Source organism: Ruditapes philippinarum, unplaced genomic scaffold, assembly GCF_026571515.1.
Source record: "Ruditapes philippinarum isolate M1 unplaced genomic scaffold, ASM2657151v2 ctg462_1_1_1_1, whole genome shotgun sequence".
Taxonomy (NCBI): domain Eukaryota; kingdom Metazoa; phylum Mollusca; class Bivalvia; order Venerida; family Veneridae; genus Ruditapes; species Ruditapes philippinarum.
In genome coordinates, this window is record NW_026864560.1 from 215,355 (window position 1) to 359,533 (window position 144,179).

Consider the following 144,179-nt stretch of genomic DNA (forward strand, 5'->3'; position numbering starts at 1 on the left):
ACTACTCCTCTTATACCACTCATGCAATTTCAACGAAACTTTCTAGGATTGATCTGTAGCCCAAGTCCTTGCGCACGTGTTTTCCGGTTGAATGATTTTTGGCTGAGTTATGGCCCTTTAATAAAAAAGTTGCTTTTTTGTGTGTTGCCAGATACAAAACGCTTGTCCGGACTACTTCTCAAAAACTACTAGTGCAATTTCATTCATACTGTACAGGAGTTATGGCGGGTCACACGACTAACCGGCATAACGAAACGAAACACTACCGAAATACCGGAATACCCTCAGAATACCCCATAACGATATAAGAAAGCCGAATTTCTTGATTGTAATGAGGTGAAATTAATCAATAATTACTCAATTAAATACTTTGTGTTAGCCTTATTGTCAGTGTGTATTGTATAGTACGAATTATTTGCCGTTATTAACAAAGACAAATAACTTGCAGATTGTTGTCAGTATCTGCAATATTAAATTGTAAATTGTAACAGTTTTTCGTCTTGAGTCTCTGCCGGTTTGTAATAAATCACTTTTGTCCTTTTTTCTAGGTCGTACAAGGTCTGGGAGATATTGTGTTTTCCAGGCAACAGTCTTTTTTAAAACACGATTTCAAAGCAATAATTAGATGTTATTTTGGTTAAAATCTGCGGAATTCCGTCTCCATATAAATATCGGGAGTATAACGGCTTCCTTAATCTATCATTAATGGGTATTTCGGCTTTCTTATATATATGACCGGGTATTCCGGTATTTCGGTAGTGTTTCGGTATTTCGGTTAGTCGTGTGACCGTAGTTATGGCCCTTTAATTATTCTCTTCTTTTGTTTTAAAGTTTGTCCGATCTAATCCTCTTATACCACTCATGCAATTTCAATGAAACTATTCAGGATTGATTGGTAGGTCAAATACTTGTGCATATTACACGGGTTTTCCGCTTAAATGATTTTTGGTCCAGTTATGATCCTTGAATGAAAATGGTGTTAATACAGTTTATTCGGACTGCTCCTCATATACCATTCATGCAATTTTAATGAAACTTTAAATACAGCATTGATCAGTAGGTCAAGTACTTGTGCATAATACACAAGTTTTCCGCTTGAATGATTTTTGGCTGAGTTCAATAAAAAGGCTTTTTTGCTTTGCCAGCTACACATACGTTCGAATGATTTTCTGCCGAGTTATGGCTATCATGAGGCAACACATGTCATCACTGATGGCACTTGTTTTTAAAAAATGAATGAGCAAGAAAAGGTCCAAGAGGGGCATCATCTAGATGCTGCACGTGCAACTAAGTGACGTTGCAATTCGGAACACCTCACCGATTATTCATTTATCACCTTTATTCGAAAATTGATGAACAGTGCCGAAAACTTACGATTGTAACGCTGCTGTCAAGAACATTCCACTAACCTAGGAGACATTAAATTATATCAAGTTTATGAAATTAATGAGATTGATAGACATATAGATAGATAAAACCTCATTAACTGTTTGTGTTGTTGTTGTTTTATTTTTATAAAGTTGACATAACCTTATAAATGTTTAAGAATGGGTTTTTGAAAAAATGCAATGATTTAACCTCCATTAGGCAACAACTAGAAAATAGAAAATCAACCAAATGGTTAAGCAATGCCTGCTTATTTTCGGAAAACACGTAAAACAGATTTGGTATAAGGGCAAAAACCTTACATCTGAAAAAATGGTTTATGACTAATACAATACCTAATATTGCACAAGTATGTGAAATATGAAGAAGAAACAAACCAACCCAAAGAAATCTTATTGAAAAAAGAAACCCTGATCGTAATCTATTCATTTAATCGGAACGTATCCCAACATTCAACTCAGCATCCTTCTTTTATGGCCATAATTGAAATATAAATAACCCGTGTTTTGCTTGTGATGTGACATTAATTGAAAACAATAATGACTGAAGAAAGTTCATCTTTCACTTCATTGACATTAAAATTAAAATGTAATTGTGAAGATAAAATATCACCGCCTCAGGTTGTTAATTTTGTTTGTGTGCTTTTTCTTTTTAATGTTAAGGAATAGTCAAGATATAATTTTACTTAATGGCGAAATAGTGCAACGGTTACTCATCGGTTAGAATACATAATGGCATTTATTCATATATATATATATATATATATATATATATATATATATATAAATAAAACAAAAAACACAGTCCATGAGTTAACTTATTTAGGGCAAATAATTAAATAAGTTAACTCATGGACTGTGTTTTTTGTTTTATTTATATGTGACTTTTTTCCGGCACTTTTTTTCATTTTTTGTATATATATATATATATATATATATATATATATATATATAATATATATATATATATATATATATATATATATATATATATATTATATATATTATATATATAATGTTCAATTAATTTGTCATCACCGTTATAATAATAATAATAATAATAATAATAATAATAATAATAATAATAATAATAATAATAATTAAAGTAGTAACAATAATTTTAGTGCAAGTAATAGACCCACCACCACCATCATCATCATCAACACCATCATCATCTTTATTATTGCTCTTATTTTCACTACTACTACCACCACTCCTACCTCCATCACTATCACCACTACCACCACCACCATCATCATCATCGTCATCATCATCAACATCGTCATCATCATCTTTATTATTGTTATTTTTACCACAACCACCACTATCATCACTATCAGTATCATCATCATAAAAATCATCATCTGCGGCGATCACTAGATCGCTATGCATCTTTCATTTATCAACGAGAATTATTATATCTGTTATCGAATCCCTTTTTTATCAATCTATTACAAAAAAAGAATTATAAAAGAAATTAATGCTAACTAGAGTCAAAGGTCGGTCATACCAGGAATTAATACCCCAGTAATTACACATTTCGGATTCTGTCTTTATAACTGCTTCCGTTTCATATACCCAGTAAATCCTTTCAAGTGAAAAGATAGCAATCTAAATTAGAAAAGAATCTACTGATAAGCCAAGCCTTCGCATATCTGCACGCTTCACGCTGAGTGATATACCTCTTGCCACTTTAATGTCTAGTGTTAAATACTCGATTGGTTTTAATTTATTAAATGCCACGCCTGCAGAGTGCAAAAGTTCTAGACCGGACGAAAGAAAGTCATGCGAGGTGAATGCCAAAGTTATTGAAAAAGTGATACTTTCAGTTTTTTTTTGTTTTTTGCTTTTATCTGTGTGTTTTTTCTTTCTTTAACCAGTACGAAATTCGCGTAGTATTTTAGTTCCTTCAACATGAATTTTAATGTTTACAGAAAACAATTATATATCTATTTATATATTCCAAAATTGCTCATTGAACAAATTAGCTTTCTAATGTCATGTTTATAATCATCTTGACTCTTTGAAGAATAAATTCTATTAAAGCACTAGAAAATCTCAAGCATTTGAAGTATTATTATATGTTGTTTTTAACAACAACTTCACACCAAATAAACTAATGAAGAAGGAATTGTTTGAATTCAATTGTTTTTTTTAAACAAAAGTATATATAAATGCTTTACAACCTAAAAGTTAAACTATATAATACCTGCTGCAATTCATTGACTTAAAAAAATAAAATCAATAAAACGGGAGACAGTGTTATGAAAATTTAGAGTTAATTTTTGAAAGAAGATTTAATTCTATTTGTCAAAATTTTCACAAGAATTGTTTTATTCTTATAAGTGAAAATAGCCGGATGATCAATTAAAGAAATTATTGTTATTGATACTAAAAGAGTTAATCGAATGTTATGTTGTTTAATATGTGAAATATAGAGCACCACTATAACAACAACAGTAACAGCAGCTACAGTAAACAATAACAACAATACTTCGAGTACTTCTCTTGTCATTTTCTCACAGTAACAAAATAGGGGGAGAAAAGTTGATCAGTTGTTAAAAGTTTATATCTTTACAATAAACGAGCTGGCTGGGTTAATTAAAAACACATGCTAAACAACAGTTATCAACTTACACGTGAGTTCAAACATTGTACGTAACAGATGTGATAGATAAAGCATGTGTCTCGCGTAATACTGCAAAAAATGATGCACACGCAATCAACCATTTCAATTTCATTACAAGTTCCAATTTTTACCCTTCTGAGTAATTTCGGTAATTTGTGTTCAGGTTTCATTGTTCCCAAGGTACAGCAAGCATGGACCCATTGCGCAAGTTTTCCAATTATTTAAAATGCGATTTCAGTCTACAGGTCTAATTAAAGGAAAAGGAAAAAATTACCCTGTCATGCGAAGAATGGATCACACATCGAGGTTCATGTGTAAAACATTATAATTCTATGGATCTATGGCATGTGCGTTACCAACAGAACATTTTTTCGAAGAATCATAATGGAATACAGTGTTTTTTGCTCTTTTTACAGGTTTATGTTGTCGTCAAACGCACGAGAAAGAAAAAAAACTATTGTTTTGTTTTCATATTTTTGCCACGCATAAAGGAGCAACTATACAACAGTTGTAATGCATCAACTCCCCAAAAAAACATGACACATTTAACTTGTCGTAATGTCCCTTCTTTTGTTTCCGCTTCCAAAATGCAGAAATGCAAAATACGACAAAACTTGTCTTCATGGTGTGAAAAGAGAAAAAAAAGCCATGGATGTTCGTGAAGTTAGCCAGACTGCCGGAACAAATTTTCGTTTAGTCCGGCTGTTTTGGCTAGCCGGAATCCGGTTCCGGTTGAAAAGGCTAGCCAGAAATGATACAGTAATACCTGTGCAAGAGACCATTCATTTATTTCATGATGTAGTTTCAAATTACTTATCACCTCGATATCTGGCTCTTCAGGCAAGCATCAAGACTTCCTCAGATGAAAAAACAAATCAGACATATTCTAAGAAAATGAGCGTGTATATAGTCTCTGGATGTTTCTGTAGTTTACGTATATATAGAAACAACAATATCACTTTGGATTATTTCATGTGACTAAGGTATTCCTAACCAGTACACAGGACTGGTGTTCGGCGCGTTGATTGGTCACTACCCCCCTTGTTATATGCCATTAAAAGATATGCAACTCCATAAACTCGCCCAAATTTTTCTCCCCACTTAATGAAAACGCTTTTTAAAAAAAATTTAAAACAAAATTTTTAAAAATCTTTAAAAAAGGGTGGGAAAATTATTACAAAAGCTGTTTTTAAAAGGGTTTCAATTTTAAAAATAACACGAAGTCGCCCCCCAAGGGGTTTTCGACAGAGAAGGCCCGCGGGTTTTTTTGGGGGAAAATTCCCCAAAAAATCGGTCAAAATATTTCGTAATTAAAACATAGGAAATTTTTAAAATTACAAATTCCAAATCCCAAAGATCATCTTTATTTCCCCTTTTATAACATCCCTTACTTTTTTTTTTTATGTTTCCCCATTTTTTTTTTTCTTCTATAAATTGTATAATATTAAGGGATAGAATTTCCCATATTCTTACCAGTGATTTTCAAACCCCTGACTCAAAATTTTAAAACCCCTCAGAATTATGAAAATAGACAGTATTGGGGGGGTTTACATTTTCATTGCTTTCAAATCCGGGTTTAAGAACGGAAATGTCTTTAACCCTAAAGTCTTTCAAAGTTTTGGTTTTTGGCCGTTATTCCCGACGTCTCGTGATATAAATTATATACCTTTGACCTTTTTTCCCGGTCTTCACCGCTTGTAATTATGAAAGAAATTAAAACAAAAAATTGCCAGAGCATTTGAATTTGGGCACCCGTGGTTTTGAGTTTTCTTTTTTTAAAAAAATCAAAATTGTTCAAAAATACGGGTGTTAAAGAATGTATATAAATCACGGGGCTTTTTTGTTGACGACTATTTTTAAAAACCTTCACCTCAAGTTCCGGGCCTTTCAGTACAGTTCTTTCGGCTTGCCCGGGCGTTAGTTTTTTTAACATATTGATTTTTTTTTAATAAATATCCGAGATATGTTCAAATTGCTTTTACATATTTTTACATATTTTGAAAATTAAAATGGGCATTTATTATATGAAATAAATTTACTTGAAGAACCACGTTTTTGGCGTTCCCCCATATTTAAAATTTCTCAGCAATTGTTTTTAGCGTAAAAGAAAAATAAAAATTCGAGATTTTCCCCTGGTTTTAAAGGTATCTACCAAACAACCCGGGAATTTGGGGGGCCCGGGGAGACCATTTTGGCTTTAAACGCCATTTTTTTCCTAACGACATATCCGGAAACCAGACCCCCAGAGGGGTTTAAATTTTAAAAATTTTTTTTCACAAACGACTAAAAAAAGTAGGGTGTTTGTCTTTTTTTCCCCCGGGGGGGGCCCCAATAAAAGCACAAAAAATTACAAATAAAGCAACCATTTTGTGTAGTTTCGCTCGGCGGGGTGCAACCAGGCAAAAAAACAACAAAAACCCAAAAGGTATTTTCGTTTTCACGGGACCCAGGCGAACATAAAAATGACAAAAAAAAGGGAAAAAAGACAAACCAAAAGTGTCGAATTTTCCGAAAAATCTGATGGGTTTTTTCTTAACACTTCCCCCTTTAAATTATTTTAAAAATGGATTTGTCCATATTCGAAGGGGAATAAACTTTTTCTCTTTAAAAGGGTATGGCCCGGGGATAGTCGCATGGTGGGAGCGGGCTAGGGTTAATTGTTTCTTTTAACTAGAGATTTTTTTTGAAAAAAATGTTTTTAAAAGATCAAAAATTTCAAAAGGGGTTTGTCAAATTAGCTTTTTCTCTTTTGAAATTTCTGTGAATTTTTGGGGAAGCCTAATTCGGGAAACATTTTGTTTCGGGTTTTTCAATAAAAAATTTTATAAAAGGGTTTTCAGAAAACTGCCCGACTACAGGAAAGAAAAAAAAAAATTTTAGATTTAAAATCAACTATCAAGGAAGAACACAGATGTTCAATATTTTTGTACCCCTTAATATGTGACCATGTCAATGTCGTGTGGTCCTAAACCTATGAAAGAATGGCTGTTTATGCCTGTAAAGGACTTTTTTTAAACAAACGCCTTGATGAGAAACCATTTCTGACGTAAACCAAGAATATGTATATTTATCAAAGTGCGCATGCGTGAGATTTGTTTGTAAAAAAAAACAACAACCGAGGCCCGGCATGAAAGTTATGTCTAAATGAAATGTTATGATGGATATGTGATAAAATGGGGATGACATAAGATTGTGGCTTGTAAATCGGACTGTACATAAAAATAACACATAAATAACGCGACAATTACACAAGATTTATAGTACAAATACGATGACAATTTAAATGCTCTATGGTTAAACAGTGCGAAGAAAGTCCAAATTTAGCCAAGACATTTCTGAATTTGTTATTAAGTATTGTCAAGTATTCAGACATTCCAAAAGTTTGTTTTATTTGTTTATATAGAGTCAATGCCGTTGAAATGTTAACTGCCTCTCTCCACTGTCCTATATAAATGCTTAAACTGTGTAATAAATAGAGGATATTGAATGAGTGTAAGTTCAATACTGAATTTATTGCACGAGTTGAATAAAATTATATTATGCGAGCCTCTGGCGAGCATAATATTTTTTTATTCAACGAGTGCAATAAATTCAGTAATGAAGTTACACGAATTTAATATTCTATTTATCACATACCCAAAATAAAGACCGTTTAAGGTAAAATAAGAGTCATTTTTTCATTACGCTTTAATAGTATAAACGCTTAACATTTAGCGCGTCTTTACACTATGTTTGAATAACGCTAAAATGACGCACGTGCAAAAATTTAATATGCACGGCGTGCAATACCATATTAACAGGGAGTCGCAAAAATCGGCACGGGTTTTGTGATATAAAGCAGTTCTATGTTAACAACAGATGCAGGAAAACCCAAGACGTCATTAAACCCCGTCTCTTGCAACAAGTCTTACTTTTGAATAACCAATTTTTTGTAAATCATGTGACTCAAATAGAAAATTAATAACAGAATATAAAATTTACAATTCTTATCATCGTGAATTTGTTTAAGACACAAGAAAGTAAAATTAAAAATGGCAAATTTTTTAGAAAAACTTATCTAAGTTCAAAAGGGGATTATTTGAAAAAATTGTTCATGCTAGAGTTATGAATCTAGTCACACATAATGAGTTTTGAAAAAGGATATATTTTTAAATTTTGGAATTTAAGCCTTAAGAAAAAAAAGAATAATAGTAAAAAAATAACTTTTTTTTAAGGGAAAAACTCTATGTTTTTTTTATAAACCCTTGTCAAATTTATGGGGTTTGATAAAAGGAAAAAAAATTTTTAAAAATTGATTTTTAAAAAAAATTGTGTAAAAATATAATTGAAAAAAATCTAAAATTGGGAAGTGTACGCCCCTCTTGGAAATTTCGCTCTAAATATATTAAATGAAAAACCTTTTTAGCGCTTTCATTTGGCTTTATTTATCGTATTATGCAGTCGAAACTTTTCGGTAAATTGGCGATTAAAAAGGGGTTTTCCCAAATTTAAAACCCGGGGGTTTGAAAAGTTTGCTTTTTTTCCTATTTTAAAAAAACAAAAATTTTCCAGCTGCCAAAAATCAACTTTTAATTTTAACATTTTAAGTTTTTTTGTTAAAAGAAAGGAAAGTGTTTTTTTCCAGCAAAAGTAAAATTTTCTCATTTTTTTCTTAGTAAATTGGTTAAATAAATATTTTGTCAAAAACAAATACAAAAAAACCATTACTTTTTTCCGTCTCCGGGTTTTCCTTATTGTTTACGACTACTTTTGGAACAGAGACAACGGAACCAATAATTTTTTGGTTTACTGTTGCTATTTTTCCCAGCGATCTATTCGTAGGGGCCCAAAAAAGCAAAAAATTTGGGGTTTTTGGGTTTTTACTTTCTTTTTAAACAAAATGCCGCAGTCACGTTTTTTTTCCCAAAATTTTAAAAATTTGGGAGTGCTCGATTTTAAATGTGGTTTTTTAAGTTGATGCCCCTAAAAAGAAAATTTATAAAATTTTCTAAATGTACCGATTTTAAAAAGAGTAGAAAATATTTGTTTGTTCCCGAACTCGACTTTGGGGGGGTTGTTCCAACCCTTTGGCCCTTTGGGAAAAGCTCCATAGCGTAGGGCGACTAGGTTGATTTTCTTGTAAGGGGTAATAAAAAAAATTTTTTTTTTCAATTTTTTTTTTACACTAAAACCCAAAATATTGGGTTTTATGTTAAAATTTGTTTTTTTTTTTTTATTTTTTGTTTTTTTTTTTTAACTTCAATTTTTTTTATAAGGGGCCCCGACGACGAAACCCCCCCCCTTCCCCGTTTGGCTAGCCCAAAAACAAATTTAAAAGGGTTTTCAAAAATTTGTACCAAAATTTAAATTTAGGCTACCCATTTAGAAAAAAAATTTAAAACATGATTAGGGCCCAAAAACCCTTTAATTCTTTCAAATTTGAAAGGCCAATTTTTACTTGTAGAAAATTTTACCCAGAAAATTCGGGAAACGGGCTGTTTTTTTTCTTGTTTAACAGTATGAAAAAACAATCTGTAAAATGAATCAAACTGAATTTCATCCCCAAAATTAAATCAAAAAACAAAATTTTTTTGCTTTTACTTTTAAACGTGTATATCTACTAAAAAGGGGAAAAACCCTTTGAATTAAACGGTTTTTGTCTTTAAAAGTTTAATACATAACTTCCTAACCCTAAATGTTAAGAATAGAAAAAAGATTATGATTTTTTTTAATTTATAAAATTATAGACTAAGTTGTTTAAATCCCATTTTGTCAAACTTGGCTGAAGTTAAAAGATTTTTCCGGGCCGGGGGCCCTCAACCGATTTTTAAAATTTCCAACCTAGAGCCCTAAAAATTTGAAACAGTACAGTGGGTTTTTTTAACCCTTTACTAACAAACTGTTTGTTTATTTCTGTTTAATTTTGACATTTATTTTGGGGCCTCTCAAGGGGGGTCCCAAAATTCCCAAAATTGTCTGAAACACAGAAGCTATTTTCCGGACAATTTACATGATGTGATTTAATTCATTTAAATGCTTGGGTTTTTAATTTTTTTTTTTACATGATGAAAAAATATTTCAGCAACATTGGCCTGAATGTTTTGGGAATATGCGAGCACCTTACCGTACAAAAAATCATAGTTACTTAAAAATTATTTTTATTACGCTCCTCACCTAAAAAATTGAATGTTAACAATCAAAATTCGGTGCCCTTCACAAACCAATTATGGTTTTTTCATTATGTTATAAACAGTTTATAAAAGGCCTCATATGGGGTACAAGTATCATAATAATAACCCCATTATTTTTGTAGTGGAAGAAGAAGTAGTTCCCGTACATAAATTAAACCATTATTATTAAATACAATGTTGTTATATCAGACCAATTTTTTTATTTATAATTGTGAGAGACCATTTTCCCAGAGGTAAATAGATGTAATTCAAGGAGTTAGACAATAGACATGTTAGAGGATTTAAACTCAATGTCTGATATCTATTACCCGATACCATTACCCCAAGTAATTTCACATGAAATCCCTGCTTGATGCATTTTATTTAGATAAAAAAATTTTCAATTAAAAAAATTTTCGCGAAAAATGTTAACTTATTGTCACGGGGTGGGAAAGGGAATCCCGGGCCTCACATGAAAGTAAATTTTAGGGGGCCCGGAACCCCCCAAAATTAAACAAGCCCCTTTTGAAAACAAAAACGGGTGAAAGTGTTTTAAAATTTGAAAATTTTTAATTCCCCTCCCTCCCCAAATTTGTCCCCAATTTATGAATCTGTTAAATTGAAAAATGTAAAAAAAAAGGGGGTTATGTTTCCCTGAGGGGAACCTCGCAAACCCCAGTATAGTTGAATTTGATTTCGGGTTATTGCCCCAACCCCCCAATTTTCAATATAAACATTTTTTGAAATAGACTTTAAAAAATTTAAACCTTTTAAAAAAATTTTTAATTTTTAAATTATAAAAAAAAAACATTTTTTTTTTGGGTTAAAAAAATTTGACGCAGATTAAAACCCAATAAACAAAGAAAAAAAAATCTAAAAAGAATTTTTGGGGAGTGTCCGGGTTTATGGGGTTGGTTGTCCAGTTTTTTTTTCCCCCAAACCCACAGGGCCCTTTAATGATTTTTTTAAATTTTTGTCCTGATTACCCCTGTTATACTCCTAAATTTATTTAATAAAATTTTCGGTTTTAAAGGGTTGCCCCCATAGTTCCCCATTTTTAAAGGGTTTTTTCCAGTGTCAATTTCCTGGATTTTTAAACCCCCGGTGGATTTTTATCGAAAAGAAAAATTTTAAATTCACTTTACTGCAACATGAAATTTGGGCCTTTTTAAAAAGGGGGAACATGTGATCTTTTGTTTAGGGGCCCAAAATGTATGAATTTTATTTCCCAGTTAAAATTTTTTCTTTTAAATTTATTAAACCCAAATGTTTAAATTTTTTTAAAAGTATTGTTTTTATAAAAAGCCCTTATTTTGAAATGGCGAAAATTTTTCTTTAAATTTTAAATTTTTCTATAATTCCCGACTGGGCCTTAACTGGGAAAAAGGGGAAAAAAACCTTTTAAATTTTAAATTTTCGTTTATATGAAATTTTGGGGGAACCCCCATACCCCCTAAAAAAAGGTTTTTTGGAAAATTTTTTCGAAAATTTCCCTCATGTTGGGGACCTATTAAAGGCTTTAAGGAAAAACAATTTACAGAAACCAAAATTTTGGCTGAATTTAGAAAAATTTTTTAAAAAAAGTTCATCACAAAAAACCGCAAATTTAAAAATTTACAATCCCCCAAACAAAAGATGATGTGACAAAGAAACTCAAAAAGTTAGAAAACTAAAGGCCCTTGATTTTATTTTTTCATATTTTTTTTTCTAAACTATATGTAAAAATAAACCCAAAAACACAAATTATGGGATGAAAAAATTCACCTCAAAGGGGGAATGTTTTTTATGGGGGTTTTTTAAAACAATGTTGAAAAAAAATTCGGCAGTTATGAGAATAAAACCCAAAGATTTTTCGGGAAAATCCGTGGAAACTCAGTTGATTGAGAAGGAAAATTTTTTAAAAGGCCCCCCAATTGGTAATTGAAAAGAAAATTCCCGGATGCCGATAGGGTATAAAATTCAACATCCACAGAACTGCCCAAACCGAAAAAAATTCAAAAAAAGCTTTCCCTCGTTCTGAAATTAAACTTTGGGGGGAAAACTGTGGGAATAGAACCCTTTCACCAAAAAAAAGGTTTATTTTTTCTTGAAAACCGTTGGGTCCAAAATGAAAAACAAAAATTTATGAAATCCCAAAAAGAAATTTAAGTGTGCCTCTCTTAAAATCTACTCTCACAAAAATTTATAGAAAATTTTTTTGGAAAAATTTTTAAATTTTTTCAAAATTTAAAAGGGGCGTGAACTTTTCTTTTTTTTAAAGGGTAATTTTAAAAATACTTACGGGGTTTCAGCCCCCAAAAAGGGCAGGAAAAATTTGTAAAAAATATGAATACATGTGTAAAAGTTTTTAAAATCATTAATAGACTATTAAATCCAAAAAGGTGCACATTTGTTATTTGATAAGAAACAATTTTTATTGTGTGATTCAAACATGTCATTGGGACCAATAATTACCTAGCTATGAGGGTCAAGTGATCAAGTGATTTACATTTTTCCTCAAATAGTTACACTGGGGCGGAAATTGCCCTTGTCGAAATTGACCATGTTGAGGAATCAGTCGTGTCTAGTATGTATGTAGCTCTATTATAATGTAGAAAGTCTTGATGAAAAGAACACATAGAAGGACTTAAGCTTTCAAGCTAAACAGTCATTATATTTGAGATATCAGATACAATGTATATGTAAATAAACCCTTAAACTTTAATAAAAAATATTATCCTGGACCTATGACGCTTCAAATTTTGATCACATTTAGGGTTTTTTTGCTCACCTGAGCACGAACGTGTTCAAAGATGCACTTTTGTGATAACAGTTTTTCTGCTATTCTTTGTCTGTTCATTACCCCATTATTTCTTTAAAAACTACTCATCCTTAACCCACTTGATGGATTTTGACTAAACTTCACAAGGGATCCTTTGTACAAAAGTTATATAAATGGATCCAGTCTGATGCACAGTACTTTAGTAGGTCACAAGGAGCTAAAAATATGACTTTTAAAAGATGAAAAAATCTAAGAAAGTACAGCTAACAGAGATTAGATATTTAGCATGTGTATCAAACTTTGGGGTTTCCCCTTCTAAATCCTTACCCCGGGGCCCAAAAATTATCCCCCCTGGGGCATTTTCTTTATTAAACCTTTAGGGGAAAAACATTTTTAAATTTTTTAGTTTTTTGTAAAAATGCCAAAAGCCCCCGGGGCTTATATTTTGGCATTTAAAAATTGCCCCGTGGGCCTCAACAAAAACTAAAATTAGTCATGCAATAGGGTTAAAAAAGGCTACTCCGGGGGTGTCACTTAGTTTACAAAAGACTTTTTACATTTACAATTAAAAAAGTTGTAAAAAAATAAATTTTTGAAAAAAAAAATGACCAAACTATATATTTAGGGATGTGCATCCCCAAGGTTAAAAATTTTTGAAATCTATTATACCCCCATAAAAAAAGTTTAAGAGTCCGGGTTGTCGGGCCACATTATGGTTTCCCCGATAAATAGAGTTTTGGAATAGCTATTACATATCAAACTTGGTTATAATAGCAAAACCTAATAAGGATACCCCCATTTGGACCCCTTGGGGTCAACTTGGTAATTACAGCAACCTTAGTGTGGAGAAACCGGGTTGGGATTGCATTTTGCATGATTTGACCCCCTGGGGTCAGGTTCAAGGTCATCATTACATAAAATAGAAAAATGGTTTCCCGGACAATAACTAGAATTAGGAATGAGATATTGTAAATCAAACTGTGGTGTAAAGCAAAGTTTATATGAAGAACCCCAGGCTGCTTTTTGAAACCCCTGGGGTCAAGGTCACCATTACTAAAAAATAGAAAAATGGTTTCCGGACAATAAATAGAGTTTGAAATAGATATTGTAATCAAACATGGTGTAGAGCAAGCTTATATGAAGACCCTGGTTGGTATTGCATTTGGACCCCTGGGGTCAAGGACTAGGTCACCATTACTTAAAAATAGAAAAAAATGGTTTCTGGGCAATTTAACTAGAGTGAGAAAATGGGATATTGTAAATCAACTTGGTGTATAGCAAATATATATGAAAGACCCTGGTTGGTATTGCATTTTGGACCCCTGGGGTCAAGGTCACCATAATTACTAAAAATAGAAATATGGTTTTCTGGACAATAACTATAGAGTTAGGAATGTGATTTTGTAATCAAAATGGTGTATAGCAAGCTTATATGAAGACATTGGTTGTGATTGGCAATTTTATTGTTATTCTTTGTTCATGTACAGTACTATAGGTTGAGTCAGACCACTTATTTATCAAAAAAATCAAAGTTGCTGGTGGGGGTATTAATCACATTTAGTGATAGGTCTAGTTGAAATTTCCATAAGTTTGTTATTTACTTACAGATTTGATTTATATTTGGACAAAGGACAAAACGACAAAGCCGATATGTCGAATTATTCTGATATGACCTTAACCGTCAAGGTCTACTTATTGAAATTTGCTTAACATTGTTCATAACTTTGTTATTTATTTAACGACTTCATTCATTCTTGGGCAAAAAGAGCAACTGACATGATGATTAATTCAAATGTGACCTTGTCCTTTGAATGATATTGACCATCAAGGTCAATTTTTTTTTGTTACAAAAAAACATTATGTTTCGTAGGAAGTAGTGTTTACATTGATATTCTTCTTCTGACGTGTTTGGCTCAGAAATAAGAAAAAGGCTAGTGTGGCTACCACTGGTGTGGCTTTTGTTGCTTTTAAAGAATTATGACCTTTTTATAGCAATATATTTCAGGTAAGCGATCCAGAGATAGTATGGTCCTCTTTTTATGCCCCGGGCATATAGTATAGAACTTTCCGTCTGTTTCGTACTGATTTTACCTAAAATCAGCAAGTAGGATTCTTCTAAAGTTCGACATTTGTCAATGGCTTCAATCTCTGGATCGCTTACCAGAAATATATTGCTATAAAAGGTCATAATCATTCATAATTTATATACTTACAAAGTACATTGTACATGATCTTGGTCAGTTACAGAACTTTGAAATGGATCCGGCAAGTTGGATATATCTTTAGTTCTATCATAACTACCACACTTACGTATCAATACAAAACAGTGGTTAAAATTTGTCAAGGCTTTTGGGGTCTAATTTTCGGGGAAAAAATAAAAAAATCAAAGAGAAATTTTTTTAAAAAAACATTTTCAGATGAAAATATGGGTAGACGCTATCCAGATACCCGGGTTTATTTATGTGTAATTGCTTATAAATTTTAAGTCTATGATTTTTTAAAAAGGAAAAAAACCCTCAACCTTTGTGTTTTAATGTAATATTTTAAAATTCATCCCCGCATTAACTAAAATATATGCATGTTTGACCCGGGGCCACAAAAATAACTAACAAGTTTCCTTGCAATAATATAAAATACTGTACAAGATTTAGTATGTAACCTAAGAAATCGTTGTTTTGCACGTTACTTACGCTTATTAATCGTGCTCTGTTTAGAAGAAAGAAAAGAGAAAGAAATGCATAAATAATTTCAAATAAAGTTTTTATTTATTGATTTATTGATTCGTTTAATACTGCAAATATTTTCTACTAGAATAAAAAATATCCAGAAATAAAGACTCTAGTGCAATACATTGGATACTTATAGCAACAAGACATCAAGGTGTATTCTAATTTAAGGCTTTGAAACTTATAAACGGTTATCTTTATGATAAATCATTGCCTGCAACAGTTTTGATAAGTTGTTCATTGCATGTACAGTTTTTGTTTCCAAACCTTGGCGCTTACAATATTACTACGCACTTATATTTTAAATGTGTGAGAAATGCCTGGGTAACCTTTTTCATGATTTCTAAGCTAGACACACTTGTTTTCAATTTTAGCGAAATTTGATTGAGATAAAGTACATTACATAACATGGCAACCGGTTTTAACAAATGGAAATTTGATATAACAGCTGGTTATAAGTTATTTATATACTGACAAGACACTTGACGACTTTAAAACTTTGCTAGTGGAGGAAAACTACTGCGTTTGTTATTTCAGACACGAGTCAGCACCCGAGTAGAACCACCGACATTCCGTGAACTAGCTAGAAAGCTTCCTTTTACAATATATATGTACAATTAATTTGAATCAATGTGTTTTCTTTTAATCACGATAATCACAGTCAACATTTATTGTTACATACCAATATATTGCTGAGAATTGTTGAATAAGTAAAATTTAGTGTTATCTGAAAATAAAGTTAAGGAACAAAAAGCAACATGAATTATTTTGAAGATTTCCTTTGCAACAATTCAAGTTACAAAGGAAAACATATAAGCGGAAACAGGAAATGAAATTACCATGTGTACGTCACAGGCATTTCTCTTACACATGCATCATGCCAGTGAAAGATTGACGTTTGACACTCATTTGAAATTTCTTTATAGCAGCACGCCTCCAGATCCATGTTAATTTTCATGAACATTTTAGAAATGTATTTAAATGTAAAATATTGTGAGGTGAACAAATAAAGTTATTAACATATTGTAATCGGCACTTACAATCCAAGAAAGTTACCAAAAAGTCGTCAACATATGCAAAAAAAAAACCATCTGCGTTAGTAACGCAGTAGAAATATGAAAATAAATAATAAGATACTGCAAAACCAGTTTCAAACCGCACATTTCATGTTAAATATAACTCGGATCTTGAATATTTTTACCTTTCTTTAAATTTTAGTACATTTTTTCTCAATATTGATTTTCTTGAAATATTTTGGCTCATCTGGAGGCGTGCATCTTTATAATGTATAAGTTTTTTTTTTAATGTTCTAGGAATCTTATGAACATTTCTTACACGCGGAATGCGATTGTTATATACTATACATAAAATAACACTCAACATTAATTCGTTTTTGTTTACTTTGAATTTGTTCGTTTTTACTTACTTCTTAGAACCAAACTTCAGCCATTTAACAATGTTTATTTTCTATAATGATAATTTGCCTTTTGACAGTTCAATTTCCATCCTAACAAGAACCAGGTTTTATCAGAATGTTCGGTCATTTAGTTCCATGACTAAGCGAATATTCTATTCCAGGATCAGCGTTATCAGTAAATATTAAAACGGGTAGTGATTTAACAGAAACCAATTAAAATTAGTTGCTCCCCAAAGTGGGACACACCAGAATGGATCTAAATTGAAGGAATAAAAACAACATAATGTAAAACAATGTATTAAAAAATATGTATTAAAAATTATTTGCTTTGTTTGATTTTGCCATTTTTACTTGTAAAACGATAACACACATTTTTAAAGATAATATATCTTGTAAACGTGCATTAACAGATAAAATCATGCAAGCAGGCGCCGTTGTTGTACGTTTTTTATTTGATGTACGACGCAAGAACCCTTGTTAAAAATGCTTACTGCAAATACGACCAAGGTAGTTTCGTTCATTATTAAATGACATCACACATCTCACCACTAGCACATGAAAAACATTACAACTGCACACGAAAAAAAAAGATTACCGAATCATACGTATACTTTATTGCAATGCGCATTTTTACGTACATTAACATCTGCCGAAGCCTTTGGACTGCGTCCACGTGCTAAGCCAGTGCGGTTTGTTTTAGATAACGTATTTCAAGTGAGGTAACTATTTCAAACGAGTCATTTTATTTAAAAAAATTTGGGAGATTTGAAGTAACATAAACTGTTGGCAGGATTTAGGCATTTATTGAAGCACGTTTTTAGCTCGACTATTCGAAGTATTTGGAGAGCTGTCCTAATCGCCCCGGCGTCCGCGTCCAGATTTCAGATTGAAGCTTTGGTGCAGTAAAATATTGTTCACTATAACTTTTTCATTTCTTAAGGTATCAACTTCAAACTTCAAATATAATCATGTTCCTTATCATCAACCACATCTTATGTGATAAGGTTCATAACTCTAGCATCAATATTTTCAGATTTATCACCCTAGAATTTTCCTTAAAAAAATATCATTTTTTACTGTAACTTTTTCATTTCTTAAGGTATCAACTTCAAATTTCAAGTATATGTTCCTTATCATCAACCAAATCTTATGCGACAATGTTCATAACTCTAGCACCAATATTTTTCAGATTTATCTCCTCTTGAACTTCCCTTAAAACTATTTTTACTGTTACTTCTTTATTTCATCTTCTTACTTCAAATATATGTCCCTTATCATCAACCACATAATTATTATGTGACAAGGTTCATAACTCTTGAAGCAATTCAGATTTATCTCCCATTGAACTTAGAATTTTCTTCAAGAAATATTATAACTACTTTAATTTTTAAGGTATCATCTTCAAAGTTCAAATATATTTATATTTCTAATCATTACACATGTGCACATGTTGTGTGACCATGTCCATAACTCTAGTGTGACTATTTCCACAATTATTCCCCTTTGAACTTAGAATTTATGTTAACAACTATAAGATCTTGTCATAAGAAGAAATATATTTATATCATAATTGATTTTTGTTTCATAGTTTTGTCTTCCTTACTGCGTCCAATATTTATTTAGCCGAGCTTAGCTGTCTCCTGTGACAGCTCTTGTTAAGTCTCGTGAGTACCAGACGAAAAATTTGCATTACAGACGAAAATTTTATATAGCAGTCGAAATATAATTCTATCAAATAACTTAATAAAAACTTTGTCAAGAAATAAATCTATGTTAATTGACATGCGTGTCTAATAAAACGGTTGATTACAAAGACAGGATCAGAGCAGAATGTATCCGGAACATATGCCCTCATCATGAACTTAGGATGGATCCAACATTTGTAAAAAAAACCCATAAAAAGTGATCACGTACTTAAATACACGTGCAACGAACACCCAGATGGCTGTGAAATAGAATTTGTGTATTTGTTATTATTTGGAGGGAAAACTATGTTTTCCTTTTGATCAAAATACGCCTTACACTCGTGGCTAAATATTTATCCGCTACTTGTTTAATTCGTACAAAGTATCAAGTAGCCATAGAATCTGTTTTAGATTGGGAGTGAGAATGGAAAGAATTTGTTATTTCATGCCATGCCGAGAGGCACGATCATTTATGATTTTAGAAAGCATCTGATTCTGACTTGAATCCATGTGTAAATATGCATTTTCTAAACAGGTTCGTTAAACAATCTTCATTCGGATTTTTACCTATTCCAATTGTATTTCAATTATTGCATTAACCCGTCAACACTTAATTTATAGATATGATTATAAACAGGAGTTCATGTAGAGGAGACGAAAGCAGATTTGACAAAACCAACGTAATGCGTTTGCGACCAGCATGGATCCAGACCAGCCTGCGCATCCGCGCAGTGTGATCAGGATACATGCTGTTCGCTTACAAACCCTGTAACAAGTAGAGCAGCATGTATCCTGATCAGACTGCACGGCTCATTTATCTTAAAAAATTGTACGTTTATTGATGATATGGTTATTTCGATATCAGCTACAATTATTATGCCTACGATTTTGTTTTTGCAGCTTTCTTTCCTCTGTTAATTCGTCTGTTCTTTTTAAACATCTGTTTGTTTTTTACTGATATGACCCATAAATTAACAAAATTTATCGGTTATCAGGAATCATTACTTCCGGCCATAAACTGCAGTAGTTAGAATCCAACACTGTACACAGATTACATGTCTGTAAAATAAACTGTTTGAAGAAATATATTTAACCTAATATTTTATGAGTTTCCCATCGCCCGATGATAAAAAAGTTACCATGTTTTTATGTTGTTTTTTTCTTCGGTACATTAATGATATATTCTTTTCGTCAGTTGTTTCTTTTTTTTAGTTTGGCATTAAGTAAGCAGGATATAAAATTCTCTATAAGTCCTAAATGTATCCTTTTTGTTTCAATAACCATTTTTTATCTTCAACCAAAATCTTTACTGCATACAGCCCTTGCGGACAGGACCATTTACCGGACCCCCCTCCCTTTCACGTTTGATACAGTTATAAAATGTATTTGTATTATTGTCAATCTTTAAAGATGATTGTATAATATTCACAACGTGGAGAGGTAGTTTTCTAAAAATGTTTACATCTTATTCGTGAAAGTGACATTATCCGTGTGGTGGTTGTGGTGATGTTGGTTGTTTTCAATCCGGAACACGGCAGTAAGCTACATTGAATTTACCAGAGCATAGTTCAGCCACCGAACGTTCCTACGTTCCTTCCTGGGCAGGCTGTCAAACAGTTTACGACACTTTTACAAGGAACTGATAACTTCTGTACATGCCAAGCGAATGACTATACATGTATTTTATAATGGATTTCATGATCAATCACAACGAAAGTGACCTGAACCGTCTGGGAATCGAATCCGGATCGCCCGATTCACAGTCTCTCACGCTCTTCCTAATGAGCTTACCGGACGGTACTCACCCTAGCCATATTAAATACTTTTCATACTACGTTTTTTTGTATGCTTCTGGGCATTTCCGTATAGATTGCGCATACGTTGATTTTAAGGCAATGGATTTGCAGAACGCAATGAATTACATGTACATGTATACATATTTTTAACGAAAACTTAGCATAAGTTTGTATGTACATATTAGCTATTGATTTTGTAAACGGCTAAAATAACTAAATGAAACGTTCCAGCAATAGGGATGTGCTCGTTCAACAACACTTTTCTTACTCCACTCTTTTTTTTTTCAAATATCCTCAGAGACAGCCGCAAGAGCTGAACCAGATGCTGTAATTTCTGTGACTTTTGATTTGATCGGTTGCCTGGTTGTTACGTAAAATAACTTTTTTTCTCTTTATATAAAATGATCAGTTAATGCTTTGTAAAAAAAGAAGAAGTAATATAGATTATATCAGCGCGAGATAAAATGAACTGTAGAGTAAGAAGAAATCTAAAGTATTTAGATGCAGCCCATTATCATCTGAAATATAAAGTGAATAGCTAAAATAGAAAAGAGAAGTTTATTAACAGACATACACTATCAGTTATAATGGAAGCCATTTAGTTATTGCCCTATTATTTTGCTTCCTATTTATCTATGATGCAATTTTACATAAAGATATTATTTCTGGAGATTTCAGAAAAAGCGAGCTCTGGAACTTTCTTAACTATGAACTACAATGAACTTTTATATTAATTTCTGGCACGATTTTTCCAAAATTTATTAATATTGTACATTAATTGAGAATGCAGGACATCTCGCCGATAACTATGGAAGCCTTGGAGGGTCACTTTTGAGTTTCGACTTATAGATTTATTTTACTATTTTCTTATGACTTTTGATTTATGACTTTTGATTTATGACTTATGGATTTTGTTATTTCCCACGTGCTTGCCATTATAATTATAATTTCCAAGGAAAATATGGTAGAATATGACAACGATTCAGACGAGGTAAGTTCATTTACCTAAGTTTCCTGGAGACTTATTTAAAGTGACATTATGCCCATCTATAGGTATATAATGAATGAACAGGAGAGAGTCAAAATAAATTTTCATTTTGCCATATTTTCTTTTGATTTAATAATTTACTTTGCATAAACAATAAATAACCACTGGATTCATACGAAATTTCAGTAAATATCTTTTAGAATTTACCTGTAATGTTCAATTTATAAAAAGAGTGGGGCAGTCTTTTTATATTTTAGGCACATTTTAAATTTTATCCTAAACATTTTCCAATATAATATGTTGGTCAAACATCATTTAAACAGTCAATCTCTTGAAATATAAAGTCAATTCAGCTCAACTTGACAATGAAAATATGAGCATAATGTCACTTTAAAAAACAAAATATGTGGGCTCATATGCAAGAACAGAATGTTATTCTTATATAAGCCTTTTAAATTGATTAAGAAAAGAAAATACTTTGCTTGCATTGCATTGCATTGCATTGGGTATCCATTTTTTATTTTGATTTCCGGAACAGGGATATATAATCTCAAATTGACATACAGCGTATGAATCAAACGCTTTATTTTTTTATATAGGTTCCAGTTTTAAATCCAAACCAGTCTCGCATTGTTGTTTGCTGCAGTTACAATCGGTTTTCACTCGTAGTTTATTCTTCTTCCATCTAATATTGAATAGAGACCAAATTATTGGCCTTATTTTGACAAAGAAATTTGTGGTTAAGAAGTTTCATGAAACATGGTATTTCAAAAACAATAAATCATACAGCTGTGAAACTTCACACACTTGTTTAGAACACGCTCTAAGTTAGAAATCTCTGAATTGCATTGTTATCAAATTCTGCTTCTTTTTCGATTTTGTATTTCATTTTGCATATATATGTATTTCATTTCAATTAAGATAACACATACCTTTAATGTTTTCAGTTTAAATTCAAGTAAAGCTACCTGTAGGAATTAAGGACGTGCTGTCGAATGGTTTCAACTACAAAGCAGTTGCAAGAGCATCAGCAATACATATTTGTCAAGTTTTCGGAGCCAGTTAAGAAGACTAAGAGGTTTCATGGCAAAACAGCGTTCGTTCCGAGTGGAAAGTAGTACAGTTTAGCAAATGCAAATGTCCAAACACTAGTGATTTGGTTTTCTTCGTTATTGTCTATGACAATATTCAGACATTTTTGGAATACGAGCGTTACCATTTCACACTTGTTTCAGACGCTCGATAATTTTCAAGTTTTAACCCCACCATGCACTTATTGTGGACGCTTTATTGGAAACACGCAATGTCACGTCCCGCCACGTTTATTTTCTTGTTTCGATATACAGGTCATGGTGAGACAGAGAAAAGTGTGAAAAATCATGAATTCATAATTCTGGTTTTCATAATTTTCAGTATTTGCCCATTGTAAATTTTAAAACTTAAAAGAAAGGTATCGAAATCAAACTTTGCATGTTCATATAGCTTGGCGAGGCAGAAAGAAACATACTTCTTGCTATTATAGCTACATTTTAGAAAGTCCCCTTTGTTGTTGATTTTTTTCTTCATTTTTTTTATACTTAGATTTTGTTAAACTCATAATTATCTCAAAAACTGTTGGAGGCATTTTATGGCGAGACAGAGTGCATTGTGTTGTTAACAAACTTTTGATTGTAACATTTAATCGTTCTTCTAAGTTAAACATTCCCTTTTTCGACATGCTGTGGGTTGTGGGTATGCACATTACGAAAGACTATGATATTTCCATTACATATAAAGTCGGTTATTCTTCGAAAAAAAAACGAACTTGTGGACGTTATTTAATATATACATTATACAATGTATACAGTTTCTTAAAGTTAACTAGGAAATTTTTAGCTAGAGACTGTGTTTGTTTTTTCTCTCTTTTGAACAGTTAGAAATTAAGAAATAACGCTTTGACAATGATTTTAAAAATCTTGACTTCAATAATAATACAGTCACTCTAGCGTTGCTAGTTTACCTAATTCAAAAGCTTCGTTAAATCACTTATGATTTCTTAGTTTTTCATCAGTACCGTATCAACGATGTGTTTTTTTGTAGAAATATTGCATGTATATAATGTCTTCTGTGACGTAAATACTTGATGTTTTTGTTGATGGCAGTGTTTATTTTTAGCTGTTCCTTAGTGTTAGCTTTTAAGTAAGGCATGTGTGCTATTTTAGAAAAAAAAATGCTTACCTCTGTAGTTCTTATCTTTGTTTTTAAATTAAATATAATGAAGCTCAAATTCAGTTTGTTTTGCCTATCTAATACATTTGTTTTCTTATAAGACAACAATTTTGCTAAACAAAAAGAAGCACGGTTGTAGAATAAAAAATGTTTGTTGTTATCTGTTTCCAAACAATTATTGATAGCTCTGCCAACCTGTCACGGTCAAGACCGTGAGGTAAAAACCTTTGGTAGTGTGGTCTCTCGGTAGAGGTATATTTAGGTAGTCTGTTGAGGGAGTTGGCTGGTTCCACACAGTTTACTTCTATAGTGATTGCTATTCTATTTCTACTTTGCTCATTTCAACCTCTTACTTATAATTTTAATGGAACACTATCTCTACATAGATAAATAAATTCTCTGTAACATTTAAATACTGTTTATTCCGGTGGGAAATTGCAAGTTTATTTTGGTTATAACAAAGTTACAATAACACAATAATAAATTGTCAACAAATGAGGAAAATGTCTTTTTATCATTCAGGACCAGATTTAATATGATAATGTAAATAAGTACAAGTTTGAAGTAGAAATCATCAAGAGTTTTCAAGTCATATTTGTGTCAAAACCGTTTTCTAAATTTTATTTTATACCTATAAATTTTCTTCCAACGGATAGAAAATTCCGTATTATGTTAGTGACAAATACGGAACCATATATGGAAATGCCGGATTATTTTTGACATTGGTTCCGATCTTAGCTGTGTCTTACGTAGCATTAGGAAACGGGATCCAAAATTATAAGAGGCGTCGCCGGTTTTGCATAAATTACGTATTCATCCGTCAGTCATAAATGTATTTTTTTATTTTCTGAAATTTCTTATAGAAGTGTAGTTTAATGAAAATCATTTTTACTAAAAACGAAAAGGTATATAAGACAAGTAGTAGCTTTCTGAGGCTATGCATTTTTCTACTTGCAACAATGGAAAATTGATATCTCACTCGATTGTGTGTGTTTGGGTTTGTTTACCCTCGCCACCGGAAAGAGACCATATGGGCGAGCATATACTTCATTTATAACCTTTTAAAAAGGGGGAGCTGATGTTTGATTACTTATTGTTATATCCGTACATGTGTTTATGTGCATACCATATCCCCCATGACAGGGTAGTCTCTACGTACAACCTCTGCCATGGGAGGAAGATGGGGCAATCCCATACTAAGATTAAGAATTCTAAAATTAAATTATTAAAAAGCACTTATTTTTAAAATTGGCCAAGACGTTTATAGTAGTTACCGTCTTTTATAACAGGTCAATCTAATATTTAGTATAACTTAAGAAAAATTAAAATATTACCTATAATTGTAGAGTTCGCATACTTGCGAAAAAGGCATGTCAGGAACGTTTTCTGACCAATTCAATGTGGGCTGTCTATTATTTATGTTGGTTTCTATTTACATGTTATAAACCGTATACATTGGGATGCATATTATTAATTACATGTTTGTAATTAGCAGAGTTTGTTTTAAATTTTGTAAATTTTGTAAGTTTTACCGAACACCCGCTTTATAAAGTTAATTTTGATTGGTTTAGAGAGGATTGCCTCCTTTGTTCTCATTGGCCGAAAATTCTCTGTTTACAAAATAAGGAGGTCAATCCGATTTTGTGATAATTTGCAAATTTTCTTAATTTTCGGATTGACCTATATCGACAAGTTTTGTCGCGCGAACGGATAGAGATTTAGCAGGTGCCCGTTGCATCCAATGTATACGTGTTTTTACCAACTTTATTTCAAAATTAAAACAAATATGATAGTTAAAATGTGGTGGAAACGGCCTTATCTATTTATCACTGTCTCATGGTCTATAAATTATTATGCATCTAGATATCACACATAATAATTAATCTTCTATTACTTAAACAATTCATAGAAGAATAAGAAAAAATCTGAGTCCCAAATATGGCTAATAATAATAACTTGGTTACCCATAATGTGATGAGATAGTCTTTATGTAACATATTAAGAAAATCTCATGCTTGAGTGAACCCGTGATAAACGTATTGCTCCATATGGGGCACGGGTTCACGTTTACTAGTATTAAGGATACTAGTTTATATATACAGGAATAAAAAAGATAAGATAATAAATAACACGGGGCGGGGGCAAAGGGATATATACAATATGGAGTCTTTTTTGACATTATGGGTAATCTGTAGCCAGCACCTCCCAATTTTGATAATAACCATGAGACTGTATGGTAAAAATAGTCTAGTGCACAGCCTATTTAAGAAATATTCAATTAAAATTACATAGCAATAAAATTACAAAATAAATAAATAAATAAAACTTCTCAATAGCACCGTTTCACGGCCACTTATTAGGGCCACTTTTAAAAATAAACACTTAAAATAGGTTTTGTACACTTTATACAATGGCTGTGCACTGACTCAAAAATTTAAAATATAAAATATTTGTCCAAACTTACATACAGTATCCTATACTGTAGTATATAACTTAGGCAACTACCTCTCGCGTAATGTTAATGTGTTCGCGTCTTAACCTAATACATCAAAAAGTTTTGTCTAGTTAGACTACCTTGTTTTTATCTTGTAAAGTTTCATTTTACGGCATTGATTATATCTTATATCTCACTCGACCTTCGGTCTCGCGAGATATTAATTATCCACCACTGCTTGTAGCAAAATACAAAGCCTTAAAAAGCTACTACTACATAATATTCCGTACATATATCTCATTCATTTTAATGTATTATAATGCCTAACGCTTGTACCCTCTTTAATAGTCAACACGGAAAAATAGCGTAACAGTCAACCGTGACTAACTTCAACAAGGAATTAAATAATCTATTTCAAGATGTAAAATGTTAATAAAAATTTGTAATAAAGCTACACATCTAGAAAATAGCTAAGAACTGTTTTATCTGAATAAAAAATTCGTTATTTATCAAGAATAGTTTATTTACTTTTATACTTAATGCTGCAGACGGCACTTATAAATGAATGTCCCGAATTAAAACTTATATACATATGATTTCACATTAACAATTGATGTTGATTCTTCACGTAAAAACGATCAACTACGATAAAAACATATGAATGCAATAATTCTAATTTTAAACATCATATGACTTCAACACCACTCTCGGCTGATGTGCTCCCTTGCGTTTGGTGATTGTATCACAAATTTGCTTATTTTGCATTAATCTAAAATTAAGTAAAACTAATGTCTATACCAAGGCAAATAGTAGCAGCAAAGACAAACGATAAAAGTCATAAGTAAAAAGTGATAAATTATAAATGAAAAGTCATAAGGCAAAACCTAAAAATTAAACACGAGAAAATAAGTCAGCATTTATTACAAAGATCAATTACTATTTTTGAAATAACAATCATATATATATTCCTTTTAAATACCATAATACATCCTATAAAGTATGGTTGCTATTTGTTGCGAATGAATAAGACATTTGAATCTAATTACACATACTTGAAATTACACGTATAACTTATATGTCACGGTACGAATCTATTCAGTAGATGATGTGCAATCTCGGTCGGGACAGAGCTAGCCCTGTAAGGGGTTCCGGGTTCGAATCCCGGTATGGCTGCATATCTTTCTCCCTCTCACGTTTGGCATAGAGGAAAGTGTCCCTGCCAGTCACGCGGGAGACCAAGGTTCTATTCCTAGTCGGGCAGCCTTTTGTAACAAGGGTTTGATAGAAGAGATACAACCAGAAGTCGATTCATATAGTGCAGTTAATCTCGTTACACGTATGCCAAAAACAAAAAAGAAATACTGCAAGTATTTTGCCGTAAAAAGTTACAAAATTGCACATACATATATTGTGATGTAAAAACTTTCCAAATTAATATTTACATTTGCTGAGTGGAAATCTTTAAACGGACAATTAACTTGTACAATAAATGTGTTTAGATTTTTCTAGCTATATTAAGATGGAAAAATATGCACGTTTTCTATTATTATATTTTTTTTACATATATTCATTGCCTAATTAATGCTAAAAAAATCTAAGAGCAAATTACAATTATAACATTTCAATGCTTTATATATTACAAACTAGCCGGTAAAAGCCGTCCATATTTCACAGAATGAATCAATATACTTCTAGAAAGATTTTAGCAAACTTTGATACAAGCCCTTTAACTAAATGCAATTTTAGTGATTTTTTAAATTTAGAATGATATGATAAAAAATGTTCAAATTGGTGGGGTAGAGAAACATTTCCATGCATATTTCTATCGTGTCGAGAATAGTCATGCATTTAACATGTTATTATTTGCATCTAAAAAAACAACACTTACAAAACATGTTCAAATGAGATTACACGGATATTTTTTTAGACTTTCAATAAATGTATTTCTTTTAAAAAGCCTTTTAAATGTACATGTATATGTTCTGAGTCATAATAATGCCTACAACTCCAAATCCGTACGGTAAATTTTGCTTAAATTTTGCATACAGATGTCCTTTAGGTATACCACTAAACAATGTTGTCAATTTTACAATGCCTTATAGTGCAAATTAGAGTGGTCATAACTTGAATGATAATTTACAAATATATTGTAATTTGCTCAATATTTACAAACCAATATCTTAAAACAACTATATAATAAAGTGAATGGGTAGACTATCGTCTTTATGATTTTAAAACATCATTTTTTGAAACTTAACCTATAGTAACCTAGTATATGTCAATAACATGAAACAAATCGGTATTAGTCGTTCCAAAGCGTGTTTATGTTAAATCTATTCTTAAAATTAAATCGGTCAACTCGGTATATAGTTGCAGTGCTGCCTCAGCGTCCAATGGCATCTGTAGATCTGGCTTCAGAAGGGGTGCTAATTCTATGAATTCCCCACAGTGTTTTTTTGGGCGTGAACACATGTCTTTGCAAATATATACGTCTCCCAACTTCATTGCCGAAGTCGTAAGTTTCATACAGACCTGGTAAAAAACACTGTGTCAGGTTTACCACAAATAACAGAAGAACTTTTTTGTTGCCTTATTTCATGTGTAATCCGGTCTAACTCGGTTTGTATGAGGTCCATGAAGCAAAATTTTAAGTTCTCACATTGTATCGGATCCAGATCATTAAATACACAAGTATCGCGTAAGTCATTGAAAAAGAATCCACCAATGGATTCCATTTTTTCTCGTTATGTACACCACCACTTCTCAATGCGTTGGTTAGATGTGCTTTTTCCAGCTACAAGGCTTCGAGTACCAACTATCGGATCTGTAGAATCGTGTCTGAAGTATTTCTACAATAGTAAAGCAATGCAGTTTTCCGTACCGACATGACAACCTAGTAATTGGGTGAGGGGGACTTGATAATGTTCATTAAAGGTGTCTAAAAGAATCTTGCAATAAGGTGTGGGTCGTTATTTGAGTCCAAAACCTCTAACCATGTTATTTTTCTACTATACCCATTCACAGCACCATGGATATAAAATCCTTATGAAACCGTCCATATGTCATGGCGTAGTATACGCGTCGGCATAAGCGATGAGCTTTCCGCATCTCAATACCATCCGGATCAAGCGCTCTCATTATTTCCATTGACGTACATGTGGTAATTCAGCATTAACCTAAGCCATATTGTACGAAATTCTATGCGTTGTCCATTTGTTTGTATTTCTTTGTTTATAACTCAAAAGGAGTATATATTCCATTACGCCGTTTTAAATTTAAGCGTTTAAAAAGTCTATTCACTGTACTAAATGACGTCGTTGTGCCATGCTGTACCAGAAAGTACTCTATTATCAGCAGAGTTTTGTTTGTTATAGATGTTGAGGGTAGGTATCTTGGCACGTTAGCTTTGGTAATGCCGAACAGTATAATGATGAAGACACAGATCAACATCAAGGTTTTCATCCTCGTTACCTTTTGTCCAGTAGTTGTGTCTGAAATAAGAGTTTATCTTTTATCTAAATCTTTATACATTCATAGTATATAAAATGGGTAAATCTCTTAGCTCCGTTTTTTAAAGATTGATAGGTGCGAAAAAAGTATTTTAAATGCTAGTAGGATATTTTGTTCTGACTGGTTTTATATCTACGTTTATTCTTAAGTGTTCTTTTTCTCAATTGTTAAAATATACAACAAAATTAGACATTGATGCTAAATGCAAATGGTGCTCGATTACAATTTTAAGTTAACTTGTGTGTATGAACATAGCACTTGCCGTTCTTTACTAATTCCGTGTTAGCTCACTAAAATGCTGAATTGCGATACATGTTTAATACTGTGCACCATGTCATTTTAAGACATAAAACTTGTATTCCCTGTCTACTTGTAAAACAGTTATTTGTTTGTTACTCATGGACAGATTTTGTGATGAGGACAAAAAATGTATAAGCACTAATATAATGAACATATTTAGAACATAGAAGATTGTACAAAACACACAGTCACACTTGTGGAATTAAAGTCTGTGATATGTTACCACTATGGGATTATATCAAATAATATTAAATTCCCTCCTTAACACATCCTCTCCTCCATGACAAATCTGCATAAAATTATTTAAAACGTTTAAAAACATACCTGAAACCAAAGTTGCTGCTTTCAGCTTCTAGGGCACGTGTAAAATGGGTTAGCCAAAAGTCATAAGACGTAAGTCACAACTCAAAAGTCAAAAGTCGAAAGTCAAAAGTAAAATATCCGTAAGTCGAAACTCAAAAGTGACCCTCCAAGGCTTCCATAGATAACACAATTAGTCCTTTCCTATGTCGTGTTTTCGCTTCTTGCCTCCAAAATGCGGAAATGCGAAACACGAATGGACTTTGTCGTGTCTTCGTGTGTTCGGATTTTCGAAGCGAAAATACGACAGAAGAAGGGCGACAATTCGACACGACAAATCTGTCGTCTATTTGCATTTCATCTGTCGTATTTTCTCTTTTTCGCATTGTTGCATTTTGACTTTTTCGCATGGTTGTGCTTTCGCTTTTTCGCATTGTTGTATTTTAACGTTTTCGCATCTTCGCGTTCCGGTTAAACATGTGCAGACTGATTAACATAATATGCTGTCATATATAATAAAAATATTATCCAAATTCAACAATGCAAAAATGTAACAATGCGAAAGTGTAACAATGAGAAAAAGCATAAATACAACAATGCGAAAAAGCGAAAATGCGCAGAGACGACAAAGTTATATTTTTTGTATTTTGAACGCGAAAAATCGAAAACACGACAGATGTAATGCGAATATACGACATACATGTATTTTATGTATCGTATTTCGCCCTCCTTCTAATGTATTTTCGCTTTTTTGCCTCGAAAATCCGAACACACGAAGAGACGACAAAGTCCAACTTTGTCGCACTTTTGTGTTTTCGCATTTTGAGGCAGAAGAGCGAAAGTACGGCAGTCACCATAGAATAACTCTTTGTCGTTATGCAAAGTCCTTTAGTTTATACTTATCTATTTTAGTTCGATTGTGTTGGAAGCTATAAGCTTTTTGAAACACACCCGAATCCATTTCTGGAACAAACAATCAGTGTAAAGCCTCTTGCTTACGGAAACTACGACTTGATGCTGACGGGGTTTGAACCCACGCGGCCAACAATCCTTAGATCACTAGACCGACGCGTTAACCACGCCGCTACTTATCGTTTAATTAATGAGTTGAGATAATCTTTTACAGAGTACATAATTATATGATAACAAAGTTCTTTACCTAAGTATGTCAGTTGCAAATTCGACATTATGGACCCTCGTCGTTTACACATTTATATACAAGTATGGCGGAATGGGACCGAACTTCCTCCGAGGGGCCTCCGTGGCCGAGTTGTTAAGGTCGCTGACTTGAGATCACAGGTCCCTCACCGCTGTAGGTTCGATCCTCACTCGGGTCGAAATTTTTCATGTGAGGAAGCCATCCAGCTGGCTTACGGAAGGTCGGTGGTTCTACCCAGGTGCCCGCTCGTGCCAGAAATAATGCCCGAAGGGGCACCTGGGGTCTTCCTCCACCAATAAAGCTGGAAAAAAACGACGAAAAAATCTCGGCGGGACGCTCTAAGATGGCCCGACTTGAGTATACGGTCGCCCATATGGGCATTCCGGCGGCGACCTTAAATAAACGCATTAAAAAAAAGAACTTTGCGATCGCGTAATAACATATCAGTATACCGGTTAAAGAGGGGGAATCGTTTAATAAAGGATTTGAGAAATGAGATAATTTATCCCGATCTTTTACAGAGCAACGAACTCGGCGAAATGCGTTTCTATATGTGTTTTAGCTTGAGTTCAACGGAAACAACTTGTTCCATGTTCCAGAAAAAAGGTATTTGATACCTAACATTATGATAATATTTATATGTGGATTTAATTATCCCGACTCATTCTCAGGAATTGCTAAAGAAGTGCAACCTGGCATATCCATATTGTTACTACATGAACCAGTATTCGATCGAAACTAGCATCTTTTTCTCTCTTCTTTTTCAAGCTCATGCGGGCAAATAATTGTTGATGTTTATGATGCGGCAGATAAGTGCATGATGTACATAAGATGGCGTATCTTTATTGTAAATCAACGCATGTTAAACTAATGATAACATTTTAACATTTATTTATATACGCTAACATTGATATGTGTCGATTTTAATTGATAAGAAAACAACAAAAATAACACCGCCACCTCCACTAACAACAACAAAACCAGCAACAAAACTAAAATAGGTTGGATATTTCCTGAAAACAGAGACAACTGTGCTGCCAGGAACGGGACACATCTTTAGGCACTTTCCAGTACCGGCCACGAACAGGCTCAATCAACCCGTGCCTAGAATGTCGTTTTGGACTTTCTATAGGGTTTTTTTTTTTAGCAAAGTAGTGTATACTGATAGAACAATTAAATCATACATTAAATTTACTTGATTATTATTACTGGTTGTTGACATTATCTGACTGCTACAGTATGGTTAAAGGAAGGAATTGGTATTTCGAGATTTAGATTATATGAGGTATCGTTATTTTGAGGTTTATGTTACATGAAATTGCAGGCATTATAAAAATGCATGAGGTTAAAAATATATGAGAAGGTTATGGTTAAATGTGGTGTTTATGTTATTTAAAATTTTGGGTACTTTGAGATACATGTTTATTTTATATCAGGTATGACATTTTAGGAATTTGTGGGTAATTTAAAATATGGGTTACATTCGGTATGATTATATTGAAGTTTTTATAAGTTATGAGTATTTTAATATTGAGGTCTGGGATAAAATTATGTAGGTTTCGTCACATCATACTTTAAACTAATATAACTAATATAACTTTGAGTTTTGACTACATAGAACTGTGAAATAATCGGCGGATGACTTTGATACAAATTAATATATAATATGTGGGTAAAATAAGTTACAGTATAACCCTACATAATCATTATATAAATCACTATGTCAAACATATAGTATACTACGGTTTGGGCTTCATAAAACATGCACCGGCAGGTTTTTATACGTCGTAAAGTGTTTGACATATAGGGTTTAGGGGATAAAAACTTTTTAAGTACCTATGAATTATCTCGATTTTATTAGAAAAACAGAGAGCACGTTCTTCATGGGAAATGCTTATCGCGGGTTAAACGAGCAGCAGAACACGGCACTGCCTGTCTTGGCTAATTGCTGTAAGTCAAAGTAGCTCGTATTCAAACGGAAGCTTGACTCAACTCGCTCGCAAAGATTGAAAGTTGCGAAGAACACATCAAGATGATCTGAACGAAAACACATCGAAAGACTTCGGAACGCTTAATATTCTATCTTCAAAAACTTGACTGAATTTCTTTTTTTTATCACTATATCTTTTTCTCGTTACTAACGGAATAGCGACTAGACTTATTTTTGTACATTTTGATTCGCTTTAGGTTATTTTGTGGATTTAAGTTTCTTATGAAACTTTAAATAACATTTATTCGTTTACTTTACAATATTTTTATGTCTATAAGACATATTGCTTTAATCACATTAGTCAATGCCAAAGTCAAACAGTTCCTTCTAGGGTCTGTTTTTTTTTCAGTGTGTTATTTTTGGTTCCTGTATTTGGGCAATTGTGTTTTGCCTGTACTAGTAATTCACGGCGTAATTATTGTCAAATTTAAAAAAGTACTATAGATGTAATTGCTAATTTATTGACCTTCATAAGACAATAAGTATAATGCATCAGACACGTACTTAGTTCTTTAGATATCAGAAAATAGAGATTGGGATATTAGGGGAATTTTGTAGGGGAAGAATACTTTTTCAAGAGAGGAATGCTATGTTGATTAACTTAATTCATTTAGAAGTATGCAAATCAATTGCTTTTCTAAGGTAGTCTGCGTTCAACTTAGGCTTTTTTTATGTTTTTATTAATTATGGGGTATGAACATAAATCAAGCTTATTTAATTGAGACTTAGGCTGGACGAAATAGTTCCTACACTTTATTAAAAACAAACAAACACCGGGATATTCAGCAGCAATGTACAGTGTTCATATTGCTTGCTCTATACAGTTTAATGGCATAATTATTTCAGGCACTTACAGTCTCACAATCTGGGTTCATATTTGATACGAAAGTGATTAGAACTAAATGTGAATAGATAACAAAAGCTGAGACAACACAGTTGTAGATAACATTTAATTCTTTATTCTAGAAACATTTTTTATAAAAACATGGTTTTACTTTCATCAAACAATAACACCTTTTACAAGTACAGCCAGTCAACAATCTTCATTTACCTTAGCCAGAGGTACTGATCGAATTGGTTTATTTTTTCAGGTTGTTTTCAAAATACAAGTTTTTATAAAGATATGTTACTATGCCCAAAATCATGCAAATGATATCAATATTTAAGATCTTAGGTCTGAATGATAGAGCAAAAATGACTGGCTGTTAAGACAATGCTACATTATGTACAGTTGACTGTACTTGGTTAAACAAAATCAAAGAGGCATCACATAAATTTTCAATTAAGCCCACATCTACACAATAAATAATTTTTAAAGAAGGAAATGCGTAAAAATAATTTAAAAAAATCTTAGTTATCGTGTCCATGTATATATACATGTTTATAGTGATGATAAAATTAACTGCATAATATCAATTATCTTGTGCCTCTGTGAGTGTGTGTGCGTGCGTGTGTGCATGTGTTAGTGAGCTTATGTAAATGTGTATAAAATATATGAAAACAATTATTTTTTTCTAAGAAATCAAGAATTTAAAACATTTAAAACGTTTGTATCGTAATAAAACAGTTATATCATGTTATTTTCGATTAATCCTTGAATCGTAAATAAATAATTTCTTTGATAACTTGAACGCGATCGATACAGTAAAAAAAATGAAATCCCCCTTTAGGCATCAACATTCTTCCTCTGTATTAATGGGAAGATTGAAATACTAAATATTCTGTCGAACTACCAAAAGTTGATAAAAAAACAATATTCTAGAATTAAGCACATTAATACATTTAGCAACATTTAAAGCACTTTCATGGAAAAAAATACAAATAAATTCTTCAATGTGTATCTGAAAATAAAATGTTTATTAAGATATTGTTCAAATTAGATAATTTATATCACCAAAGTGTTGTTATAAATACGACTTCAGATAATCGTAAGACGGCCCCCTTTTCGTAATTTAAACATCTCGCGAGATCTGAGCACTTTAAAGAAAATAAAATACAAACACAAGGCTATCAGTGTATGAATAAGTATATTACAAAGTAAACTCCCATGATAACGTTCCATAATAAATCCTGGAACAAAAATATTTGCTACAGTAATAATAACGTTGTTTTTCTGCTGTCTAGGTCACAAAGTGCATACGGATTTTTCTGATAGATTTTCATAGGCAACGATGCAAAATAATTTAAGGAACTTAAATTGTCATCGCATTTGAATTACATACGAGGAAATACGTTCAAGAAGTAGGTTTGAAATTTCAATGATGAATTTTACACAAAATATTTTCTGTTTATAATTTTTGTTGAAGAGAATAGACTCGCGATGTTAAAATTAAAGTTTCAATTGTAATTACAATGAATATTCTTAAAGTAACACTAAAATACAGTATAGCCTTTATCGAAACATAAATCAACTTTTTGATAACATCAATAAACTATTTGCAAACGTACGTAATAAAACAAACAAATAAAATGAACATATAGACATAAATAACAAAATAAACGAAACTTGATTATTTACATCACAATACAACAAATAATCTCACAAAGGTTCAAGAATGAAATATACAACATATTTTACTTTAATTAACTTCAGACAATTTAGCATACCAAACGATTTACTCTAAATAGTTCGTTCCGACAAAATTTGGAAAAAATAATGTATCTCAAAAAGAAGTTAACTCATAAACTAAAAACGTAGCAATTCCATTGAAAATTGACTTGTTTTCTTTTTATCTTTTTGTTGATTAAAAAATAATTTAATGATCAAAATGTTTTACAATGAAATATTAGTTTTTACAGCTAAATCTTGAGATAAACCTTATTTGTAATACACATTAAAGGTATCAGCACTGTATCAGCACTTCAAAAACAATAAAATACAAAAACAAGTTTATCAGTATATTTACAACATAAACACCCATGATAGTGATACTGCATAAAACATAATGTCAAAGATATGCCACCGTGGCAATTATGTTTTTTTCCACAATATTCATTATGATTATCATCTCTTAATAATTATGTATTTCCTGAAAATCAGTAAACTTAGATTTTTTTCTCTCAGTCTTTTGTTAAGAATATTTGTTAAAATTGTTTTAACGTTAATAATTGTATTTGGAATGAGTTTTACACATTTTTTTGAAAGGTAAATCACACAAGAGATTGACAAAATATTTTAACTTTTATTTATCATGACGTTCCAAGAAAAAAAAGAACAGTGAAGATCTAACTACATAAACATTTGAAACAAAACGTATGTACAAAAGAAGAAGAAAAAGAAAACATCAATTACTTGTATTCACTAACAATGAAAGCAATACTCTATTGACTATTGAAGTCACAATCGACTTTCTGGTGAAAATTGATAGCCATTTAATATTAATGATAAAAAATGGTTTCCGACAGCTTGATTAATATATATCTTATTACACAAATCTGCTGTAACAAAATTCACCAAAATGACTTGATAATTCATGAGCTGAACGAAAGTGATAGAATATAAAGTCAGAATGAACATGATTCTGCAGGAAGTTGACATTTGACCATAATTAATTCACCTGCAAAACTAAAATATCAAATTAAAAATTCAGCACTTGACACAGATCATAGCATACATGCACAGTCAGTGTTTATAATAAATTATTTGGGATTGTTTACTCTTTGGCTGCCTCGATCACTTGTACTTTGTCTTCCCTCGATTCCCCAGGTTCATTTCGCTCTCTTACGGCATCGTGCCGACCAGAATCTAAAAATGAGGTCATGAGTGTTTTACACGGTGACATGATGGTGTACTCTTGTAGAAAGGAAGCATCACTTACATTTTCTACAGCACTTGATTTGTTTTCACTTAAGTTTTCAAAAGCACTATTCACAGGGGATATATGGGTATAAACGTCACTGTCGCGGGGGTGGGGTGGTAACACAATATCAGTTGGCGTGAGTGGGGCTACTGGTGCACAGAGCGATTGCAGGTGGTGAGCCGCGTCTAAAGACGAGCGTCTACTTTCCATGATAATGTCCAAGAAATTTCCGAACAATGGGTGATATGACTCACTCTGTGGTGCAGTCGCGGTTGACGTAATCTGAAAACGATCACTGTCGTCTGCTGATAAAGGTTTAACTTGTGACTGATCTCTCAACTGACATGGGGAGTCTTTGCTGCTCTCACATTTTTCAACTTCGGGTAAATTTACGCTGAACTTTTGGGTATCGGACATTTGTGGCGTTCGGTCTTTACTGTTATTTGCTTTTTGCTGCAGCGGCGTCTTTCTAATGTCAAAGTCATCAGGGTGACCATTTTCAGTGTATGTTTCGTTGTGATAAGGCTCCAGACCCAGATGTTCGTGAATCGTAGCTCTGTATTTATCAGATCCAGGAACTTTACTCTGTTGGCGATTGAAAATAGCCGGTGATACCTGAGTCCAGTCTACTGTCCACAAACCAGCTTTAACTGGATGTTCAGAGGGTATTTTGACGAAGCACGAGGAATGTGATAAATTGTGACGTACCGAATCCCTCCAACCTGTATACGAGCCTCGGAAGAAGGGAAACAACTCCATCAGTGCTGCGTGGATTCCTTGAAGAGTTAGCTCCTGTTTCGGAGAAATTTGTATAGCAACCGCAATCATCCCACGATAACTGTAAGGCGGTTTCGGCCAACGTTTGTATGGAACATTTTTAGTTTCTTTTCTAGTTTTCTTGTTAGGTTTATTTTGTTGTGTTTGCCATTTGCGTTTCTTTCCACTGTGTTCAAAGTCATTGCTAAAGTCTGTGTCTACAGAGTCGTGACTGAATACCGTAGATGCTGATGCAGAAGACAAAGAAGTATCTGTGCTGCTACATCGGTTTTCGTCGTACCAATATGAGCTAGGTGCGAGTCCTGAGAAATTGTTATAGTAAGACACCTCTGCGTCAAGATTGTTAGAATATCCACTCGAGTTGTTGTCAGCGAAGTGATTGTATCTGTTGAACAGATTAACGTTCGGAGGAACTTGATTTTCTCGAGATTGAGCCATTGACCAATCCTGGTGGTGCCAAGGGTAAGTATATGATTGTGTTGGCATTTGTTCATGAAGAGGATACGTGTGACTCGTTGATATGTGGTGCGGGGTATAAGCCGTCTGTTCAGTTGACCGCACTTCATTATCGTCTGCCATTTCTGCAATACAAAAAATAAACGAGTTTACATACGATTTACATAAGTTTATATAAATTTAGGTTTACTGCTTAAAATTATAACTTTATACCGACTGGGCGTTCTTTAAGGTTTCTGTTTTTCAGTTACATGTTTTTTTGTTTTGTTTAATATTTATGAATTAGTTTCTTATGAATTGGTATGGTATGGTATGAATTGATTTGTTTGTTGGTTTTTTTTTATTTATAAGATTTCATTTTTCAGTTCATTTCTTGCAGAGCTCGCAAGTACACTACAACGGAGAAGAAGCATGCGGGCTGTAAAGTTTACATCACGTGTGCACGATTTGTTGTTGCACTTTTTATTATGCGTGACTGCACTGACGGACTTATTAAATCCCTCGCCCTGCAGACGCGTCCTCGTGCTTCTTCAGATGTAATGCACGAAAAATGTTGCAGTAACCCTCTATTATACGAGTAATTTTTCTAGAAGTAAGCTAATAAAGTGATAATTATCAATGAGAAAAAGGCAATGGACTAGTATATTAGAGAAAAAGTCCTTGTCTCAGTATAGATAAGAAACAGTCCTTTACCGAGTTATCAAAGAGAAAACGGTCCTTTATCCAGTTACCAAAGAGAAAACAGCCCTTTACCCAGTTATCAAAGAGAAAACGGTCCTTCATCAAATAATCAAAGAGAAAACAGCCCTTTACCCAGTTATCAAAGAAAAACAGAAATTTACCCAGTTATCAAAGAGAAAACGGTCCTTCATCAAATAATCAAAGAGAAAACATTCCTTTACCCAGTTATCAAAGAAAAACAGACATTTACCCAGTAATCAAAGAGTAAACAGACCGTTACCAAGTATCAAAGGAAAACAGACCTTTACCCAGTATCAAAAAGAAAACAGACCTAAACTAAGTATCAAAGAGAAAGCAGTCCTTTACCGAGTTATAAAAGACAAACAGGCCTTTATATAGTATCAAATAGAAAACAGCCCTTTACCCAGTTATCAGAGAGAAACAGTCCTTTTCCCAGTTATCTAAGAGAAAACAGTTCTTTACCCAGTTATCAAAGGGAAAACATTTCTTTACCCCAGTTATCAAAGAGAAAACAGACATTTACCCAGTTATCAAAGAGAAAACAGCCATTTACCCAGTTATCAAAAAGAAAACAGTCCTTTACCCAGTTATCAAAGAGAAAACATTCCTTTACCCAGTTATCAAAGAGGAAACAGGCATTTACCCAGTTATCAAAGAGGAAACAGCCCTTAACACAGTTATTAAAGAGAAAACAATCCTTTACCCAGTTATCAAGAGAAAACTGTCGTTTATCCAGTTATCAAAGAGAAAAACAGTCATTTACCCATTTATCAACGAGAAAACAGACGATTACCCAGTTATCAAAGAGAAACAGACATTTTCCCAGTTATCAAAGAGAAAACAAACTTTTACCCAGTTATCAAATTAAAAAACAATCATTTACCCAGTTATCAAAGAGAAAAAAGACATTAACCCAGTTATCAAAGAAAAAACAGACATTTACCCCGTTATCAAAAAGAAAACAGACCTTAACCAAGCATCAAAAAGAAAACAGTCTTTTACCCAGTTCTTAAAGAGAAAACAGTTCTATATATAGTATCAAAAAGAAAACAGTCATTTGCCCAGTTATCTAAGAGAAAACAGTCCTTTACCCAGTTATCAAAGAGAAAGCATTTCTTTACCCAGTTATCAAAGAGGAAACAGATATTTACCCAGTTATCAAAGAGAAAACAGCCCTTTACACAGTTATCAAAGAGAAAACAATCCTTTACCGAGTTACCAAAGAGAAAACAATCCTTTACCGAGTTATCAAAGAGGAAACAGTCCTTTACACAGTTATCAAACAGAAAACAGACATTTATCCAGTATCAAACAGAAAACAGACATTTATCCAGTATCAAAGAGAAAATAGTGCTTTCCTTTACCACGTTTCTAAGATGAAACAGTGCCTTACCCAGTTTCAAAGAGAAACAGTACTTCATCCAATAGTAAAGAGGAAAATAATCGTTTATATGGTATTACAGAGAAAAAATAGTTTACTCAGTATTATAGTGCAAACTCAGTTACCCTACATTAAGTCATTTATAAAGTATTAAAGCAGAAAGACATTTACGCAGTATCAAAGAAAAAAGTGTGGCTTTCCAAGTGTTACAAAGCAAAAAGGCTTTTGCATAGCATACATAGGAACTCAACTGAGGTTCAAAATAAGATATAAACCATAAAATTTGAATTTCGTGGCATTCAAAACAGACAGATATGCTGGAGATAATCAATAAATATACTCAGAATTAAATTGAAAATCGTACTTTGTCCTATTCTTAATACACTTTGAGTTAAAGCGCTTTTCAATTTTGGGTAATTTTTCACAATCAGAACAATTCTTTGGGAAAACGGAGTGAGTTAATGATTGGAAATTTCGCACACAAGTTATTGGTCTATACATACATCAAATGGAACATTAATCTCGAAAAACTATTTCCAGTTCAGTAATATCAAAAAACCACAGTGGAGTGAGTCCCTTTCAAGTGCAAACCGTTGTTTACCCAGTATCAAAGAGAAAAAGATGTTTACATAGGATCACAGAGAAAAACGTCAAGGATATTAATGCCTATATTGGACTATGCAGACGTAACTCAATTCCACTCGTATGACCTTAAACAAATAGATGGAAAGAAAATAACATGAACTAGTGGTTATTTTCAATTACCTCGATTTAAAAAAACATGTAGATGAAGTAAAACACTAAGATACTTAAAAAATAAATGATATTGTATTTATTTGTAATAAGCACAATTAAGAGGACGAAAATATTTTAACAGGAAAATATATCCACAATTGTTTATATTATCAAAAAATAAAAGAATGTAAAAAATGTAGGAGAAAAAAATATAAAAATGGTAATGACAATTTCTTTCTGCCGAAAAGGCGAACGATAATTTTTTTATTAATATACAAATAAAAATAGTTGAGCACAATTTTATTAAAAAGAACCGTATTTAAACATTATGCCGAGAAACTTAAACCGGCATGCCTCCAAATTCAGGCCATTTTATTGAAAATCTTGATACTGTATTTTGAAATAAATTTCAAATGAACAGAAAAAGTAATTTAAACATTGCAACTGACATTTACAGTCCGCGTAAATTACCCCCCAAAAAAAAAATAAAAAATATAAAAAAATGAGATCAAACTTTGCAAAAATAGTCCTTATTGTGTTAGTCACGCATCAGAAATATGGTGATAAATGTATACTACATCGCACATAGCATGTAAATAATTACTTAAATCTTGAATATTTACCTCTCATAAAAAAATCTAAGAACATTTTTCTCAAGTTTGATTTTTGTCCAACATTTTAGCTTATCTGGAGATATGCAGCTTTTAAGGAACATTATGCCTACGAAACAATAATTTTTTACTTTTTCAATAAGGGCAAACGTGAAGTTTATGTTTATATAATGGTATGTAGAGAAATGTTACATGCTTGTCACACGAAAAGTTAGCGATAGAGGTGAATAGTTTGCCATAAAGTTAGTAAAATGTAAAAGTAGTATTTCGACTTCTAATTTTTAGGACGCAAGCATTAAAAGTCTAATAAGAAATAGAAATAAAAGCATTTCTGAGGCTTTTTTAAAGAGTAGTTGTCAGTAAACTGAGATTGTCTTCTCCTGTTTAACATAATTATATGTCATCTTGAGATGCAGAAATGTGAAAAAACGCAAAAATTGTGGTAAATTAACGAAAATAAGGGACCGAAAGGTAAACGATAAATATATTTATAAGATATGAAAAATGAAACAACAATGAATTAACGCATTTAGTATCGTCCATATATTTTACAAGCTATGCTTTAAAAATCGAACGTTGGAGAACTGCTTTTAGAAAATGTATAAATATTTATAATTGCTTTGTACATTGTTATGATTGAAGTAATTAACTATTCTTAGAACTTTCCTATTCCTATATTCCACAGCTGTGGCCATTTTTTAAATGGTTTTAGAAATTATGTGTAATTTAGATAGATTTACTGCCTGAAGCCGGCTTAAATCATTCTTTTTATTAAAGGTAAAAAAACCGAACACGTTAAATTTGAATCTCACTAAATATTAGTGAGCAAGAAAAAGTGAAAATCTGTAATAGGAATAAGAAACATAGTCAGCTATAAATGAATATATATAAGTTTTTGTGTGGATTCGTAGCCGGAATTTAGCAACGCTTTTATGTTGATCATTTTCACATAAATTATTATTCTAGAATAGCCACACAATCGGGTCGGCCTACATAAATTTATATAAGTTTCGCCCGCCATGTCAAGTACTTTACACAATCATTAATATTAACCAATGACTCGGCGTATCACAGTGATCAATATTGGATCATGTCTGTTACAGAATTATCATATCATATGTCTCAATGTACACATTTGTCAATTAAAAAATATTGTTGAAATATAACAATATAGTCCATTTTAAGTACATAATGTTTTGCCCAAAGGCAATTGGCCTCAGAACAAATAATTATTCATCGTAGAATGCAAATAATTTTGTAACATTTATATTTATAAATAAATGATGTTTAAGACATGCATCTAGCTTAGAACTTGCGCAGAAAGTAGCGCTGAACGTGATATAATTCTTCAAAGAAAGGAGCAAAACGGAAACGAAGCAGTATTTTGGTTTCCATACTATAAACTAAATCACAATACATGTACTTACTGCGAAGAAGCAATAAAAGCAAAAAAGTTCATGTATTTGGTCAAGTAGTATCTTTTTGGAAATTATATCTAGACACTTGAAATAAGGAGCTTTTGTAAAATAAGAATAAAAGCATTTTGGGGCAAGAATGGGCATTTAATGTATAATCATCTCATATTATTTAGCACTTTCTAAATATTCTTAAAATGCGAAGAAGTGACGCTTTATGCATAATTAGATATTAACGGCATACAGCTTATACCTTGACTAGCAAATCACACTATACTTAGTACATAAAATATACATGTATTTCTCCATGCCGGGTATACTTCAATAAGATTTCATTAAGAAATAAATATATGTCAGTTAAATGTAAAGAAACAGCTGCTGATCAGTTCTAGAATTATTTTCTCTCCCTTTTTTACATTTAGCTTAAACAAAAGAACATTGCTATGATGTTCTTTTCCAAAATCGCTATGGGCATTGGAATTCCTTTTGGACGATAATTATTATAATAGAAAAAAAGAGGTAACTCTTCAGTACATATTGGAAGTATTTGCGGTATGGGGGCTGAGGAGTTGTCTCCCCTTTCATTATGTTTTAGTCTACAGGCGATTTTATGATGTTATGTTTGACATTTGTAATTGAAATGCTGTACTGTTTTGTACGGATTAGACTTTAATAAAGATTATATATACATGTTTAATCATTGTTTTAACATAATCTAGCTGCTGTTTCAGGCTCATATACATGCATAAAGTTACCTATTATGCGCGTTCTCGTTATAGCAAAACCAAAATTAGATAAAAGAATAAATTTAATTTGTGTCATTTCAAAATTCCTATTTAATTCATGTGGTATATAATTATTGTATTATCTACAAGTCCGTATATTTTCTTTAAATAAAAAAATGATGGAAAATGTGAGAACAGAGTCTTTTAAATAAAAATATTTAAAAACACAGCACATTTCCAGACAATTCTACCTCAAAGACCCTGGTGCGAAGAAGTTATTATTTTCAAAGATTCTCATATGCTCATTTAAGCAAGCAGGTAACCCTATTTACATATAAGTTACTTATCTACGTCAATTAGTGTTTCTAGGTTCGGGCGTAAGATTTTATCTGAAAGCAAACACAAACTTGATCAGAAAAAATCCCAAATAAACCAACATTCCTTCATTGGCTGCATGTTGAAGTATCAGACGAAAAAATATTAATTTATACAATACAAAGTATTAAGCTAGGGCTGTGGTGAGCGGCAGGGTGTCTGTGTCTCGAATTACATTATCTTACATAATTATTACTGCACGCCATCTTTGGTTATGTAGATGTCACCCTGGTAGGTGTCATACAAATAGGTAAATGTTACCGATGTGTATACAACTTTAACGGTGTCAATCAGCCCGGACATTTTTGTATCATGGCATAAAGAGTATGGAACTATAATAGACCCCGCCCCCACTTCCAAAGAAAAGGGAAAACAAACTTCGATGAGAATGATCACTATGACCACTTGTTATTTGTCTTGGAAACAAAAACATAAAAGTTGAATATACCGTATAATTTATCTAGACAGTGAAAAATAAATTAACTTTAAATATTCTAATAGCTTAAAACAGCATAACGACATGTGAAAATATTAAAGTCTATTCAAGGGGCTGTTAAATTTTAGATACTGCATCAAAATTTTAGCGGACAGGAATTTTGTATTTTTAAAACATTAATAGAAATTACAGAGCTATATATTTAAAGTCTCTGGAAACAAGGACATGTACACGGATAATGCGACATTATCAAGTTTATTTTTTGAAACCTCCGGTAACTTAAGACTGCCTTTGTCAATAAAAACACGGATTTAAATTACAATATAAATCCGTGATAAAAATGAGAGAAACTTCTGCTTTAATAGTAAAACAAGAGCCTGGATAATGAAGAATTTTCTAAGTTTTAAAACAGTCGTAATTCAAAATCAATGCTAGAGTTAAGGGCCTTGAGTTGTGACCTGAAGACTTAAGTTTCAAGTGAAGATCTTCAGTAGTTTTGAAGATTTGATACCGCATGCAAAACATTAACAAAGATTTTTTTAAAAGTTATTCTGTCAAAATCCCATAAAGAGCTATGTTTGTTAAAAAATGTCTTAATTGATGTTTTGACGAGAGAACTGATGTTGAGTTTCTGTAACGTCTAAATATTATTTGGTGCAAGACAAAAAGCATATTTCCTACGCAAATTGCGCTAAATATGATGTTTTATATTATTTTGCAAATAAATGGAGGCTGTTTTTATAGTGTCAATATTTTCATGAAAGCTTTATTACAATATGGGTGTAGTACATTGTTTCCTTTTTGTGACACTGAACTAAATATGATAATGCCCTGTACATTATATAACCAAGCAGAATGTACATTTGATCCGTAACGAGTGCAAAATACATTTTTGAGATCTTTTTATGACAGAGAAAAGCAATTGTATAAGCATAACATATCAAAGAACAGACGACTTGCACCTCGTATTTGTATATATATATATAGATCTATATAATTTATACAGTTATTTTTACAATTGTTATCACATGGCGTCACATGTTGTTTTTTTTTATTATTAAATTTTCTTTATTATCCAGTTCGTACAAACAATACATTTCATACATTATACAAATTTACAAACATATTACATAGAGGATATTTGTTTGTTTTGCATGTAAGATTGAAATATAATTTCACTGAGTGAACACCAGATGCAATATTTTCACGAGTGGCGTAGCCACGAGTGAAAATATAATAGCTGGTGTTCACGAATGAAATATATTTCAATCTTATATGTAAAACAAATAAATTTTCTTTTTATTTCATGCTTTTTAAGTGATTTCAAGTATTTTTTAACTGATTTTGCCGAGTAACGTCGCTCATTCTCCTTTGTGACGTCATCACGTCATGACGTCACATCAATAATTTTGAAATATAGTTCTGTTAAATATCTCTAATTTTGTTACATTTTCAACATGATGTATAGTGACATCGACTTTCTTTTTCCTAAAGAAGCAAAATTTACGCTTATCGGCATATATTTCTGTCTGATATTTCATTCAGTTATGATTTTCTTTTCATCCGCATTCAGATATAGTCCGGCTACAGTGAAAATTATATTTTATAAATTTCACTAGTGGTTTATCAGAATATAATCATCTGATATATTACAATAAAACACTGGAAAGCATGAAATAAAAATTGTTTAATTGCAAGAATAAACAATGGTTACATCAGAAAAAAACTTTAATAAAAGACTAAGTAGATTTAAACTGATTTAACATGGTTGTAAAAATGGAAAAGTAATCTAGAGCATGATATATGTAATTTTAATTATTTATAGTTATGTTTTCATTAATAAAAAAGAAGCGTTTCATAGTAAGCGTGTAAATAATATTTTATAGACTCCAGCCAGTCGCATATGTTTATGATGTGAATATGCTCCATTTGTTGTTATGGACATTGACCTTATTTTTCATTTCAGCAATGAGTCTTTCTAAACTAAGTTTATATCTAAAATAATTTAAAAAATTCACTGAAGTTTTGGTATGGTTTTCTGGTATTTATTTTAAATATAAAATATTTACCTAAGAGTAAAATATAGTTAATGCAGTTTGATTTCATATTATTTTGAATATTCACATTACACAAACTGACAGTTTCGTATGATACCAAAGTTGTGTCTGTAGATATTTTTGATTGTAAAAAAATCCTAATTTGACACCAAAATGGTTGAATTTTTTAGCATTCCCAATATAGATGTACATTAGATTCTGGTGCCGAGTTTGCAAAAATCGCATAACATTAACTCCACCATATTATATTTAAAAAGTTTTTCATGGTTTGGCAAAATACGCATAAGATATTTATACTGAAAAACTTCGAAGCTTTGGTATCAATCGTTATGTTATATGGAATATATTTTTCCATTCAAAGTTGCCTGAGAGCTTTCCCATTTGTTTTCTTGATGATTGTTTGTTGTTGTTTTTTCTTTTAAATAAGCATAGTATAAATAAATCGGAGGTTTTAATTTGAGGTTTTAATTTTTATCAATTAAGTAGTTATTAGCTTTGTATTGTATCCCTTCAGATTTTAGTTTTATTTTCCATTCTTTTTGGTATGCATTTTATGAGTTGATGATAGTTTTAAAAAGTTTGTTTGGGCTATGCCATAAAGGTTTTGGATTTCGTTAAAGTTATAAAATTGTTTTTTTCCTATAATCGTATATATGTTCGATGAAGATTACGCCTTTTTCCATCCATTCACAGAAAACAAATGTTTGTTACTTATTTTTATATTCGTGTTGTTCCATATAATTTCTTTACCAACATCAGTTATTTCTTTATTAAAGTTTGCATACGACCAAGCACTGAGTACGTCTTTTAAAAATGTAGATCTAATATCTATATTTTCAATACTTTTATGTTTAGATTACATTTAAATATGAATTGTTTTTCCATATCTATTTAACATATTTTCATATACTTTAACCCATTCTGAATGTTGCTGCAATTTAATGCGTTTAACCCAGGAGCATTTTAAGGAATATATAAAAACTTTCAACGTCTAACATTTTTTAAGCCCCCCATGTTGGTAATCTTGAATAATCTTATCTCTTGATATTTTGTCTGGTTTGTTGTCCATAGAAAGTTAAACATGAGCTTTTTTTATTTTATTTATGATTTCTTGGTCTGGGTTATGTAAAACTGTGAGAGGATAAATAAGTTTGGGCATTACAAAAGTTTTAAGAACGGTTTATTTTTTCCAAAAAAGACTTAGTTTCCATCGTTTCCATTTATGCAAACATTGATCGAACTCTTTCAGTTTAGGTGTTAAATTAGTATTAAGCATTTCGTCTATGTTATTAGTGAAAGTTATATCGAGCGTGCTAGCTTTTTCAGATGTCCATTTAAAATTATTGTCATTGCAGAAATTGATATGAGTATTTCTTAAACTTCCAAGTTTTAAAACAGTACATTTATCTTTATTCAATTTAAGGCCTGATATATTTGAAAAAAATTTTAGTGTTGAAATAAGTGTTAGAAACGATCTTTTTTCTCCATCAGTTATAAAAACATGCATCATCGGCAAAAAGTGTTTGTTTTAGTTCAATGTTTCCTATCTTAATGCCTTTAATATCTTTATTTTTGGTAACTTCACATGTTTTTACTATCCTATCAGGTATTAATTTTTTTTTTTCGAGCTCTGTAAAGTCGTTTTGAATGCGCCTACTTCATTTAATATATAGCTTTAAACGATAGTACTATGCTATAGTAGTGTCGTCATGTGCTCTCTTTAATATACTTTCTTAAAATTATTTACTATAGATCTATGAAATAATAATAACTCGTGTAAGAGTCTGAATACATGCAAACAAATATGTTATAATCAACAACAATTATTTTTCAAATAAGTCATATTTATATAGTCACGGGAGAGGAGTTCGTGATAGTCATAGACAAAATACTAACTGAAGAAATCCTGATAAGTTTCAGTTTTTATGTTAACCACAGAGCTATATTTATGTAATATAATTAAGTCTCTGGTCCAACCACTCAGAAAAAAGTATTGTAGCAAAAGCCTGTTTTGATATTCTTAGCAAAGAAGTAACCAGCCATACAGAAAACTAAATGGTAAAACCAATAGATTTTATTAACATGTTAATGAACAACATTTTAGTTCTTGCGTAATTTTGAAAGTAAACACTTTATTCTTGATTACTTATTGTTTTAGATATGTTTAAATAAAAGGTTTATCATTTCACTCAGAATTTGCTCAGAAGGACTTTTAATAACATTTCTAAGATAATTTTATAATCTCTACATTCATCTATTATCTTTCGATGTCAATCCTTTGTTGTTATATAACATACATGTGCTATGTCTATAGAATGGCTAATTGCGTATTCCTATCTTAAGTGAAACTACTGTACATGTATAGTGTTAATTATGTGCATTGGTAAAAGAGATATTAACTAATATACAATCACGTAATAATGAAAAGCGTGGAAAAAAATCCTTGTGGTTCTTAGTTGTTAACTTCATATTGTAAAGTTATATGCTTAGTCATAATGTTTTCCCTCGGAATCAAACTTTGACTGACAGATCCCAATTAAAAAAGTTGAAACAGTACGTAAATCATATTTAATCAGATCCGATATAAGTGAAGTTTATTGACATTTTCGATCTTAATTAAGAAATTGATCAGACAATTACACAATTATTTTATGTTTAATTATCAAGATAAACTATAGATTCAAAGTATACTTACCAATGCTTTGTAACAGAAATTCTCTCTTGTTGGTGGCTTTCGTTTAGCGAGTTTTTCGAAAAAGTGACTTCTGATGATCAACCGGCTACTATCGTGACGGGTTAATCCAAACTTAAACTAACTGTAGGGTAGAATACCATATTTTCACACGCATATTACGCAATAATGTCTCTATATTGAAGATGCATTTGCTCCTTAACACCCCTCAAAATCTAATTGGAAAAGTCGGGTAGATTTTCACACTATTTCTTAATTATTAAACAAACAACATTGATTGGCCTTAATTGGCGCCATCATCAGTCGGAATAATGTCGTCGGCACTCTGAGGGTTTTTGAAGGTGTTAAAACTCAATTCGCCGCCCCTTTTTAATTTGCATTAAATTTTGCTTAATTGTCCACACGTGTTTCAGTTTTAATTTTTTTTAAATAATTATCTTTTGAATTGAATTGAATTAACTTAACACATATTTATCTAAATGCACTTAATTTCTTTTGATCTTTGTTAATGGAAAATGTATCATTGTAAAAATCATTGTTAAAATGTCTTAAACTGTCATTTAAAATGGCGGGACGCGGAGTTAAAACACGCTAATTAGCAGAGGCGCAGGGATAAAACTCGTGACGGGATCGCGGGGCGAAAACACGAATGGCACAAATCAGTCTCCATATAATTGTTTTACAAACTGACCAGATAATATCCTTATAGTAACTTGAGCACAGGTTATATAATTACTGTTTTAGTAATTAACTAAATAAGTTATATTATATAGAATGAAAATTGTCCCTACAGAACCGTTACTGTATATAATGTATACAATGTATAATTTTTATAAATATGGATTTAGTCAAAGACTAGATATTATATATAGTTTAACAATATATTAACATTATTATACCCCGCCCCTAAGCATGCAATTCCAAAGACGATTTAGTACCATGCAACCCAAATATTAATTTTGTAAAACACACAAGCGAATTTAATCTTGGCCGCTTATAACTTTACAAAAATGACAAGTGTCAAGTTTGACAACATAAAATTTCATTTTTCTTATTGAAGAGAGGGTATTGGTGAGTTAAGGGTATGGGATAGTGAATGTAACGATAATTTTTTAATGATTCTAATGTATGTCAGGGCATTAATAGTTATATAAGACGTTCATAACATACTTGTTACAAAGTTTCACTAAATTCGGATGGTCCCAAAATATGGGTAGATCGACAAATTCTAGGCAACACTCTCAACTAAAAACGTATACAATGTTATTGAGGTTTTATTTAAAAAAAGAACAATGAAAAGATTCAGAATTGATTTGTTTATCAAATGATATAATGTATTTGAACCAAATTTGATTGATAGATCTATAATAATAACTTAAATAAGGGTGATTTTACAGTTACATGAGTTATGTTCATGAACTTACAAAATTGTGGTAGCCTTTGCAAATGAAGTTAACCCATAATTTAACTGTTGCACAACGTCAAAATAAAAAGCGACATTTAAAGTTATGGAAGCCAGAACTACCCTCACTGCCTCAGACACTTCATCCCTCGAATATTGAAGACACTTACCCATCAAACATGTTCAAGACACTCCCCCCCCCCCCCCCGCCCCTGATAAATAAAAAAAAACTTCAACCCTCTACCCTTATTATTTCAAGAGTAAATATTTCAATAACTTACTCCTCTAAACATGTAAAACTTGTCAAATGAAACCGAAAATTTACATATTATGACTAGGTATAAAACTTTACTGAACGCGTATGATGAATCGAATCGTGAAGTCAGCATTTGACAATGTTTTATACATACTTGTTCCGTTATGTTAATACTTGGCCAAGAGGTGGATATTTTAGTCGCGTGCGCATATGTGTTAAATAAATATTCAGGTTATGCTAGATCTATAAAAAGAATGACATTATTTAACATTATATAAATGAGTAAAGGCGATAATACCAATATTGACCAGTAAATGTTATGTTTGATTTTTACAAATTTTGTCTGCAAAAATGCAGAGCGAGTGCATTTTATAAAGGGCGAGTAAATTGAAGGGTCACTCGCCCAGAAGGCCTGCATCAATTAAACATTTTACAGATATATTTGGTGAATATTGGATGGCCGCTGCTGCCTAGTTGGATTACATGGCAGTAGTGACGTTTAATTTAATGAAACTTCATAGAAATGTTCACTGTTATGAGAAGCTATGTCACGCACATGAACCAGATCTCTGGGTCAAAGTTAAAGGTCACACTTTTAACTCAGCCTTGAACTCAGCAGCCATTTAAAACTTATTCATTTTTTGAAACAATATTATATGTTATTACTATTCTTTTATTTATCTTTTTTTAAGGTGGGGGGATGTAATTGGTTGTGAAACAAAAACAGCAGATATAACTAAAGATTGGTTTCCAGAATGGGGAAGAAAGATAGGTCCCTGGTCGACCGCCATGGTCTACATTTACCAGATGGCTTACATGTTGACCAAAAACTGAAGGAGATAAAAAGTGCAGTGAAACCCAAAGCGGAGACAGTGAAGAAATCTCTAAGCTCTGTGACATTTTTAACACTGGCAGTGAAAACTTGTGCTCTTGTCATCTTCTATTATATTTTTTCAATTGGACTTACATTCTACAATCAAAGATTTATAAAGGTACATTTTTGTATTTTAACTATGTATCAAATCAAATTTTGATTCTATTGCTGCACTTGCCATCAGTAGATGTTTGTTTGAATTCTACTGGGTCATTTGCAAAAGACTATCTAGCTAGCTTATTGATGGACAGTGTATATGCATATCCATATATATATATCAAAATATGATAAAAATGTATGTGATGTTGTTTAAAATTTTGCCAGTCCCTTTTCTTCTTTTTCTTCAAAAAAAAAAAAGTGAAAAAATAAACCTTTTCCTTCCCAATTTACAAAATTGTAGACAAATTTTCTTTAAATCATCTCAACAGTTTCCTGGTTTTTACAACATTTATGTTAAGTAATAATCTGAATTAAATTATAGTGACTGATACTCATAATTTTTATTTCAACACATACTGTTTTAGTTTGAGAAATCTTCAAGTTTGCTTTAGAAAGTTTCTATAAGCATAGGAAAAAGTTTCAAAAGTTCCTTACTGGAGGAAACAGACTTAAATGTTTATTTTAGTGCTTGACAACAGCTGTGTAATGCTATGTTAAAAGAACAACAGTAGCATCATAGTTCTTAATCTTTCATGGGGATGTTTTTCCAGAATAAAAAAGCACAAGTAACTACATCAGATTCATATATGAAATGCATGTACAATCAGATATGCTATTTTTCATAGTACTCCTGGCATATGATGAATGTGTTTTATATTTTCAGCACTTTAATTACCCATTATCATTAACTATGGCTCATCTGGTTACCAAGTTTATGTTAGCAGCATTGATCAGAACAATTATAGAATGGAAGACGGGGGAACCGAGGGTAACATTACCATGGGGAATGTTCTGTAAACGTATAGCTCCAGCTGGTATGTAAAGTCATGTAATCCTTTTTTTTTTATTTAACTGACAATAGTGTTAGAGCACTACCTTTACGCTGGCAGAAATCATGATCACAAAGTAAAAAAAGATTGCCTTTTTTTGCAGATTTAAATTTTACGTTTATTTTCGTATATAAATCAATGTGAAGAGATAAATAAGGGGTCTTAAAGTGCATTTCGGTGGGTGAAAAAGTGAGATTTTAGCCTTTAAACATTCAAGTGCATTGTCTGGTATATATCAAAATATAGAATTTAATGCGGTTAACCAGCACTTTTTTAGTCTTACTCCTTTTTTTCTTCTGTAAGATCAAATTAGATTGCACTGATCTGGATATGTGATAAATATTATACATAACTGAATACAATACTTGATAGAATAATGTTTATTCTCATAAAAATTTTTTTATAAGACCAGGAAAGATTCAAATACATCAGAAATATGGAATGTTGATCTTGTTAAATTTAATTATTTATCCAATCAGCAAATATTGAACATTTTATTATAATTTTTATAATCCCTTGATACTTGTCTATAATACAGATCTCTGATTAGATATAGTCATTATCTTACACTTTTCAATGAGATATAAGTCATATCTAACTGTTAATCTGAAAATGCGTGAAGTATAGTATTTTGATTCCTGTTTTATACAGAAATACACAATATTTTAAATATTTCACAATGTCAAATAATTTAGCATTATTATGGTGTCATTTTAGATTATGTGTGACTTAAAGTGTATAAAGCAGAGATGTAGATAACAGAGATAAGCTATCACTCATGTCTATCAAAAAGTGAAAAATTAATAGGCATTTTGTAGCAAATAAAACTTAATGGATTTTAATCCTTTTATAATATACACCATTTGAAAGTTAAATCACATGTTAAAATATTGGTAACTTTCCTTGCCATTCACTTATAAAAACATAGCAGAACATACCTACTAAGCCAGTTTTTTTTGTCATATGAATACTTTTGTAACCAAAATTACTAAGTAGTTCTCTTCCAAGATTGATGTATCATTTATTTAAATGGGAACTGTATAATTAATGTTATTATCTGCAGCCATAGACAAAAGCATAAGCTTTCAGAAAATGTATTATTTTACTGATTTTGATATTTGGTTAATAAGTTTTACTTGCTACAAGTTATAGGTTTAGCAAGCAAATGTGATATTTTAACTGGCTAGGAAGTTGTCTTTCTCTGTTATGTATGTCTCTCGTATAAAGCTATAGCTATATCTGATGGCTGCAATATGCAAAACTATTGTTTGAATTTTGAAAAGTAATACTTCCAAAATATCTGTATAACGGTAAAAGAAATGTTTTTGGATCTTTCTTTAAGTGCTAAGAAGTCATGCATAAAATCACTGCTAAATGGTTGAAACCCTACTAAAAATAGCAGCATGTTTTTTTGTTCCAGAACATTTTATCCTGTTTTGTATGATATTCATGTGTGTTTACTAACAGAGACATTCTATGTTACATGTACAGCTCTTTTGAGTACCAACAATGATTTCGGAATTTTAACATTAATAAATTTTATGAACAGATCTATATGTCATTAGATTTAACTTTATGCAATTTAAATTTTAATACTTAAATACAGATGCAACTTAATAATGTAGAAGGAAAACAAAATTTGATTCTAGTGAAATTGGAACATATCTGAGACATTAAATAGTAATAAACTTCTTATGCACGCATGTCGTGAAAATATTTAAAATATCTCACTTCCTAATATCCTTTAATATATATATTGTATAGGAGCATTTTTTTGCTCTTGTATATATTTTCTCTTTGGATATATGTAATCCAGATAAAACATACTGTAGGGTATAAATGAAAAGATTAATATTTATTTTTCCCTTCACAGGGATTACAAGTGCAATTGACATAGGACTATCTAATTGGAGCTTTGAATTTATCACTGTTTCATTGTAAGTATAATTATAAACATTAATTTTCAAGTACAGCATATTAAATTATATTTCTTTTAGAATAAGGCAACTATCTTTTTTATCCTTATGTAAGTGCCAACTTCTTCACATTAATCAGTATTGAAACATCAAAAGTTAAACAGTTTTTGACCAATAACTTTACAACAAATGAGCACTTGGCGCTCAATTTCATTGCAATAAATTTAAGTGCTACAAAATTTAAAAACATTTATTCGTTCATTATTTTTGTAATGTGATTTTTTTCTATAAATTTATTTCAGGTATACAATGTCCAAGTCCTCAGCTGTGATATTTATATTATTTTTTGCGCTTTTATTCCGTCTTGAAAAATGGGTAAGTTTTTTTGTCACAATGTCTTTGTATGACAATTTTTTTTAATTCATATTTTAAAAAATCCTTTTTTTTAATTCATATTTTAAAAAATCCTCTATGCCCAAATTTTTGTTGATGAAATATTTTATATTTCATGTTGCCCGGTAAGTAAGATTTCCCTAAGCAAAAGATACCTCAAGCACTTCACTTGTGACATTACCATATTCAACCATAGCATGTCATTATACTTTGTGACCCACTTTTGATAAACATGTATTTAGTTTTATTTCACTATGTTCAATACCTGTAATACTAAAATAACATAACTGTGTTTGATTAAAATTGTACTGAACGTCAATTTATTTAGAAACAAATCATCAAAGAATAATCTTCTTTAGGATATTCATTTAGAATTTAAACATTTTTTTCTCTAAAACTAACCTGTATGTGAGGTTATTTTTAGAATTTTCTGCAATACACTTAATCCAAAAGTCATTAAATGATTCATAAAATGAGCAGGAAACTCCATGTGTTTTTCCCTTACAGAGATGGTCATTGGTGGTGATTGTGCTATTTATAGCCACTGGGTTGTTCATGTTCACTTACCACTCGACACAGTTTAATGGAGAGGGATTTACAATGGTAATGATAGCCTCAGTCTTGTCTGGTCTACGATGGACTCTTGCCCAGCTAGTTACACAGAAAAATGAAATAGGTAACTATATTAATTACTTAAGTTTGGCTGTGTTAAGGTATAAGGCAAGCATTACAGACATGCAGTTTAGAGCTCGAAAATCAGAACCATATTAACAATTTTACAAGACTCTTATGGGCAGTTCACTTTATGCTGTGAGTAATAGGGTAGACATGTAGGAATTTGAATAATAAATTTAGTTGTATTCAAATTGAATATGCAAAGGGTGATTTTGAGTTGTTGATATTCATGCATTTTCAAAACTTTTAATTATTTTATTTAGTTTTTATGTTTTGAAAATATGTTAAAAATAATCTGATAGCTGGTAGGCTTTAAGCAAGTATTGATTTTGGAATATAACTAGTGCATAATAATTACACTGAAATTTGTTGTGTTTGCTTGGGTGCTGAAAATTTAATTTTTTACTCTGTGGGTGTTGAATGACGTCTTTCAGCCATTTTGAATGAAGTTTTAAATTCATTTGGTTCTATTACTACCAAACTGCCTTTTTCTTTTATTTTATTTCAAACTATAATTGATTAGTAATATGCAAGATAAAGCATCAGACCCAGGATGATTGGCAGATATTAATATATCTGACCAATGAGTAAACAGTTCAACAGTGACTTACATGTAGCAGAGCCTTGTTACAGGATTTAACAAGTATCTCCGAGTTGGATATTCCTGTCTGTCCCAGTGTCCAGGGTTTGCTTCTATAAATCTTTTCATTAATTTGCATGTATTTTATTTTCAGGGTTACATAATCCACTAGATATGATGTATCATATACAACCATGGATGATTGTAGGACTCTTACCTCTCTCTGCAGCATTTGAAGGTAAAATTATACCAGAAACTTTAATACTAGAATGACATTTGGTGGTGTCTCGTGAATTGGGAATTGATTAACAGATAGACATGTTTAATTGCCATATATCCTGTTTTTGCACTGTTGGAAGCTTAAGTTTGTAATTTTAATATTGAAATATATCATGTTAAATGGACAATACTTATACTATTACATGATAAATGTTATAGATTTAACAGGCTATGAATGAAATGTTGGTCTTTTTAAATTTTTTAACGCAACAAAACATTTATTTGCTATCTTCCAGACTGACTTGGAAATCTGGAAACAAGAAATTTTGGTTTATTAATAATTTACTATGTTGATACTTTTTTTTATAATTTCAGGTGTTTCTATAGCAACCACAGATAATTTTTTCAGGTTCACTGAATACAGTATTTTATTCCGTAATCTCGGTTTGGTGCTATTTGGAGCATGTTTAGCGTTCATGCTAGAGTTCAGTGAATTTTTGCTGTTGTCTCAAACATCTAGTCTTACTTTATCAATTTCTGGGATATTTAAGGTAAGATATATTCTTTAACTTAGAGTTGACGTCAAGGAAAACAAGTTATATACAAAATACAGTTTTGGGAGATATTCAGAAAAAAACTTACAGTGGGGGCATTAATTATGTTATTTCTGTTGTGAAAAGTTCAAGGTAAATCACTTTAAAAGGAGCCTGTTGTAAAGTGATTTAGACTGTGACATCAATTGCCCCTCATGGTGGCAGGTTTAAATCCTGCTCACTTTCCTGTGAGCGATCATAACAGCTAGATTAAGAAGTGATGATGGCTCTTAGTCAATCATTAGCTTACTTATACCTGAAATAATGCATGGCGGAGTACCTGACATCTTCCTCTACCAGTCAAACTGGGCAAATGTTTGGGACTCTGCTGTAGTGTTATGTTTTACCATTGATTCTTTAAGTAGTTTGATTGATCTCTATTTCCAGAAGTTTAATTCTCGCACTGTAAAATGTTACACTGTACAGACTTCAATACAGTGTTGCTATTTTCTCTTGTTACTGATTCCTAAAATTTTATCCGTATTTATAATAAAGTCCAGTGGGATTTCTAATTTTGTTTTTGATTCAATTTTCTTGAAGGATCTCCCATTTCCAAAGTTTTGTTTCCTTTACATCTGCATGATAAATGATGAAAAATATTTAAAAATTATACTTCCTTTTAATTTGATTAGTGAACTTTGTATAGATGAAATGTTTTGAATTTTCAACAACATAGCAATATCATTATTTAGGAATATCATGGTTTTGTTTTCTATTGCAGGAGTTATGTACTCTTTATTTAGCACATGTGTTTAACAATGACAAGATGAATGTAGTAAATGGTATAGGACTGGTTGTGTGTCTAATTGGAATAGTTCTACATGTTATACTGAAAGCTGTCAACAGTAAGTACAATTGAATCGCTAGCAGCAAAATAAGATGCCACAGTGTTCAAACGGTACATGTCATTGATTTCTTGGGGCGTCCATGGCCGAGTGGTTAAGGTCGTTGACTTCAAATCACTTGCCCCTCACCGCTGTGGGTTCGAATCCCGACAGGGACTTTGGATTCTTTCATGTGAGGAAGCTATCCAGCTAGCTTACGGAACGTCGGTGGTTCTACTCAGGTGCCTGTTCGTGCCTGAAATAATGCACGGAAGGGCACCTGAGGTCTTCCTCCACCAGTAAAGCTGGAACGTCCCGATATGACCTATAATGTGTCGATGTGACGCAAACCCAAAAACAAACAAACAAAAAGATTTCTTATTACTTGCCTTCCACCATTGTGTGTTCAAATACTACTTCTTTCTAAGCAAGGAAGCTATCTAGCTAGCTAATAGAAGGTTGATGGTTGGACTCAGTGCCTATTTGTGGCTGAAATAAAGCACTGATGAGTGCCCGAGGTCCTCCTCCATCTGTATAGCTCAAACTTTACCATATAACTTTGAGTGTCATTGTCATCACCATATAACCTATCTCAGTTAGATAAACAGTTGATGTAGAACTTTGAATAGAAAATCAGTGTCTGTAATAAGGTGTGTTTTTCAGCTATTTACAATTGTTGCCTTTCTTTTACCATGAACGTTAAAAAATATCAAATTGATATATAGACTCTGATATTAAGACTCAGTTCTTATCTGTTGTAAGCAATAACAATATTTTCATCAAAACATGACTTAATATAGGGTAAGATATTAGAAATTAAAGCTTTTTACCCTTTTATAAAAATACTGCATATTGCGAAATCCTTATTTAATCAAAGAAAGCAACTTTGCGCTATATAAATTTGATGTAATGACTTTCAACAAGTAACATGTATATACTTGGCCATACCATATAATCTGTCTAATATCTTTATGGCTACTCTAAATATTATTAGTCTATTGATACATGAGTGATGTCTATTTATAGACCGGCAGGAATCCTTGACAAAAGGTGTTAGACATATTGAAGAAATGGAGATGTTAACAGAAGATGGTGGTGCCAATATTAGTGATGATAATGATGATGAAGAAATATTTAATGTTAGAAGTAACAGATAGCATCCGTGAAAATGAACTTTGTTATGATAGTGAATTACACAAATGTTATTGTCATAGCTATTTTTACAAAGTATAAGTTTTTAATGTGTTCATTCCAGTTACATTATAAAGTGATATATTATGTTAGTGAATGATCTTTTAAAGAAAATAGATAGTACATATTGCAGGCCTTTTTTGGTCATTTGGTATTGCCATCAACACCAGTGGAATTAGGAAAATTGCATTGTAAAAAGCACAAATTAAGAGTTAATGGTAGCTATGGAACACATAATAAATAAAAGGAAAGTTTACATTAATAGAACATGTACATAATATGGTTCTGGCAATCTTTGTATTACAAAGTAAACAAAAATTAAGTGTCAAACAATATGAAATATGATTAAAGAAAATTAATAAGAGAATGTAGAAAAACTGCAAAAATAGATATTATAATAATTTCAATAATTTGTTTCCTTTTGTTTCATTATTGTTGTAATGTACTTGGTAGTGATATGTAATATAATGCTTTAAAACAAATCCAGTAGATATAAACTTTTTGAAAGAAATTACTTTGTTAATTTTTTAGAAATGCAGAAATTCAGTTATCAACACTATACAGTCTGATTCAAGTGTACAAACATGTAGACTTGGTGCCATAGTCATGTTAGCATGAAGCATTTAAAAGGCTAAGATACTTTCTAAAAATAATTTCTCACTTTGTTCAGTCACACTGATTTAATTTACCATAGAGTATATGTGAGTGAAAATTGATAGATTGAACAGCAATGTCAGTGAATGTATGCTGGAGCACAAAAGTTAAGAACAAAGTTGTTTGAATATTTCTCTTTATCCAACAGTGTCATGGATAAGTTACTCAATGTACTATATTTCTGGTGATTTATGTAATTTTCTGAAACATGTAAAACCTATTAAATTCTTCCAAAGCATGATTAAGTTTGTTATCTTAAAAATAAGGGACCAATTATGATTTAATTTTTTCCACTATTCAATGCATGAAATAATTTTACTTATACATATTATATTGTTTTGATTATTATATATTATATCTATAAAATGTATTATACAATAAATATGTTACAGGTTGACAATAAAATGAATGATATCAACAGAATATGATATCAACTGAATATGATATCAACTGAATATGATATCAATCGAATATGATATCAACTAAATATGATATCAATCGAATATGATATCAACTGAATATGATATCAATCAAATATGATATCAGTAGAAGATGATAAAAATTAAAAATTGAATATGATATCAACTGAATATGGTATCAACTGAATATGATATCAACTGAATATCTTATCAATCAAATATGATAAAACTGAATATGATATCAATAGATTATGATAAAACTAGATATGATATCAACTGAATATGATATCAATCAAATATGATAAACTGAATATGATCAAAAGTTGATATGGTATCCATTAAATGTTATATCCATTGACTATGATATCTAATGAACTTTTGTTATAATATTGCCTAGAACCTATGGGTGAAAGATATAATGTTAAAAGCATCTATTTCTTAATTTCTTATAATATATGAAATTTACTTTTGTAGAAATTTGCTACATTACTCTTTTTTTGAAAAAAAAAATGTGTATATTGTTCAACCTATTTTTTTAACATTTGCCAATAAAATGTATCAATAAATGTTTTGTTATTTTTAATGTATAAGTAATAATTGTTTTATTTCTGATTACACTTTAGTATTTCTATTGACAGAGAAATTTTTCAAAATGCTTTTAAATTTTACAGAAAACAAACATGTAGTTTGTTTCAGTTGAATCTTGACACATGATTTAGAGGTCATAATCATAAGTCTCATATCTGTAGCTGAATTATTCCTGCTATGAACATAGGAAATTCATGTATTATCAGATTTTTTTCTAGGTGAGCTATTGTGCCGGTTTTGTCCGTAATCTGTCGTCAACTTTTGTTTAAAATAACATCTTCTCCTTAACCATTAGACCAACTCTTAAAACTAGACAGGATTGTTCCTGGCATAAAGCTTTTTAAAAATTGTTAAACTATTACATTCTACCCTGGAGGTCATTGGTTTTCCTTATATGTATATAGTAAAAACTTAAAAAATATTCTCACTGAAAAAAATGGTATTTTGCATGAAACATTGTCTAGTGAACATAAACCAAATTGTTCGAATTATAGCCCTTGGTCAAAATTGGCACCATCTGGGTGGGTCACAGGTTTTCCTTATAAGTATATTGTTAAAACATTACATCTCTTATCCTGAAACTTTTTTTTACATAAAATGCACTAATGTTTGTTATTCATGGATGGATTTTAAAGTTACATTGAATAAGTCTGTTGTACATGATAACTACATATAACTTGTAATAATCAGAACTCAAGGTTAAAAGTCAAGGTCAAACTAATTATGATTATTTTTTTCTAATTACATTGATGGTCATGTCCGATCAACTATTCAATTTTTCGAGATGGATTTCAAAATTAACTTGGCATATTAAAATGTGTTTGAAACGATGATGTGTGTCGCACAAAGGAATCGGGTCTCCAATTCAAAGGTCACACAGTTATGTCAAACCTGTGAATTGATGGTTGTCTTTTGTGCATTATTTTGATCCAGTGACCTTTTGTATTTAGAGCTTCAGCTATAAAATTTGGACTATATTTACTGCTTAAATGCAGAATTGAACTATGACATAAGTTGACCTTGATTTTGAGCCAATGACCTATTTTTGTAAAAAGGTACAGCTATGAAATGGACAATATGACCTACCTTTTGACCCAGTAACATACTGTTTGGCTCAGGTGAGCATTATATCGTGTGAGTGATAAATTGTTAAATTATTCTGTTTCATTACTCTACTTAAAAGATAATTGTATAATATGTTTTGATCATATTAATCATATAATATCATATTCAGTTGATACCATATTCAGTTGATATCATATTTAGTTTTATCATATTCTACTGATATCATATTTGATTGATATCATATTCAGTTGAATCTTTGTTGGTGAAAAATGTGAACCTTTACTTTCTGATATACATTTGTATTTTCTGTGTAAAGTTAACAATGAATTTTTAAATGACTGTGAGGAGAAAAAAAATGTAAGTGTATTTTTTGCATGGGTATACAATACTCCTGACTTAAAGTGAGAAAATACAAAAGCATATTGTCATGTTATATTATAGGTAGACTAGAGCTGGGATAAGGGCTGGCTATGTTTTCAGCATGAAATTGTAGATTGAAAATATTTAAAAAAAAAAAAGGATTGTATTTGCTTTGTATTTTGATGGTCATTTTGTAACAGAATATTGTAATACATGTAATTTTGTATGACTATATTAAATGTCCAATCTTTTTGAGCTGGTTATATTCAAAGAATCGTTGGATTATCGATTTACTTAAGTTTAATCTGTAGGATAACAATTTTGTTAAGGTTGTGTGTTTAAGTTTCATTATTCAGTAATTTCTGATGATCTTTTTTTTAACTATGTATAATACAATGTATTCATTATAATTGTAGGTCACTTTTTAAGTTCCATAACTCTAGCATGAATTGTAACTGTATTATATCCCTTTGTAACCTCTGAAAGTCTTCATATTAAACTGTAGGACTCAGTTTTGGACGTATGCACATGTAAATAAATTAATCTTTCCTTAGGAATAGCAAATATGTGTTTTATAATACAGTAAAGATAGATTTAGAACATATGAGATGCTTATCTCATGAAAAATCACATTGACTGTGAAATAACTTGTGATAAAGGTAGCAAAATGTATAAACAAAGTTGTATTTAGATTTCTATACAAAATACTAATTCACTATAAATGTTCTAATTGCCAAAAACACAGCTCAGGTATATATGGTCAGTAAGTAACTATTTTGTAACTAACAGAATACCTAGAATAGAAAACTTTTTGAAAAAATAAAATTGATAGCATTTTTAGTAACAAATAGTATGTGAGTAATCCAGTATCAGTACCAGTACTGGCAAAATGAGTTCAGTATGTTCTGCTGCACCACTACCAGTACAAGTAATACATCTTGAGGTACCCTAGATATTTTTCAGGACTACCAATCCTTAATAAATTATTTTATTTTCAATCTTTGATATTTAACAGCCATCCATTTCAACAATATCATACCTTAAATTCTGTTAGAGAAGAGAGAAGTCTCTTATATGAGACCCTTACACTCTTCACACATATTACCTGTTCTAATTAGTGTTCATAAATAGACTGGAGAAAATGACGTATGTAATATATATATGACGTCAGTATCTAAGGAAGGAATAAATGACAACAGTATCTCTGGTAGGGAAAAATGACTTCTATTTAGTATCTCGAGTTATGATAAATGAAGTTAATTTTATTATTTGAGGGATAAATTTTGTCATTGTAATTGATAAATAATGTTGAACATATGACTCAATGAACAACAGTAATCGTTTCTTTATGTTGCATGATTATCTTTGAAAACAGAATGTCCTCATTAATCTAATTAGCTCAATTTAGATTAAAAACATATTTTTATGCCCCCGCCATATAATGGCCGGGGCATATAGTGTTACCCCCATCCTTCCGTCATTCCGTCATCATCAGTTCATTATCTTAATAACGGTTGCACAAATTCAACTCAAATTTGACATATGGATATGGCATGAGAAAATACAAGTCAAGTTCGAATTTGGTCATGGTTCGATGATTTTTGGCAGAGTTATGCCCCTTTTACTTTGAAAATAATATGAAATTTTTAGTTCCGTTCATTATCTCCCCAACGGTACAACACATGGATATGTCATGAGAAAATACAGGTCAAGTTCGAATTTGGTCATGGTTGGATGATTTTTGGCAGAGTTACGCCCCTTTTACTTTGAAAATAATAGGAAATTTTCTGTTTCCGTTTATTATCTTCTCAACAGAATTACACATTCAACTTAATATGGATATGTCAATGGAATGCGCAGGCCAAGTTCGAATATGGTTATGGTTCAATGATTTTTGGCAGAGTAATGCCCCTTTTACTTTAAAAATAATATGAAATTTGCATTTTATGTTCATTATCTCCCCAGCAGTGTTACATATTCAACTCAAATTTGACCTATGGATATGTCAAAGGAATGCGCAGGTCAAGTTGGAATTTGGTCATGGTTCGTTAATTTTTTGGCAAGAGTTATGTCCCTTTCACTTTGAAAATAATAAAAAAAATTCAGTTTCCGTTCATTATCTCCTCTAGGGGCCTCCGTGGCCGAGTAGTTAAAGTCGCTGACTTGAGATCACAGGTCCCTCACTGCTGTAGGTTCGATCCTCACTCGGGTCGAAATCTTTCATGTGAGAAAGCCATCCAGCTGGCTTACGGAAGGTTTGTGGTTCTACCCAGGTGCCCGCTCGTGCCTGAAATAATGCCCAGAGGGGCACCTGGGGTCTTCCTCCACCATTAAAGCTGGAAAAAAATCAACGAAAAATCTTGGCGACCTTAAATAAACGCATCCTCTAGGGTATTACACATTCATCTCAAATTTGACATATGGATATGTCAAAGAAATGTGCAGGTCAAGTTTGAATTTTGTCATGGTTTGACGATTTTGGCAGAGTTATGCCCCTTTAACTTTGGAAAATTTCGAAAATGGAAATTTTCAGTTCCCATTCATTATCTCCCAACAGTTGTACATATTCAACTCAAATTAAAGATATGGATATGTCATAAGAATGCATTGGTCAATTTCGACTTTGGTCATGGTTTGATGATAGCTGACAGAGTTATCCCTTTTGAACTTTGAAAAAAAATCAGAAATTTTAAGTTCCCGTTCATTATCTCCCCAATGGTTGTACACATTCAACTCAAATTTAAATATAGATACATCTTAGGAATAAGCAGTTTAAGTTTGAATTTTGTCGTGGTTCAATGATTTTTGATAAACATATCTTTCCTGAATGTTGGAAAAAATTTGAATTTTCAATTTCAGCACTCATACTTTTGTGGAAATGTATGTGGCCATTATTTTGGCTACAAATATGCAATATGCGATTTACAAAAGGTTAAGACTGAATAATTTCAGTGCCCTCAACATTGTATAAAAATGGTTTGTGTTAACATTGAAAAGTTTTAAGGGCTTTGAACTTAAAATGAAAAAAATAATTTGTGCAAACAAATTTGGAACTATAAATATTATAACATCTGAAATTTTGGCTGCATGCGGGGGCATCCGTGGCATGATGACACATTTCTAGTATTAATTCATGATCACTGGTTAATTTGCACATAACCCCATGGGTCTTTTGAGAAATTTACTTTATAAAATATTAAGCATTTTTTAAATTTGTATAAAGTCTATTGTTATTATGTAATGATTATACAAAAAAAACTGTGTAAAAAAGAAATATTGTTGTTGTTTATTTAATTTTTAAGCTGATCAAACTCGTCACACCGATTTACGTCACCGTCTGTACCGTAGTGCGATTACATTCCATAACTTACTGGAGTTGACACTTGTTTCAATGCTACCGATGAAGCAGAAACATAGTAACACAGGAAAAGAAAAGTTAATGCCATATTTCACCGACACCATACAACACTAGTAATAGCAATTTGAGAGTAGTTGACTTTTTAGTTTAGTTCATGGTGAACTATTGCGACCGTACTGTGTCCGTCCAGCGTCGTCAACTTTTGGTCCTCCTTACCCATCTATTAGTCAAAGTTAAAACTAAGCAGGATTGGTTCTGGCATGAATAGTTTTCAAATGTGTTCAAAGATTACAATAACATGCATAACTCTGGTTGCCATGACAACTGAAAGAAAAGAAAAAGACATTTCTCCTCTGAATTCACAAGGGCTAAAGCTTAGATGTTTGGCATAAAATGTAGATGTATGTGAAGTTTGTTTAAATTATAGCCCTTGATTTAAAACTATCTCCACCCGGACAGTGTTCGTGATATTTCCTTAAATAGTTTAAACTGAAAATATCTTCTAAAAACGGCATGGACAAGAGGTTAGATATTTGGTATGCAACACTGCCTAGTCGTCTCTACCCAAGTTTGTTTAAGGTTAAAATTGACCTGACCCCGGTGATGCTTTTTGAAAGGTCACGAGAAGGTGACCTATTGGTGCCCGTTATATCCTAATGTTTAGCGTTGGCTGATATTAATCAGATGGATCTTTGGATAAATAACAAGAAGTATCTATACCATGGTAAATAAGGTTCAACCGTTGGAACCTGTCCAAGGAACATAAGATCAAATTACCCGTAAAATTTCCGAAAGTCAAGGTGAAAAATAAACAATCCACGACCAAAAAAGTACACAAGCTAGATGAATACATGATTTTGACATTTCATGAGATTCTTTCTCCACATGGTCAAATTCATGGTTGCCGCGAACTCCTAACATATTCAAGATAGGCTAATGAATTTCAGTATGTAACAACATTTTTTATTTTAGATGTATGCCACGAAGGTTTGGACTGTTAAAATCTTGCTGCGATGTTCTTGTCTTTGTTTAAGGTCACACTAACATATTGAATTTTACTGTCTTAGCTTTCGCTAAGGATTGGAATTCTAATTTTGTTTGTAACACAAACTTGCTATTCTTTAGGTTTAAACAACATCACCAGCAACAAAATACATAAAGTTCTGATCAGACACGTGATTCATCCGAACTGATGACGATATGCAATACAATTTCAGTGTAATGATCGCATACTTGAACAAACATAAATTAGTTTTGCCCGGATCAAATACGTTCGGCCGCTTTTAAAAGACAAAAACATAGTTATTTTTTTAAACGGCTTTTTCGCAAGGTACGGAACTGCTTCTTGTACTCACTCAGCTAAAATACAACAATAGACGGCAAATTTTAAATAAGAAATCAATACATATACAGCATCACTGATTGATGAATAATTGCTTGATACAATAAAGGCCCTATAGCTACGCGTTAGTGGAAATAAAAACGATTTAAAAATTAATTGTTTTTAATGGTATGATATCACAAAATTACCCTGAAGGTAGAATATTTGTTGATCAATCAATTTAGTAGATTAAAGTAGGTCTCAATATATTTAAATAATGACGATAATGTACACTTGACCCATTGATTGTACACAGCTGCAAAACCTATATTGGACACCGCTTATTACGCCGAGTTCAATATAGTTTAACATATAAAATCATCGTATCAAATGGCAACGCAATTCAGGTCCTGTTTATGCACACATTATGAAAATTTCACAGATGAGCTTTTTGCAGCAAATCAAAGGACTGTATGCACTTAAATAAAATTCGTTTTGTTTGCATTATATTTGCAGCTACATTTAATACTTACAATGTAGCATCATCATTTTAAATTTAATAACTTTTGGCATGCGGAAGGATACAGGCGCAGGCCGGTTGTTGAAAACTGGTTTCTTTGATGTCAATACAGGAGAACCAAACTACGTTTCTATCTGGAATCAAAATCTCTACCACTCGACAGCGATGGTCCCGAGAGACAACCAGTCAATTAAAACCTCTAGATATGTATTAAGTGATTGTTTCACATTAGGTTATGAGTTCATTATTGGATTGAATTTGGAACTGACAGACAGGTGAACCATAATTTTATAAAAGATTTTTGTTTTGAATATAACAAATTTTAGTAAAAAATTGTATTAACACGATTTAAACATTATTCGCAGCTTTTTTAACTTTACATACTATTGATTTTTTGTTTGTGTTTACTATTAACATTATAATATTTTTTTACAGTTATTATTTTTATTATTATTATTTTTAAGTTAATATTATGATTATAATGAAGATGATATTGATGATGAAAAACATTATTATTATTATTATTATTATTATTGTTGCTAATATCATTGTTTATTTATGATTAAATATCATTTTATATTTATGATTATTATAATGATTGTTATTTTGGTCTGGATTGTGGGAGGTGCGTTCTAGCGTACACTTAGTACAATAAAATTTATAAATAGTTTATGGGTATAAGAAATTGTTTGTATAAAAATAAATGAATTATACTTTTCCTCACTTTCCTTGGCAGATGTGTAGGTCGCGAACGTCGCGGCATCGCGGCCTAAAGGAAGCAATGCCACTGTTATGATTGTTAAAATCATTATTATCTTAATGCATGATGTAATTTATCTACTTATAGATATATAATATCAACAACAACAACAATATTAACAACAACAACAGCAACAATAAAAGAAAGAAAAAGAAAGAGGAAAACAAAAATAAAAAAAAAACAAATGCTGAGAAACCCAAGACTGTCACGCACTCACACACGCTGCTTTGTTAAACTGAGTACTCAAACATCCCCCAAATGGGTACTGATAGTTATCATTCTTCCTTTAAGAACACTCTGTATTATTTATCCCACTTTGTATGCCCTAAAATGTCTACCTTTTCTTATGCTTATTTTTGATTTTTCAGATGGAAAATCAAACGTCATTTACAACATCATTCGATGTCAGCGCGCATGAGAACACGTCCTCTTCTTTAACGTTTGCTACGACAACGGAAACCACCAACTTCACTGATGTTAAAGCTTGTTTGTATGCCACACACATTTTAGAATCAGCAAGTTTATTTCAAAAATACTTTTCACCATGTATCATTGTGGTCGGACTCCCTGGAAACTTGCTTTCGTTTCTTGTCTGGATTAGACCACGCATGCTAAATTCATCTGGTGTTTACCTGGTAACATTAGCCATCGATCATTTATCATTTTTAGTTCTGTACATCATTTATGGTCTGGAAACGGAATGGGGAATAAGAATTTTAAGTTTTCCTGGATTATGTGAAATTTTCCCCGTCCTTTATTACTTCTTTCAGTACATGGACCCGCTTCTTGTATCAGCTTTTAGTGTGGAGCGCTACATTTCTATTTATCATCCATTTAAACGGATCAAATACTGCACAAAGAAAAGGGCGATTATCGTCACAATGGGCTTAGCGTTATTTTCTGCTTTGCTCAGTTCGGTTCAAGGCTACTTCTGGTATTTTGAAGACAATACGTGTAATATCCGAGGTGAGGTTCTAGTCGGAGGTCAAAGTTCAGTGTGGCAAGTTTGGGCGCTAATAACTGAACTGTTGTCGTTTTTGGTCCTACCTATGTTCATATTGGTTTTAAATATTCGCCTTTTATATTACATCAGATATAAACGAGGCAATGATATTGGCCAATCTGAAGTGCACCACGCATCAAAGAAGTCGTCTGCTCATACAACCGTGCTTCTCTACGTCTCATTTTACTTTATACTGACAACTTTCCCGGTGTCAGTAATGTACTTGTTGCAGCTATACTTTAACGTGATGAATGACTGCGCTGTTCTGTTATTTTATGTGAGTAAACTCATTGTCGAAACTATTGGACACACGCACTATGCATTGAATTTCTACATATATCTCACCACTGGAGCAGTTTTTCGGGAAGAGACAAAGCTTTTGCTTAAAATAAATAAATTACGTAACCCTGAAGTATATGCACGTTAACAATTAGGTTATTACGTTTTAAACGGCACTCGACGGAAATTATCAGACGTAAACTGATCTTGAAGTTTATGCACGGTTGTCTCATAGTGACGTCATGACAAATCTGTCGTCAGTCAGTTTACGATACATGCGACACAGAGGAAAACACGGAATCAAAAATTGATGCTGGTAAATAGGAATACACGAAGTTGATATCAAACAGCATTAATTATGATAGCATGAATATAAAATATGTCAAAGAATGACATAACTGTATTGCAATATCACAGTCTTATCAAAGATGAAATGAAAACAGTGCCATACCTACCCTGAATTGGGCTCCAGCAATATTAAACGTGAAAAAATAGAACATTTTCATACACATTCTTTTCGAAAAACTTCATTTCCTTTTAAAAGAGATTAACATGTTACTTTGACTGTGTATTGTATTTTGATACTGTTTGAAATAGTGTACTGACATAATTTGAACGTTATGAATTACAATAATTACAGTATGGGGAAAGGACACATACTCACACATCAATAAAATAAACTCTATTCAAAAAAGAGCTGCAAAAATTACACTTAATAGACCGATACGTTCACCAACATTAGATCTTTTTAATAAACTTAAAGGCTGAAATTCAATTTCAGAGTGAAATACCACACAGCAATTATGGTGTATAAATCTTTAAACAATCTGACACCGTTATATATGAGTGAAATTTTTAGTTTCTCTCACAATGAATAACATAATTTACGCTCAATCGCTCATAAAGATCTTGTACTGAAAAGTATACAAATTATTTAAAGAATTCTTTTTCTTATTTCAGTATTGACGTTTGAAATAAATTACCTATTACTATCAAACAATGTTCGACTTTACAATCTTTCAAAAACAACTGTTAAATTTATTTTAAATTGATCACTTTATATTGTTTTAAATGTTGATATCATCATTTTCTCTCTCTTTTTTTAATCATTACGAGTTTATCTATAATTACTGTAACAATATAATAGTCAGTCGGATGAATGAATAAAAATTATCTAACCTTTACATTTAAAAATATATATATTTTTTCATTTTTTTAAATTTTTATATATATATATACCGAAAGATTTTAAATATTTGTATAGATCTACATTTTTTTCTTTGTTATTGTTAAATCAAAAGGCCATACTGAAAATAAGTATATTTGTTACTGTAAACTTTGTATGTTACCTTCAATAAATAAAGATTTTTTTTTTTATTATTATTATTCAGATTTCTGTGTAACTAGCGTTTGTAACTTGATAATGTCGTCGTAAGACTGGAGGAAAATCCGTGAAATAAGTTCTGCCACGATCTCATACAAACAACAACAACAAACACACAAACGAAAAATCAAACAACCAAACACAACCTCAGAAAATGATTGAATCAACCAAAAATAGTATATTAAACTTGCATCGTTTTAATCAGACTGATTTCATACTTTATATCTATTTCTACATATATGTTTTTTTTATTGATATTGTGGATGTTAATAAATTGTTGACGTCATATTGATTGTTGATAATTGCCATGTGGAATTTGAATAAAAAACAACATATTTTCTTTTTGTATATATTCAAGTTTAAACTTTTAAAAATGTATTTGATTTTAAAAAAGATCAATAGAGTCTCCTATAAATAAAATTTTAATTTTTTAAATTCTGTTTTGCTCTATACTTGATATCATCTCTTATAACATTGAAAAAAGTTTGTTTTATTGTATGAGAACAATTGATCGGAGTCAGCTTCTGTATGAGCATTCTTTTTATACAATGAAATATTGTACTGAGATCGTTTACATTATTCGCCATTAAAATATAATTATCTTTTATATCCCATTCTTATATATCATGCTAAGTTATTGTATAAATCTGTCTTCCTTTGTCGTATTCGAACCTTTACGATGCATCCTTATAAAATGATGATAATTATGATAGTGCACAAAAAAAGATAGTGGTACAAAAGAATACATTTACATGTATTTCATTAGTATTTCATTTTCTGGTATGTAAGAGAATAATTAGATTTTGACTTAATGTGTATGTCATTTGATTTTTAGAGATAAATTTTCTGTCTGACCTAAATGCTGCATATAATCTTATCTGTGACTTTTATCTCCATGTAGGTCAAATTTTGAGTATTTTCACAAAAATAACATATTTTGGTAAGAAATCATCACAATATGTTTATTTTGCCGATCTTTCTTGTAACCTTGGTTACTATAAATGATGCTCAATGTGGCACTGCGCAACATGACGTATATGAGCGTCTTCTTTCCTTAGAGAATAAATGTAAGTTATTTGTTGTTTTGCTCTTCATTTTTTTCGTGTTGTACAATTTTATATAGAACATAGAATATTAATGTCAACCTCTTGTCTCTATCGTACATGTCAACAAATTACATTCGACTATGTTGTGCGATTTAGCGCTTCAGTGATCGAGTAGTTAAGGACACTGACCTCAGCTCACTTGTGTATTCTGCTGTAGATTCGAATCTCACCTGGGATCTTTGATTAATTTGCCTATAGCAAGGGGAAAGTATTTGAAGTCAAAGAACTCAAGAACTTGGTCAAATCTGATAATGTCATAATTGAAATAACAAATCAAAAGGTTTTGTTTATGATTTTTAATCATACATTGCTTAAGGGAATATATTTGTTTGCAAATAATAAAAAAAAATATTCTTGTGCACTTGTACAGATAGAAATTTCATTCTTGATGTATTGAACTTGCAAATCAAGTGCCGATAAATAAATGAAAGAAATCCATTTAGAAATATCAACTGTTTTCTTTGAGCATCAATACTAAAACTGTATTTATTATGATATGGATTGTATTTTGCAGTTGAAAGACAAGCATTGCGGATAAGGACTCTCGAAAATACTGTTTCAGCACAGGAAAAGACAATAGCCGAACTATCCGAGAGAGCAGCTTCACAGGACAATGACAAACAGATAGTTGAGCATGAGCTATACGAACTGAAACTGAAAACAATGAAATATGAGCGCAAAATAAAGCGTCTTGTGAAAATTTTGAGGCAGCCACGGATGCAAACAAACGGTGAATCCAGTAAACCTAATAATGATATCGTAAAGGCTAGTCGGATACGCAGAGATGACAGAGTAACTGGTAAAACACGTGACATCATTTAAGCTATACGTTAATTCATTAACACAGTGTTAAATGTATTTGATAGGACAATTTGCTGTAAACAAGTCTTAACAGAATATGAATTCTTTGCAAAAAATAATGTCTTCAGATTAATTGCAATCTAACTATCCAAGTGGACGCCATTTGGAGAAAAATTTTTGATATTCTCACAATAAACAATACTAAAGTGATTACTTTTTGGGAAACACTTATATTTGTAAAATTCCGATAAGGTAGTGGCGCATTTCTAAAATCTTTATATAACACATTTTAAATAACAATCTAATAGTTTTAGGCGGACGAATTATTAGATGTTTATATTTGCTTAAAACTATAGGAATATATGATGTTTTTTTTTGTTGGTTGTTTTTTTTTTGCAAAAAGATTTCTTCAAGTATAATAAGAATATGAAAGCAATGTTGTTGCGCAGGTTTTGAAATATTTGTTGTATACTTCACAAGTTAAAGCTTTACACCCAATATTTGAAGTACTTTTTCTTTAAACTATATAGTCATGTCACGCAGTCAATAAAACAGACAGTTTTTATACATGTCTACTGTTTGTCAAAGTTTCATCTTTTGTAGATGGAAAGAAAAGATTTGTTTTGGATACTCTAGAGACAGTTGCATTTGAAGCTACAATCGCAGCAGTGAAGTTTGTACAACACAACAACATTCACGACAGGGTCGTTTTTGATGACGTGTCTCTCAATGTAGGAAACGGGTACAACGCCGCAAATGGAACTTTCATTGCACCAGTAGGTGGAATTTATGTCTTTTCCACGTCAGTTATGATGAATGGCGGCAACACTCAAGATCTGAATATGCACGTTATTCTTGAAAAAAATAATGCTGAGATTGCAGGTGCATTTGCTTATAACCAAGGTCAATATGAGCATAGTTCTGTGACGGCTACGATGGATCTTAAGGCCGGTGACACCGTGACTGTAACTGTTGAACGTCATAATGATCTAACATTCTACGGCGATAGATTGACAAGTTTCACCGGATTTCTATTGTATAGTTATTAATAAATAAACTCCTGATCGGTTATCATTGTTGCTTTATTTCAATGTGAACCCAACTGAAACGTTAGCGGAACTACTTTTCAGTTAAGTTAGACAAATTGAGCACCAGCAACTCTCACTTTATCCATCTTGTCAGTCTGCTATTAGACATGCTTTTGTAGGTTAGATTGACATAAAATAAATACAAAACAAAACAAAACAAATGAACCCAGATACCATATGAAGAGATTTTTGATATTTCAAAGATAAACCTACATGTATCAATAGATATAAGTACTTATACAATACATGTAAGCATTGAAAAATATAAACTTACATAACAAAGATATTTGATACCGTGAAAGAGTGGATATTTTCGGAGTTACCAGGCTTTAATAATATATCAAACCCAATTATATAAATGATGGAATTGCTTTTGATGGATGAATGATACGGCCAAATTTCCATAATATCTTTGATAGGCTTGACTTAGAGATACGGCGTCATTTGTTTCGTTGTTTACTTATGATATAATGTTATGTTATTTTCTGGATTTAGCAAATGACGACAGATGTTGACATGAAAATCAAGACACAACCAATTTGGCAGAACCTTTTAACATTGATTATATTTTGTTTCTTACTCGTTTGTTAATTTCATAAACGTTAAAGGAACTTCACTGGGGTCCAATAGCCTAAAATCATAAAATCTTAATTTCTTTCAGAAAACAACTGGTGCACTTAAAACAGAAAACTATGCAATTGTTAATATTTGAATATATTCGGTATTCAAATACAGTGTAATAATCGATTTTTATGCAATGTTTACCCTAATTGAGTGAAAAGCGTTGCATCGATTTCCATTTTAAATAGGGTCAATTTGCACAATAAAATTGATTATCTGTGGGAAACGAAGTGTGCGAATAATTATAAATTTTGAACACGAGTTATTCGTCCAGACCTATATCCGGTTAAACAAAAACTCTTGAAAACATCTGCGGCCCCGTCATGTCAAATAAACTTAGTGGAGTCACTTTATTGTTTTGCATATCAATATGAGGATATGATGAGTCTTTCATTATCAAACATATCTGTATTCTCTCTTTATCTAACTTTTATGTTTACATTAATATCCTAACTCTCCATCCAGCCAGGATCCTGTCATTTTATGGCAAGGCAATTACTTTTATTAATCAATTGTCACTGAAGAAATATACACGGGTGATTACCATAATTATGGTAAGAATAACACGCGATGATTTTATAGTGTGACTGTTGATACGATAAACAACCCAGTAAAGTAATGAGCAGAAATTAGTAAACATTTAATGGAACAACATCACTAGGGAGGTGTTCATTGTAATGTTTACCTCGTGTCCCATCTATTAGCTTTTGTATCCCCATGTATACCCCATTTTTGCATTATTTAACAAACTTTCATTATTTATGTATGCTAGATGGCTATATATAACATTCAATGTCTTTCACTGGATTAAAACTTTCATCGCTTCAATACAATGATCCTGAGGGACTCAACAGGACATTATCATCTGTTTAGGGAGTCTTAAAAGCTATTCCATATCAATCAATTATAGCCTGTAGTGCTTTGGGGTTTTAATTGAGATTGTGTGCTGTAGTTTAAAATTACATTACAAGCAATTTGAATTCATTTGGATCTGAATCAGCAAAAAGGTGAGCTTTAGTTCGTAGGAGTACAGTTTTTGTTTCTAGGTATAACAATTCGTTTAGAATAAACAAAATATAAAATGCTTTGTTTAAAGTAAAGAATGACACTTGAGATAATATTTGAAAATAAAATATACAAATGTTTATTGTATAGATACTATATTGGATATGTCGTCAGACTCGATTTAGTTTGACATTGTATGCTCAATTCAAATACTTTCTTTTAAAATTATATATTTTTTCCTGTTAAACAATTGGGTGGGAAGTTTTAATTTTACAAACTCCCTGTTTTGATATATAATCAAAGAATGTTTACTCCCAACATTGTTTCGTATGATATTTTCAGCATTGTTACACTACAGAGGGATTGAAACCACTTTTATGAGCGTAAACTGTGTAAAATGATTTAAAGATATTCCTAAGTGAATTTTGAATCTTCAGTTAATAAGAGAATCAAAACCTCAAAATATTATAACAGCAAAACGAATAATTTATAATTGACCAAAGTTCACATGAACACGTAGGCAAGTCATTGCTTTTATCAAAAAGTCCATAATAATACCAACAGTTAAAACATTCATTGTGTATACTGCATCGAGAAGCTGTATGAAAAAACATACTCTTGTTCTTAAATACCTTGAAAGTAAGTTAAAATTCTTCGTACTAAAAAGGTAATGCTTGAAGCTTAATATACATATAAACATATATATGTTTGATATTATCTTTGCAGATGGAAATAACAGCACTATTTACAACAGCAAGAACAGATATCGGCGCGCATGATAACGCATCTCCTCTTTTTACATTGTCTAAGGCAACGGAAAGCACAAATGTCACTGATGGCAAGAAATGTTTAAATACAATGTACATTTATGAATCTTCAGCTTTGTTTCAAAAATACTCATTACCATACATCACAGCCGTTGGAATACCTGGAAACATACTGTCTTTTCTTGTGTGGGTTAGACCACACATGCTAAATTCATCTGGTGTTTACCTTGCGGCATTGGCCATTGATCATTTATCATATTTAGTTCTATACTCAATTTATAATCTTGAAATGCGATGGGGAGTAAGACTTTTAAGTTTTCCTGGATTATGTGAAATTTTCACCGTCCTTTATTACTTCTTTCAGTATATGGACCCGCTTCTTGTGTCAGCATTTAGTGTGGAACGCTACATTTCTATTTATCATCCATTTAAACGGATCAAATACTGCACAAAGAAGAAGGCAACCATTTTCACACTGGTTTTAGGTGTATTTTCTGCTTTGCTCAGTGCAATTCAAGGCTACTTCTGGTATTATGAAGAAAATACGTGTTTTATCCGAAGTGAGGTTTTAATTGGGGGTCAAGGTTCAGTATGGCAAGTTTGGGCGATCATAACTGAACTGCTGTCGTTTTTTATCGTACCAATGTTCGTACTGCTTTTAAATATTCGTCTACTGCGTTACATCAGTAACAAACAAGGCCAGAATTATTGCGGATCTGAAAAACAGCATACAGCAAAGAAGTCGTCTGCACACACGACCTTATTACTCTATGTCTCATACTATTTTATACTGACAACTTTACCAGTATCAGTAATTTATCTGTTGCAGCTATATTTTTTGTCAGAGCAAGACTGTACAGTGCACTTATTATATACAAGTAAAATTATAATTGAAACTATTGAAAAAACACATTTTGCACTGAATTTCTTTATATACTTCACCACAGGAGCAATGTTTAGGGAGGAAACAAAACTTTTGTTAAAAATAAACAGAGTCCAACCTGCTGACGTATACATTATCCCATGATCGGTCGTGGGGCATGTAACGGAACGAATATAGATGAAACAGTCCATGTCTTTTTGTGCACGTACTGCTTTTGATAATTTCATAAAATACAACTCACAGAGGAGAACCCGATGTTACATAATAGCGTCAGTAAACAGGATACCACTGGAACAGTTTGCTATTAAACAGGAACAAACCTTTGTATGGAAGTTCAAAGAGAAAAAGTGTACATTTTTGCGTGACAAGTGTACATTTTTGCGTGACATGTAAACATAATTCTGGTTTTCCTTTTAACGTTTATCACTTCTTTTTGAGATGCTTGAATAATGTTTCCTAAAGTATTTTTTTGTCATTCTGTTTTGCTATGATTTTGCTATGATTATTAAATCAGGAATAAGAAGACGTTTTGTCTTCAGTTAGCATTCAAAATAGTAAACTCGTGTACGATTTCAAACACCATTTCGACGCCGTCTGTGCGTATATATTGCTAAATTTCTTGCAAAATTCCTCGTTTGGACAATAAATGACATATAATTATCTGCCTTAACGGACAACAACATGAACAAAGAAATGACATGTGGGCTAGTGACCTGAGGTCAACGATCTTTACAAGTCATGCATTCCAATTGACATTACTTCAGGGAAGGGATCGCTCCGCCCACTGATTCACGTGACCCGGTAAAAATACGGTACCGATGTATTTACACTAATGTTACCAATGAATTTACCTTATATAAAGTTTGTGTATATAAAATTTTGATGCTTCTAATATTTTATTGAATAGTAGATATATTATTCAATGTATAAATGTATTATGGTATTTCAAAAAAGGGGGGAAAATATATGCATTCATGTAATAATAACGCATGAAACGTTTTCCAAAGATCGTGTTATTTCTTGTTGATTTCAAATGAAAATTTAAAACTGACAGAATATCATTATATCTTACAAATTCAAAGAGATATTATATGTAGAAAAGTATATGATTATGTTATGATCGTTTTATTTTGAAATTGAATTAGCGAAACAAAAACAGTAAAGTTATATTAGTGACACAAATTAATTTAAAATCATTTTTCGGGTTTTATGTGTGAAATTCAGTTTAAATAATACATTAATTTGTTTATGAATTGTTAAAATTGATTCAGAAAATTGCATGTCCTTGCTTACTTTTTATGATATGTGATTATGTATTGTTAACATATATTTGATATGATTCACGACAAAATACAACGTTATTCTCTTTAAAATAAGCTTCACATCAGATATGATGTTATTGGTATAAGTTTCGTATTAAGCAGATCTATTTGAATATTTAATGTTAATTTATTGAACTTGAATAGAAATATTCAGGTAAGATAATTTCACCCACTCTTTGGCTGTATTTACTCATTATATTTGCATTTTTACGGCTGCGTTTTTACTGACGCTATACGTAATAAACGAAAAAATGTCATATCTTCTGGATATTCTAGGACCTGGTAATATGCAATGTGATTATCAATAGAAAGAATGGAAATAAAAAAGTGGATTTGTTTAAACCGTTTCATTTTTCAATGCATTGTATTATAGCCAGGATAAGTGTTTCGTACTTATTATTTCCATATGTAGGAAATTATTGACTTTTTGTATACATGTACTCGATCTGTCAATACGTCAGTATATTTGGTAACTTAATTAATATATCGATAAAAAGCTTTAAATTGACAGAAAATTAAAATAATTTCAATCTAAATTACTTCTGCACCATTGTCTTAGACAAGTAGCTTGTCTTAGGAACAGACATTTTAGCGTGGAACTGATAACGATTGCTGATTGGCTTATTTCTGTGACCCCTGCCAGTTTGATTGACAGGCGGCGTAATGTCAATTTTACAGATTTAATCTTTTTCTAGTTTTAAACCATAACTGATTAAATTGATAAAAAATCTATTAGGAAAGGAGAGCAGTATTTATCATTGTACCACAGGAAAACACCTAAACAAGGACCAGTACCAAGCCATTTACATCGGCATATCTGTACATGTATTTATACAAACATTGTTTTGTTTTCGTTCATTCATAATAATGCTATCCTAATTTTTATTTTATTGTTATTTGATAGAATGATGACTTTTATGAACCGCCCTTAAACGGCCGGCAAATTTGAGCCTGTTTATCGACAGTAATAGTGAAAACAAGCATGCATACTTAAGCATCGGCTCAAGCGAAATTCAAAACTTATAAATGGCAAAGTGAGAATGCAGGTGTATTCGTACGGTGGTAGTCATAGAACCTTCTGTGTGAAAGCAATATATGACCCCCATTTCCCTAAACAAGAAAGTAATGAACCGAACTACCTTAATTAAATTTTGAAAAGTGAAAGGTGTTCAAAGGTTATGAAGCCAAGTAAAAATGGCTGAAAATATAAAAAAAAACTAAAGTCTGTTGATCACGTAGCCACTAAAACTTCAGAGTTTAACAATCAAATATGAATTACCCGTATAACACTAATATTTGGTATCTTATATGTCATTATTTGATATACAGACTGTTTATAAAGCTAAGCCCTTATCATATATACCAATAATTCATATAATATAACACCTAATATCAAAATTAAAACAACAAATGAAATCTTTATTGTCGAAATATTTGAAGTAAGATTACAACGATTTTATATAATATTGTTTGTTCAATTGGCGTATTTTTTGTTGTTATTAAAATAATACGACCCAGAAGATTTATTTAAATAACGGTGCTAATAATGATATGGATATAATGATAAAAATAAGATATAACCAGTTTTATTAAAACCATTAAAAATACAAAATCTTCATAACTGTTTTTATTAAAACAATATCTGAAAAGATAAGTACCGAAAAATTGTGTTTAGATGGAAATAAATTGTTTCTATATTACTCGTATATTTATTAAATTGAGAAAAATTCGGAGCAATTGTTTTTTGAATTACAGATTTGGAAAATAATACAAGCAATGTAGTTCAAAATATTACCTGCTTTTATTACAACTAGAGTCTAAATGGAGTTATTACAACCACTCACGCATTTACATTAACCAATCAAAACGATCACTTATCTGCTATTTAATGTGAATTATGTGTGCTTACTTCTCACACAGTGGCTAAACTGTGCTCTGGTGATTTTGAAGTGCCTTACTGCCGTGAGTCTAAACTACAAACACCGCCACCACCGAACTATACACTATTCAGTCGTACTACGCGGAAATCTCTAAATTGGAAATCTGGAATAAATCGAAATTTATCGAAAGGTAATATAATTCTTATAAGTCTATTTATAAGTCTTTTATAGTTTCCTTTACAATAGAGAATATATTGTGGACTATAAGACTTTTAAAAGATACCACTACTGGTACTGCAAATTATTTTTTGTGAATTGTGTATCAAGTTTAACGAAAGATGTAACAATGTTGCCTTGTTATAATATTTAAGGCACATTAAGCCTGAATAATTATATATTTGTGAAGAAAGAGTAAATATATGTTTCATTATGTTGTGATAATGGATTTATCAGAGAAGAAAATAGCGCTTAGTATGTAATTATTTGTGATAAGGTAGTCAAAAGCAAACAAAGTAGTATTTTGACTTCCATACAAAATACTAAATCACTACAACAATTCTAATAGCTAAACAACTAAAGAAGCAAATTTGGCTACGCTGTATGGCTAATGAGCAACATTTTGGAATTTTTAACAGAATATCAAAGATTTTTTGTGTTTTTTTTTTAAGTAAAAAGTAGCATTTTTTGGTTTAAATTAGATATTACATTTATGGGATTTGGATTGATATAATTTTGTTTTGAAATATAAATCGTATGATATACATGTAGTATAAAATTTCTCAGTCTTGTTGTTTTTGTATTTTAAAGGTGATATAGACAAGGTCACAAAACGTTCCAAAATGAAATATATAATTGCATGTATAAGCATAGTAAGCGGTGATTGAGGTAAAGGCCCAGTAGGCCCCGAAAAAAAACCCACATTATTTCTCAAGACAAAACGTCTCATTTTAAACATTTTGCTACATTTACTACAATGCTAATTTCTTCGCCTGACAAGTATCTAATTAACATGCCCTTAATACATTATTTAAACATCAGAAAAGGACACAATTTTATTTATTTCAAAACTACATGTGCCTTTAAAACAACATTTTGATTAGGAAATCTATTGAATCGAATTTGTTAAGTGTGTGTTTTAGTATGCTTTTGATAAAGTTCAATGAAAATTCTAAGCATTTCAGACAGTCAAATATTCCGTACCTTTTACCAATGTTTCCAAGTTTATTCATACAAAAGAAGTACAAAATCCCACACATATCAGGCGAAGCGCCGGTGATTTTGAAGTGTTGAAGGTATCCCTTTCGTAAATCTACTTTTACGAATACATCATGACTATTACAGATTAAAGTTCTGTCTTTAATTATACATGTATGTGTTATATTTTTTTATTTTACAAACAAATCTTGAAATTCTCTTGAATTGAAGGAAATACTGTAGACTGTGCACATGTTGTGTCTGATTTTTTTCAGATGGAAAATCTGACAGATAATGCTACAACAACACAATTTCGCGCAGACGAGAATACGTCCTCTAGCGCACAACATATGACGTCAACGGAAACATTAAATATCACCAATGACAATACTTGTTTGCATGCCATTGAAACTCTGTACTTTGCAACTTTGTTTCGAAAATACTTTGTACAGTGTATTTTTGCGGTTGGAATTCCTGGAAACTTGCTTGCTTTCCTAGTTTGGATTAGACCACGCATGCAGAATGCGTCCGGTGTTTACCTCGCTGCATTATCACTGGTTCATTTAGTTTTTCTACACCTTTATCTGATCCTCATTGTTGAAATTTACTGGGGGATTCGGCTCTTAAGTTTTCCAGTTATATGTGAAGTTTTCCCGATCTTTTTCTATTTTTTCCAGTACATGGATCCCCTTCTAGTATCGGCGTTTAGTGTGGAACGCTATATTTCTATATGCCACCCTTTAAAGAGGCTCTATTTCTGCACACAAAAGAAAGCAATTATTGTGACAATTATATTAGGACTTCTCTCTGCTTGTCTCAGCGCGATTCATGGCTATTTCTGGTCGTATGAAGATGGTGTGTGTATCATCCGGGATGAGGTTTTAGTCGGGGATGAACATTCACTCTTTGTAATTTGGGCGTACATGACTGAAATATTCTCGTTTTTTGTTTTGCCATTGTTTATAATGATTGTTAATATTCGCCTATTGTATTACATCAGTTATGAACGGCATAATGATATTGGCGCGTCTGAAATACACAACACCGCTAAGATGTCGTCTGTCCATACTATCGTGCTACTGTATGTCTCATTAGTTTTTGTTCTGAGCACTTTTCCGGTGTCAGTTATGTATGTGTTAAACTTTTACTTCAGAACGAAGCAAGGATGCACATATATCTTGTTCTCTGTGGGTAAAATTATGATTGAAACTGTCGGACAAATTCATTTTGCTGTGAATATATTTATATATATTACTACAGGGACCGTTTTTCGGTCAGAGACGAAATCTTTGTTCAAATTATGCATTAGGTAAACGAACATTTGGACCTTGACGCCTTTACAATCTTATTTCCTTGTTTTAGTTACCTTACAAATATTTTATGTTGCTAACAGTTAATGCACATATATTTGCTTTAAGGTTACATTATGAAGTTAAATCAGAAAAGTACTGTGCTTGTTTATCAAAACATGACAAAAATCAAAATAACCCTTCATTATAAAATAGAGATAAATAAAGAATCCCTAAAGGAAGCCCAACAAGACAAAATTTAAAATGTTGCAGGCTCAGTTTGCATTGCGTCTGTTCATAGACGGTAATGGAAGGTGCAGGTTACCGTCCACGCCCCCTAGCACCGGCTTAAGCAGAATCCAACATTTAATCATGGTAATTGTCAAATTTTGAATTTAGAAACATCCGCAGATGTGTTGTGTTCATACGGCGGTTATCATGTAAACTTCAATGTGACATTCCATGAAAAGCGGCGTATAGTCCCCAAGTAACCGAATGTGTGTGCCCCAAACGAGAAAACAATGGGCGGAACTAAATAAAACGTAATTTTGAAAGGGGATTAGAGGTTATGGAGAGTGCATATCACAGATATGAGGAAAAAAGACAGATTTTAAAAGCAGGCAACATATCCTTTGGGTGATTCGGTGATTTGTTATCAGACAAATACTGATATCTCGACGAAGAGAAACAGCAAGGACCTACATGCTGGTACCGGGTAACAAAGGGACTTCTTAATAACAAATTAACAAGAAAACATGAAATCGATGTCGCTAAAAGAAATACCCGAATTATTAGATTTGTTATTTTCTAGAAACTGTTTTTTTTGTAAGTACATGTATTTTATTCAAAAGTGTTGTTTTTGTAACAAAGTCTGTATGTGTGAGCTGATTGTGATGAATTTTAATATATTGATTTGTCTATATTGCCTATGGCATTTACATCAATGTTTACCCTATGAATGTCTTTGAATAATTCTTTTATGAATTTTTTCATGTACTGTCAGTCGTTATTATAGCGTATTGTTTCAGTAATGTCTTCTAAATGTGTGTAATACTGTGATAATTTTGTAACTATATATACTTTAAAAGTAACCGCAAATAAAAAATATCCCTGAAATCTTTTTTGTCTGAGCTTGTATTATAAATCAAAATTGTGTCTTGTAATGAATAATTCCTCTCTCTTACACTTTAACGCCAACTTATTTATATAATCGTTTGCATGTCCAAAACGTACCAAGTAACAAGAAATCAACGAAAATCATTTGCCCTAATCGATTTTAGTGTACATGTATTATTTTCTTTGAAAGTAACGTGATGAATAAAATAATTATTTTGTATACAGCATTAAGAAATGAATTTTACTTTATGCTTTTGAGTGGAATACTGATTTATCCCTGAAATTATATTTGATAATTTCACAGTGGAAATTATCAAAGTATAATTTCACACTTTCAATGAGAAGACTATTTTTAAGATTTTCCCCATGTGGTACCTCAGTTATATATTTGTTGACAATTCTGACATTGTCAGGGCTGTTTAGAGAAAAGCAAAGCTGGAATTGATAAATAACTTAAACTTCAAAAGTAATAAAAAGAAAGAAAAATGCTTCAATTCATTCAAATAACCAATCACCAAATATCGTCCCTTAATTTTTGGTTTCATTTTTTACAGTCTGAAAAAAAAATACACTTCCTTCCATATGCAAAACTGCTTTTGATGACTTGTGGGCATATTTAAGTATCCTACGAGTTATAACTGCCTTATGCAATATGAAAACTTGAAAAACAATGACAGCCATCAGTCCGAAAAATAAGTAAACAAACCAGCGTTCCTAAGACACCCTTTCACCAATTCCATGTTTTGGGGTTAATTTCCTAATTCTTAGAAGCTTTTTGAATATTTTCACATCTGTCAACAATTATTTATTGTCTGTAAAATTCTCAAATAAGTTTCCTTTCTTATAAAAGATGTATGATTCACAAGTCCAAATAGCCGTGAAATACACAACTTTAATAAATGGTGGCCGTTTATATTATTCATAGCCTGGTCTAATATAAATTCGCCGTAAGTAACGAAAATAAGGTCGGATGGTGTGACTTTTTCTACTACTAGAATTGTTTGTTTTTATTTTTAAAACATGCGATCATTCATATTTTGCGAATAAAATAAATAATATCATTGACATTTAACGTTAATTGTCAAACTTATTTTTCAACTCAAGACTTCTTGTAAGTCGACTAAAATGAGGCTACCAGTGGGGAAAACAGATTTTAATATTAAAGTTAATATTGAGAAAATTTCATTTAAACTTGTTTTAAGCATAAAATAAAAAAATGTTTGTTGTGTAATTTGTAATTTTATTTCATCTCGTGAACTTTAAATACAGTATTCTCACGCCACTCGTAAGAATTCTGTTTTTAAAGCTCACTCGATGAAATAAAATTTCATCATACACACAAACAATCAAATATTCTCTATGTAAACCGGAAGGCATTGTTTATTCAAAGAGTGGAATGCTTTTGCAGGTTTTTAGTGACCACAGCTCCAACTGTTATAAACAAATAATACGGTGTAACTATGTTTCGGCATAAACGATGTACTGAAAGTGAAATGTTGCAATTACAATCATTATGATTTTCAATATGCGGCTAGTTTTGAAAACGATGATTTGCTCTTTGAAATATGATTCACAGCTTGTAGTAGAAAAAAACGACTTTTCCTTCTCTGTTATTTATGCAATTCCCATGTGTAATTCACACGATCCCTCTGTCTTCTATTTGCTTCATATCAGTCATCACATATTTAAACCAAGACTTTTTTGTTCACTAATGACAACTTCAGGATATTAAAAAGGTAGTCATTTAATACATGAACTCGTATATTCAGACAACTACAATGATAAACCATTCTAATTGAATATTTTTGTTCAAGTTTTGTTCCTTAGCGTGAACGTTACCCTAGATAAAAGTTTAATATTATACTTTTTAAGCGGGCGATGGTTGAAGTATTGTTATCAGTGTCATTCACGTCATCACTTTATCTTTCAACAATTTCACAGCATCTGGATAGAAATGACAAACATACTCAATTTCTTTTCTGAAATAAAACGTCTGCTGCACCAGCCGCGAACATTGTCATTCCACAAGTGTAGCCTCTACGCTTCATATACATGCAAAGGCTCTCGCTTCCTCCCGGCCACTTGTCAAATTCAATTGACATCATTGTAATGTTCACATTTCTCCAAGGTACAGTATTTAGAACACCAAGCTCTACACCCTCTACATCTAAGCTTAGAAAATCAACATTTGTTCGATTTAATGCAAGAAGGATTGAATAGAGCGGGAAACATTGTACTTCAACAATTTGCTCTTGCTTAAATTTTTGTTTTGCATTGTTCTTTACTATTCCTCCAATAACTGGTGTAGTTGTCATGTATTCCTGTAAAAGAGATAGACAAGTAATTTTTCGCGAGAGGGTTGACTTTGAGTTTTGAAGTTAGTGGCCTAGTGGCCTGGCGACCAAGCGGAGTGAAGTTTGCGGCCTTGAGGCGTTATGCAGGCGACATAACAGCCTGAAGTTGGCGGTCTAGCGGCCCAGCAGCAACTGATATTTTTAGAATTGTTTATTTAAAAAGGCCTTTCATGAAAAATTATGGAAAATTAAGACATATTGTAATTTCCTGGATACAAAAACAGAAAAAAAGTCAATTTCAAACATGTTTTATCATTTTTACATTGGTGGCTTTGCACTCGTCCGATATATAGTCTACTTTACTCCATAAGAGCACGTCACTTTAGTATAAACTAGAAATGTGTCCATAAGACACGGGTGCCCCAACACTCCACTGTTCTGTCAATCTTATGACTCTAGGTCAAATATTTTTTGGACTACATGAGCCACAAGTTGAAAACCGAAAAAATACTAAGTAAAGGGCAAGAACTTTATAACTACTGTATAAATCCACAAGCAAACCCAAAGTTGCATAAGTACACATGCTGACCAACATTCTTGTAAACTTTCAGGCCTACAAGTCAAATACTTTTTGAGCTATGAATGAGAAAGTTTAAAATTACAAATTTATACTACTGTAAGTCAAGGGCAATAGCTCTTACAAAAGTGAAAGAAAATTCACAAAGTCCCAGGTGCATAGCTTCACAGTGATCATTATTCCTGTAAAGTTGGTTGATTCTAAATCAAGCACTCAAAGAACAAATAACACAACATTATAAAACGGTTTTACTAAGTCAAGGGCAATAACAAAAATACTGGAAAATTCCACAAGTGAAACCCAAGGTGCACATCTACATATGCTTAGCAACATTCCTGAGGTTTCATGACTCTATGTCAAATCCTTTTTGAGTTACGTGCGAAACAAGTTGAAAATTGCAAAATTTTACTATGTCAAGGGCAATTACTCTAAAATACTAAATAAATCAACATGAAAATACCCATGTGCACAACTACACATGCTGATCATCATTCATGTTAAGTTTCATGACTCTAGGTCAAATACTTTTGAGTTACGTGCGACACAAGTTGAAAATTGCACATGTTTACTAAGTCAAGGGCAATAACTCTAAAAATACTGAAAAAATCCACACGAAATTACTCAGGTGCACAACTGACAATTGAATTAAAATTTAAGATTGATGTCATTCATAATAAAAATATGAACACATTTAGGTAGAGTTTTGCCTTCCGTACTCCCGGTTGATGTTAACCTGACTTTTTAATCATGACGTAGACCAAATAACGCCAGAAAACGAAATAGCTTGCAACTGAAGCAGGCTCTAATACAAGCAACTTCAAAGGTTATGCAGAGTGTTTGATAAAACGGCTTATAAACTGACGAAGATCCAATATTCTGTGGAAAGCTTATATTTTTCCCCGTAGACTGGTGCATATCCCAAAGAAATTGGTACAGAAATAAAATATTAACATCTATTTTCGTTTCCGAATCGAGCAACATTTGTCTTGGAAATGATGCCGAAAGTGACGTCATAGTCACGTGGTATTGCACGTGCAGATCAACATTCCAGTTACGTTTCATGACTCTAGGTCAAATACTTTTTGAGTTACGTGCGACAGTAAAGATAACGGACAGACGGACGGACGGAATTGCCAACATTTGGGGTTTATTTGCTTTTTCTTTCATCTTTATCAATGTGGCCATACCACGTGACCTTTCGGGTACGGAACACGCCGATTTTTCCCCCGATTCATGTATGTTTTTTATTCATAACTTATTTATTACTCTACCGATTTTGATCAGATAAGGCGCAGAGTACCCATAATTATATCAGTTATCCACGGTATATCAAAATTCTGAAAACCCCTGAATAGTTTTTGAGAACATTCGAGTACAGTTTTCTTTTCATAGCCTGGCCCGAGGGGAACGGTACACACTCATTTGGCATAACAGGCGATTTCTAGCAAGTCATATGTTTTTTGACACTATTTCATAGAAAAATACATGTTAAATCTGATATATTTACTATGTCCAATGTATCGAGTGAATGCAATGATGTTTTAGCATATTTTCATAAAGTTATGTTGAAATGATACGGAACACACTGTTATTTCAAAAGATACGGTACACACACAATTTCTGTCTTTGAAACAATTCTAAAATAAAATATATAAAAAAATTAATTTCAATTATTATGTGAGTGATTTTTTTCATAGATATACATTTTATTAATTTAAACGAGAACCCTGGGACCTGTTTTGCAAAGTATCATTATGCCTACAGTTTGTTGTAAACAGGATTATTAAAAAAATAAAAGAAAATTTTGAGAGTACGTTGCGCAAAATTCGGTTTTATATGTTGAGCAATTATTATTTGGCTATAAAATGTTAAAATTTTAGGGAGGAATACGGAAGACATTGTTTTGTTTTGATTTTCATTTGAAACAATTAGGTATATTCTTTTGATTATAAAACGAATTGTGAAATTCATGGACATCTGTTATGTGTGATTATTATTTCATTTAATTTGTTTGTTCGAATATATAAATGACTGTCTAAACGTAGTATGAATATATAAACAAACAAGAAGTTAGGAGTAAGTTGGAATATATGTTCCTTGCAAAATGTTGTTTAAATAATCGAATTTGGAGGAAAAACGCTGGTTTTGATGTAAGAGGATTTTTTTAAATCACGGAAAGTTTAAAGTTTTTTTTTCGGCCACATAATATTTGGTATGAATAATCTGCCAGGGTCCCAAACTAACTGCATGTATCTTAATTATCAAATTATCTAAATATGGACAAATATATTTCGCAGTTTTACGTGAAATCAAAATTAATAATTTGATAATTTGAAGAACCCATATGGGAACAAGGCCTGTTATATATATCGTAACGTAAGCCGTAGTTTATACAAGGTAACCTTGTTACATATACGTGTAAGGATAAACATGTTAGGAAATTTGGTAAAATTATGCCTATCTTGGACTTTCATTTCAAGATGCATTAAACACTTGAGTTCATGGATATGTGTGCTTGCGTGTTTGTGTTAAAAATAAAATGATATTTAATAATACCCATTTTGTCAATCAAATGCTATGGATTTTGGAGGCTGCGTTCTGTTTTATATACTACACGAAGTAGGTACGAGACCACAAAGTGTCACTTCGATGTTTCGATTTTTTATGTGAGAAAGTTTACTACCGTACAGAATGTCGGTCGTTTTACTCAGGTGCCCGTTCGTTCCTTTATTTGTACCCAAAGGGGCACTTATAAAACTCGAAAGTCGCCACATGAAATGTCAGTTTTATGAGCCGTGAAACCAAACCAAAAAATGACATCATTACATGAATTAAAAGTTATTTTTTAAAGCTTCATGCCTTTAAACATTAAAATTTAAGCAATGGCGACTACATTTTTATTTGTTTGGGTCGTCAGACAAAACAAATAATGGTAGCGAAATTTCAGGCTCTGATATGCTTATTTGCAAAATAAGAAAGTAGTCCGAACCCCTGGAAGCGTTATCTACCTTTATATGTACTCTAACGCTGAAAAGATAAGGGGGGATCACTGTGTTAAGATTGTCAAATGACGGGCGCATTAAATTTTCAAGCCTTCTCGGGAGAAGAAAAAGTAGTTCCCGATTGGTCAAAGACTTCAAATATTGTGTAATTCTTTACAGATATACATGTAATATTAAGCTCCATGATTATTTACATCAGTGTCAAACGAAATAAATAAGGGTTACAAACCCTAATATAGAATGATATGGTTTTCTTCAGACTGTTATCTTATAACTTCCCCGTGGTCGAGGGGTTACACGCTCTTTTAGGAAGAGAGATGTCCTGAGTTCAAATCCAAGTTAAGGCATGCTTTTTTTTTTAAAATTGTTTAAGCAAAATAAACAATGCATTACATATCAGTGTTGCAATAAGCCTTATAGCCAATTTACTACAGTTATGATACTAGAAACAACATTGGTGGCACTATACAAAAACAAATTGGTTTACAATCTCACAGCCTCCACCTTTCTGACATTCTAAGACCCAAACAAATTCAGTGCCTTCTGTGATTTGATTTAATTAAACATGACCATGATATTGCAAAATTGTACCTAATGACTTGCTTATTATTAACAAAATATAAATATATATAAATTGTTATCAAGTAATGATACTTTTTAGCGATTTAGGTCATGACCTTGTTTTATTTTTTCAGGATGAAGCAAAAAGACATATCTTACTTCACTTAAACTAAAAAAATAAAAAACAACAATAAACACAGCATTATATAACAACATCTTCTTTCTATAGAGCGCAACTACCTGATTCTGTGAAGATTGAAGTGTTTACCCTAGGTGATTTTAAATAAAACAATTACATGGAGGTTGTAAATGTAAATGCGTGATCTCTTGAAATATATAGTGCACAAATACATATAAACATTAAAAGTAAGCATTACGATACATTTCAAAAGAGGTCCCTGGGTTCTCGTTTAAATTAATAAAATGTATAACTATGAAAAAAATTACTAACATTATAATTGAAATTAAATTTTAGTAATTTTTATTTAAGCATTATTACAAAGACAGAAATTGTGTGTGTACCGTATCTTTTGAATAACAGTGTGTTCCGTACCATTTCAACATAACTTTATGAAACTATGCTAAAACGTCATTGCATTCACTTGATACATTGGACATAGTAAATATATCAGATTTAACATGTATTTTTCTATGAAATAGTGTCAAAAAACATATGACTTGCTAGAAATTGCTTGTTATGGCAAATGAGTGTGCGCCGTTCCCCTCGGCCCAGGCTATGAAAAGAAAACTGTACTCGAATGTTCTCAAAAACTATTCAGGGGTTTTCAGAATTTTGATATACCGTGGATAGCTGATATAATTACGGGTACTCTGCGCCTTATCTGATCAAAATCGGTTGAGTAATAAATAAGTTGTGAATAAAAACATACCTGAATCGGGTGAAAAATCGGCGTGTTCCGTACCCAAAAAGTCACGTGGTATGGCCACATTGTTTATGAGGGATTTTTCCCCATAAACCAGTAAAATTACCACATTTATAAACCAGTCGGTTTATGGGATTTTCTTCTTCCTTTAACTAAAATTATGGACGGAATGAAGCTCAAAGACCAGTTGATGTTCGCCCGGACCGACGGATTGATGGACGGACAAGGGTAAATCTACCCCCCCCCCCAGTGGGGGCACAAAAATATCAGTATTATGACCAAATACAGTTTTCTTGGAGTTGCCTTTCTGATATCGTATGATATTTTTTTCTTTTTAGTACAAATCGCCAAGTGTTTGCTTTGTAACCCATTCCTAGACTACCTAAGAAACTTTTGAACAAAGAATAAAATATAGATTTATGCGTACGATGGAAGAGTTAGACAAATATCAATTTGAAACATGTTTACCTTTGATGGATATGGATGGACACTAAGACAGGCATTTATGATGTAAGCTTTTCTTCTTTTAAGACGTAATTTCTGAAAACTTTTAGATAGTGGTTCTATTAGAACTCCTGTCCAATTTCTATATCTTTCGAAGAAAAGAGTGTTCGACAAATATTCTCCATCATGAGCCCCGCTTTCAACAAAAAACCCTTCTTTCTGTAACAGAATTGAGGCATCTGGTCGTTAAAATAAGTTTTAGAAAAGAGTAACAAAAGAAATTATACAATGCAATACAATTCATTATTGCATATCAGACAGGATTATCTACGGTTTATACAAGTGCCATGTAAGACAAGTCGCGTGCTTTAAATGACGTCATTGATGCACGCATTTTATGAATAAATTACGTTCTAAGGATGACATTTTACTGTTAACTTATGAATGAAGTTGTAAAGTCATGATGTACGCTACAATAAAAACAAATAGCGTAATGAGAATATAATATGGTGGGATAATGTTACGTTCTAATTATACAATATTAAGCTCTTTTTCTGGTTAATATTTAGCAATTTATATTTCTTCAATAAAAAAGTGTTGAAACAAATAAAATAGACCTTATATCTTGAAAACAAAAACACTCGCATAATGTTCACACACACACACACACACACACACACACGCACGCACGCACGCACGCACACACACACACACATACGCGCGCGAACAAGCAACACCTTAGTAATCTGGAAAATTGGAGTTCCCGCCCGAGCAAAGAAAGGAAAGTAGTAAAAGGTGAAAATTGCAGATTCAGTCTGATTGAATATATTCAGGAGAGATGATGGTATAGATTCAATAAACATTTGTTTTAGAAAATCAATGTTAAATTTTTTTTGCTGGTACTTTTATACTTTGCTTTTTAATGTTTCAATATTTTTTTAATATTATATTTTGAAATTCTTTGTAGAACGCTTCATTCAAACATTAAACTTTCTGTTCAGTTTGTTCACGTATTTGAACTTCATTTAAAACTGTGTTAAACATTCATTTGCACAATGTAAATCGGGACTCTTTTTGTCCCATTTGTCAAACACATAGCTAGTTATAGTTAGTATAATGTAACATGATACCTATTTTGAATAGAGGTTATTTACTATGATTCGTACTTCATACATAAAAGGTTGCATATTATTGGTGATCGAGAAGCACTGTTAGATCTCATTTTCTGACATCTGGTCAATTTTCAGAAGTGTAATAAGTTTATGGTTTTTATTTGGTGACAATGTTTAACAGCTCACATGATAGTATTTTCATCTTTTTTACCAGTTTCATATGCATTATTACTCTATAATTATAATAATAAACAATACTACTAATAATGTATTGACTATTGTCCTGCTGCTATTTTTTGCAAACGGAATACAAAATTTACAAATTTGCTTGTACTTTTACACTTTGCTTTTTAATGTTTCAATATTTTTTTAATATTATATTTTGAAATTCTTTGTAGAACGCTTCATTCAAACATTAAACTTTCTGTTCAGTTTGTTCACGTATTTGAACTTCATTTAAAACTGTGTTAAACATTCATTTGCACAATGTAAATCGGGACTCTTTTTGTCCCATTTGTCAAACACATAGCTAGTTATAGTTAGTATAATGTAACATGATACCTATTTTGAATAGAGGTTATTTACTATGATTCGTACTTCATACATAAAAGGTTGCATATTATTGGTGATCGGGAAGCACTGTTAGATCTCATTTTCTGACATCTGGTCAATTTTCAGAAGTGTAATAAGTTTATGGTTTTTATTTGGTGACAATGTTTAACAGCTCACATGATAGTATTTTCATCTTTTTTACCAGTTTCATATGCATTATTACTCTATAATTATAATAATAAACAATACTACTAATAATGTATTGACTATTGTCCTGCTGCTATTTTTTGCAAACGGAATACAAAATTTACATATTTGCTTAAATCTTAAATTTAAAAAGAACATCATTCGTTTATTATGTCAATCGGGAAATTTTAATTCTTTAAAATATAACTGCAACACTACGGCTTTTTAACATAATATGTTTGCTTTATAGAATCGAATCTGTGTACTATTTTTTTTCTGGATTCGATATTGCTTATGCCAGTTATAGGCTACGTAAGGAGAAGCACTTTTGACACGTTTAATGGATATGAAAAGTCAAAGAAAATCATGAAAAATATATATCATAACACGCTCTTATCCATGATTTATTCTTACTGTAGAATAATTCAGAAACTAATACAAGTGAAACGGTATAGCTATATCTACAATAAGAGATATAATACGAATTTTCAAGACACTTACTTTGTAACCTAGTCTATTGTCAACAAAAGCCGCTTGTCCCATGGAAGTATCCCGTTTGTTTATTTCTGCTAAATTGTATGGAAGATTGGATGGTGGTACAATAAAATGTTCCCGTATCATCTGTAGAAGACGCGGGTTATCAGCGTCGACTTTTTCTTTATTCAGTTTTTTCATCTCATCTTTATAGCCGCTTTTCAAAGTACTCGAATCCAGAATTTTTTTATAGTCACGGGAAACTTTCTTGGTCATATTGGTTATACGTGCATCTTGTTCACTATTCGAAAATGTTTTTTTAAAACTATTATCGGAAATATCGTCTAATTGTTGTTTATTTTGTTTTGAATTGCTAAAATTTATATGAACAATTAGCCAAACTATTACGAATAAATTTATTATATTAAACGCATGTTGCAAAATATTCCTACGATTCATTTTAATAAAATCAACTTATCAATTATACGTTAACTAAATTCATTTATCGAAAAGTACGTGCTTTTTTAAAGATCCAGTATCGATTGGTAGTATTTTACAACACACGGCAGATATAATATTGCTATTTGACCTTTTTAAGTGTATTTGCATTCTACTTTTTTTTTTAATTCTGTCACTGTATACTCTTATTTATTTGTGTCAGGTCAGATAACGCGCTTGAACAACTGTGAATATATATATACTATAACTTTTGTAGTATACAATAAATAGATAAATAAATAAATAAAAAAGTAAATAAATAAATAGATAGATAGATAGATAGATAGATAGATAGATAGGTAGATAGATAGATAGATAGATAGATAGATAGATAGATAGATAGATAGATAGATAGATAGATAGATAGATAGATAGATAGATAGATAGATAGATAGATAGATAGATATGGATGGATGGATGGATGGATGGATGGATTGATGGATGGATCAAATAATCAATCAATTGATCTACCTATCAATCTATACCTACCAATCTACCTATCTACCTACCACGCGGATCGGTTGGATGAATAAGTTCCTGTAGACATGCTATCTATATTTATAAAAAAATGGTTCCCTAAATCCTGGTTATACTAGTAACACATTAATTGATAAACTAAGATGATAAATTCGAGTTTACCCAAACGTTTATTAAATCTGAAAATGTGATGTTTTCAAGTGTACATAAAGTGTACGTCTTTCAAGAACATAAATCATGCAGGAAATAAATTGAATATTGCCCTGGTCGTAGAATGTAAAAAGATTTTTTTTTCAATATTCTAAAACAAACAATGTTCACTTCTTTGGTAGGCAGCTTTCAAAGAATGTTCATTTATATTGCACTGTTTCACTCATGGACAACGTTGAAGATAATGCTTACGAATAAACTATTTCATCAGACATTTTAATCTAGATCATTCAGTTATCTTACTTATTCACGACCAGTCAAACATTACATGTGGCTATCAAAACAAAACAAACATATGGACAGTTTTTAAAAAGATGTATACTTTAACTATTACGTTTGTTATTTTGGTATCAATATTTGATGCAAAATGTGACGAGTCAGGAGATGATTTCAAAGCCAGACTCATTGCTTTGGAGAATAAATGTGAGTAATATTTGAAATAATATAAAAACGGAACAAAATCCTGATTTAATGTAAAAATTGCACAAAGAATTTCAATTTAATTTCATAAAATGCAAATATGTATAAAAGAGTATTAAATGAAATCCTTGTAATAGGTAGATTTCCTTATCTCCATTTAAGAAATAAAAACAATGTGTAATATGGTAGGCAGGATAATATTTTGATACATGTATAATTATTCATACAAGGATGTTAAGAGAATTTACAGAAATAGCTTTCTCAGATACTCTGTATTCCTGCTACCTTTAAGCGCCTTGCGTAACATAGATTTTGCATTTTTCATAAATTTATTAACATTTTATTCTCTAAATCACTGTTACTCCAGTAAGAATTGATGGTTATCATTACTGTTTGGTGTACTTGTATGCATTTTATCACTATATTTTGATATGAATTCATTATAGTATTTTTAATTTGCAGTGGAAAGACAAGCAGTACAGATAATTTCTCTTCAGAAAGAGGTTTCTACCCAAGAAAACACCATTGCTGACCTGAAAGAAAAAGTTGACGCCCAGGACAACGATAAAAAGAAAATGGAAGCTGAAATACTGAAGTTAAAACGGGAATCACTGAAGCACAACCGAATAATAAAACACTTATTGAAACTTGTCAAAAAGGCGCCAATTCAGCAGAACGAAAATGTCGTAGACAAGAATGACGATGAAAGAGTGGGAGTTATACAAAAAGTTGATAATTTAAAAACACTTGGTAATGCAATTCTTTATTGTTAGAATTCTAGTAATTCCCATATATAATGTAAAAATTGAGTACAACACATTCTGCTAGTTTCTGCCTTAATCATCATAATCTAGAAAATGAAACATTTATGAGATGTTGTCAATACAAATATTACACAAAAGGCATCAATCATTAAGATAAACACTATTTTAAATGTACATGTAGTATTAAATAGTTTTTGAGGTCATCTTATTTCTTACATGTGAATTGCATATAACTTTAAAATGTCCATTTATGATATAGAAAAAGTTATTTCAGTGAATGAACCATATCACAATCACTATTGGCTTTTTTACGTTGAAAATACATTTATATTATATTTTTCGGTATGTTGTATTTTCTCTATCATACACAACATTGTTTGTTTCTGTTCTATAGACGCACTTTTAACATGTTCACATAATGCGAACATAGATTTTATTGAACATTTGATTCATTTTGATAGTATTTAAAATATGTTACATTGTTAATTGCAGATAAAAAGAAAAGATTTGTGCTTGATATGGTCGAGACGGTTGCCTTTGAAGCAACAATCGCAGGAGGGAATATTGCACACCACACACATATCGATGACAAGATTGTTTTTGAAACGGTATCATTAAATGTTGGCAATGGGTACCACTCTGGAAATGGAACTTTCATTGCCCCGATGAGCGGCATTTATGTGTTTTCAACATCAGTAATGATGATTGGAGCAAATAGCATAGACACTGGGATGCATGTTATAATTGAAAAGAATAATGCTGAAATTGCTGGCGCTTATGCTTCTAACAAGGGATCATACGAACATAGTTCTGTAACGGTTACAATGGACTTGAAGGTTGGTGATACTGTGGCTGTGACTGTAGAACGCCATGATGATATCACATTCTACGGTGATAATTTGACCAGCTTTACTGGATTCCTGCTTTATGCGTTTTAAGTATTTATGTAATAGAACTTTCAATTTTATACTTTTAATGAATAAAGTATAAAATGTTGCACATCTTTGGCTAAAACATGATCACATTGTTTTTTTTTTATATACTTGTATGACATTTCTTAAGCGATATTGTTGAAGTAATGTTTGGTGCAGCAGCATAAAATAAACCTAATATAATACTCAAAAATGCGGAAAAAGTGTACAAATAATCTTCCAGAATCTGTTCAGTTCTTCTCCAAACCTTTCACAGTCAAAAATTGTGTGCTTTACAGAAAAACACCTCAATTAGTGACACATTACAATGTTTCTGACGTACATTTACTGAGCAGTGCTTTTTAATCACTTAGCAGTTTTTGAGACAGTCATATCACTATCGGAAAGCGCAAATTTAACGAATATATCTGCTGCGAACCTTCAAACTTAAATACTGAAAGATTAATCTATGAATAAGTAAAATAACTGGTTTCATTTTTCCAAACTCTTAAAAATTGCAATACTGACAGTTTTACAAAAATGTTTATCTGTCTTTATAAGAGTGATTTCTTGGTCTTTTTCGCTTATTATGCAATCGTCCTGTGCATTTGATGTATCACAATACAGCAAAAATCGGGGATATAATATTACATTATGCATTACCGTGTATTGTCACTGGACACAGTCAAACCCATACGGCGACATTACACTTTTACTCGTAGAGAAATCTTAAGTGTGAAACTCCATGTATTTTGAGACATTAAAGCAGACTACCATTAGTGAACTAAAAAAAGGTGACGAAAACTTATGGTGAAATAAATATAACCATCTTGATAGTTACATATTTAAAGATACAACTGATAAACAAGCTATATCGAATTATTTCTTTGTGATAGCGTAAGAATATACGTGTAGTCAAACTGCCTGAACGAACTAATTTTTATTCACCTACTATATTTTGAATACTTATTCACGTAATTATTTTTCAATACTACCAAAAATATAAATTGTTATCATACAGAAGGACAGGTTGACTTACAACTATTATCACGAATTTTTACGGAGAATTATAAAGGGAATTTTAACAGTCAATGTTAACGTTCATTTAAATAGATAGACTTTAGTGTTATCAAAATGATAAACTTTTGATAAATCCTTTTCTGCGTTACAAAATTCACAAATATTATTAGAGGAAGCAAAACAAGGGATATAAATCTATCTTAAATGTAATGATTAAGGTTTCACGAGGTAACGTCCCTTCAAATACAATAATTGCTCTAAGTCTTATTGAAATGCACCATTACTTATTACAAGATTTCACCACTTGTTTACTTAGACAATTTTGTCGAGTTCAACACAAAATTTAGTGAAATATAACAATTTCCCTCATATGGTACACCTTACCTGTCTAAAAGTGTTTAAGTAATCCTTTGATAGCAATAAAACACTTATCATGGCACCCATATTTTACATTATAGTCGTCACAACAATGGTAACATTATAGTCGTCACCACAATAGTTGCAGTTTTATCGCCACCACAATTAAAGCATTCCATCTTCCTTAATGATAACGATAATAAATGACGCTTATTTTTATAAATGAATAATAAACAGTTTTATTAAATATGTAAATATTTAAAGTTTTAATGAACGATATGATTGGAAAGGATATAATTCTCATTATAATATTCAATGTAATGGGATCTGCAATGCTGTTGCATCACCTTGTTGTAATTGGTGTTGTTGATGTTGAGGTATACCATTCTAAAACTTACAACTGATGGCACGATGTATCCGATGACCATGATTTTGTTCACTTTTTATAGCAAGTTCTGTTATTAGAATTAACTTAAAATAAATATATTATTGTAATACTTAGCACAGATGGTTGTCTAAAACTTGCCCCCCCCCTAAAAAAATAAAGCATTTGAATAAGTACAAAGATGCAGAAGGAGAAACCCTGATTGTCATGTTTTGGGAATAAATTTGCACGTATTTAGAATGTTAGGTTATTTAAAGATGAAATATATAACTTGTACATAACTGATCAAAAGAATTAAAGAGAAATCTACTTTGAAAACAATAGTTTTCTTTGGATAGAACTAAAAACAAACGTTATCATGAAAGATACATTTGAGAAAGCAACGCTACTATGAAACTTTCGGATAAATAAATGTAAATTTTTACCTATTATCTCTTTTAAAACATTTCTGTTTACTTTGGTACAAGTAAACGCATGTTCAATATAGAATGGGTTGTTCAATATACAAATTAAGTGAATTTATTCTCAATCATTTATAAATATTTGTAAACACATTTTGTTTACAACCTGAAATCATTAAGATATTACAAATTAAACATGTCATGTACAATTTACATCACTCGTTTATACAAAATTTCAATCTGTAATTTAAATAAAATATATATTTGACAGCAATATTATACTGGGTTTACAACAATGATATATCCGTATAAACATAACTTTCAATGATAATAAAATATAAGCATTTTTAGCTGATTTGGCATTACTGTTGATCATAGAAATAAGTGCAATTAACATATGAAAAGTTGAGACATTTATCGTTAACCAATTTGGAAATTTATGAGCACCTAATTTGTTGCGACATTTTTCGTTAATTTTTGGACATTTATCGTTAATTTATCGGCGATTGAGACATTATCGTCAATTTTTGGACATTTATCGTCATTTGGACATTTTTCGACGTTTGGACATATATCGGCGCTACAGGTATTACTAATTTTATCAACACGACCGACTTGCTAGTTTATGAATTCATTTCAACAATGCGTCATAAAACTTTAGCGTCCGTATGCTGCTAAAATAGATTTTAATGCAATAACTACAAGATGCGTTTGCATATAAATCCCGAGGGGAGATGATGACAGTTCTAATTATAATTGCGTGTGAAATGATCACATATGTTGTAAATAATTTTAGCTCGAAGTGCCGTTAATTTGTAATTATTTAATTGTAATTAAATTCATGAAATTAAATTTATTGAGATATTCCAAGCAATTGTTTTGCAAAATGTACGTTGGTGTTTACGTTTAGCGGTACAATATACAGTATCACTGTTTTAACTATTTTTGGTCAACAAATAACGACTTCAGTTACCACTTTGAGACTCTCCGACTCAGACCAATCTGAGAAAGGTTTTGACTGAAAGAAATGTACCTAGGACACAAGTTGTAGACAAGATCGATTTCAACCGCTGTTTTTTACTATTCAAGAGATTTAAGAATGATAGAATCAAAATATTGAGTATATGGTTTTGTGAAACATAAATGTATAATCATTATGACCATTGCCATTCTACATTTTGTCATATATGTATTAAGACAACTGATTTGCTTTCAATTCTTTGTTTTTTCTAATGCATTGTTGTTATCTAATTGTAAATATACGGCTATTTTCGGACATATAATAAACCAATTGACTCTCTCTTCTAATAGTCGAAGACGTAAGGGTATTAAGGGAAATAGCAAGCTATTACGTATATGTTATAGATCAACAATGTACAGTTAACTATAATAATGTGTTAAACTTTAAAGGTGGTATAACGATTTGCTTTCCTTGTGACATTGGTACAGAGCAGGGTTTTATATGTCCAGTTCTGCTAAATTGTATGGAAGGTTTGATTTGTACAATAAAATGATCCCTTATCATCTGTATAAGACGAGGATTATCAGACTTATCTTAATTCAGATAATTCATCTCAGTTTTATATCCTCGAATCCAGAACAGGAAACTTTCGTGGTCCTATTGGCTATACGTGCATCTCGGTCATAATTCGAAACTTTTTTCTTTTATCGTATTCTATGTCAGGAAATATATTCTAACTGTTGGCTATTTTGTTTTGAATTGCTAAATTTAATATGAACATTTAGCCAAACTATTGCTAAAATATTAATTATATTAAAAGCATGTTGTAAAATTGTTTACGACGCATTTTAAAAATATAATCTTTAGATCGATTTAGTTCTAAAAGTTAAATTTGTTCAGTTAAAAGTAGTTATGACACTAGCTACAGTTACCCCACTTAGTAAAGCAAAGTAAAGCAGATATAGAGAATAATAGGTTGGTGCCGTGGATGGAGAAAGTTTATCTGGCGAGGCGGAGGAATTTATCGGGTGAGCCGAAGGCGAACCCGATAAATTCCGGTGCCGAGCCAGATAAACTTTCTCCATCCACGGCACCAACCTATTATTCTATTTATCCTGTCACAGTTTTTTTTAAAATTTATTAGGTAAACCACCTTTATTTTTTTTACTGAGTTGTGTCCCTTTCATTGTGACGTTGTTTAATTTTAATCTTACGCTTTGCGCGAAAAAAAAAATAGTTCTCAACATTTTGATATTTTTTCAAAATAAAATAATAACAACAAACTATGTAAACAACTACTATTTTATTCCACAGCATTTTGTCAAATATCCTCTCAAGAACTGACCAAAAATTATATAATTTCGCTTTTGGCTTTCATACGCATCTACATGTACATAATGTCATACATGATACAGTACTTGTCTCACCGTTTCACGAGTTTACTTCATGTACAAATTGAAATTCTGGATATTCAATACAGCTCCAGAAAATAGAGAATTCATTTGTGTATTTAGTGTAACAGTGTCATTTACAAATGCGATGGAATTGCCACTGGAATTTGGAGATACCACCGTTGGCTGCAACTGAGATGGTGGGTGGGGAACAATTTCAACATGTAAGTTTTGATTTTCATTTTGTTTCGACTCAGATGCACTTCCTTTGGTTGCATTAACATTAAGAGAAGATAAATTTTTTTCATTCATTGATGATTGTGCATTGGAGTTGACAGTCATTGGAGCAAGAACTATGTGATTGTCAGAATGAACAATTGGCTCAACAGATTCATTTACTTTTGGACAACTGGTTGTGGATGGTGGTTTAGGTCTTACATTTGATAAGATCTTTGAACATTGCTTATGTGTTTGCTCAGACATTGTAGAATAATTCATGACAGATTGAATGTTCTTATGGCCACTTATCTGCATAATGTCGGTCGGAGCAATACCTGAGTCTCTAAGTTTGTGTACTAAATGTTCCCTTGTTGAATGGTTGGTTAATTGAACGCCGCCTTTCCTTGTTGATCTTGTTTTTCATATTTTGTACTAAATGTTTCCTTGTTGAATGGTTGGTTAAGCGTTTATTCATCTAAAACACCATCCATAGCCATTGTTTTTAGCAGGCTAATAATTTTTTTTCTCCAAGAGGCATTTTCATGAATCAGTTTTCATGATCAACTTACTTTTTGAGAGCTTGAGCGAGGTGATATATAAAAAGGATTGTCCTGTTCACAAAAATCATTAGGTCTTTTACTGGCATAAAGTTTGTACATCTCCACAGGACATCTTTCTAGGTCATCAGGGGTTGCATAAATTTTTGGTGTCACTTCTCGGACATCATTGATGTTCGATCCTGTCCTTGTTTTGGTCTGGCGCTCTCTTAGTTCAAGGTACTCAACACCATCTGAGCTAGTTTTGAGACAAACATCACCCCATCTAAAATTAGTGAAATAAAAGTAATGGTAAAATGAGTGTTTTTTTTTTACAAGCAACATAGAAAAAATGTATACTTCCCCATTAGGCATTGACATTTAATATTGGAAGATACATGTAGATTTAAAGATATTAGTTTAGTTTTAGATTTCTTATCTCTTTATTTATAATTAAATATTGAGGTAATTAGTAATCTGACAAAAAAAACCTGTAGCATATGAGATATGTTTCTAAGTTTAGGCTTTTAATTACTTGTTTTTTAATTATTTATGCCAGAGTTGGTTTAATAAGAATGAAATAATACAATTTCACAATAATACAATTTAAAACTTGGCATTATTTTAGTGTCCATTAATGTGCATTATCAAAATATTTAACTTAATAAGGTTATTATCATATATGATAAAATGCTTGCAGTCATTTTCATTCACATAGCATAATTAATGACAGGCCATGGCAAGAATGTTATAAGCTCTTGTAGTTTAATAGCGAAAATACCTCTTTGTCATATAATATTGTTGAAGAGGAGTTCTGAGTTCAAATCTCAACATGTTTAAATAATTTCACATTAATTTCTAAAGGACTGTACCTTAAATTATAATTCTCTTTCGTCCCTCTGAGACCAAACAATATACAGTTGTTGATCCAAATGGTATTCAGCAATGACTTGGCGGTTCTGTTACCAAGAATCCCTTTGTCGTAAAGCATGTCAATTTCTTGGTCAGATATCGGACAGGACTTCTTCGGTTTATTTCCCTTTCCTAACCTTTTAAGAGATTTCTGTTTCGCATGTAATGCATCTCTGCTTAGTTGGAATATGTTTGACTGCTCAGAAAATATTTTATGAGGATATCGCTGTCTGCGCAGTTTGCGGTCTATACTTCCTACCATGTTTCTGATGGTGGAAGGCTCATACTCATCACCGTCTGGCTTTCTTACAGATAAAATAAAGTTAGCTAAATATTCATCTAAGAGGTCTGGTTCAATTTGATGGCATTGTTTGGTTTCTTGCTTGCTTTCCAGAAATCTTTCAAATTTAGCAACATCTGATAGTGTTTTCTTAAGAGTGTTCTTATTCTCTTCATTTTCTATTAGGATTCTGACATCTGTTGATGAAATTTCCATGAACTCTGCTTTTTTTAAGTTACTGTTACTTGGCCTTTCTTGGTTATTCAAAGGGGAAGTTGAATTTTCATTTGTTTCAGGCAATACAGGATTTGGTCCAGCAAGTATAACATTAGCTCTAGAAGTAAATTCATTTGCATGATTTGGTTCAACAGGTGTTACAGGAGTTCTACTGGTAGAGGGTAATTCATCTGATTTACTGAGTGTTATGGGGGAAGAAACTCTTGAGGGTAATTCAGTTGTAACATGTCCAGTATTAGTTGTAGAATTGAAAGATAATACATTTTCATGGTTCTGATCTTCATTCATTTCAATGAACAGTAGTTCAATGTCAAAACCATGTTCTTTCAAGAAATCAACACTGGTCAACTCAGAAACAGCAGTAATAATGTTATCTGAATTTTCATTTTGATCATTAGCCTCACATAAATCATCCCAAAGGATGTCAAAAGTACCCTGACTCATATCCTCGCACATTTGTTCAGTTTACAGTAAAGTTTTGACAGGCATACAACTGTTTGTAAACAATGCTCCGTGTACAATAAACGCTTGTTTACTATAAAGTCGTATTTAGGTCAAGATAATATGTCAATAAATGCTTTAAAGAGGCCGTTTTAATTATAACAAACACATTTAGTTGCTTGATAAGTAAATTTATTTTCAAACTACACAGTTATTTTTATTGATTACAGCTTTTATAAACGCTAGCATTTAAAAAACTGTTTTAAGCGACGCTCGCTAAAAGTAGTCCGGCTGTCATACCGATTCATTCATACCACGTGACCAAGTGCCGTAGATCAGTAAAAATATACGGCACCTTGTTATCGGGTCGAAATTGATGCAAGTGACAGGATAAATATCAATGCGTACTTTTTATTTGTGTAAGGTCAAGTTATACACTTGAATGACTGTTAATATTTATATGTACTATATTGAAAGTAACTGTTGTAATCAATCAATCAATCAATCAATCAATCATTCAATCATGATCAATCTTCCCAAATTTGGTATCAGGTGGATCGGTTGGATGATTTAGAATGTCGTCAGAACGTTCCCCATTGACATCTTGTACAGGAGCTTCCTGTTTTACAAATTGTTCCCTAAATCCTTGTTAATATAATATTGAAGTACATTAATTGATTAAATTAGATGACAAATACGTGTTTACAGATAGGTTTATTTAATTTGCAATTATTTGAATTCACAATCACATTTCAAGTGTACATAAAGTTTAGGGTTTTAGAGAACATAAAAATGTAGGAAATAAATTGAAAACTACCTTAGTGGTAGGATGTAAGAAGGTGTTCAATTTCTTAAAACAGGCAATGTTCACTTCATTGATAGGCAACGTTCAACGAATTTTGTTTTTCCTTTCAATTCTTACACTCATATTGCACTGATTCACTCAAAGACAAATATGAAGATGGTGGAGTATGCTTACGACTGAACTATGTTTATATCTGACATTTTAATCTAGATCATTTAGCTATCTCGACAACTACACTTTAGGTCAATCAAACATTACTTCTGGCTAACAGAAGGAACCAAACATATGGACATTTATTCAAAAATGTACAGTTTAACCATTACCTTTGTTATTTTGGTATCCATATTTAAAGCAAATTGTGATGAGCCTAGAGATGATTTCAATTCCAGACTCATTGCTTTGGAGAAAAAACGTAAGTTAATATTTTAAAGATTGCAAATGGAACAAAATCCTGACTTTATTGTAACGTTTGTACACAAAATTTCGATGTAAATTTGCTGTTTATGAAATAATCTTAGTGTTCATAAAATGCAAATAAAGTATCAGAGTATCAAATGATTTCCTTGTTTCAGGAGGATTTTTATATATCTGATCGCCTAACGAGTCTATAGCTTCTTTAAAAAATATAAAGCATTAGAAATTTATAGTCTTTTTTTGCAATCAATAAAGAACAACAACAACAAAATTATAAAGAGCATGTAAAACTCTTTTCCATGCAAAAAGTACAATAACTTCCAACTATTATCCACGATTTCATCAAAGAAAGTAACTCAGAACCACTAGTGTCTTGTATAATAAGAAAATGAAATAAATAAAATAAATGTGTTCTATGGTAAGCGGGATAATATTTTAAATATGTATAATGATCTATATTAAGTAAATAAGAGAATTTACAGAAATAGCCGTCTGAGGTCAATATGAATGTATGTCATCCGGATTTTATTATTCTGTATACATGCTATCCCTTAGCAACGTATGAATACAACACAATAAGTGGCTCAGGTTATTGCTTGAAGTATTCGTATGTATTTTTATCATTAAATTTAAATACAAATTCATGATAGTAATATTAATTTGCAGTGGAAAGGCAAGCAGTACAGATAATTTCTCTTCAGAAAGAGGTTTCTTCACAAGAAAACACAATTGCTGACCTGAAAGAAAAAGTTGACGCACAGGACAACGATAAAAAGAAAATGGGATCTGAAATACTCGAGCTAAAACGAAAATTACTGAAGCAAAACCGAATGATAAAACACTTATTGAAACTTGTAAAAAAGGCGCCAATTCAGCAGAACGATATTGTCGTGGACAAGAATGACGATGAGAGAGCTGGAGATATACAAAAAGTTGATAAAACAATTGGTAATGCATTTCAATATTCTTAGAATTTCAATAATTTCCCTTAATAATGTTTAAAACCCAACAGTACAGCACATTATACTTGTTTGTTTGTTTGTTTGTTTCATTTTACGCCTTTTTCAACAGTATTTCAGTCATATAGGCGGGTAGTTTCCTAACCATCGTTCCTGGAGAGTTACACCAGTACTAGACTACCTTCCTCCGCGCTAAACTACCAAAGCATCTCCCGGGGATCGAACCCACGCCAGAGAGGTAACTGGATTAGAAGTCATCGACTCTAACCCCTCGACCACGGAGGCGGTGCACATTATACTAGTTTTGATTGTGATTATACTAGTTTTGATTGTGATTTTTCTCATCAACATTCTTTATCAATATGAGATGGTACAAACGTTTCACTACAAGTATGCCGTTTTATTAATTATCAATACTTTACTATTATCGTCAGGTACTGAATGCCAGATGCAATATAAGTATGAACTGTTCAGGCCTCTCAAATATCATGTTAAGCCAAAATATATAGCAAGCGCATATTTATTGTATTTCAACATTTTGATTGTGCTTAATGAAAATAAAACAACAAAATTTCAAAAACGTACGATAATTGTGATTAACCAAAGTGACAATCTTTATGTTTAATGATTAATTAAATATTTTATCCTGATAGATATACCTCATTACTTACCAAACCGGGTATTTCATATACCCCATTTCTTATCGAGATTATTTCTTATACCGGATATTTCTTATACCCCATTACTTATCGATGGGTATTTCTACATTTTAAGTATAGGTAATTTCTTTTGATATTGATTTTCATGAAAGGTGTAACTTAATCACTATGGTTGTTCAGTTGGCACATTATACTAACCAATAAAAAAATCATTATGTATAGAAAAACCAAAACAAAGTGTTTCTGGTAGCGTGATGGAGTCAACAGAAAGCATAAACAATTATCTATTAACTGAAAATTTATTTACAGTTAACAAACACAAATTTTTTATAGATAAACTGATAATTATCTATTATTTAACTGATAAGTGTTGTTTGTTCTGGGCACGTTTTAGTGTTTTTGGAAGTTAGATACTTATTTGATATTTATCTATTTAACAGAAAATATGTCTGATAAATATGTAATAGAAAGATGCTTTCTGATTTGTACGAGGGGGCGTAGCCCCCTAGCATTAATCAGATTGCCGTGTGTTTTGATGTTCTTTCTCTTTTGTATCATAGTCAAACATAAAAACATGTTCCCTGTTGTCACAATATGAAACCCCAGAAAAAAGTAACCAATGAACGAGCATCTGTATTTGATATTTCAATCAATTGAAACCATTTCAATAAGTTAACCCCAGTAAAAATGAGCATGCTCTGGAGTGCGGGCAACAAATAACAGTAAATTCCCTACTTAAGACCATCCCGGAATTAAGACCACTCTGCTATTAAGACCATTTTTAAAGAACGGAATATTCTGTTCTTTAAATCAATGGTTACATGATCCAGAATTAAGACCAACCCGCTTATCCACTGTTAAGACCACCAGATTAAGTCCCAATTCATTATTTTATTCTTTATTTGACTCCACTATTGAGACCACTGATATTAAAGTCAACACTTACCTAATTCTTTTTGTTGTTAGCATATGCTTGAATGCTCTCAGGCTTCACAAGGTGTGGCAAATTGTTGTTATTTTTGTAAATGATGAAATAAGATGAGAAAATGAATTTTAGAGTGGTTTAATGTTGCTTTCCGCACATTTATATTGTGAAAAATTAATTTCTTATTTTATAGGTTAACTAAGTACATCATATAAAAATTAATATTGAAATCAGACCAAATGTTAAATTTCTTTAGAAATATATTTACTTCTCATCAGATTGAGATACATACTGTTTGTTCGTACAACATGTCTAAAACAGACCATGGTCATAAAGTATGTAAGAAATAAGAATATTCACAATTAAGACCATCCCGCAATTAAGACCACTTTGGATCAGTCCCAATGGCGGTCTTAATTGAGGGTTTTTCACTGAATAACCATTATCAGAATATTAATTTTTAACGTAAGAAATACTTTTTTGGAAGTGATGTACTTTAAATATCCTATACTATACATCTTTTCTAACGACACCCTTTTAAATGTCAGTTTTAGTTAATAAAATTCGCACTCAGACTTTGTGAAACATTCCTTTTGACAATATTTAACATGCTTTCAATTGTTAATTGCAGATAAAAAGAAAAGATTTGTGCTTGATACAGTCGAGACGGTTGCATTCGAAGCAACAATCGCAGGAGGAAATATTGCACACCACACACATATCGATGACAAGATTGTTTTTGAAACGGTATCATTAAATGTTGGGAGTGGGTACCACTCCAAAAATGGGACTTTTATTGCTCCGGTTAGCGGAATTTATGTCTTTTCAACGTCAGTAATGATGATTGGAGCAAGTACCACGGATCATGAGATGCATGTTATAATTGAAAAGAATAATGCTGAAATTGCTGGCGCTTATGGTAATAGCAAAGGGGCATACGAACACAGTTCTGTAACGGCTACAATAGATCTTCAGGCAGGTGACGCCGTGGCCGTGACTGTAGAACGCCATCAGGATATCACATTTTACGGTGATAAGTTGACAAGCTTCACAGGATTTCTGCTGTATGCGTTTTAAGCATTTAAGTAATATAACTTATTTCAATAGTTTTTATTTCAATGTAATACTTAAAAGGAATAAAGTATAAAATGAAACACATCTTTGGTTTTTATAAAATTCTAAAACATGATAACATTAATTAAGAGATTGTTTGAAGTAATGTTTAGCGTAAAATAAATCTAAAATTATACTTCACAAAGGCGGAATAAATGTAAAACATAATAATCTTGCAAACCTAATGGAGTCAAAAATGTGTGCATCTCAGTAAAAGCACCTCAATAAGTGACGTAATACAAGGTTTCTTATGTAAATTTTTACCTTTTTCCAATCACTATGCAGATTATTTTAACCAATTAGCAGTTTTCGAGACAGTCATTTCAGTATCGGAAAGCGTAAATGTAGTTTTGGCAGTTTGATGCAATCACAAAGAGTAAAAACACGCCAGAAAATATTGTCGTTTGTAAAGTGTTTATAGAAATGGATTACAAAATTTCAACGAATATATCTGCTTCGAACCTTCAAACTTATAGATATGATTCCTTTTGCAGATAAGCAACAGTGTCAGTTTCACAATATCATCTGAGAAATATGTTATTCTCTTCTTATAAGACTAATTTTGTTATCTTTAATTGCTCATTATAGATAAGTCCTGTGCGTGATATCATGATTATAATAATAAATCACGCATTATCATATATTGTCACATCGCCACTGGACATTGTCAAGTATATACGGCGACTTTCCACATTTACTGGTAGAGAAACCTTTGTTGCCCCTCCGTGTACTATTTTAGGCACGATCGGGCAGCTGTGCTGAAGCACTATCATTCGTATATAAACTGGATAACTTTCTCAAACTAAAGAATCCAATGTCCCTTCGAACTCTCAGCGGTTAGAAGGCAATGGTCAGAAATTAAGGACCTAAACCATTAGGCTACGGACGACTATTTTTAGATAAAATTAAAAATGACTAATTCACCAATTCATCAATAATTTATCTAAGGATATGGCTTTGCTTTCAGTTGTTTACACTTTCTCGGCAATATATCAATCAGCGGCCATTGTGTAACGTGAATTTATTATCAAAGTTGTACATATTTTGAGACATTTATGGCTACAATATTGGACAGACTACCATAAGTGAATAAAAAAGAAAACAAAAAGAAGAAGAAAAGTTATGATGACATAAATATTACCATCTTCAAAGTTAGAATTTAAAATAAAAAGATTAAATGGTGCAGCTGATTTACAAACCAATACTTAATGATTTCTTTGTGATAGTGTAAGAATATACTTTCAGTCAAACTGCCTGAACTAACTAATTTCTATTCACCTACTATATTTTGAATATTTATTCATGTGTTCTTATTTTTTTCGATACTACCAAAAATATAAATTGATAGCATACAGAAGGACAGGTTGACTTACAATTATTATCACGATTTCTTACAGAGAATTTCTAAGGGAATTTTTAGAGGTCATTGTTAACGGTCATTTTAAATAGATAGTTAATGTTATTCAAATTATAAACTTTTGATAAATCCTTTTCTGTGTTACAACATTCACAAATGTTATTAGAGGAAGCAAAACAAGGGAAATAAATCTTAAATGAATTAATTAAGGTTTCATGAGATACCGTCCCTCTGAAACTCGTCCAATTATTATGAAATGCATCATTACTTATTACGAGATTTCACATCTTGTTGACCAAAGTGCAATTAAATACAAAACTCTAACTTAGCATACTTAGTAAATTTTACAATTCCCTCATATAATACACAGTATTAGTCTTAAAGTATTTAAACAATCCTTTAATAGAAATATAAGACTTATCATCACATGCATATTTTACATTAAGAGTCGACACCACTGGTAATGCATATACACACACTTTGTAAATTCGAGTATTCTTAAATGATACAATCGCTTGTAAATACAATACATTGAAGATTGAGGGTCGTCCTGCCCCAAGGGAACTTTTTTTTTTTTCTTTTACATATTTATGATCTCGATCCTTGAAGAAATTTATTAATTATTAATTTTTTGGTATTTTTGCTAATATGCAATTATAGAATATTACAGTATTTCAAGTTATAATAATAACGGTAAAGTATTTTTCCATGAACTATACTAAAATTAGGCAATTAACGCCTTTGAAATTTTAGGATATTGATAGATTTAGAAGGGTGGAATAGTGTTAAAATGGGTGGTAATTTGATACGTTTAAGAATTGTTAAAAACATTTGCTTGTATGTGAGACTTTAGTCACCACCACACTTGTAACATTCGATATTCTTTAATGATAACGATAGTAAATGACGCCATTGACATTACGCAAGAGAAGGGATCGCTCCGCCCACTGATTCACGTGACCCGATCTAAGAACCTTGGACAATTTACGGTACCGCTGTAATCGCAAAACTTTTATGCCATTAATGTTACCAATGAATTAACCTTATAAATTTTTTGTATATATAAAATTGTGATGCTTTTTAATGGTTTTATTGAATGTATAAATGTAACATGGTATTTTTAAAAAGTAAAAATAAAATCTGTATTCACGTATTACTGACGCATGAAACGTTTTGCAAAGATCGTGTTATTTCTTGTTGACTTCAATGAAAATCTAAAACTGACAAAATATCGTTATATCTTACAAATTCAAAGAGAGACTATATGTAAAAAAATATATGATTATGTTATGATCGTTTTAGTTTCGTATTAAGCATACTTTTTTGAATATTTAATCTTAATTTATTGAACTTTAATAGAAATATTCAGGTTCGATAATTTCACCCAATTTTTTATTGTATTTACTCATTATATTTGCATTTTACGGCTGCGTTTTTATTTTTATCGCTTTACGTTATAAACGAAAAAATGTCATATCTCCTGGATATTTTGGGACCTTATAATATGTAATGTGATTATGAATAGATAGAATGGAAACAAAAAAGTGTATTTGTTTAAACTTTTTCCTTTTTCCAAGCATTGTGTTATAACCAGGATAAATGTTGCGTACTTTATTATTTCCATATTGACTTTTTGTATAATAATCTAACTTACTCGATCTGTCAATTTGTCAGAATATTTGGTAACTTAATTAATATATGGATAAAAAAGCTTTAAATTGACAGACAATTAAAATAATTTCAATCTAAATTACTTCTGTGCCATTGTCTTAGACAAGTAGCTTGTCTTAGGAAAATGGTGGACTTCGCAGGCATCTTAGCGTGGAACTGATAACAATCGCTGATTGGCTTATCTCTATGACCCCTGAGAGATTGATTGACAGACGGCGTAATGTCATTTATTTTAAACGTGAATAATTAACAGGTATTGTTACTCTAATTTATCAAATACGTGAATATTTAATGTTTTATTGGACGGCATGGTTGGAAAGGATATAATTTTCATAAAAATATTCAATGTAATGGAATCTGCATTGCTGTCGCATCACCTTGTTGTTATTGGTGTTATTGAATGTTGAAGTATACTATTCTAAACTTGACAACTCATGGTACCAGTTTGTTATGTTCTCTTTCTGGTTAAAATTGTTTGTTCATACGACACACTCCTGATGTGTGTACTGATCAAAAGAAGTTTGTTCAGAATTTCAGAGATATCTACTTTGAAAACAATCGTGTTACTATCGATAGAACTAGAAACAAACGTTATTATGAAAGATACATTTGAGGAAGCAATCCTACTATGTAACTTTCAGATTAATATGTGTAAATTTTAAACTATTATCCCTTTGAAAACAATCCTGTTTAATTTGATAAAAGAAAAAAATCTATTACATACAGAATAAGTAATTTTACAGACCTATTATCAGACAGAGTGCATTTATTCTCGATTAATAATATACATTTTACTGAAACCATTAAGATATTATATATAAGACATGTCATGTGCATATCTACATCGATCGTTGATACAAGGTATTAATCTATAGATTAAGTTAAAGATATATTTGACAGCAACGTCATACTGAGTTTACCACAATGATATGTGTCTGTATAAAAAGAATATAAATGATAATAAAATATAAGCATTTTTTAGCTGATTTGGTATAACTAATTTTTTATCAACACGACCGACCTGCTATTTTATGAATTCATTTCAACAATGCGTCATAAAACTTTAACGTCTGTATGCTGCTAAAATAGATTTTAATGCAATAAACTACAAGATGCGTTTGCATATAAATCCCGAGGGGAGACGTATGACAGTTCTAATTATAATTGCGTGTGAAATGATCACATATGTTATAAATAATTTTAGCTCGAAGTGCCGTTAATTTGTAAATATTTAATTGTAATTAAAATTATGAAATTAAATTTATTGAGATATTCCGAGCAATATTCTGCAAAATGTACGTTGGTGCTTACGTTTAGCGGTATAATATGCAGTATCACTGTTTTAACTATTTTTTGGTCAACAAATAACGACTTCAGTTACCACTTTGAGACTTTTCGACTCAGACCAATTTGAGAAAGGTTTTGACTGAAGGAAAATGTACATAGGACACAAGTAGTAGATAAGATTTGAAGAGAATACCCGATTTCAACCGCTGTTTTTGACTATTCAACAGATTTATGAAAAAAAAATCAAGTCTAAAGTCTAAAGAGATAGAATCAAAATATTGAGTATATGGTTTTGTGAAACATAAATGTATAGTCATTATGACCAATGCTATTGCACATTTTGTCATACATGTTAAAGCCATTTAATGTGCTTTCGTTTGTTTTTTAATGCTTTGTTGTTATCTTAATCGTAAATATTCGGTTATAATCGGATATAATAAACATAATAAATCATCAGACTCTCTCGCCTTACAGTGTATCAAAGGGAAAAATGAGTCATTAATATAAACAAACCATGTACAGCCAACTATGCATAAAGTTGGTATAATAATGGTTTTCTTTCCCCGTGGCATTGGTACAGAGCATACAGAGCAGGGTTGATTATATTCCATCCCTATATAACTTTTTTTCTTAGTTAAAGTGTATTGATATATCTCTGTTCATAATCAAATTTGTAATAAGAAGATGTTTAAACAATTCGAGATATAATATGTATAATTTAACATTTATTTGTCAAAAATAACTATGCCACACCATTTTGAATGTACTTTAGGCTGGATGATACAAGAAAATGTTTTTGTTGTTGTTGTTGATGATATATCGGATCCCCTAATGTTTATAATGCATGGCTCACGCTGTCGGTCGCCATAGTCGCCATTTGCGATTATTTTATAGATTCAAGATTTCAAGATTTTATTATTCACTCAATACACAATACATGTAAATATGAGGTAAATAACAAATTACAAATGTTAACGAGGTTAATAGTATGTAACTCACACATCTTACAATATTCTTTTAACATAGACAGGAGAAAGTTTTACATTCATACAAAATAAAATGAATTATTTCAAAAATATTTATCAAAGTTTAATATAATACTTCAGTTCAATATTTTTCTAAGATTATTTTTATAAACATGCAAAGGTTTTTTATATATCACATAATTAGAAGGGTCAGTGTTCATTAATTTATCAAACTTTATTATATTTGGATTTCTATGATAGATTTCAGAGATTTATTTTTTTCTATCCGTATTAAGATTTGGGCATTCTAATAGAAAATGAAATTCGTCGCCTATGTTATGATTGCAGAGAGTGCATTTTCTCTGTTCTAAAGGGATCCTATGCCAATTTCCCGTTTCGACCGGTAGTTTATGATTTCTGGTTCTGAATTTGATCATATATTTTAAATATTTGGAAGGTGTTTCACTAAGATATTTCTCAATTTCAAATTTTCTTTTAAAAATACAATAATATTTGCATTTTTGCAATTAGATGTGTTTTCTAGACCTGAGTATCACTGATTTATGAATATATCTGATAATTTTTGTTAAACTGATTTAACCAGCCGATTTACGTTAGGAAATTCATAACTCATCCAAATATTAGCCATTCCACATTCTATAAAAATATCTTTTATGCAAGTTATCCATTTGAAATTAAAATTTGAGTGACTGTGTTTAAAATTACTCAATGCAACTGCATATATTTCTGTTGTAAGCTTTTTGTAATTTGTTACAATTAGTTTTGCCCAAAATGAAATCATCCTTGCTTTAATTTCTATTGATAACGGTTTGGTACCAGTTTCACCATAAACAATTATATTAGAAGTATTTTTCTTAAGACATAAAATATGTTTTAAAAACTTAAGTTGCACTCTTTCAACAATGTCTAAATTCCAAATCCCCAGATTTCACAGCCATATAAAAGTATAGGTTTAACTATTTTATTAAAAAGATCAATTGGAATATTTATAGGTAAGCAGAGATGTTTGCATTTTTTAATTAAAGAATACATAGCTTTTGTAGCTTGTTTGGCAATTTCTTGCTTTGTTTTGAAAAAAGAACCAGATCTGTTAAATAAGACATCTAAATATTTGTATTCATTTACGATTTCTAAAGTTTCGTTTTTGAATGTAAAAGTGTTTTCGCGTTGTCTACCTCTTGAAAATACAAGTACTATTGTTTTAGAAGAATTAAATTTAAGTTTCCAAGCATCACAGTATTCAGCGTAGATATTTAAAAGGTGTTGCAAGTCTTCTGCAGATTCTGTCATTAAAACAATGTCATCTGCATAAAGAAGTATGAAAAGTTTTACAAAATTTATAGCTTCTGTTTCGAACTCATGTTTGTTGCATTTTACACCTGATGCTATATTACTACTATTAATAAAATCACTTAGATCATTTAATTATAGAGAAAAAAGCAGGGGAGATAAATTTTCACCCTGTCGGACGCCCGCATTACAAGGGAAGTAATCAGTTTTTACTCCATTTACAAAAATGCATGACTTAGCTTTTTCATACATGTTTTTTATAACATTTAAGAAAGATCCATTTATATTGTTAAGAATAAGTTTTCCCCAAAGACCCTCTCTCCAAATAGTATCGAATGCTGCCTTTAAGTCGACAAAAGCACAAAACAAAGATTTTTTACTGGTTCTTAGAATTTCTATTAGCGAATTTAAAACAAATACGTTATCTGCTGTTGAATAACCTTTACGGAAACCGGCTTTGCATTTATCAATTAAGTCGTTGTCAGTACAATATTGTTCTAGTCTGTTATTTAAGATTAACGTAAACAATTTACCAAGGCAGCTTAAAAGGGTTATTGGTCGATAATTTGATGGATCAGAAGGGTTACCTTTATTTTTAAATATTGGGTTTACTAAACCTGAAGTCCATGCGATAGGTTTTTTGCCTGTTTTGAATACTATATTGAATAATTTAAGAAATATTTCTTTAGTTTTGGGAAACGAATATTTGAAATGTTCATTCAATACATTGTCAATACCACTGGCTTTATTATTTTTCAAATGATTGATAGCTTTTTCAATTTCTTGTATTGTTATGGGTTTGTTTTAGAATTCATTTGTTTCCATATTTATTAAATTATCATTTTCAACATAGTCAGTTTCCTCACAATTGTTTATATCTTTAAAATAGTCGTAAAGTTAATTTATGTCTGCACCTATTTTATTTTTTTTTCTTTCCATTTAATAATTTCCAAAAATATTTGAGGCGAATGTGATTTGAGTTTCTTAAGTTTCTGTACATTAGAGAATACAAATTTTTTATGACTTTTATGCAGCACATTTTTATATTTTTTACTTTGATTTTTTAGATTTATTCTATTTTCGTCGCTTTTCCGTAATTTATAGAGATGTTTGGCAGAATGAATTTTTTTTCTAGCTCTATGGCAATTATTATCAAACCATTGTTTTTGTGTAATTTTTTCATTATTATGATTATGATTATTATCATTATTTATAGTGTTTATGTATTTCACACCGAACGTTTCTTCAGAAGATTGTACAAGCAATTCGGAAATTTATAACTCATTGCCTATATTATCAAGCGTTTCTATCGTCAAAAGCTTTGAGTAGATATCACAAAGACTATCTTCCTTGATATTAGAACAATAAACATGTGCTTTGTCTTGATCAAATATCGTGAATTTATTTAACTTTGGTGTTGAGTCATTTAAAGGCTTGTTGCAAAAATCTAATAAAAGTGAGATCGGGCAATGGACATCAGAATACATAGGGTAAAAATCGTGCACAGTCAAACTATCGACAAACTTAAACATATCAGCTGTACAAATAAAATAATCAACGCTACTAACATTTTTACAGGTACAATTGCCATTTAAATCACCATTCGTTCTACCATTCAATATAAACATATCATTTGCATGTAAAAATTTGACAAATCTATAGCCATAATTATTAACACTTCTATCACAATTATTTCTTTGTCGCTTAACAGTAGTGCAATAATTAAACTTTTCAATGTTTTCGTTCAGTTCAAAGTATAGATCATCTAGATTATTGATATGAAAAATATCATAATTCGTTTCAACAATATCATTAAGTAATTTTGTTCTAGAGTTCCAATCCCCAAACATACATATACTAGCAGAGTTTTCTGAACATTTCTCTATTTCATATTGTATTTCTGAAAATGGGTCTGGATTAGAAAAATCTGAGTTTTCTGGTGGCATGTATACTACAAAAGATTGGCGATTATTTTTGCATTTTGGCTACAAAATCTGGTGATTATTTTTTTTACTTCCAACAGTGTTTATATAAGGTGTAAAAATCGATAATGAATGCAGTAGAACCAATAAACACCAGCGGGGTGGATTTAATTGAGTGTCAACTTTTTATCGGTCATGCGTTGCTTACTATTGTCCGAGGTGATAAAAATACATGCGAGATGTAAAAGTACTTTAAAGATATTGTCCAACATTATAATAGCCATCAAATATCCGTCAATTAGCCACAAAAATCATCTTAAAATTGATAAACTGGATATTGACCAACCCAAAATTTACCGTAAATTGCAGTAGATCTAATGGCAAATTTGATTTTTTTGTTTTGTTTTAAGCTGCTTGACTAAATCGCCAGTTGAAAACAATGATAAAATATTTAAAAGGTATTTACTTCAAAACAACTATTTGCACAACAACTAAAATTATGAATATTTCTTCAGAAAACAGAAAAAATCTGATTGTCACATATTTTCGCGAGACCGATAATTTTGATATTTATTTAAAGGTGAAAATAAGCTATGTACTGTTTAAAAATCTTTACTATTATGGCAGAAAATTTGTATTACATTGGTGATGATGAAATTTTTCAGTAAGTTATTCAGAAAAAAGGCTGCATTCTGTGAATGAGTTTGCAAGTGTTATTTCTATAGGCTAATATGACCTAGATCTACTCCAGTTCTGTGTGAAATGTGGAAATTGACAGTGGTTATAGCTGACAAAATTTGATTAGAACAAACAAAAGAAATTGTCTGATAACAGCATTATGTAAAGTTATAATGAATCTTTAGTATTACTTTTATTGTTATACAATAATTATATTATTTAACATCTTATTCTGTTCTATAATAACAATTAAAGTTGTGGTTCTATGTAAAAAAAAATGTAGTTATCAATATACACAAATGTAGGAGTTTATTTGAGAATCCTTATAAAACTGAAAAAGTTTTATATGTAATGTTTATTTAATCAACTGTTTACGTTGCTAATCGCTATATCGTGAATAGTCCGCTGAACTTTTGGTTTTTTTTTTAAGTTAAAAATATTGGCGATTATTTAATTTGAGCCAGTGTGAGCCCTGTAATGTAATCTTTCAAACTAATTTGCTCAATTTTGAAAACTTCTTTACCTTTCACAGTGTGTTCTATTATCTTAAACAAGTGTGCATATTTTATAAACTGTAAAAAATTATGTTTCCAACAACCCTAACAAATAGCTTGTCCTGTATAAAATTAAATCAACTTTTTACCTTGTTTATCCAAAATATCGAATTTAGATTTGATAAAAGATATAATTGCAATATCATGCAGAGTAAACCACTTTATTTTCTTATTTCTAAATGACCCACGTGTTGCCGCATATGTCAGTATTTACATGTATAGTGCTCTCTTTGCTACCTGCTGGTTTTGTAACAAGACTTTTCTTTATTATTTCTGCACATGAAAATAATCTTCCGTTGCATCATTTTTATAAAATCTTATAATATAAAACAAACTCTCTTGATTTAATTTTGAATAAACATATTGACGACTAGTTAATTTAATTTCGTAAATGGTTAGTCGCATGATTAATATAGATGTTCTAATTCAAATTGTTTCTGTTATAGGATGTTCTTGCCGTCGTTTGGCGTTGATTAGGTCAGTAATGATGCTTTTAAAAAAAATCAACAGCATGTAAAATGTTATTAATGAAAACATCTATCGACACTAGCCTATTTCAACGTCCATAAATAAAGCTGCATCCAGAAATATATCCTATGTGACTGCTGGCACAATTTGTTATAAAAAAAGCTTCATATTGCTAAAGTTATCATGAACTTTATTCACATATTGATTATTCCTTGTTATATGATATGATATCATTGATAGTGTGTCATCTCAACCGTGACATATTGATGACATCGTCACAGTTGTATATTTCCACATGACAAACACAGAAATCTCATCCAAGGGATTAGTAAATCTAAAAATATCTTCTGAATTCTATCTCACGTTATCACGTTATTGTTTTGTCTCCGTTAACAACGATAAAATTGACGTTTAAGAAAGTACAAAGTTATACGATACAGTTATAATTCAACTATAAAGTGCCTTGTAATTGGATTATATTGATTTTAAGATGAAACCAAAACATTGTTGATGATAAAAACAAGAACAACAATTAAGTTGACAATTCAGACACAACAATTGTTTTTTCCTTACCTTTGTGATGGATTATATTAAAGAACGTTTACTAAGGTAAAGAACAAAAATGATTGCTGTTGATTGAAATATACATTTCTTAGTTGATATCAACTGGAAAATAACTTGACTAACTTTAAAAATATCATACAAAAAGTGCTTCCGTACAAATATTTTCTCAACAATAATTAGAGAATATGTCTACAAAACGCTCTGATAGTAATGCTTTTGGATTGTGTTATGTTACTTTTATATTTTTGGAATTAGTAAAACTATCGTATTTGCAAAAATCTAGCGTTTTTGTATATTTCATATCCAAACGATAAACAAGTAGGTTCTGTAAATTAAGTAACCTTATTTTTGAAATTGGGTGTTTTAAATCTAAAATTCTATTTTAAATTCAAAGAAGAAAATCCTTATTCTAAGGAAATTACTTTTAAACAACGGATGGTGAACATATAGACAGTCTACACCATCTGCACTGCCACAATATATAATGAAGTATGGTGCTGATGATCCGAGCAAAACGGAGGAGAAGTAAGTCAAAATTTGTAGCTTTCATTTACCTTACAGAGCAGGGATAATGGGTTTAGTAAGATGCATTTTGAAATAATTTGCAGCTACCTTACAACAAAAGAAATCAAACAAAATTCTGAATGAGTTAAGGTGAACTTATTGTTTTGTCACAATAGTTATTAAGTAGCGTTTATGGTCAGATGAAAATGTTTCACAGAAAAAATACTTGTGAGTTTCCCGCAAACGCAAAGAGACATACATTGTAATATATTTTTTTTTAAAAAATTGTATCCTCTGGTAAAATTAAATTGACGTTTTCATTTAATTTTATATATAAATATATTACCAAAATGAAAATTGTGTCAGAAATAAGAAAAAGACATGCTAATTTACAGAATAAAAAAAGAAACCTTTTAGTTTAGATATACAACATATAGAATAAAATTATTTCTTGTAATATGGTTGAGAACAACCGATCATATTGGCATACACATTTTTATTGACAGTATTTGATAACAAAATACTGTAAGATTTATTATAATTAGCAATATATTGAATCCTGGAATCCACAAGAAATATAAAATTAACTGTAACATTAACTTTTTTTCTACAAAACACTTAACATATTCTAATATGTTCATACAATTTCCAAGATTTGTTAAACATTAGCCCAATAAGACTTGGACAAAACATTTCCTGATATTTCCAGCAAATTATATATTTCTTCTGAATTACATTATTGTAAAACCTAGAGAAATTCTAATTGCTTTGTTTTATAACTATGTTTTTCCCAAAAGAAATCCAGTCTTTTAAACCTGTTCTCTTTTGCTCTACGTCAAATTGATATTCGTTTGCAGCACATCTTTAATATGCAAGAAAAAGATGAAATGGTTTAGACGGTAATTTGATAAATTATACGTGTAATTAACTCTGAAGAGAGTCTCACCTGATTAAAGTTAACTGCTAATGGTAACTGATAGATTCATTAAATATATTGTGTGAGGTTTACAAAACAGCAATTATGTTTCCAAATAGGAATTGTCTACTGAAAGAAATTTTATTTGAGCTGCTGTGAGAAGCAAAAACATAATTACTAATCTGAATAATGTTTTGTTTTTGAAATTAAAGTTTATTCTTTCTGTATTTGATTTGTGAAAATATTCATGAAGCATTTATTTCAAAAGACATTGTATTTCCATGAAGGAAGACCAAATGAATTGTTATACATAAATGTTTCAAAGTTGATATAAATATTAGATGGTAATCTAATAGAGTAGAGAATGAAATGTAAAATGTTGACATGACTGCAAAATAAGTAAGACAACACATTGATATGGTATCGACAATATTGATGCAGCCACTATTAAATGAACTCTGCTTGAATATGTGTATTGCCATGAGACATTCGTCCGTTAGAATGTGTGTGTTTGGTTTGTTTACCCTCATGGCAATTATATACATCATACTTCATTTATCACTATATTTAAATCAATGGTCTAATCTAATGAAAGTTATTCGTACTTACATAAATATACATGCATCTGTGCACACCAAAATTATAAGTAATTTACAGCTTAATCATGACATAAATTCAATTAATACCCATAACAAATTTATGTTTCTGTGTGTTTAATAATGAAAATTTCAGTATCCGCTGTGCGTTTTATAAGAGCCGTAATAAAAATGTTAGATATACATAATAGACATGTACTTTAAAAAAAACCTTTTAATTAAAACATTTAGGAATCGTGTGTACCCAATCAATGATGCTAATATCATATTTGTCTTACTTATCTTAGAAAAATATATATGCGGGAATGCAATATCCGATCTTCCATTTCATAGTTTTAACAGTTATTATTATATTCTATTTATGTAGACCTTTTTGTTCAAAGTCTGCAATTCATTACAAATAAATCTTATTAAATGCAAAGCTCTCAGTCGGACTGTTTTGCCTTCTCACGAAACAGACTTTGAACATTCATCTTTTAAAATGTAATTAGGACAGACATTTAAAAGCTAGAAGTTTATAAGATGTGCAATAGCAGCCATGCAAAAGAAAAAACACAACGACTTATTACTACCTGTAAGCAAGGGTAAAACATTTAAAATATTTTGATATTGATTCTGCAAGCCAAGGAAAGAAATTCTTAATTGAATTGAAAATGGTTTAGGAATAAATATTTAGAGTAATAATTTTCTTAAGCATTACATGTGTCTATTGGTAATTCACTTCCCTGCTGCTTTTGTTAAGAATTGTTATCGAGCAAAGCTTCATACACATAGCAAAATCAGCAGTACATTGTCGGCTAACTAATACATTTTTTATATTTGTGTACTCTATGAGATGTTTGTCGACCAGAACAATGATCAGATATAAAGGATAATTGATGTTGTTGTCGTACGAATAATTTAAGTGCCTATATCTAGTGTTGTTTTTTTTTTTGTAAAATGGTGCTTATGTGATATATTTTCTATAACAATATCCATCTTCTGTTTTGGGAAAGAGAAAAGGAAAATACTTAAAGTACATGCTCGATTATACAGAAAGACACACTACTAGTTTTGCGAAAGAACAAACACTGTCGATTAAAACAGAAAGAAGCAAAATGACAAATCTCATATAAGGACAATCTTTAGTATGTTGATTATATTCATTACTAATTTAACAGATGGTTCATGTGATACCACAGATTTTGTAGACAAAATAATTGGATTAAGCAATTCATGAACACACGTAAACAAATGAAATATCTTTCATGTTCTTTACCTGCTGCTGTGTTTCAATACAGGTCACAGAAATGAATAAATTAATTGAGGAGGATTAATAAATTATCAAGGTTATTAAAGGCAAAATATCAAAGAATGGGATTGATGATTAGAGCAAAGCGGAAAAGAAGTAAGTTTATTTCTTTAACAGTATAAAACTTCAGCATTCCAACAAAAACATAAAAATATACGGTATAGTATGACAAGAAAAGCGCTATGATTTTGATTAAGTATATATTTTCAATTGTTTTTAATCTCAGTATTGTTAGAAATGAGACAACTAAACGAAATCTGAAATATGCATCTGTTTTCGATGTTCCGTTTGATCGAGGTACATAGTTCATGTTTATATTTCGAATAATTTCGAATATCAAAGAAAGTGGATGTCTGGCATTGTTTGTAAGTTGTTCTTTATAAATCCATATATCGCTATATTGATGCAAACAAAGATGTTATATCGAATAACCCAAAACAAGTTGACGTGTTCAATGTCCTTTCCAGTAATGAAAAGTTGGTCTATTTACTCTTTTACAATAACTCACACTATCTGTTCAGTATTAACTGTACCATATCTATGAAGCTGTTTTAGAAATCAGTCTTCGTGATGTTGTCATACAAAAAATACAATATGTAGACATAAATATCCATTTAAACCTTGTTTTATTGTAACAAATACAAATCGTCACGAGATGTTCTAACAGAAATCATTTATTGATTTAATCTTATCAAGTAAGCATCTTTTTCATTTCCCGAATCTATATCAAGTCTAAAGCCTCGTTTTCCTTTCCCGAATCTTAAAAATTAATATCAAATCTATATTATCGTCAAAGTAACAATTTTTTGTCAAAGTATTATAAAAGATTAAGTCCATTTATGGACGTTAGTCGTTTGTGCAAGTTACCGTCTACGCCTCCTAACACTGGCTACATCAATATTCAACATTTATAAATGGCAATTATAGTGATTTTTGGAATTTCAAAATGTGTTCAAATATTCTGAATAATATATACATGTGGGTGAAGAGTAACAAACAGAGTCCTTAAAGAACAAATGAAAATCTGTTCTTGCCTCGAAAAAAAATCAAACAATTTTTTTCTGGTGAGTTATTAATCTATTATTTGCAGCCTATCTTTCTACAGAGACATATTATTCTATTAATGTTGAGTAAATGTTGATATTAATTATGTATGACAACGTCTGGTATGATCCATAATGTTGATTTCGTTATTATAACAAAAGATAAACATAAAGATATACATTGCATTCTTGTTTATCGTATCATTCTACAAAAAAAGATATAATGCAGTGACATAATTATGTGTTTTTCTAGATCATTTAATTAAAATAACCTTTTTTAATGCAATTTTAGTCTTCAGATATTGCATTTCTAGTCACAGCAGAGTACCAAATATTTTGTCTTTAACGCACAACATGCATTGCAATTGAAAATAATGATCTTTACTTTCAAACAAAAACTACATTTCTACAGTCTCATATTTAGTGCACACATAATTTAGTTCTTGGTTCATCATGTTAATGTAATAATTGCGGCTCATTAACACTGCTGTAACGTCAAATAGTTGTTTTCATCAATTAACAAATTTATCTTGTTTTATTTACTCGGCACCAAATGTTTATGATATCTGATAATTCAGTGTGCAGATGTATTATAATATTAAACTACACAATCAAGGAAACCTTTCAAATATTGAATTATGCTTTAGATGGAACCAAGGCATCTTGTCAGATGGATAAATAAGTGTTCCCTTTGTATTATCAAATATAAAGTTAACTGAAATACAGACAATGAAGCAAACTGAAAACTGTTATTAGACAAACAAGTAGAAAAATATTTTTTTTATTGTGCAAGTAAAAGTGATTATAACGCGTTATTTTCTTTTGCATATAGCAGGTACATAATTTTATTTATATTTTTGTGCCTTGTGTCATTTTTAAGTTATCTTTATCAATAGACGAATTAATAGAAATGACAAAGTGATGCAAATTACATTTGTACATCTGTGAGTCTAAGTATATAAAATCTAGAAAATTTTAAAAATGCGGACTACTTTCCACGAATACGACTTTGCTTGGAGCCAAAATAAATATTCATAAACATTAACTAGTTATTATCTAAACAATTTTTGCAATAAATCTTTTACAAAAACCATCTGATAATACTTCACACGTGTTTTATTACACTCTGCAATAGCTGACATAAACATTGACACGTTGACATATATTACTTCCAGTTAGCTTTTTAAAAGACGATCGGTTAATTTATCTCACTGACTTTATCGACGAAATTATCTGTAACATATTTCAAGAACATTATTTTTCCTACTAAGCTAAAACGATAGATTTGTTTCCACAGAGAAAGCTTTTATCCTATCTGATTGGAAGTTTTTTAGAAATTAAAATAATGGTGCTTGGCATTATTAAAATGATTATGACTTTAAAAACATAAAGTTTACATCCGGTGCCTGGGGGGGGGGGGTGGGGTGGACGGTAGTTTGCACAGTACCGTCCATAAGCAGACTCAATCAAACCGAGTCTGCAACATATTCAATTCTGACATTTTGTGCGTTCTTAAGGGATTATTTATTTTCTATTTTAAATAATACACTTAAAAGTTGCAAGTTTAGTATTAACAATTCAAAACTTCTAATTTACAACATACGTAACAATAATATGAAGGTAAACTGTTTTCAAATGTAATTACTTTGATTGATGTTAGCATAGACTTATTTTATAGCATTTACACAAAAACAAAACCAGACACGTTCAGGTAATTATGTTATAAAGATATTTCAAAACCGTCTTATTATAGATCTTGTCTTGCCATGAAATATTTAACTTAAACAAGTATGAACCCACGAGAAAAAACTCATTTTGACTTATCATTAATCATTTTTATTATTCACATAATTATCCATTTCCGTAAAGCATAAAGTATTTATATGTTATTCGTAAAACCATGTTATTTTTTGACAATTGGTTTGCTCCTTTTCGCTATTTTTGTCTCTTTGTCGCCGTTAGATATTCATATTCATACCTTATGCAATATTAATCATTCATTATCATTGTTGATACACAATCATGGTCTGTAAAAACTCACTTAGATATATTAACTTTAGTATTTAGGGTATATTTGACGTTCCCTTAGGCATTAAAATGACATATTTTCATCGATATCAATACTTTATACACTGCATAACATGACTGGAAGAACTCTGCTTGTATTTAATTATATGAGGGGAGATCAGAAAAACGAAGACATTTGCTATTACTTTTACATTTGAAGTGAGTAGAATCCCAACCTTTAGAGATTGAACTTATGGTAAAATAAAGTAAGTATTCTACAATGGCTGCATTTTATTAGGCGTATTTAAGTTACCCGGAGCAACTTGATATTTTTACATTATGTTGGAGCAATCTTCGATTATTGTATTGTTTTTAGTCGATATAATTGTGCGAAATGTGATCTGCTTACGATGAAAAGTAACTTAACATTTTGAGGTTTTGTATGACGCCATAACAAATGACAAATTTTCGCAAAACAAATGCAAGTTGTTTTAACGTAATATATGGATCTGCCAGAAGTGCTAGCAGTGATGAAGCTTGGGACTGTTTAGGATAATTGGCAACGCAGACGTATGAAAATTTTCAAAAGGTTGCATAACCGCAGGAAATGAAAAAAGCTACAGCCTTGAAGTGGTTACTTTATTAGACTAGCTCTCATTTTTCTATACATTTGGCTCTAAGAGTAAATATTGTGTACGTGTACGAAAACGTAAAGAAGTGCTGCAGAAGTTTCTTATGTACAAATACTCGTATATGTATTGAATTATAGAATAATTCATTATGAATATTTCTAGAACATTCATGATGATACTGCTTTAAATGCAGCTTAAATCCCTTGACACAAAGGCAAACGGTAAACTTAAAACAGTGGAAGCTAATGTATTTTTACTATTGCAAACTGCGAAGAAAGATTACATGTGCAATATTTCGGTGATTCTAAGATGTTTCTATGGCTCAAAAGCATTATTTATTGTATATCAGATACAAACCGTAATGTAATGAACTTATTGTTGTTGAAAATTGTAAGCAAGGTAAAATATCATTCCAATTATTAAACTAACGTAAGACTTCAGTATCAAATTTACAAATTCAATCAATCCTGACATATGTATCATTTGCAACTTTATATTAACTCGTATCCTCGCTTATCCAACATATCGATCTATAGATTTAATTAAAGATAAAGTTGCAATTTCATGCAGAGTTAACCACTTAATTTCTAAGTTATAAATGCCACACGTGCTGGCGCATGTATCCGTATGAACGCTCGTATTGCTATCTGGTATTGTTACCAGGCTATTGATAACGTCTGCAAATAAATAAGTCTTTTGTTGCAGAACCGATAGTTCATACTTTATTTTCTGAAATATTAAACAAATTTTCTCATTTTTTTCAACATACTGACAATTAGTATTGATTAGCATTGACAATTCATGATCGCGAAATTGATTTTTACAATACAAAATAATATTTAACATGTTGACTTATCATCCCTTGATAAAAAATACATCCATTTTCATCTGTTTATTAAACAAAAGCTTAATATGCTTCCATCATCTCATACAGTGATTTCAGTGATCCTGGCATGCCATCCATGACATAATGATGACAACGGCACTAAATGTATATAATATATAACATGACAATCACAAGAAAGTCATTGGAAATATTGTCTGAACACTAACTTATATTATGAATCGCTGAGTCAGTAAAGAATTATATAATATATAATTATTTGTTTATTTAAAGAAAAATATTCTCTATGTATTTATTTAGCTGATCTGTTTTGCTATCTTCCATTCCAGTTAAGTGTGCTTTCATCTATAATATGCAAGGGGAAAATGCAATGATTAGATAGTAATTATATAAATTACACGTATAATTAAATCTTCATAGGAAACCTCACCTGATAAAAGCTAACTGCTAATGATAATTGATAGTTGAATTACATACATGTTTATTGTGAGAAAGATTAAAAAGAAGCAATTATATTTCCTAATAGGACATGTCTGAATTTGATAGAAATTTCACACGAGCAGGCGCTAGAAGCTAAACATAAGTCCTTGCGGCTAATTCTTACTGTATTTGAGAAAAGATGCATTTAGCATTTGTTTCAATAGCATTGTATTTCTATTGGAAATTAAAAAAATATATTAGTGGTTTCTCACTAAGGAAAAGGGATTACTGGAAAGCACAAACTGATCCCCAAATTAAAAATGTTTTCAATCATATATTTTATTCATATAGATCTAGATCTGTTTATTCAGATTCTGCAATTCCTTGAAAGTGTTCTTTATCTTATGCAAAGCTCTCAATTCGATCCTTTTATAATGAAACTGATTTTTTTTAACATTCAACTGAAAATAGTTTTAAAATAAATATTAAGACTACTGTAATTACACGCAAAGTCTGCATATTTAACATTTACTGAAGTTTGCATGTTTCATGATGAATTACAACAAAAGTAACATGCACCATCGAACCAAGATCGCCTGATTTACAGGCTAACCTACGTGGTGCGAGCTTAAAAACAGACCACATCAGTCAATGACAAGTCGAGAAATTTCACATTTGAATTAAGTAACTCTATTATCTATTAGTTATTCACTTCCCTGTTTTTCTTGTAAAGGAATGTTACTAAGTAATTCTTCATATACTTAGCGATATCAGCCCATCACTGCAGACTAATTTATATACATATATTGTTACATTTGTGAATCCTTACAAATGTTTGTGTGCCAGAGGAATGATCACCTTTACCTGTAAATATATATGTTATAATGTTAAAATCGAAGTGGATGTGAAAAATCTAATTACATTGCAAGAAATGAATAAATTATTTGAGGAAAAGATAACATTATAAGGCTATTATAAGAATGTGGTTAAATATTCAATTTAGAGCAAAACGGAAAAAGTAACTTTATGTCCTAATCACTACATATAGTGTCAACGTTCCAAGCAATATATTTAGAAGCAAATTCAGTATAGTATGAAAGCAAGTCGTATTGATTAATTTCATCTACAGATGTTATAGACTTTAAACTGATTGAGTGCACATTTTTGATAGATTGAAGGCCATAAAACAGCTTAAATACAAGAATAAAGTTAAAATAGTAAACAACAATTCGAAATATGTTTCTTTTTTGATTTTCCGTTTGATTGAGATGCGTAGCAATGGTTTATATTTTGCTTTCACCTAATGAAAAAATCAATGTTTGTATCTTCTCCTGGAGCATAGTAATTTATGAACTTGATATATTGCCATATTACTCCAAATAATTTTGTTATATTAAATGACCCATGACAATACTAAGCATAAACGCTTTCCTAATAATGATGACGCAGTTGTCCTCGTTCTCTACAACTAGATTTCTATATACAACAAAGCAATAACTGCAAATTGAATAAAACTCCAGCTTAAAAACAGACCACATCAGTCAATGAAAAGTCGAGAAATTTCACATTTGAATTAAGTAACTCGAACGAAGTCAAAGAAATGCTACATATTTCGAAAAAAATACTCAACAATTACACCTCATATAATTGTTTCATTTAATTATAAAATATTTTATAAAACTCGCATAACCATTTTACCATGCGACAATTGGTTTTTTTCTTGTCTCTTTGTCATCGTATATTCATATCTAATGCAATATTAATCAGTCATTATCATTGTTGATACACAATCATTCACTTAGATATATTAACTCTAGTATTAAGAGTATATTTGTCTATCCCTTAGGCATTAAAATGACCTATTTCCATCGATTTATATACTATTTGCATCGATATCAATAATTTATACTCTGCTTAACATATGAGGAAATGCTTTATAATCTCTTGTATTATTAATACTTACGCACTTGTTTGCAATATAAATAGCTCTTAAGCTTTGAGCTCAATAAGAAGCAATTGTAAAGAAAATTTCTTCAAAACTATATTTTTTCAACATTCAACTGAAAATAGTTTTAAAATAAATATTAAGAGTACAGTAATTACTCATAAAATCTTGAAATAAAACATTTTATATATCTCTATTAGTTATTCACTTCCCTGTTGCTCTTGTAAAGAATTGTTACCAAGTAAATCATCATATACTAAGCGATATTAGCCGTTCATTTCAGACTAATTTATATACATATTTTGTAGATGATAACAGAACTGACAAGGCCTTATCAAGCTTGCATGTACATTTACACATGTTCTACATAAAACATTGCATTACTTTTAGTCATATTGGAAATAGTAGATCCTGAGAGTGCAATGTAACTTAGGTTTGTTTATTTGAGATAAATTATAATTATGATTATAACCAAACATTATTATGGAGTAATCTGATCGTATTTGATCGGAATAGACGATGCTGGGTCAAGATCTAACGGAGCAGAGTGTCATTCGTCTCAAGTTGTAACATACAAAATATCCGTGTCAAGTTGTAACAACCAACAGAACAAATAAGTAATAGATCAATGTACTCATACATATATTAAATTGAACAATACTTTACAATCGTATTGTTATATTTTGTCATGATGCTACTGACAATTGTTCTCATTCACAACAATACGATCTTTCTTCTTCTTTCAAATCGTACTAGTGTATGTAAAACATGCAATTCATGTAGGGAAAAAAGGAGAAGAACAACAACAAGAAGTGTTTATAAAATAGAGTTCTCAATACATGGAAATAGAAAACAAATGCATGAAATTAAAGAAAAAACAACAACAACAAAAAACCCACATAATTTTCATTTACAAGCTGTTTAACGTCTCCACATTTTTGAAAGAAATGTTCAACTTATTCTGTCAAATGTACATTTTTTACACTTGAATTGGAAAATTTACAGCGGGAAAATTTAATGCGAAGAGAACGGTAATATCTGCTGGCGAAGATAAAACTGTAGATTACTTTCTTAACTACACTTTTCTATACATTTTTTTGGCATTTTTCTGATTTCACATTGACTTCCGCTAAAATTAACAGTAAAGAAATGAATATAGGCAGAATTTTCATTGGTCATTTTAACACTTATAGCCTGTTCGATGGATACTTTAGAAGAGCTTCCGTTATAGGTAGAGGTCTGTCCGATTGCGCGATGGCAAAAAGTGCTGGAAAAAGATATAAGTCAGAATAAATATAAAAACACAATAATGATGTTTTCTAGATGTTTCAAACAGCTTTTCAATAAATATATGAAATAAAATATGACAGATCGCCTTTTTGATACTTTTGTGTTTGATTGGGTTTCTCTTCTAAGCTGTTCTAGTCATAAAATTCTCTTCTCGAACCGGGCATAAGACGATTAAAACGACTAATCTACAGTTGCAAAATTCTCCATGGAATTAGTGTACAGTATCTATATACTAAATCTTTGTTTTATTATAAATTCCTATTCAAATCAAATTCCATTTTAATTAAAATCAAATAATGCAAGTAATATTGTTTAAATCTAAGATGACAATTAATGGGGAAAAACATTGCAGGTAAAAATGAACTGAAATAAAACTATTGAGGACGAATAAAATGTTGTGTTTGCGGTTAGCATGGTTAGTAGATTATCCTATGCAAATTAACAAGTTTGACTTCGGCCGAGTATCTTTTTAAAGATACTTCTTGTTTATCATGATTTTCGGTTAATTAACGGTTAATACGCCATCCTTTTATAGGTATCTTCAGGACAAATATATATATTTTCGGGTTTTAGCCACCATTTTATACTGTAGAGACAGGTATTTCTTGTAGTTTGTCATTTTATAGAGATAGGAAAGTATGATGAAAATTGAAAGCAAATAAATGCTATGACTAAGAATGACCAAGAATTGATTATAGTAAGATTAACTTCTCGAATTAAAAATATGTGAGTAAAGGAAATATTCGACTACATTTATGTTAAAACAGTTGTTAGTAAATGCACATTTTTTCCCGATGTCAGTTTTATTTTTACTAGAAAAATTCTTTACCCTTATTCTTTCTTGATGGAGGTTATGAATTTAAATTGTACAAGAGATTCGTATATAATGCTTAGCAAAAGTAACTTTTATGAACAATGTATGGCAAATTCGAAAAATAATATTCACGAATACATCTGGAATTGCAAACTCGCTGCCGTATGTTTACTTAAGTGTAAAAGAAAATGAAAAACAAAATGCTGGTGATTATTTCCGCACATGTCTGTCAGTTCCCTACTCAAAACACTGGGTTATCCCTTCATGTTTAGAAAGAAATTGCAGAAAACATTAGTAGCTCTTACATGTCATAAACAGTGTTTGTTATTTTAGTAATACATTTTTGAACAAAAACAAAGGCATTAATTATGTTAACAGTTTCTCGTATTGTTATTAAAATTACTGTTGTATGATTATATATTAATTTATTGAAGTATAAAGAAATTGCATCTCTGGTGAAATGTGTTATTTAAAGTGATATTATCAATATTAAAACGGAAAACACTTGATACTGATCAGCAAAAAATAAAATTCATTGATTACAAAAAGAGCTCATGTGCTGTAAAAGCCAAATTTATGCACGAAGTTTTCAAAAGTTTAACGTTCTAGTTCTACGACCAATTCTAACACGACCCGCATTTTTGAAGAACCGAAAGTGTGTATTATTATGCAACAAAGTCACTGTTGACGTTCTATATTTAGACTTATGACGTAACCATTATATACATGTGACGTAACCATTAAAAATGCCGCGCGCTGAAAATAAGTACGGAAACAAATCAGGTGCAATTTAGGTTATTATCAGGTACGGCAAAATTTATTGTTTATGTCGTGTTAGAATCGAAATAATATATCCGAATCAGTGATTTTATCGCTTGATAACATCACAGTTTGTCGTTCGGATGCGCATCATTATATCACTCGGGCTACGCCCTCGTGATATACTTCCTCGCATCCGAACTCCAAACAGTGATGTTATTGAGCGATAAAATCACTGTTTGGGATATATTATTTCTTAATTGATTCGAATTTTATTATAAAAAGGTTAAACACTTGAGAGGGAAATTTTTCGAATTTAAGGAAAATCAAACATTGAAAAGAAAACATAAAGTTTTTAAGATAATACTTGTATCACAATCCAAGTTATATGATAATGTATGACTGTGTACTTGCAGACAAAGAGATCATGCAAAACTTTATTGATTGGCCAAATAACAGCGCATACATTTATATACTGCAGTATATATATTTTTTAAAAGATTTTAGAGTTTTTTTTTGTTTCAAATAACATATAACTGTATGTGCAAAACGATTTATTCTAACACGACCCGCATTTTTCCCTATTGAACATAGAAGAACCGAAAGTGTGTATTATTATGCAATAGAGTCACTGTTTGACGTTTTATATTTAGACGTGTGACGTAATCATTGTACATGTGACGTAACCACTATGAAATCCGACGCGCTGACAATAAGTACGGAAACAAATCAGGCGCAATTTTGCTTAATAGCAGGTACGGCAGCATTTATTTGTTTATGTCGTGTTAGAATCGAAATAATATATCCAAATCGGTGATTTTATCGCTGGATAACATCACTGTTTGTCGTTCGGATGCGCAACATTATATCACTCGGGCTACGCCCTCGTGATATAATTCCTCGCATCCGAACTCCAAACAGTGATGTTATTGAGCTATAAAATCACAGTTTGGGATATATTATTTCTTAAACAACATGACAGAGTAACAAAACATTCTGTAAAATAATTACTTTGGATATTTGACTTAAAAATGTTACTGTGGGAAGGATGCTGAACATCTAAGAATTAAATATTTGTGAAATGCTCAAAATATGTAAATTTGATCTTTTTATTAAAAAACAGTTTTCTTTACTCTTATTGAAAGTTTGTGTTTTATGTAATGTTAAATTTCCTTCTTTTAAATGAACGCGTTTCTAAAATGATATAAAAACATTTAAAAAAATAAAGAAAGTTTTTCTTGTAGTTGTCTTTTTGCCCTGTTTCACTGACATTCAAAATTTATATGTCTGCTAAATTGCATTTTCAAAACGAATGAAAAAGACATTGCTATGTACTTCAACAAACATTTGATTTTAAATATATGTCCGTGTAAAACAAAATAATGTGACCTTTGAGATTATTACTCTAACTTGTACTTCCATATGTGCGAATATTTGCCTATTCTTGTTATCTCGCTATTTTGTTTGAAATTTCATTTGCGCATCCGTTATTGATGAATAATTTCGCAGCTATATGATCGGGATCGTGCTCCTATATATAAAGCATATGAGTATTTCATAATGTGATGTTGAAATTCTAACATCAAAACACTTTATCACATAAAACTAAAACAACAATTCCTCCGCTAGGTCAGGTTTTGTACATTTAATTAAACACAAGTGGCATTATTATTATTATTATTATTGTTATTATTATTATTATTTATATTATTATTATTATTACAATGTATTATTATTATTATTAAAGATATACCATGCTCATCCTTGAGTAAAACGTTTCTTTTATTATCGTAACTGGTGGTAAGATCTGGTGTTACTATTTTACGCAATACCGTAAGTGTAACAATAAAAGCGATTGGCAAGTGTACGCTAATGTTTTCAATACCCGTGCAACTGTTATACAAATTATTGTTTCTAGAGACCGTTCTGTCACATCTACTTATTGTTAGAAATCTTGCTAAGAATTATTGTACCTTGCACATAAAATAATAATTGGGAATAAGTTTATGACTTATACGTACTCATCAAACACAGTCTGCAATTTGCATGTAAATTTGCTGTTTTAATAATAAAGGGAGATCACCTTTTGCCAGATATTTATAAAACAAAATCACATAAAACGGATTTTACTCAAATGGATAACCGTAATATTAAGTTAGAAATAGATTTATAACAACAAAATGGGAGTGTTAAAAATGGCGTTTCAAATGTAAATTAACTGTTTTTAAATACATGTAAAGACAATTAAGAGATATATATCTTTTCCAAGCGAATTCGACCAGTGCGACCTTGTTCCTTTGGTATGTGATGTTCATTTTTCCTCGGTATTTTTGAGTCTCTTATATTTACTAGGACCTGAAATCAGTCTGAAATATTAGACCGGTGTCTTACTCATACGTGACTGAAAAATGTTCTAGCCAAATTGAATTTCTTTTTAAAACATTTTGTGCCTCCGACTTTACATCGGTATGTTCAGGTAACAAAAAACACTCTTTCATGTCTACTCCTTTCCTACGTAAGGTCCCTGCCCTATTTCGATAGTCCAGAAGTTGGCAGACTTTGGTAGTCTAGCTTGCGGTATGAACTTTGAGAATGACATTACTTTGTAAAGAAAATACTCTCGTTAGAATATAAATGAACCAGAAACAATCGACGGTTTATATCGTTTTAATAATAAAAGCATCATAATAGATGTACACATAGTATACTATAAATATCAAAGATAAACATATTCTAATAAGATATGCAATAAGGCAAAATGATAAAACAATTGTAACTCACTATAAATATAGTCAAAAGTTGCATGAATTTATAATGTAATGCTTTGAATGCAGTTGATTCATATGTAATAACATGTATACATTTAGCCATAACTTTTGTCAGACTTAAACGATCAAAACACAATTTTATAAATGCTTATTTATCCAATCTGTTTTGGTAGTTACAAAATATGAATTACATTTCACTCTCTACCTATAATTGTTTGCATGTGCTATTTTGGCATTTTGAACATAACCTTCATTCATTTTAACGACCTTAAACACACTCATATGCACCCGCACAATCCAACAACATTTTCTAATAGACATCATGTCACATGAGCGAGAAATCGTTACTGGTAACAACCTCTTGACTGCAACTTGATAAAAAGACTGCAACTAGATCAAAAGACTGCAACTAGATAAAAAGACTGCAACTAGATAAAAAGACTGCAACTTGATAAAAAGACTGCAACTAGATAAAAAGACTGCAACTTGATAAAAAGACTGCAACTAGATAAAAAGACTGCAACTTGATAAAAAGACTGCGACTTGATAAAAAGACTGCAACTAGATAAAAAGACTGCAACTTGATAAAAAGACTGCAACTTGATAAAAAGACTGCAACTTGATAAAAAGACTGCAACTAGATAAAAAGACTGCAACTTGATAAAAAGACTGCAACTTGATAAAAAGACTGCAACTAGATAAAAAGACTGCAACTTGATAAAAAGACTGCAACATGATAAAAAGACTGCAACTAGATAAAAAGACTGCAACTTGATAAAAAAGACTGCAACTTGATAAAAAGACTGCAACTAGATAAAAAGACTGCAACTTGATAAAAAGACTGCAACTTGATAAAAAGACTGCAACTAGATAAAAAGACTGCAACTTGATAAAAAGACTGCAACTAGATAAAAAGACTGCAACTTGATAAAAAGACTATCATGAAAATTTGTTACGTTCCAAACGGGGTCTACAAGCAATTCTGTATTGGTATGACATAAGAGGAATAAACTTTATAATCCCTGGTCACGTGTTACATGACTCTATGTAACATAGATTATTTGTTTCTACATTATAAAATGTACAAGAGTTTAATTCTTTTTCGGTAAAGTTCATCTATGTATTTATGGGATTTTCCAGCCAACAATAAAGACACAAAATCTGGCATTGCATGGAAAAAAATATTCAATTTCGTTCTAGAATCCTTCAAAATTCGTTTTACATAATCTCTAGTGCCACCGTCAAGACCTATTTGCAATGTCAAATCAGAATTAATAGACGATGCTGTGATGATGTCACACATAAGGCAATAATGTTCGACTTTATCCCTCCAGCTTCCAAACATTGACAAAATATGTGGCTCAGTTATTTTTATTGAAATACAACAGTATAATTTAGGAATTTTTAGAATAATACTGCCACCATCTTCTAGACAACCTGAAAGGAAATTTACTATACTGTCTTTATCTTCACCACCGGCAATACATTTTAACAGATTTCTCTCAGGTATCATGTAGTTTGGTAGATGATTGTTAAGTATGCAATGCTTAATGAAAAAGAGACATTTCTGAATCAGAAATACTAAGTGACTTGGTGTTAATTCACAAACATTTGTTGTTTCCATTACCCAGAAAATGACGTTCTTTACAATATATGAAGTAAGAAATTTACACTTAGGCTTTAAAAGTGATTTAGCCATTACCTTAAGTAATACATATGCCTTAAACTGGGTATCAGAAAAACTTGACACCAATTTCTTTTCCGCTGTAGTGTAACATATCCTCCATTCCAATGTTTGCATATCGCTTTGCTTGTCACCGATAGGAACAATATATCCTTCCATTCCAGAAACTTCATTCACAATCTCATTGGAAGGCCATTTGTTGATCCTATTCCTGCTTTTCCACTTCTCTAAGTAGTTGCCTCCATAATAGTAAAAAGAATATACAAAGTCACTATGCAATGAAGTCGAATACGTAAGAGTCACAGAAGGTCCATTTTCAGCAGATTTAAAGCGATTTCTTTGGCGGACGTTATGGAGTAAAGGATTATGTCCAGTGAAATACCTCATTTTCTCACTCGATAAGAAGTTTCTTTTTCTGAGGGTATCATACACAGAGATTGCATGGAATAGAGGTGAAAAAATTAGAACATCTGGTATTGATACTGACACTACTTTAGTGTAACCTGGTGCCGTTTTATCATAATCAGTTCCTAGAATGATAAATTCACCATGATTATCAAACCCTCAATCAACACAAATGACTTCCCCCAATACACTCATTATGTCAATATCACTGTCGGCTAGCGGAACACCTTCACCTGTGCTACCAGCTACTACCACCGTAATGCTGGGATGAAATCGAAAAGATTTGAAACGTTCATCAGTATATATTGATCTCAGCATAATTTGTTTCTTACTGAACCCCAGATTATCCAAAACTGAACTTGTTATAAGAGATAGCTCCATATCCTTTTGCTTCGACATAGTTCGATAAATATGAATTTTATTGCTCAGTTGAAACCTAAAAATAGTCAAAATGAAGAATTGATAGTAATCATAATTTATTCTAATGAAATATTACATTTTTAAAATAAAGTATGCACCAACGTTTGTATTTATTTGGAAAATGCAATACAGTAGAAAACAAATAGAAGAACAAATTGCATTATCTAAAGATAAGCGCATAAGACAAAATGGAATATCCTCTGTAACAGAAGTAATTGAATCGAGTAAGTCAACAGTAAAATAATGCTAAAAATCCATACTTACAAAGAAAACTAATATGATTGTGTTTATCACTGCTTAAAGTACATATACAAAAAAAAAAACATTATATATATTGAGCATTAGAGGGCGTGCGTGAGTGCTTGTAAATGTGTATATACTTGCGCGCGTAAATGTGTGCGCGCCGCGCAGGAGCATGTGTGCATTTACGGGCGTGTTACATTACAGTTTAGAAAATAATTGAAAAATTAATTAAATGGAATATGTTATATTGAATACCTGCTACGACAGTATGTGAACATGAATGATTGTATTTAATACTCGTATATGAAAAAAAAACATAATAAAAGAGAGAGAAAAAAATCGTAATTCAATAAAAGATTTTGTATGTCTAGAAAAAGGTGAAAACGTGAATGTGATTGGTCAATACAATCGGTAGTCGAAGGTGTATTTTAGATGAAGAGTGACTGGGTTATTATTTTTCGTTTCTTAACAATTGTGTCTTTATTTCCAATGAAGTTTTGAATATTGATGATAGAACAGCGTTCAAACAATTTGTATGTCGCCTTTTCGAATCGGAAATTGAAATGGACATTTTTAATACACATTTTGTCTATAAAATATACGTCATGTCGTGTGTAAGCGCTATAGCTTTTGAGAGAAGTTAACTAATAATAAAATGATTAGCTACAGAAATAAACTTGATATAAAATTCAAATAACTAAAAATAACTCAAATAAATGAAAAAATATCGATGGATAAAAAGAACAATAAATTTTAAATAAATCTTGATTTTCTGGTTGAATATAAAGTTTAAAATTGACAAGGATGATATACATAAAGGCTTATTATATGATTATATTTATCTATTACTGGTATTTGGCTCTCATAGATTAAAACAAAACCGATCGTGAGATCCTAACCTAGTAAATTAAACAAGTGCCATATCACTATACTCATATAAAAACCCTATTTTATTGTGAGGATTTATTTTCTTTCCTTAAAGTGATTTTATCGATTCGTTTTTACTTTGATAGTGATTGTTTGTATTACTTAACAATATTGTGTCTATCATTTTAAAATGATAAAGAAGCAAACTAGAGGACATTGTGAAAGAAAAGGTTTAAATTCAGATTTTATGATAACATATATATGCATGCATCAGAAATTTCTTATATGTAATGCACTGTCAAATTTCTAAATAAATATCATACCTCTGAAATAGTGAAGCTTACCGTCCGCATAAAGTAATTATGAAGCAAAACTGAGTCCAAAGCGCATATCTTTATAATTATGGCACTTAAGATACGGAAATACTAATTATTTTTCCTTCAGTTATAACAATGGTATATTGTTACACTGGCTCAGGGTAAATGCACTTCTCGTGCATTAAGACCTGCAAATGCACGAGGATGCATTTTTAAACCCGAGTCAGGAGGTTTCGCAGATGCTAATCCAGTGCCAAAATGGCAGTCTGATATTTTTATATTGCACTTTGACTCAGGCATTTCAAATTCTAATTCACAATAATGATAGCCATAAGTGCGCCGTAAAATCATGCAGATATATATCATGTTAAGTTCGTTCAGTAAATCGAAGATAATTGTGATCATCAATATCATCTTAATTCGTTAACATTCTTATTATATTCTTTAATTTTATATTTACCCATATTCTTACAAAGTTCACACGTTTGGTTTCGACAGTAGGTAAAACATATACACATTTGTAAGAAAAATCATATAAAAACAATTTTCCATGGAAATGTATGTCATTACACCTGTAACTACTCGTATATTCTGACAACAGCGTATGAAATTACTTCATTCATAAATGTAAAATTACGCCATCCTAAGCATGTCATTGTATAGCACGCGACTCATCTGGCAAAGCCCCCTACCCCACCCCATCCCGCCTTGCTAGTTGAAATTTCCGGCATGGGTAAATAATGGAAACGCCAGTCTGATATGAAAGAATTACTGAAAGTAATTCTTTTCAGAACAACAACTCGGTCGAGTACGATGATATTTAATACAGTTCAATTCCAGCTGTATTCATTTCTTATCTAAGATGTAAGAGTTATTCATATTAGTAATGTACCTATCTATGTGTATAACTTTATACAATTGTCAGCTCAATGCGCGACATATTTGGAATTGTTGAACACACATTTATCTATCTAAAATTGATTTCATTTTTGCTTTTGTACATATCGCGGAAATACCCTTTAAACTGTATGCATCCAATCATCCAATCAGTTAACTCACGCGTATGTTTGATGCAACCCCCCCCCCTCCCCCCAAAAAAAGAAAAAAACAGAATTGATTACTGTATTACCAAATTTGTAAACCGATACTATCTTAGTAGTGCTTTTTGAAATGGTATATAAAAAAGAAAGAAAAATGGAAAGGGAAGGAAACCATTGAAGGGAAACTATATTTCTAAAATAAAATAACGCATATTGTCTTTGTTTATGAAAAAGGGAAAATTAATTTCATGAATGTTGAATAAATCTCCTTAATAAAAGGGTATAACATTCCTTCCTTATCACTGATCATACGTTACGAATGTCAAGTGTCATACAAGTAGTTATTGAATAGTGTTTCACGAAATTGGCAAAGTGCATCATTAGGCCATCTTAACTACTGAAATCGACGTTCTGTACAGTGTGACGGAAATTATAACGATAGTCCCTTTAAAGTCAAAATGACATTTTCATTAAAGAAGATGGCAAATGGATATGAGTCAGTTTTTATGCAAAATTATAAATTGTCTAAATTTATACAAACGCTTGAAAGCGTTCAAATACCATGGTTTCATCTAGATTTTGACACTTACACAGTGTACATCTAACGTTTCAATATACTCAGAAAAAGTTTTTAATTTTCAAAATTTTATTTTCTTATCTCACTTTAATTATTATAATGCATAAACGTGTGTGTTAACTTGTGCTTAATATGCGTGTGCATGATCTAGCGTTCGTGCAAATATTTCTACGAAAAGCTCTGATAGAACGTGTCATTGTACATGTACATTGTCTAAAACGCAAGAGCAGAAGTAATCGGATTTGTACTGTTTCGAAATTGTACACTTTATATAATATTTGAGCAAAATACTAACCAATAACTGTATGTTTCCATGAGGGCAAATTATGTAAGAATAGAGTTATTGAATAAAATCAACAATTTTAGCTTATAAACATGGAAAAATGATAAAGTTCCTGGTGGTGAGGGGCAAATAGTTGGATGTCAACAACTATAACAAGTTTAGCATTATTAGTCATTATGAGTCGTCATGTTCTTTTGAATTATGACACGTAATTTAATATCTACAGTTTGTTTGACATAAATTCAACGAGTTGGTATATACATTTGTAATTCCTTATCTATGTCAGAATTTTTACATGAAAACGTACATGTGTTCTGAACGCACTTTGGAATATAAAGAACTGAATTTAACCTCCACTGCCTTGATAAACTAATGTTGACTTCCAGTGTTCACAGTATCGATTATTTAAGACAAAAAATGACGTTTTTCAACTTAAAATATAAAAAAATGAATATAATTATTCGATGGACAATGCTACTTATTATTCTCACGACTATTATATTTGCACACAGTACAATAAGTCAGTTTCGGACAAATTCATTTGCAGTGTCGCCGTTAATACACGAAGTTAATCATATTGCTCTTGTGTAGTCATATCAAAATGTTCTTGAATTATTCATCTGATTGCATGACTATTTAATCTTTCATTCCATGAATCTCTTATATCGTAGTAAAATTACACAAGATGACGGTTTTTTTGTCTGAAATGACCGGGTACCGTCGATAAGTAGGTCCCGATAAATCCTGGATTGAGAACGGGGTATATACATTAAACTTAAAAAGCTTTTGTACACAAACTTATGAACAATGTCTCATATTTAGCCATAATTGCGGTTCTTCAATTTAACCTTAAGCAAACCATTTTGTTTTATTGATAATTGTAAAAAATAAGAATAAAAGAAATAAAGATTGTTTCATTTTCAACAAATTTGAATTTCTTTCGTTTGATCAACCGATATTATGTACTCTACAGGTTGATGATTTACTGTTATTGGATTTCATTTTTAACAGATAATTAAATACGTAAAGAATGTGTTCCGTTGTCTTACATGACAATTCCATTAAAAGTTTCATTTTTTGTCATTCTCCGTAAAAGCATGTATGCAAGATACTGGTTAATATTTATACTGACTATAAATGAATACAAATGTATATGAAATAACTTGTACAGTAATTGACACAAGTCAATATGCCTGGTGTGAATTTAAAATAAGCTTTGATCTGATATATCTGAAATACAAATTAAAGGTTATATGACCGGTTGCTTTATTGCGAACGTAATTCGAAAAACAAATTGTGAGCTAAATTAATTCACGTTTTGAAGAAGTAATATAACATAAATATTTGACTCTAAACAATGGATTGAAAGGACAAAAGTTATGCTGTGGACAAGAACATAAAGAAAAATAGGTTTTCAGGAATAACTGCTTAATAAAATGTAACGCAGTTTATAATACCTAGTTACTTTAAAAGAATTGTTTGAGTGCATAAAAATATTGCATCATGTACAATAGATGATTCGCTGAAAAATTGACATATAGTGCAACATAGATGCATGGTTGGAAACGTTATAAAGTCGTATCAAAGTCTGCTCAATTATTTACTGACTATATAGCTGGACAGCACATCGAGGTCTGTTTGAGAGTTCTGTTTTAATTTTTTGTTCCACAATAAGTTAAAGTTAACCGGGTTAATAGGCAGTTCATAGTAGAATGAGCAATTGTTGTAGTAACAATGTAATAACAATAAACATTCCATCTGAGATATAGAATCTTGTGTGTATGTATGTGTGTGTCTTTGAGGATTGTAAGTGATGCCATATGATAGACAGTTGTGCAGTAAGAGGTTAACTTGTCGGTTATAGCCGACTTGTAAAATAATGATGTTTTAATTGATTTATTTGAACTTACATCTTGTAACTAAAAGTTAAATAAGTGAAGAAAAGAAAAAAAAAAAAGAAAATGCAATACAAAATAATAATGGAATATTTCTAAACCGTTTTTAAAATGATTAACTTTGTGTTTTTTATTATTATTGGATTGATTGGATTGGATAAGTTGTG

At 31.2% G+C, this 144,179-nt stretch overlaps 9 protein-coding genes across 10 annotated transcripts; 5 read left to right on the forward strand and 4 right to left on the reverse strand.

The window, feature by feature from the left end:
- Positions 1-37,090: 37,090 nt before the first annotated feature.
- On the reverse strand, positions 37,091-38,593 carry LOC132726082 (forkhead box protein C1-like). Its single transcript, XM_060711348.1, has one exon. The coding sequence runs from the start codon at positions 38,591-38,593 to the stop codon at positions 37,091-37,093; it is 1,503 nt and encodes a 500-aa protein (XP_060567331.1).
- Positions 38,594-50,549: 11,956 nt separating this feature from the next.
- On the forward strand, positions 50,550-65,869 carry LOC132726070 (solute carrier family 35 member C2-like). 2 transcript variants are annotated; one of them, XM_060711336.1, is made up of 10 exons: positions 50,550-50,670; positions 51,950-52,249; positions 52,955-53,105; positions 54,994-55,057; positions 55,339-55,411; positions 55,937-56,105; positions 56,839-56,922; positions 57,279-57,454; positions 58,218-58,341; positions 59,347-65,869. In XM_060711336.1, exons 2-10 carry the CDS (start codon positions 52,013-52,015, stop codon positions 59,475-59,477), a joined length of 1,209 nt encoding a protein of 402 aa, XP_060567319.1. In that variant the 5' UTR covers positions 50,550-50,670; positions 51,950-52,012; the 3' UTR covers positions 59,478-65,869. The 2 variants fall into 2 exon arrangements, with proteins under 2 accessions (XP_060567319.1, XP_060567318.1); XM_060711335.1 differs by having other exon boundaries at positions 50,570-50,681.
- A 6,248-nt stretch (positions 65,870-72,117) lies between these two features.
- Positions 72,118-74,200, forward strand: LOC132726074 (uncharacterized). Its single transcript, XM_060711340.1, has 3 exons — positions 72,118-72,289; positions 72,843-73,127; positions 73,733-74,200. Exons 1-3 carry the CDS (start codon positions 72,181-72,183, stop codon positions 74,176-74,178), a joined length of 840 nt encoding a protein of 279 aa, XP_060567323.1. The 5' UTR covers positions 72,118-72,180; the 3' UTR covers positions 74,179-74,200.
- A 2,369-nt stretch (positions 74,201-76,569) lies between these two features.
- Positions 76,570-78,103, forward strand: LOC132726083 (C-C chemokine receptor type 4-like). Its single transcript, XM_060711350.1, has one exon. It carries the CDS (start codon positions 76,570-76,572, stop codon positions 77,635-77,637), a length of 1,068 nt encoding a protein of 355 aa, XP_060567333.1. The 3' UTR covers positions 77,638-78,103.
- Positions 78,104-86,208: 8,105 nt separating this feature from the next.
- On the reverse strand, positions 86,209-94,818 carry LOC132726069 (protein Star-like). Its single transcript, XM_060711333.1, has 3 exons — positions 94,408-94,818; positions 92,081-92,275; positions 86,209-86,615 (listed from the first exon to the last, which is right to left on the reverse strand). Exons 1-3 carry the CDS (start codon positions 94,654-94,656, stop codon positions 86,262-86,264), a joined length of 798 nt encoding a protein of 265 aa, XP_060567316.1. The 5' UTR covers positions 94,657-94,818; the 3' UTR covers positions 86,209-86,261.
- Positions 94,819-95,789: 971 nt separating this feature from the next.
- LOC132726078 (uncharacterized) lies at positions 95,790-97,745 on the forward strand. The gene is made up of 3 exons (XM_060711343.1): positions 95,790-95,988; positions 96,448-96,735; positions 97,242-97,745. The coding sequence occupies exons 1-3, from the start codon at positions 95,880-95,882 to the stop codon at positions 97,685-97,687; spliced, it is 843 nt and encodes a 280-aa protein (XP_060567326.1). The 5' UTR covers positions 95,790-95,879; the 3' UTR covers positions 97,688-97,745.
- Positions 97,746-102,954: 5,209 nt separating this feature from the next.
- Positions 102,955-104,815, reverse strand: LOC132726084 (zinc finger MYM-type protein 2-like). Its single transcript, XM_060711351.1, has 2 exons — positions 103,803-104,815; positions 102,955-103,216 (listed from the first exon to the last, which is right to left on the reverse strand). The coding sequence occupies exons 1-2, from the start codon at positions 104,813-104,815 to the stop codon at positions 102,955-102,957; spliced, it is 1,275 nt and encodes a 424-aa protein (XP_060567334.1).
- A 1,008-nt stretch (positions 104,816-105,823) lies between these two features.
- On the forward strand, positions 105,824-109,698 carry LOC132726079 (uncharacterized). Its single transcript, XM_060711344.1, has 3 exons — positions 105,824-106,017; positions 106,686-106,967; positions 109,194-109,698. The coding sequence occupies exons 1-3, from the start codon at positions 105,891-105,893 to the stop codon at positions 109,637-109,639; spliced, it is 855 nt and encodes a 284-aa protein (XP_060567327.1). The 5' UTR covers positions 105,824-105,890; the 3' UTR covers positions 109,640-109,698.
- A 27,485-nt stretch (positions 109,699-137,183) lies between these two features.
- LOC132726085 (uncharacterized) lies at positions 137,184-140,297 on the reverse strand. The gene is made up of 2 exons (XM_060711352.1): positions 140,224-140,297; positions 137,184-138,806 (listed from the first exon to the last, which is right to left on the reverse strand). The coding sequence occupies exon 2, from the start codon at positions 138,350-138,352 to the stop codon at positions 137,354-137,356; it is 999 nt and encodes a 332-aa protein (XP_060567335.1). The 5' UTR covers positions 138,353-138,806; positions 140,224-140,297; the 3' UTR covers positions 137,184-137,353.
- Positions 140,298-144,179: the final 3,882 nt, after the last annotated feature.

Bases quoted from the DNA above. Each gene is read 5' to 3' on its own strand.
- LOC132726082 (XM_060711348.1), bottom strand. From the start codon at position 38,593: ATGGCAGACGATAATGAAGTGCGGTCAACTGAACAGACGGCTTATACC.
- LOC132726070 (XM_060711336.1), top strand. From the start codon at position 52,013: ATGGGGAAGAAAGATAGGTCCCTGGTCGACCGCCATGGTCTACATTTA. The intron at 52,250-52,954 runs GTACATTTTTGT...TTATATTTTCAG, and splicing joins ACAATCAAAGATTTATAAAG to CACTTTAATTACCCATTATC. The intron at 55,058-55,338 runs GTAAGTATAATT...AATTTATTTCAG, and splicing joins GAATTTATCACTGTTTCATT to GTATACAATGTCCAAGTCCT.
- LOC132726074 (XM_060711340.1), top strand. From the start codon at position 72,181: ATGTTTATTTTGCCGATCTTTCTTGTAACCTTGGTTACTATAAATGAT. The intron at 72,290-72,842 runs GTAAGTTATTTG...TGTATTTTGCAG, and splicing joins TCTTTCCTTAGAGAATAAAT to TTGAAAGACAAGCATTGCGG. The intron at 73,128-73,732 runs GTAAAACACGTG...CATCTTTTGTAG, and splicing joins CAGAGATGACAGAGTAACTG to ATGGAAAGAAAAGATTTGTT.
- LOC132726083 (XM_060711350.1), top strand. From the start codon at position 76,570: ATGGAAATAACAGCACTATTTACAACAGCAAGAACAGATATCGGCGCG.
- LOC132726069 (XM_060711333.1), bottom strand. From the start codon at position 94,656: ATGACCAAGAAAGTTTCCCGTGACTATAAAAAAATTCTGGATTCGAGT. The intron at 92,276-94,407 runs GTAAGTGTCTTG...ATTCTGTTACAG, and splicing joins ACAATAGACTAGGTTACAAA to AAAGAAGGGTTTTTTGTTGA. The intron at 86,616-92,080 runs GTAAACATGTTT...TCTCTTTTACAG, and splicing joins TCCATCCATATCCATCAAAG to GAATACATGACAACTACACC.
- LOC132726078 (XM_060711343.1), top strand. From the start codon at position 95,880: ATGTATACTTTAACTATTACGTTTGTTATTTTGGTATCAATATTTGAT. The intron at 95,989-96,447 runs GTGAGTAATATT...TTTAATTTGCAG, and splicing joins CATTGCTTTGGAGAATAAAT to TGGAAAGACAAGCAGTACAG. The intron at 96,736-97,241 runs GTAATGCAATTC...TGTTAATTGCAG, and splicing joins TGATAATTTAAAAACACTTG to ATAAAAAGAAAAGATTTGTG.
- LOC132726084 (XM_060711351.1), bottom strand. From the start codon at position 104,815: ATGTGCGAGGATATGAGTCAGGGTACTTTTGACATCCTTTGGGATGAT. The intron at 103,217-103,802 runs GTACAGTCCTTT...CACTAATTTTAG, and splicing joins AAAGAGAATTATAATTTAAG to ATGGGGTGATGTTTGTCTCA.
- LOC132726079 (XM_060711344.1), top strand. From the start codon at position 105,891: ATGGACATTTATTCAAAAATGTACAGTTTAACCATTACCTTTGTTATT. The intron at 106,018-106,685 runs GTAAGTTAATAT...ATTAATTTGCAG, and splicing joins CATTGCTTTGGAGAAAAAAC to TGGAAAGGCAAGCAGTACAG. The intron at 106,968-109,193 runs GTAATGCATTTC...TGTTAATTGCAG, and splicing joins AAAAGTTGATAAAACAATTG to ATAAAAAGAAAAGATTTGTG.
- LOC132726085 (XM_060711352.1), bottom strand. From the start codon at position 138,352: ATGAGGTATTTCACTGGACATAATCCTTTACTCCATAACGTCCGCCAA.